Source organism: Fundulus heteroclitus, chromosome 22 (assembly GCF_011125445.2).
Source record: "Fundulus heteroclitus isolate FHET01 chromosome 22, MU-UCD_Fhet_4.1, whole genome shotgun sequence".
In the NCBI taxonomy this organism is placed as follows: domain Eukaryota; kingdom Metazoa; phylum Chordata; class Actinopteri; order Cyprinodontiformes; family Fundulidae; genus Fundulus; species Fundulus heteroclitus.
This window is the reverse complement of record NC_046382.1, coordinates 8447658-8553958: the sequence shown is the minus strand read 5'-3', so window position 1 is coordinate 8553958 and position 106301 is coordinate 8447658. Positions and strand designations below refer to the sequence as shown.

The following is a 106301-nucleotide window of genomic DNA, read 5'->3' as shown; positions in this document are numbered from 1 at the left end:
GGGGGAAAAAAAAGAAATCCAAACCTACCTGGCCACATGTAAAAAGGTAAAATCCACTCTTTTTAAATCATTAATTACCTAAACCGAAATTAAATGAATAAAAAAATCAATCAAATTATATTTTTTGGTTTAATGTCCCTGCCCAAACCAAGGCCTGATTGCTGCCTCACCCGCAGAATCTTTCTATCACCAAAGAAGAACCCGTCTGACAACATGAAGTAGGCTTCAAGGTTTCAAAAACGCCGATCTGAAGAAATCCAAGAAAAGGTGTGAAATAAATTCCCTGACTTCCATCTGGGAAGATTTACACAGTCTTTTCTAAGGCTTTGGCACATCAGGGAACCAAAGTGAGAAACGTTGTTAACAAATAGAACACCTTGCCAGTAGTTGTTGGCCAACCAAAATTACTCCAAGAGCTCAACCAGGAAGTCACAAAAGAACCCAGAACAACATCTAAAGCCCTGCAGACCTCAGCGAAGGTCAGACTCCATGATTCAACAATAAGAAAGAGAGACTGGGTGAAAACAGCATCCATGGTAAAGTTTCGAGGTGAACAATACTGCTGACCAGAATGAACACAAAGGTCCGTGCAGAAAACCCTGAAGAAGAAAGTCCGGCCACCAGGACCTTAATGTGGTCTTATTCAGCAGCACAAAAATCCAAAGTTTAGCTGCACGTCCACCTTAGAGTCCTCCTCAGGACCTAAACCTGGTTAAAATGCTGTAGTGAGACTTTATAGAGACAAATCCAGCCAGACACCAGTCCAAGGTGGCTGGATTATCAACAAGCACTGATGGATTCATTGATGGCGGCTGCTGCCGTTCACAGCCAGTTATTGGGTTTAGGAGGAAATTACTCTTTCGCAGGCTGGTTTGGATAGCTTTTTTTTTTTATTATTTCTTAACAAATGAAATCGTCGTTTGTTAACAGCTTTCTGTGTTTTTACTCAGATAATCTTTAATTTGACAGTTCAGGAAACCAAAACCATCCTAAATCTGTACCAGATAATAAGTTAAGCCTCGGATAGTCGCTGCAAAAACTGAGTTTACTGAGTTTGGGGTGATTTAAACAACACATGTGAGATGATTTAAATACAAAACTGTACATCTCATATCAGTGGATAAAAAGTGCATGCAGAGATGAAACTGTGAAAGCCTTTTGAAATCAAAAAGCAGCTGAATGTAGCACAAGATCGAACAAAAGTTAAACTGCAACAACGTAGACACAGCAAAATGCAGCTGTAGTCAACATGGCCTATATCTTATAAATGTTATTCATCCATTGTCTCTATCAGCTTATCCTTGCAGGTTCACCGGGTTGGGGCAGGGATCATTTAGCAAGAGGTGGGGTACATCCTTGACAGTCCATCATGAGCCTCATACTCACACCTAACACCAATTTAGGGAGACCAGTTACCATTCAAACTCCATGCAGAGAAGCCCCCAGGCCAGGATTCAAACCCAGGACCTTCTTGCTGCATGACATCATTGCTACCACTTGCCCCACCGTGCAGCCCTAGCAATAATGAGCTGGGAAATGCTTTTACTTTTACTTTTATAAACACTGTATGGTGTCCCCCTTATAAACTTACCAGCCCGCTTTTCCAGATTGAGCCACTGGTTGTGATTTGTTTTGTAATGCTTGTTTTTGCCAATATGGCTATGAAAATCAAAGAATAATAAGATGAAATGTTGCAAATAGTAAAATGTATGCATCACTTCTTTTAAATCTGCACCCTAAATGCATCTCTTCTGGGAAAATTTAAAAAGAAAAACACGCCAGAAGAAGCGATGTCCTGGGGCTTTGAATTTAGGCTTTTATTTTTACTTTTAAGGCTCCTCTCACCAGAGAAAAATAGATAAAAATACTCAAAATCTTGTTTAAGCTTATAAAAATGTATCCAGTTTGGTTTTCAACCTTGCAAAAGCCATTATATAGGCCTGTTAGCCTGTTTAATATAATTTAACATTTTGATCTTGTGCAGAATATAATGAAGTTTCAGATAATTTCCCCTGTAAAATGTATATATTCTTTATTTAACCAGGAAAATAACAAGAGTGACCTGGTCAAGACATGCCAAAGAGACAAATAAAATAAATTATATAATTTGCTTTTATCTATCTATCTATCTATCTATCTATCTATCTATCTATCTATCTATCTATCTATCTATCTATCTATCTATCTATCTATCTATCTATCTATCTATCTATCTATCTATCTATCTATCTATCTATCTATGGCTTGCTTGATGCATAAATAATTCTCACACCTGTATTTTTTTAATCCTTGGTGGAGTTGTGATAGAAATGAGCAGGAATAAACTACACTGCTATGAAAAGCAAGCGAGGTCCAAATTTAAGCAACTTTTCGCATGTTCATACATGTAAAGTACATGTTGTTTGAGCATTAAGCGTGTTGCAGCAGCTGGTCAGCTCTAGGCCTCACCGGCCAATCAGGAGCAAGGTGAGTCAGCTGTTGACCAATGGGCCAAATACACGGGAATTTTAAGCATCAAGATCGCCTTATTAATGAGTTGAAAATTCAATTCAATTCAATTCAATTTTATTTATATAGCGCCAAATCATGAAACATGTCATCTCAAGGCACTTTACAAAGTCAAGTTCAATCATATTATACAGATTGGGTCAGATTCACAAAATGTGCATAAAAACATGCAAACAACACACTTTAAGAGTCAAAGATGCTTTTCGCTCTTCAAGCGTTCACTACACTCATAATATTTTTATCTGGATGCTCCTAGCATTAAAAGCAAAAAAAGATCACCCAAAGGGATTCTTCTAACATTATTCCTAAAGAAATGTAAAAAAATGAATTTGCTGTCTGACTTTTTTATTATTATTTATTTTTATTTTATTTTAGTTTTTATAGCAGAGTTGGGAATTACACGTCCTACACAAAATTCGGATTGCTTTATTGTGTTTAGCTTTAAATACCTTTGTGTATTTTAGTGTATGATGGGAAATGCAATCTGGATTTTATTGAATCCAGTGAAAGATAAGTAAGAAAATGTGGAAAACATCAAAGGGTCTGAAAAGTTTCTGTATTTTTTTCTGTTCTCTGTGGTCTATTGAAATGTTTTCAGTGGAGATTATTTTTTTCATTCAACAAAATTGGTCCTTGGTTCACAATTATGCACCATGTTTTTAGCTTGCATGCTCGCCTGCAGCTTAAGGTGAAACACCTGTACGATGTCGAGACACTGCTATAATACAACAATGCTGATTCATAACTGATGGCTTGCAGTTGATACACTGAAAATGCTTTCTTTTATTATAAGTCTTCTTTTTCTTTCAATTAATAAAGCTTTGTATGAACAGATAATTATCTATTAAGATAAATCCAGAATAGAAGTCGCAAATATGGAGAAATAAGTTGGCATCATCAAATCCTGATCAAGATGATGCTGGGAGAGTTTATTTCCCTTGTCAGCACAATCATAGCGGTAACAGACTTCGATTTCATAAAATCAAGTCACACCGACGGTCTAAAAGGTCAGATTGATGTAAAGTTGCACACTGTAAAATAGTTTTGTCCATCTCAGAATAAAGTTCTATTTATGCAAAGGAGTGCCGTGTTTTCTTCACAGAACCGAACCGAGGCTGCAGGAATCTCTCCACCAGCGGAGGCCTCCACGCACCAGCCTGCTAGAATCCACTGCTATTATCAGTTTTATATTCGACATTTTTGTTTGTTTTTTAATTGGTGACTCTTATAGTCATCTTGTGATGCGTCAGTGATAAATGCACTGCAAAAACCGAACTAGAAATAAGTAACAATTTCTTAAATCAAGTGTATTTGTCCTTGATTTGAGCAGTTAAATAAGATGATCTGCCAATGGAATAAGATTTTTTTTTACTTAAAATAGGAACAGTTCATCTCCATCTTGATATTTCAAGTGTAGGATGTCTAATTATTTTTATTTTAGGGGTCAAAATACTCATTCCATTGGCAGATGATCTTATTTAACTGCTCAAATCTAGGACAAAAACACAAATTTTTAAGAACATTTTACTTTTTTTTTATATCTGATTTTGCAGTGTGGACCTGCACTTCATGCAATTTAGCAACTAACATTTGGGATTAAAGGATTATTTAAAAAAATGTGGTTACTTTCTTGAATTTATAGATTATGCTAATGGTACCAGTTACTTTCTGGAACTTTCCGGTTATGTTAAAGGGGACATGTCATGCTTTTAAGGTCTTCCTGTTCACATATAAATCATTGAGTTGGGCTCTATATAAAATAAAACTGCTATGTTTTGATCTAAATTCCTCATTAATTTACCCTCACGTCCCCATTTTTCCACTTGTTCTGAGGTGCATCTGAGAGCAACTCATTTCCATGCCCTCTTTATAAATCTAAAGGAGGCATATTCACACCCTGCGTCCCTCCAGGCTGCAGAGCGTTCCTCTCCACCCTTATTTTTGGTGGTATGCTGGGGGACGGTGTAATGAACAACCGCACATTGTGACTCATTTTAACTTACTGACTCTTGTAGCTTCGGTATCTTTGAGCTTGGACTACAAAATCACGCCAAGAAATAAAAATGGCAGATTTGCAAAATTGGGTAGCCATGGTCTTGTTTAGCTGCTCTGCAGCAAATACTGTGATGTAATTGTTCAAAAAAACACGATAGAGAACAGAGAAAACTGAATGGACTGAAAAGCATTACCGAAAAAGAATAGAAAGACATCTACGCAGCTCCTGGAAAGACTACATTCAAATTTTCTGCTTTCCTAGAGACTCTAGGTATTAAAATGTATTTAATGGCTAAAAAAGTGGATTATGCATGATATGTCCCCTTTAATAAACTAATAGCTTACTTTGTGGAACTTACAGGCTATGTTCCTGGAACCTATATGTTACCTTTTTAGGACTTAAAGATTATGTTCATGGAGCCTAAACGTTACTTTGTTACAGGTTGCATTCCTGAAACCTAACTGTTACTTTCTGGAACTTAAAGATTATTTTTCATGAAATTTAAGGTTCATTTCTGTAATTTATAGGTAATTTTCCTGGAACCCAATTGTTACGTTCTGGAACCTAAATCTCACTTTTTTTTAAACCTGTCACTTTCTGCAACTTAAAAAGCTTTGTAAAAATAAGTAACATCAGTACGATATAACAAATTCTGGAAGAAGAAACAAAAATATCCTAATAAAATGTTTTTTCATATTGTAAAGTTTCAGAGCACTTTTCATTTAGCCAGTTTTGAAGCCAATACCTACTGTAGGTAATGTACATATTTTATAACATGGCAAAGTACACCCAGAGACAATATACGTTATTTAATTATCTCCAAATGGCTCAGCAGGCGCATAGAAAATAGCATTAGGACAATGAAGCTTGTAAACATAGAAGAAGTCTCACTGTAACATGAACCATATAGGCGTGTGTTTGTGTCTCGTGGTTAAAACGTGCTTGCTGTATAAAGTGAAGTGACCCGGGGTAATTAGAGTTTCCAGGAATTTTACCCAATTACAAGTAGTGTTACTTCAAATGAAAGAGTGTAGTGCGGTAAAACTAACCCTAGAAGTGTAATTGTTTTAACAAATTACTCAAGTAAATATAATAAAAGTTATTAGTTACTACCCGCCTCTTACTGCTTTAATAGTGAGTCATTTATCCAACCATCTCCATCTTCAGTGAATGTTCCTGTTGTTGATGTCCTTGTTTCTGCAGTAAGGCTGTGAAGAAAAATAAAACATAAAAGTAACTTATTGGTTTACTTAAAGTGGGAGGAAGTTACAAGTTGTTTTACTATGAAAAAGCTTACATAGCTTATGTTATATGACAACCGGATTTTGTTAGTAATTAACTTATTTATTTGTTTAAACATTTACTTATCACATCCATCACTACTACCTGTCCTGGAATCAGAGCCCGATCAGCTCAAACTGATTCCAACGAAAAATGAGGAAAACCCAGAAGCCAATTAAGCATCGCTAATGAGTCCAATTAGAGGGGACTGGAGTTCAAACAGGCATAAAATTACATTCACCTTACATGACCTAATTAGACTCAAAGCCCCATCTGACCAGCTGCCAGGCCTACTTGTCGACTGGGTTCTGTGGGCGTTTCTTCTGAGAATCAGATTCCTCCTCGGTGTTCGGGGAGAAATGTTGCTCTTTTATTGATCAATAACGCAAGCAACTTGTTTTATATTCAACATTGTATCATTGGGTTTTATATTTCCGAATGTAATCGCAGTATTTTTTTATTTTTTTCATGGTAATTGTTATATAACCAAAACATTAGCAGTCCAGCGCATTAGAAAGGAGAAGATTGAAGTTCAAACATTTAAAGTAAACTCATACTGCTGATATTTAATCAAACCAGCCGTACTCAGTGAATCCTCTCTAACACTTTCTCTTCCTCTGAAACATACGCCTTGTCTCTTAATCTCCATTTCTCCATACGGAGACCTGGAGGAGATACGAGATGTGTTTTTTCTTTTCTGTCGGGGCAGACTGGTCACTCCTAGGCTGTGACATATGGCTTTTGGCAGAGGGCATCACTCAGCCATCGATGCTCAGACAAGCCAATCACGTAAGAGAGCAACAACAAAAAAAAAAAAGGAAGAGGCATTTAAAGGCCTGACAGGACAAGCAGCAGCTGGCAAACTCTATCAATCTGTAATAAATGAACCGACTGGTAGATGGGATTATATGCCTAAATGCACAGCAAACCAGTCAATCCCAAAACGGCCAGAGAGCATCAGCTTGTGTGCATGACCCAATACCAGCGACATGCATTAATCTGGGACTCTGACGGTGATTAATCATTCATTACCCGGCCTCTGCAGGCCAGGCTGTGCGCACACGGACAAGAGCTGCAGCATAATCCGACGAAAACAAGAACCCAGAAGAAAAAAAACACAGCAGACCTTTTTATTTTATTTTATTTTGATTGAAATTAAGACATAAGGAAATACCTCACTGAAGATTACACTCATAAAAAGTGAGAAAAACAATGTGAAGTATCACAAACAAACTAATTCTTCTATTTCATAAACATTTTCCATTTCATAATTCAACAGTTTTCCAGTATTCTGGACAGATTATGTTTTATTAAATAATTGTTTTATTTGTTTTTATTTAATTATCACCTTCACAAACCTAGGTCAGTCTCCTTCAATCATAGTTTGTTATGTGTGGGAACTTTATTTTGTTAGAAGATTTTTTTTGTTGGTCATTAAATGCATCGAAGCTAAGAATTCCCACTTTATTCGCTTTATAACCACATCAATCACCTTGGTTCACATTTGGAGTTTAATAGAAATCAGAGAAAAGGTCAGCGACATGTTCTGTAAATGAGAATAATAATTTAAATATTCCTTAATTTTCTGTTGCATTCAAAACTGCTAATCTTTTCAAAGAACCTGCATCACATTATTTTTCTCTTTAATATGTTTTAGTTTTTAATCAGTCGATGTTAGAATAAATTAAGATTAACTGCTTTATTTGTTTGGTGTCTAAACCAGAATGAGTTTAAGAACCAAAAGTCCACCTGGAATCCAGATCTAAGAGGAGTTTGAATGTTAAAAAAAACAGCTTAATGACCCTTTATTTTAAATCAATGTGTATTAATCTGTGTAAGGTTTTTGCAGTATAACCCAAAAAACCAAAAAACATAAATTAGTTGAATTAGTTGTGATGTGAAAAATCACAGATAATCGACATATTTTAAATACAAATAAATGTAGTAACTTTAACTGTTTTTAGAATTTTATTAACTTGAATGTAGCGTGGAAACTAAAACAGTTTTCAGAGATAAATGCTCCGTTTTCCTTACTTGGAAGATGATAAAAATCATTTCATACTTCCGTGTTTGAGCTTTGATTTTAGATCATTTTCGGTTTTTGCATTTTCACTGATGTGGTCTTTTAAAAAGAGTGATAAGGAAGTGCAGCAACGTTAAAACCTTAAAGGCAAATGTTGTTACGGAGTGAAAAACAGTTGACCTAAAACCACTGAATGCGATCAGATTGATAAAGTCGAGCACCAGCTGATGGCACCGGCAGACAGACTTCTTACTTCTTGCACCGCCTCACACTTAAATTATTCATTTGGCATCATGTGTGCGCCGACAACGCGCCAGACGTTAATGCATCAGCAATAAACTTCCACGGTGGAGAGACGTGAACCCCTGGGTAGATGTTTCTGGTCCAGGAGCTTCCGCAGCGGTCTTCACACCATCTTGGTCCATATTGTTTAAACGCCATAATCCTCCCCTCTAATGTGTCGGTTAAAATCCCTCAGGTTACAGGCCTCACTTACACTTCACAAAGTGCCTCAAGCTAATCTCAGATTATTGCCCCTCGTCACACAGAGGAGGGGTGGACGTCATGAAAAACCTGACAAAGGTGCTTTTTCACCCGCTGGTTAACAGTTCTTGCAGATTAGATGCAGTTTATTTCTTTTTTTGTTTTCTTTTTTGAGGAAAAAACGTTTTCAAATGGTGTCTTGATGATTAAAAAGGACAGAACAGAGTTTGTGTCTTGAAATGGGTCAGCTGTTTGTCGTTACAGTTTACAAGTTAAATGCAATACAATCGAAATTTAATTAATAACGGATCACGTGGCTAATTCCTCATCTGTCCTTTTGTTTTTTTTTAGCTGTTTTTTTCCTGTTCTTGTTGATGTTTTTAGTGACTGTGTTCAGGTCTGTGCCTTCAAATGTTCGGAATCATCAGACGTGGCGAGCCGAGCCGCCAGATGGTCGACTTTTGGTGTTTGTGACACATGGCTCTGAGCGAAGCCACGGCCGGATCGCCCGGACCGTGATAATTAAAATTTCATTAGGGTTTGTTTGTGTGTGGGTGTGTGCTGAGAGTGGGCGTGGGTGTTTGTGGGTCTGCAGGGGTGTGTTCCTCTGTGGGGAGAGTGGGGACTCCACCTGCTGCCACCTGTTCATCTGCTCCGTCCTATAAAAGCAGCATCTTCTCTGTCTCCAGATCATCTCGGAGTCTTCAGACTATCCGGAGTTACACGAGTCGGACTCTCAGCTTGGAACAAATCAAGACCTTAAAAACCCGAGGAATGAGCTTTGAATCCGGCCCCGGGAGCCTCTTCGTCTTGAATCTGTCCGACCCCGGTTTGTCCGCAGCCATGAAGTCCCGCCGGCCCAGCTGCACCGACTCCGGGTCCGAGTCCTCGGAGCCGGACTCCAAGAGCCCGGAGAAATTCGAGACCGCCACGAGGCGACGGATGGCGGCCAACGCCAGAGAGAGGAAGAGGATGCAGGGTCTGAACACGGCCTTCGACCGCCTGCGCAAAGTGGTGCCGCAGTGGGGGCAGGACAAAAAGCTGTCCAAGTACGAAACCCTGCAGATGGCCCTCAGCTACATCGTGGCCCTCAACAGGATCCTGACGGACCCCAGGAGGCACGCGGCTCCTCGCCGGCAGTGGCTGGACCTGCAGCTGGACGTTGTGCCGCCTGAAAGCTACCCGTGCCTGATGAGGTACGACTGTGCTGCAGGACAGGAGTACGTCCACTCGTCCTTTCCTTACGAGTTTGACAGCCATCACGTCCACGCGTGAACCGCCGGCCGGAGGACAACCGGACATGTTGCTGGACAATGTGGACGTCTTCCCTCTAGTCTGGGAGACAGTAAATACATTTGTATTGCTTTATCTTCGTCGCTGTATTTATTTTTTGCAGTTTGTTGAGCCTCAGAGAGGCTTTTGATTTTATTTTGAAATCTTTGTCGTGTTTTTTGATATAAAAACCAAGTCCTGCTGAGCAAATTCTTGTTCAAATTATAACCGTAAAAGAGCTTGTAGGAGGATTACGACTGAATGATTAAATGTAACATGAGGTATTTTTGATACGACCGGGGGGGAAAAAAGAGCAATATGGTGCAATCTTTGATGAATTGTGAGACAATCATTGTGGTCCTACAGTTAAGATGCCGTGTTTGTAGAGTTTAAATATAGATTTTATTTTTTTTCACAAACTTCTATTTTGTTTAAAAGATTTTCATGAATAATAAAGTTATTTTTTAAGAAAAACCCTTTTCTGACTCTTCCACTGTTACTATGAACTAAAAGCAGTATCATAAAATCTAACAAAATATAAAGAATGAGGCACATTTATTAATAGATTATTTAATGCACGAGCAAACAAGTTAATAAATATTGCTACACATGTTTAAAATCAGTGTGCTACAGCATATTTATCCTGCTGTCCATGTTTCTAAGGGTTGTTGAGTCAAATGCCCGATGTGCTGTTTCTGTAGACAAAGCTTTCAGACCAAATTATTTATTATTTATTAAATATTTCTATTTGCTAAATGCCAAATAATCCATCAAATAATCAAGAGTCTTTTGTCAATGTGACAGCATAATGATATTTAGATGAGACACAGGCTCACAGTTCACATGTAGCACACAGACACAATTAAAAAGCACATATAGAAAAATTAAAAATGGGCCTCCTTAGAGAAGAATCTCAAAAATACAAAACACAAAGTATTGCATATTAAAGACCATACTTATTTATTTATTTATTTATTTACTATTTGAAGAAAAATTAGGAACACTTGTAAAATAAAATCCTTAAAAGAGGACATATGTACATGGAAATATTCAATTTAATTCAACTCAATATTATTTATATAGCGCCAACTCATGATACATGTCATCTCAAGGCACTTTCCAAAGTCAAATTCAATCATATTATATAGATTGGTCAAATAATTTCCTATCTAAGGAAATATAGCATGTAATATTTATATAAAGTGCAGTTTGTGCAGAAACAGAAACTGATGCTGGTTTGTTTAATTTTCAGAGGGGAGGGGTTGTTCATCTCCAGCGATCTTTGGGTGACACCTGGACAGGTCACCTGTCAGTCAGAGGGCGACACAAACACACCTGGGGTAATTTAGAGACCGATTAACCTAACAGTCATGTTGTTGGACCATGGGAGGAGGCCGGAGTAACAAGAGAGAACCAACACGTGCAAAAAAGACCCAAGGCCGGGATTCAAACCCAGGACCTTCATGCTGCAAGGCAACAGCGCGGTCCGTCAGAGAATATTTCAGGTTTCATTCACTTTTTAGTATTTAACAGAAAAGTTTTGAATCTCTATTACTCTGGGGAGATCGCCTCAAACCATTTAACTTGCTGTTTATAAGCCAATTAGGAGGTATTCAGAGGGCAGGGGGTCTCCAAAGAAAGGTCTGGGGGCCATTTGGAGCCCTTAGAATAATTTAGCGTGGCCCATTGACCGCATTTCAGTGCGTTAGTGGGAATTTGGGTCTCCAGCAACAGGCATTGATGCTGATGAAGGCTTTATGTATTTTTTTATGATGAGATTTCCACTGAAAATTATTATCTTGCTATATGGAAAATTTCAAATAGAACACAAAGTATTTTTTCTTTTATTAGTCTTGTTTATTGCTTGTATTTTAATGTCATAGTAAGTAGAGCCACACACATCCGACGACTTTTTATCCGAAAAAGGACTCGGGCCCACCCATTTGTTTAGCCCGGCTAAATACAGCAATGGATTTTAAAGAAAATACATATTTTCATCGCTGCCAACCGACTAAAAACATCTTGTAGACCAACAAAATGCAAACTTTCATTCAACAATTTGTTCTTTTCTACTTTGCCTGATTAAAAAAAGCCAAAAAAAAAAACTAATAACAATACAATTGATTTTGTATTTTTAATTGAAAAGAAAACAATTACTTGTGGTCTATGAGTGCATGAAACTCGGGTATTTTGCCCCACGGTACAAAAGGTTTGGACATCACAGACTTCCTGTCTGATTCCTTCAATATTTCCACATAACGTTCTTTCCTCGTGATGAAATCTCTGGTGTGAAGTGCACCAGTCCCTTCGGCTGCAAAACACCCCCACATCATGATGCTGCCACCCCCGTACCTCACAGTTTGTTGGGTTTCCTCAGGCTTGTGAGCTTCTCCCCATTTATCCTCTGAAGTTAAAAAAAAATAACTAATTATGATCAAACTCTGTTAGCTTCATCAGACCACAGGACACCCTGGCTGAATCTGCGCTTGAAGAACAAAAAGGGGGAGATGCACTTTAGTTGAGGATTTAAATCCAATTAAATTGATTATATTGGTAGTTTTCTGTTCAATATGCATTTTTAAGGCATCCCCCAAAGACTTGGTGTGTTTTTATGTGGCTTTTCATAGATTGTCGATAAGAAAATAAAGAATAATACTGCCCTATTGTTTGGACAGTTTAATAAAGCTTTCCATTTTGAATTCATCTGAATAGAGACAAGCTGATTATTTGTCTTTCACCAACTTACCAGCAAACAAAAAATGTTTTTTTTAGATTGTAAACAATATTTTGTAAACAGGTATTCATTATCATTATTAAACCTTTATTTATACAGGCAGGATCATCGAGACACAAGTTCTCATTTACAAGCGAAACCTGCGTAATCCAGTTAGCCTTTTACAGAGGGGTCTTGAGTTTAGCTTTAAAACAGCAAAAACATTAAATTCAATCATTTTCATACAGCATTGAACAGAAAATAGTCGTAGACATGATAAAAGCAGCAAAATGTAAGAGAATTTTAAGGGATCCAAAAATTAATGACCTTCAGTTTGCGCTTCATTAGGACTACCAAGGGAACGGCAGGATCACGGTGAAAACTAAGGCCATCTCCTCTTAAATTCAGCAATATGTGCGCTTTGCACTGGGAAGACAGGTGGTTTGAGAGAGGATCTATTTTAGACATCTTTCTAGCGCCTACTCTGCAGCCCAGACTCGTTGCTTCATGCGGCTGATATCTACAACTTAATTTTGCCTAGTCAAAACTCTTATTTAAGATATCTGCAATCAGATTTTTACTAATCTAAACTCTAATTGCAGATATCCTTAATTTAGTTTTGCCTAGTAAGATTCAAACTATTTTTTTCATTCTTGTGTATGGGGTCTGTCATTATAATAAGCTAATGTATTTACGGATATCTGTAATTCAGGTTCAAAATATCTTTAATTATCATCAATTGATAATCTATATGGTCCTTTCAAGATATCTTGAATTGAGCTTCAGGTACTCAAAATGACATCATAGACATCCTGTAATATGACAAGTCAAAATTACATTGTATATATCTGCCTCATTAGTCAAAATGACGTTGTAGATATCAATAATGGTAATTCGGGATAGTTAAACTTACTTGAATAAATGTTAAATCGCTATTTAGCTCGTCTTACTGCAATTCTATTCCCAAACAGTAGTCTTCCTCACTAGCCGTGCTTCCATAAACGTTTTGCGCACATTCTGAGGATCACATTAGAAAAGGTTGATTGAAATGGCAAAATCATTAAATAATTTTCTCAATTTTGCAAAAAAAAAAAAAAAAGAAGTTTTTCACTCATTTGAGGTGGTTTTAGTCTCTTCTGAAAAAACGTTAATACACAAAATGGGAGATGGAAACACATTAGCCAAATACTCACATGACCGATCGTCTGCTTCTTTTGTCGGCAGAAAAGAATTGCGTTTATTTGTTTATTTGCATTCAACATCGCCAACCCTAGTCGACATGTCAGAACAATTACGGCCTGCCAGATAGAAACGTATTCCTGAAAACCTCTCTCCTTTGTTCTAAATGTGTTGACCGTGATAGTTTGCAACCTGTACTTCCTGTTTATCACTGATGTGCGTAACAAAATTACGCTTTGCGTAGCCTGGTTAATTTGCTCCAAACCGGTGGATGGAAACATGCCTAATTTGCACTTTCTTTTTTTGCAACATTTCAAAAGTTTGCTGTCATTTGGAAAGAAACACTAGCTAGTGGTGAAGAAACATTACTGCGCCACAGCAGGAGCAGCGGCAGAAGAAGAGTCCTACAGTAACTATAGACCTGCTTAACCTGAGCATGGTTTTCCTCTTTCATCTGAACAGATCAGATTTTAGGGAAACATGTAAAACCTTGAATCCAATCAGGGCTGCCCAATCGACGCATGAAAATGAATATGCATCTTACAGTTTTAATGGTGGACGATGTCAAATGTAGAGTCAGGGCTTCTTGCTTTACAAAGGTGGTCCTTGCCCCCCCCGTCCACCCTTTGTTACGCCACTGCATTTTATTATTTAGAGATTTTGTTCCATCTAATTTGTTTTTCCACCTGAGCTCCTATTCTGTGAGATGTTCCCAAATGGACGTTGTGCGATAACACAGAGAGCGAGTGCTGGGTTCACTCCCTCAGGAATAAATCACCCTTTTATCCAGAACCGCTGTGCTCTCAGATAGCAGTTTTCTTACGTCAGCGCTGGGATAAAAAGATTAATCAGTTCAAAACAAACAGCAATCTTTTTTTAAAAAGTGTTTTAATTTTAAAGATACAAATAACATAATTTGGACCTTTAAGCTCATTTAGTTCCGTTGCATTATAACAGGCATTGCCTGGTCCATTTTGCTGAGGCCTCAGTAGGACTGAAAAACAATTAAACACCTAAAATCCACGTCAAGATATTTAATGAAATCTGCAATTGTTTGGATGTGAAAAAGGTAAATCATAAGGAAAGACTAAAGAATGATGCTCAGCACTGTGTGCACATGGCTGGGTTGTGAGGCCTGTTAGAGACCAGAACATTTCAGGGATGTTTCATAAATGCCCAAACTTACACACCATAAATTAGCCAAATTTTTGGGTTCAACTCTCCACAGTTATTTGATTTTCTGACAAGATCGTGTTGAATGGATGAAGACTGGAAGCCTGTGGTTTGAATCATGAATTCACAAGAAAGCAGGACAGTTTTAAAAGATATATATATATATATATATATATATATATATATATATATATATATATATATATATATATATATATATATATATATATATATATATATATATATATATATAAATATATATATATATATAATAATAATAATTTAAGTCCAGAGTTATTCATACCCCAATCATATTTAGGTTTAAGAAGTTTATTTTTGAAAGGAAATGAGGCAGGCATACCTCAAAATATAACAAATCAATGTAAAACAAGTAAAAAAAAAATACTTTATCAGTTTTATTATTAAAATGGCTTATTGAAAATTATTTATGCCAGCTTTTTGCACTTTTCCACTGGTATCTGGACAATTCATTCTTGTTGATGAGCTCCAAGTATTGGTTAGCGAGTCTCCTCACCATCACCCAAAGCTATTCCTCTGTAGTCAGCATAAAAAGCCTGGAATGAGGAACAAAATCTAGCAAACTATTAAGAGAAGCCTGTGGAAGTTGTACCCAGAATGACTGGCCCAGGTCACACAGTTTAATAGCAATGCAACCAAATATTCAGTATATTCAATCCAATTCAAAAATAATGTATTAATCCCAAAGGGAAATTAAAAACTATATCTATAAAATCTCGGTCTGGACTTTACTCATATTCAGATGTTGTGCTCCGGTGCCACTGGGTGTCTACATTAACGCCCTGCTGACTATCACAGCCACACAAAATCCAAATTTGAGTCACAAAAACAGGCCAAACAGAGACATGACCGCAGCAGCTCGGAGCTCGTCTGGACGGTGGCACAAGCCACAGCAGCAGACGAGGGACGCATGTGTGCCAGGTCCAAGCTGGGCTTCAGCAGGAGGCGGGGGGGGGAAGAGAAATTAAACTCTGTTGCGTGATAATGGCCGTGTGTAATCGCTCTGTTCAGAGCCGCTGAAGCATGACGGCCCAAACACAGGCCCTCCCTACGCTGTAACGTCCAAACACTTCCTATCCAGCAGCAGCTGAACTAACTGGCAACTGAGTTAGTTTGATATATTTTTGTTCTATTATTAGTATGTTCATCAGCACCAGATAAGTGTGTGGGGGGGGATGATAACTGATGCCAAACAGCACATATTCATAATACCCATGAGATCATAGCACTTAAAGACGTGACATGAGTGTTTTCATGCCTAATAAGGACTAAAGGAGAGCAGACAGCAACGTCAAAGGTGTCTAATGGTAATGGGGCAGACACTTCAATTACTCTCCTCATTAAGTCAGCCACAAGAGAGCAGCTGGTGATGGAGAACATAATCGACGTGCAATTAATTGATTTCCTCCTGGGCTGTTAGCGGCTGAGCGGTTAATCGATGGTGACAACAGCCTGCTCGGCGTGGAAGTGACCGAGAGGGTCAACCTCGCTGAAACGTCTCCCAGCGGCTTCATTAATAAGCTGTAAACACACAACATGGATGTTCAACAACTCAGGCCATTTAGCTGAAAACAATACAAGCAGAGATCGTGATCAGGGCCCTGTTTCAGAAAGCTGGATCCAGAGTCAATTCTTGGGAAAATTCCTGCTTACCCTGGCTTTTCTGTTTCAGAAAGCTCAGAAGTCTCTACCCTGAGTCAAATTATGACAACATATTTACTCTGTGAAACGACCCTGCTACCCAGCAGAGTTGTTTGGGCAAACTCTGAGTTTTTCCTACTTTTTAACTGAGATCTGCACAAGAAGGTGTTGGAAAAGGTGTGACAGAGATTTCTCTGGTGCGCAAATACTCCAGAGAAATCTCTGTAGGGCGAGGGTGATCAGACCACGATTAAATGTCTGATCATTTCTGGATTCATATATTTATAAGCGTTGCCGTTTTTCACCGCTTTCATTGATTTATCTCAATATTCTCAGCGCGCACATCACTCCTATAATGAGGGGATGCTCTCAGTTCTCTTTGAGCTGCTCTTTTTTTTTTTTGCCAACAGCAGCTTTTTAATAACGTCGGTTATTATGGGTGAAACCAAATTCTGGCAAAAAGATGAATGAGCATATCAGTTATTTCAATAACTCACACCATCCCATCATTAATTGCAAATGTTGATTATAGCCAATTAATGCTTTTGTTGATTAAACATAAGAATAACTTGTAATAAAGTGTATTTTTATACTTCATCTTGATTTGCTGCCACGCCCTTTTAATGTCTGCCAGGCTGCACCTATGGACACGTAATTAATAACTCCTCTGATCTACAAAGCATCAAAAATATACAGATTCAAATAGTTTCATACAACCTAATGAATGTTTGATTAAATGTTTCTTAGCGAGTCAGACATCAAATTAACGAACCCGTAATGAATCACGTTGGACATTTGATTAGATTTGCTGGAATCATTGAAATTTGTTCTCCAATGTTCAGTGTGACTGAGGTTGGTGGTGAGTCCAGAAGCTTGATATTACCCTGTTTTCGTACTCTAAATCCACTTTGGATCTTTGTTCAAAATCATTTCCCCATCCAAGTGTCCAACATGACTGTGTTTCAAACACCTAGCTGTTAATTTATGTAAAGTTAAATCTTCACTCTAGTACCAGTGGCAGCAAAATGTCCCCACATCATGATGCTGCCACCACCATGCTTGGCAATTGGTACATCGTTCTTTGGTCTGAAAGCCTAATCCTCCTATAGAGGACCAATAATTAAGAATAAATTAAGCTTATGGAAGTCATCAAATCTAACGTCCAAACTGGAATCTTTTAAGCTCAGCTGAGATTTGTGACTGCCTCTATGGAGAAGCTAAATGACTTCTGGAGAAAATATTTTTTTTACGGTCAGAAGAGACAAAGATTAAGGATATTTGGCCGCTACGATGAGAATAATGTTTGGAAGAAGCTAAGTAAAGCTTCAAACCCAAGAACTCTGCAATAATTGTCAAGCATGGTGGTGGCAGCATCATGCCGAGGGTCGTTTTGGCGCATGCTCCCCTACTGGCGGTAGGAGAGCATTGCAGAAAATGTACATAATAATAAGGAAGTAGGATGATATCCGAATTCTCCGCTTTGACCTTAAATCAACGTCCAGCTGGTTCTGAACCGGACACAGCTGGGTTTTTAAACAGGACAACAATCAGAATTGTTTTTTGGACTGGATGAAGCTGACCCACGTTAAGCTTCTAGAATGACCCCTACTTCAAACACAATAAAAATGTAATGTTTAAGAGGGTCGCATGCAGACGTTTGACCCGTGGAGATTTTGCGCTCGGTTATTGGTTTTAACTTTTTTAACGTTAATCTGCTTGTGTTACTATTCTGGAGATGTTATAATAAAACATTAAAATGAGGAATAAATCCCCCGATAATCACCTGAATGATGAGTATCTGCAAACTTCTGACCAGTAATAGTTTTATTTAGCTCCCCGACAGGTGATTGGTCTCCTGGAGGTGTTTGGCAACCATCCCATGATATTATTTCACAGCTTTTTCTCGGCTTCCCAACAAAAGCTGCAGCTCCTCCTTCGACACAGCCGAGGTCCTCCCTCCCTCGCCCTCCTCTCTCCAGCAGGTGCTGAAAAGCTGCAACCTGCAGTCCTCCGAAAACACACGTAGCAGCAGCAGTCCGGGCAAAGAAGCACGTCTGTCCAGCAGCATGAAGTGTTTGAACAACCGGGCCGAGAGCCACCTGACGGGCCGAGCCGAGTCCGAGCTGGACGTCATGGCCAACGGGGCCTGGGTGAACCACGGCTATAGTGGATCCCCTCAAGCCCTGCCCAGTGTGGTCAGCACCGTCTACGGCCCGCAGACCCCCTTCCCGGGCTCCATGGACAGCATATACAAACTAGATCCCCCCGGCAGGATCTACGGACAAGCGGGCACCTCTGACCCGACCGTGACGAAGAAGAAGAAAAGAAGAGGCTGCTGCTCTTTCGTCAAAGGTGGGAAGAAACCCTGCCTCGTTCTCCAGCAATGTAACAGCCTTTATGAGCACGACTGTAAGCACAGGAATCAGGAAGTGACATGTTGTGTGTGTTTTCTGCAGGGTTCTGGGGCACGGCGTGGACTGAAAACACCTCCAACAACAGGGAGAAGTATATCCGCACCACTCTGAGAGAGCTGGTGGTCTACCTGGTGTTCCTGGTGGACGTTTGCCTCTGTGAGTGCTCCGCATGCTTTGGCATTTAAAACTGATACTGGTCCAGGGATGGGTTTACATCTAACGCCCAGGTTGAAACCTAAAGGGGGAAACTGTTTTAAAATGCTTTATGCACGAGTTCTGCTGCGGTTCCAGCGGGATGCTGAGTGTCTTGAATGGACGAAAAGGTGCCATTTCCTCGCTATTTTCATTAAAAACGTGTCATTTTTCCTTTTAGCCGTAGGTTAAATGGGTCCCATAAAAAGGCCGCACTTCAGTTTTCCACTCGCTTAAAGAGAGTTCTTTACTTCATGTTGCATAAAAAGAAGTAGTTTTAAAATCTTTTGTGATTTTATGTGAAAAACATTGGTCTGGAACAAAGATGCTGGCAGTTTTATTGGCCTTTAAATAATCTGCTTTGGTTGCAGCAGAACAATCTCAAGCTAAAAAAAAAAAAGATACTCATTCAATCTGAGCTTTTGTTTTTGGATTGTTATCCTGTTGAAAGACAAAATGACTTAAAAAGCCTATTTTCAGTTTAGTTGCTGCTTTATCCAAATCTTGATGTTAAATGTCCTGGTAATTGATGGATTTTATCCTTCTAACAAAGCTCACGGAGCAATTTCAAGGAGGCCCACAGCATCACCGTTCCTCCGCTGCCCTGAACAGTGAGCCTTCATGCAGATTCATCCATTGTTTCATGCCAGGCCCAGATGAAGGTTTTTAATCACAGAAAAGGTGATACCTGGTCTCATCTGAGCACAGCGAACAGTCCCTGTAAAACCTAACATGTACACTGCAAAAAGGGAACTAATAGTAGGTAAGATTTTCTTGAAATTAGTGTATTTTTCCTTGATTTCAGCATGTAAATAAGACTATTTTCCAATGGAATAAGATGCTTGCATTAAAAATAAGAACAATTAATCTCCATCTTATTTCAAGTGCAGAATAGCTAATGATCTTATTTTAGGGGAAAAAATAGTCATTCCATTGGCAAATAGTCTAATTTAGCTGCTCAAATCAAGGAAAATATTCTAATTTAAAGAAAATTTTACTTACTTTTAGTTCCCTTTTTGCAGTGTAGACAGTGTTGCTAGTGTTGCCAGTGAGCTTGGGAGATACTATCTTATCTGACCACCAATGGCATCATCCTTCTTGTTTTGCATTTGGATATTGAGTCTTGTTTGAATCTAGAGAGCACTAGCTTCTTGACATTTGATTATATTCTAATAAAATGAATATAATCTTTTACATTTTTTTAATTATAATTATTTTTTTGTGTGTGTCCTGTCTGGCAATGTGACATTAAGAATTGTTGTCTTAATGCCAAAAAGAGCTCAACAGGTTTTACTTTCACAAGTGGAGCATTACTGCTTTCACCATAGTGCTCCACTTGATTTATGTATGCAAGAAGCTTTATTATAAGCTTTATTATAAGAGAGAAATGGAGAGGGGATACACTGCAAAAACGGATCTAAAAATAAGCAAAATGTTCTTAAGCATAGTGTTTTTGTCCTTGATCTGAGCAGGTAAATATGTTTATCTGCCAATGGAATGAGTATTTTGACCCCTAAATTAAGATAATTAAACATCCTGCACTTGAAATAAGATGATGGAGATGAGTTGTTCCTACTTTAAGTGCACAAATCTTATTCTATTGGCAGATCATCTTATTTCCCTGCTCAAATCAAGGATAGATTCACTAATTTTAAGAATTTTTTTTGCTTATTTTTAGTTCCGTTTTTGCAGTGTAACTGCTTGTCGGAGAGGACTACTTAATTTGCGTTGGTATTTCTGTTTATCTGAACAAATGGGAGACTAATTGCAGGGATTTAAGGGCGCTCAGGCCTGCTGATGGAAACTTTCCTCTCAAATGGCGCGCTGGTTTCGACCCAACAGCCATTGTCCAGCTGAGCATTAAGAGTGAAAGGGACACAAGTGCTGCTCTCTTGGCTTTTAGCGATAAGAGCATTTGGCCGGGTCCTTTGTTGCTTTGTGTGGGCTAGATTTACAATGTTTGATGAGGCTGTTTGCGTCAGGCCTGCACGCTTTATCCAAACAAACGACAGGCCCCTGATCTGGATCCCATTTAACTGCAGCGGAGACCCAAACAAAGCCGAGGTCTTTAATGGGGCCTCGCGTGTCTGCCTCGGGGCTCGTCTTATCTCCGAGCCTGGGGAGAGCCAGATAGCAACCAAAGCTCAGGTGTTAACAATGTGTTTACGTCGATGTTCTTTCAGTGACTTATGGCATGACCAGCTCCAGCACCTATTATTTCACCAAAGCCATGACGGACCTGTTTGTGAGCTCAGCCAGTCAGAGCGGCGTCACGTTTCAGTCCATCGGCAGCATGGCCGACTTCTGGGACGTGAGTTTTTTTCCTTCTGTTCCTCTGGTTTGTGTCTTCTGACCTGTGAGAAAATGAAGAAGAGTAAAAGCCATTCTCTCTATAACCTCAGTACGCCCAAGGTCCGCTCCTGGACGGCCTGTACTGGACCAAATGGTACAACAACCAGTCCCTCGACAGCGGAGACCAGTCGTTCATCTACTATGAGAACATGCTGCTCGGCGTTCCCCGGATGAGGCAGATTAAGATCAAGAACAACTCCTGCAAGGTCCACGAAGACTTCAGGGATGAGATCACGGGATGCTTTGACGTCTACAACGAGAAGAAGGAGGACGACTTCAGCTTCGGGCTCATCAACGGCTCGGCGTGAGCTGCAGCTTCCCATGTTCTCACACGGCAAACCTGCTACCGTCAACGCATTTAGAGAAACATGTTTCCCTTCTTCTGCAGGTGGAGCTACCACACGGAGAAAGACATCAAAGGTTCCTCTTACTGGGGCCTGCTGACCACCTACAGCGGAGCGGGATACTACCAGGACCTGAGCCGGACCAAGGAGGAGAGCGCCAGCATCCTGGCAGAGCTGATGGAGAACCTGTGGCTGGACCGAGGAACCAGAGCGGTTTTCATCGACTTCTCCGCCTACAACGCAAACATCAACATGTTCTGTGTTGTCAGGTGAGGAAGCGTCACAGAGGTCTCATCCCTTCACAGACCTCAGACCTTTACGTCTTTTAATGGGATTTTGAGTCATAGACCAACACGAGGTGGTGCATGTTTGGAAAGGTTTCAACGTTTTTCTTAAATAGAAACCTGCAGCGTATTGTTTGTTCAGCTGTAATCAGCCGGTTCGGAGAAATGCCTTTCAGCTGGAAGTCTGCTAGAGGTTTGTCTCAATGTGCTTTACACATCGAGAAAGTGGACGTTTTCCAGCAGAGGCCCAGTCAGTTTGCAGGGAGAGCATCTGTGACCATCAATCTTCAAGCCCTACCATAGATTCTTCATTGAACTTCGGTCTGGACTTTGACTAGGCCATTCTAACACGTATTTATGCTTTGATCTAAAACCATTAATTTGCAGTTCATTGTGTTGGTGAAGATCCTCATTCATCCAGGTCATGATCAATCCAGAAAAAAAAGGCTAAACAATAAAACAACTGGACTTCTATTCTGAATAGAGGTCCAGTTGTTTTACTTTTTAACCTTTTTTTTTGGTTTGCAGCTGTAAGTTCAGGGTCAGGGTCCAGTTGGAAGGTGAACCTCAGTCACAAGTCGCCTGCAGCCTCCAACAGGTCGTCTTCCATTACCCTCCTGTATTTAGCTTCACCTGTTTTCCAATCAACACTGACTGGCTTCCCTCTCTCTGCCAAAGAGACGCAGCCCCACAGCATGATGCTGCCATAACCATGTTTCAATATGGGTGACGTACATCGTTAGTTTGTTGCCACACATGGTTATTTGAATGTAGGTTTTGTTTCGGTCCCATTTGCGCAGAGCCCCCCTTCTTTCACATTAGCTGTCTTCCCTACTTGGCTTGTTGCAAACAGCAATCAGGCTTTCCTTCAACAATAGGTCTGCTCCTCCATGATGGTCAGATTGTGTCAGGTTTTGTTTGCTGGTCTGTGGACCAGAGTGCAGAACAGAGTCGAGACACAGCATGATGTGAGTGACGATGACAGAATGACTTACAGGAATCAGGAACACGACAAAGGCGGAGACCAGAACAGAGTAGTTAGACGGAGAACCTGACAATTAGATAAGATAAGATGGTCTTTATTGATCTCACAATGGAGAAATTCACTCGTCACATCGGCTCATACAAGAAGGTGCAGACTAGGGAAGGTGCATTCAGTTATATACAGTGAATCTTCATATATACAATGGATCAAAAAGAATACCAAAAAATACAAAAAGAAATAGGAATGGGCATATGATTTCTTATTTACATTTAGTAAATAAGTAGTAGTAATTTACTACAATTAGTGAGGGGAAACAGGTGGCTTTAGATAGAGGCACAACAAAGGAGCACAGGTGAAGTCGATTAGACCAATCAGTGACAGGTGCAAGGAAAGAGACGGGCAGAACGCAGAGATCTAAGGGGAACTGGAATACAAGGAGCTAATGAATCAGGAGGTGGAGCACAGGGGGAAACCACCTGGTGACAGAAACAAGAATCTACAGATAACAAACCTTATTAAGGAGGTGCAAACCCACACAGAGCTGTAGAATCTGTGTAAACCTAAAAGAAGTAATCACACCCGTGGGGGTACCGGACAGTTTGTGCTGTTTATAGATTTTCTGTGAATCTCTGCAGCTCCTCCAGAGTTCCCATAATATTTTCTATTGTCATTGCTACGTACATTCCAATGAAATTTGTTCTCTGAGTAGCGGGCTGCCATTGTGAGGCGCCCAGGGAGCAATCTGGGGTTAAGGGTCTTGCTCAGGGACCCAGAGTGGCAGTGTGTGGGAGTTGAACCCAATGCTCTAACCAGTAGGCCTCCACTCCCCATGGTTGTTGGTTGGTAGGCTCACAGTTATTCTGTTTTCAGGTGACAGGCTGAACTAACTTAACTCTGCTTTGGATTTATTTGGCTTCACCGATGCACTTTATCAAGGCTCCTGTGGGAAGGTAGCAGCTGGACCCACCTGGTAGTCTTTAACCGGCTCATTGTCTTCCTGCAGGTTGGTGGCAGAGTTTCCAGCCACTGGTGGAGCCATCCCTTCGTATCCAGATCAGAACGGTTAAGCTGATCCGCTACATCACCCACTGGGATTACTTCGTCCTCGGCTGCGAGTTGGTCTTCTGCGTGTTCATCTTCTACTACGTGGTGGAGGAGATCCTGGAGCTCCGGATACACAAGCTCGCCTATTTCAAAAGCGTCTGGAACATCCTGGATGTTGTCGTCATATTGGTAAGAAGAGGAAAGTGCTCTCAGATTCAGGTTTCTGTCGTCCTGAAGGAAGTAACAGCGGTCTTCTTTCCAGCTCGCCATCGTAGCGATTATCTTCAACGTTTTCCGAACCGTCAAAGTGGACAACCTGCTTGGTGCGCTGCTGGAAAATCCTGATATTTACGCTGATTTTGAATTCCTGGCTTTCTGGCAAACCCAGTACAACAACATGAACGCAGTCAACTTGTTCTTCGCCTGGATTAAGGTGAATGACTCACATCTTTTACATTTTCAGGACCCACGCTGTCCCCTTTATAGTGTTTTACCAAAACAATCTTTATACTGCTGAGAAAAAGTATTTCCGCCTCATGGATGTCTACGGTTTTGGCTCATTTGTCGAACTGAAATGTTTCAGATCTTCAAGCTATTGTTAACAGGAAACAAATGTAAGCAGGTTGAAAATGCCCGTTTTAAATAATTTTTTTCTGTTAATAAGGGAATAAAAAGCTATATAAACCAACTCTGGCCCTGTGTGAAAAAGTAATCGCCCCCTAAAACCTTGGTGGTAACAGCTGCCGTGAAGCATTTGTCACTGTTTAGGCCTCTTTGCAGAATTATTTTAATTGAACCCTGATGTTTTTTTATATACATATAAAGTGCCAATTTAAGTCTAGACTTTAACTAAGCTGATGCAAAACCTTAATTAAGTTAATTTTGAGCCATTTAGATTTAGACCTGCACTTGCTAACATTGTCCTTTAGCATAACCCCAGTGTGCTTGATCATAAAGTCACAACCTGATGGTCAGAAGTTCTTCTTCAGTGTTTTCTGCTGAAGAGCAGAATTTAAGGCCCCGTCAATTAAAGCAAGCCGTCAAGGTCTTGCAGCAGCAAAGCAGCCCCAGACCATCACACCACCACCTCCGTGCTTGAAAATCAGTACCAGGTTCTTTGTCTGAAATGCCTTGCTAGATTTTTGCCACTCGTAACAGGAAGAATACCTCATTGAGCTGTTTGTGGTCAGCAGTGGTTTTGGGCTTTAAACTCTCCCACGGTGCCGTTTTCACTACGTCTCTGTCCCGTTTTTGAATAATGACCTTAAATGAGGTGAAAGAGGAATGCAGGGCGTAACTAGCCTGGCCAGACAGACTGACTAACGGCGTATCGGTCTGGTTAGGAGCTGGTATCAGCAGGACTAACAGGGTCAGCATCGACAGGTTAGAACCAATCATAACTATGAAAGTGCTGTAAAAAAAATCTAAGCGACGGGCTCCGTTTTTGTAACTTGTGGTCCGTAAAACTTGTCACGCCATCGAGCAAACTCTCTCGATTTTTGCCACTTTTTAGGACACGTGATGTTCTCACTTATGCTTTATTAATTCTCCAAGGCACTGAGCAACAAAAAATCTCCGTATGCATCTTGACTGTTATGGTTACAGAAAAGCGCTGCTGCATTGTGGGTAATTCTGGCTCTGGGAGCGATGCATAGTAAAGTCCCGCCTCCTGCGCTGTGATTGGTCCGGTTTGTTTCAGACCGGACAGTATGGAGCCTTACCAGACTGACACGGAGAGCACCGCCCCGTGTAAGTCAGTCTTTCTGGCCAGGATACAGCGTTACATGTTGTTCTTATCCTCCTGGATGAGTCCTTGATGTCCTTTTGGATTAATTTGGCTCAGCCATCACTCCCAGAAAAGTTCACCACTGGTCCATGTTTTCTCCATTTGTGGGATGGTTCTCCACAGTCCAAAAACCCTAGATGTTTAGTTGAGGGCATTATGTGTGGCTTTTTTTGAGTATTTTTGCCTACTTTATGCTGTAAGGCAGGTTTTATTTAAGTAAAATCTTCCACATGCCAGGCAGTCATCCGTCCTCATGCAACTGAATCAAAGAGCATGGTTAATCATAGTTAACTTGTGACTTTTTTTTTAGCTAAGATCGGACTGGTTAGAACAGCTAGCCGCGTTATCTTCATGAGATAACGTTCAAAGCTTAAGATTCAGCTTTGAGCAGAAACATTTTGTTGTGACAAAACCAAAAAAAACAAAAAACAAAAGCAGAAACAAACCTGGAAGGGGGGGGGGGATACTTTATCGCAGCAGCTTAAACATCTTTCTTTCTTTGTAGATTTTCAAATACATCAGTTTCAATAAGACGATGACGCAGCTGTCCACCACGCTGGGCCGATGTGCCAAAGACATCTTGGGATTCGCCATCATGTTCTTCATCGTCTTCTTCGCCTACGCTCAGCTCGGATACTTGCTGTTTGGAATGGAGGTCGAGTCCTTCAGCACGTTCGTGAAGTGCATGTAAGTGGTGATAAATGTCGTTCTTGGAAAGGTCCCCCCCCACCCCCGGCAGCGTTCCAGTTAAACCCTCAGTTTTCCCCTCTTGCAGTTTCACGCAGTTCCGGATCATCCTCGGAGACTTTGACTACGACGCCATCGACCGCGCAAACAGAGTCCTCGGGCCCATTTACTTTGTCACCTACGTGTTCTTTGTGTTCTTTGTGCTACTGGTAAGAAGCTATGCAAGAAATGCTCGATTTAAGGGATGAATCTGAGCCGTCATTCAGGCGACCTCTCCATGCGTTTCCCTTTCCAGAACATGTTTCTGGCCATCATCAACGACACGTATTCAGAGGTCAAGGAGGAGCTGTCATCTCAGAAAGATGAGCTGCAGATTACCGACCTCATCAAACAGGTACGGATCAACAAAAACAATCTGAAAACAGCTCTGAATACGACGATAGTTCAACGAGGTTTACTAACGACACAGATTTCTTACCACCCAGAGCTACATGAAGACTTTTGACAGACTGAAGCGTAAAAAAGAGAAAATATCGGATGTTCAGAAAGCTCTGCAGTCTGGATCTGGAGAAATCGAGTTCAAGGACTTCAGAGAGACGCTGAAGGAGTAAGGGGCAGCGCAAACAAAACTATTTGCCCGAATCATACTGTGAGACATAAATCATCATCGCAGTCTTGAATTTGCAGGATGGGTCACGCAGATAAGGAAATATCCGCAGCCTTCTCACAGTTTGACCGAGACGGCAACCAGGTTCTTGATGTGGATGAGCAGACGAGGATGAAGATGGAGCTGGCGGAGAAAAGGGTTTGTTTCACACCAAAGAGACGATTACAATAAACTGTGACAGATAATCTGTGTTTATTTAGCTTTGAAAGGGATCTACAGCTTCTTGGAAAATTATTCGTACTGAATTAACTTTCCCACATTTTGTCCTGTGACAACCATTGAGGTTTTATACGATAGACCGACAAGTAGTGCAGAATTGTTAAGTGGAAGGCAAAGGATACATAGTTTTAAATATTACATTAAAATAAATACCTGAATAGTGTGGCATGCCTTTTTTTTTTTTAGCCCCCTTTACCCCCAAACAAAAAACATCCATCCGTTTATACCTGCTTACCCATGCATGGTCCTGGGGGGAGGCCTGTCCATCTCAGGGCAAGGAGCAGGGGTACCTGGAGAGAACCCACATATGCACTGGGAGAACATGCAAAGATGGATTTCAATCACTGCAAAAACAGAACTAAAATAAGTTAAAATTTTCTTGAAATTAGTGTATTAGTACTTTATTTGAGCAGGTAAATAAGATTATTTGCCAATGGAATAAGATTTTTGCTCTTAAAATAGGAAAAACCCGTCTCCATCAACTTATTTCCAGTGCATTATATCTAATTATCTTATTTTAGGGTTAAAATTACTCTTTCCATTGGCAGATAATCTTATTTACCTGCTGAAATCAAGGACAAATACACTAGTTTCAAGTAAAATATTACTTATTTTTAGTTCTGTTTTTGCAGTGCAGGATGGGAACCTTCTTGCTGCAAAGCAAAAGTGCTAACTGTTCCCCCACCGTGGCTCCAGAAGTCACTTAATCTGTCACTAGTTAAATATGTGAAAACCTGAGGTTAGTTGTAAAACATTAGAGAACAAACATCATCATGAAAACCAAGGACCCCAGCAGACAGAAAGTTCTGGTTCAGTTTAAAGCAGGTTTAGGTTCTGAAACCACATCCCAAGCTCTGAACATCTCCCAGAGCTCTGTCCAATCAGCAGACCTACCAAGACACCTGGACTGGCAGCAAGGAGAGCATTAATCAGAGAAGCAGCCAAGAGGTCTGGTGTAACTATGGAGGAGCTGTAGAGATCCACCGCTCAGGTGGGAAAATCTGATGAAATGACAACTATTTGTCCTGCACCACATAAATTCAGCCTTTATGGAAGAACGGCTAGAAGAAGGCTAGAAAATCATATAATTTGATGTTTGCAACATGAAGGCAGATGGGAGCCACGAGGAAGAATGGGAACTGATTAAATGAAACCAGAAAGTAACTTTTGGCCTCCATGCTGAACATTGCACTGCAAAAACAGAACTAGAAACAAGTAAAACGAGTGTATTTGTCTTTGATTTGAGCAGGTAAATTAGATGATTTGCCAATGGAATAAGATTTTTGCACTTAAAATAGGAACAATTCATCTCCATCATCTTATTTCAAGTGCAGGACATCTAATTATCTTATTTTAGGGGTCAAAATACTGATTTCATTGGCAGATAATCTTATTTACCTGCCCAAATCAAGGATAAATACACTAAATTTAAGAACATTGTAATTATATTTAGATATGCTTTTGCAGTGAGGTAAATGGTGGAGCCAGTATCATGCTGTGGGGACTCTTGTGAGAACCTGAAGCCTCAAAGGACTGGAGTACAGGTTCTACTTGGCCCTAACCAGCATGTTCATGTGTCAGAATGGCCTAGTCAAAGTCCAGCTTGAGCTGGAGCTCAATCTAGCCTGAACTGGAGCTATTTTGCATGGAAAGGCACAAATGCATACATTTTTAGTCATCAAGAAATAAACATTTAAACCTTGCATTACCGTCCTTACGTTACTTTCTGTTGCTCTATCACAACAAATCACAATAAATCAGTGGAAGTTTGTGGCTCTAACATTTCATCAGGATGCTCTCAATGCTGAGCTGAACAACCTCGGAAAGAATTACGGAAAAGAGTTTCTGGAGAAGCATCCTGCCTCGTCAGATGACCAAATGAGTCCCTCAGGTCGGGCCTTAGCGGAGCAGGAACCGTTCCTCAGGTAAAATAACAGGTTTTGAGTCCGATTCGTGACATATGGTGATCTATAAAAGCAGATTTTTTCCACCAACGTCTCCCCTTATCACGACAGGCTGACCAGACGGGTTCTCCAGATTGAAACATCTGTAGCAGATCTCACATCCAGGATGGACCTGATCATGGACAAGCTGGGACTGAAGGACACTGGGGACAAACTGACAGCGGCGGGCCGTCTCCAGTAACGATGTGAGTATTCGTTTAGATTTTCAATTTTAAATCAGTTCAAATAAAGAATTTTATTACTTAGATAAGACCAACGGGGGTAATAATGGTGGCGTTGAGTAATGAGATTCTTAATGTAATAATTCCTGTCATTGCCTTCGTTTCATTCAGTAACCCCCACCCAGAACGAGACGTCTTCCTCAGACGGTCGAGCAACAAAAGCTGGGAGGTCATCCAGAAAACCAGCAACCTGCACCAACTCTCACATGTGATTGACCTCCAGGAAGCAGCCGTGGATAATAGTTATTGGAATAATGAATCTCCGTCTGTTCAAAGGAAAATGTTCAATTTAGCCGCAACCAGATGCCGTGGAATCATGTAAATACTGTTAAAATGTTTTTTGAATGTATCGCTTGCCACGTATCTGGCTGTAGTAGAGAGAATACACAAATCAGATCAATGTTTAGTGGGTTTTAAAAGGTATAGTCCCAAAGAACAGCCGTGCTTCTATGTAGAAACTAAGTACACCCTGTGGTTCAACACTGCTAAATGCTCCTGGTGGATTCGGCGACTGTAAGCAGCAGAGGTAAAACAAGCCCAGATCATGACCCATCCTCTACCAGTAAATTGTTAGTTTTGATCATAATGGCTTACAGCTAATTAAAACCAGTCATGCAGGCATTTGGTTACACGTGACAAACTCAAGGCCTGCGGGCCGTATCAGGCCCATCAAGGCAATTTATCTGGCCCTCAAGAGCCAAAAAAGGCATATTATGTCATAAAGTGGAGACATATAAACTTTTAAATTGTATAAAGGGGCTTAAACTGTGCCTCTTGTAGCGAATGTTGATTTTTTTTTTACTGTGTAGTAACAGCATCCTGCCACTAGATGTCAGTTTTCCCACAACACATTTAAACAACCCAGAAATGTCCGAAAAGAGAAGAAGTGATGCAGAATGATGAGTTTAAAGTGTAACTCGCCCCAATATCAACTTTTATTTGCAGATAAACTGTATAAACTGGGCCTAGGGGTGCTACTTTGATGTTACTGTGCATTTTTTTTATTTTTATGTGAACTGGAATGAAATTATGACATCAAAAGTATTATCTATACACGAGCAACCGGCCCTTTTAATGACTTCATGATGCCAAAGTGGCCCGATATAGAAATTAGTTAAACACCCCTGGGTTACAACATAACATGAGACCAATAAAGAAACTAATCTTTCCAGCCCCTATTTTGAAGGATCGTTTAAGAAACTGTTTTTGATAAAATCAACAGAACCAGTTTCCACCCCCAGCACTCCATATAAAACTTAACGCAGGTTGATTAAAATCTTCTTAAATAGACTAAATTTATATGCTGGAGCTACATTCACCGAAACGCGCTCACAAATGAGCACATCACTGCAAAAACAGAGCTAAAAATAAGTAAAATGTTCTTAAAATGAGTGTATTTGTCCTTGAGTTGAGCAGGAAAATAAGATGATTTGCCAATGGAATAAGATTTTTGCACTTAAAATAGGAACAAATCATCTCCATCAACTTATTTCAAGTGCAGTATATCTAATTATCTTATTTTTGGGGTCAAAATACTCATTCCATTGGCAGACAATCTTATTTACCTGCTCAAATTAAGGACAAATACACTAACTTTAAGAATATTTTACTTATTTTTAGATCAGTTTTTGCAGTGCACATACACAAATCAGTAGGCAACTCTGGGTTTAATGCCCAGGAGCACACCAGCATGTGATAGAGAGAAGCTGGAACGAAACCCACAACCTTCTGATTTCAAGTCCACTCATTCAAAGTCACCCCAGATGTGTTATTTTACCCTGAAGGGAATGGACCAGTGGGACAATTTCTCTTAGGCACTCTTCAAAATGGGAAAGACAAGAGACAGCACAATTTAGGAGACAGATTTTTGGGAAAGTTGGGAAATTGGAACAAGAAAATAGCTGTTTGCCTGAACTTCCCTATAAATACATTCAAAGCAATTATTAAAAAAAAGTTTAAAACAACTTGAGCTGAGACGAGGCTCTTAAATTTAAAGTTTTTTTTTTTTTTTTACATCTTTACCAGGTGTGGCAATAAAAATGGAGGATGGTGGGTGCTTTCAAGCACATTTTTAAAGTTTCACCTTCAATCCTTTCAATAACAACCTGGCGTGTTAAAACCTTTTCTAGATATCCTGTCACAAACTCTTAACATTTAACGAAGTGACAGAGGAGTCGGAGCATGTGGTGTTTCCGCCTCACCGCTGGGTGACTATTTAGGGAGGTCCACCTCCCTGGTAGCAGTCTTAAACCTTTTCCAATTCTGCTGCTGAATAACACTTTTGATATCCTGGAAATGGCCTTTTAACCCTTCAGAGACTGAATAGCTGCTCCTCTGAAGTCTGCCCCTAAATCCATATGATCGAGGACAGGAAATTAAAAGCTCCTGCTCTGACAAAGGTGTGAACACTTAAGTCAGCCAGTGAAGTGCTTTAATTTAAATGAAACCAGCAAGGGTGTACTTAGTATCTATCATTGTATAGTTAGAAACTCTTCACTATCACTGTAAATCTGTGTACCATTTACGTTACAAAATAAATACCTAAACTGTGGTGTTAGTGAACAAAAGGTAGAATAATGTAATATATTGCATTTGTCACTTAATACTCTGAGGAAATTGCTTTAATTTTGCGTTCTTACTCAATACTAGTACAACAGATCAGAGGTTATCTATGTGATAGTAGTTTACTTTGACTAGACCCACAGGGCTGTTAGAAGTGAGCTTAAAAATATTTATCTATAGATCAAAGTTCACATCAGTTATGTGTGCTTCTATATCATGGCAAAAAATCATAAGTTTGAACAGACTAAAATGTACTCCTAACAGTGATAAAAATAAATAAAATCTTTCACTTCACACAAAATAAAATGTTTGGCATTTCCTTGTTGTGGGAGGAAAAGGATCCTGATGACCCGACATCCAGAGGCCTGGATTCGTACGTTGCTTAAAACATCAGAGATCAAATGACACATCCAAGATGATTTCATCCGGCTAATCATGATCCGGCTAATTGGGTTCTTCCAACACACCTGTTGTTTACGATTAGTATCACTGGATTGAGTTATCTGAGACAACTGCACGTTCATGCGTTTGTTTAAAAGGGGAAATGTATCGATAGTAGAAACAATGATCAGCAACGCTGCTATTGGCTGTTCAGCATGGCCAAAGAACGCCCACAGTTTTTCTCCCAAGCAGAACACGAGCTTTTAATGGAAGGTTATGCCGAATTTGAGTCATTAATTAAAACACCTCAAAGTCTGTTAAAGCCAGGAGAGAGGGCTGGCAAAAAGCAGCAGACAAATTAATGCGTAAATACTCTCCATGGTAGATGTTTCTATCACTTTCTACAGTATGAATGTTTGCATTTTAATAATTTCATATTTACTTTGTTCTTTTATATCAGAGCCTCCACGGGACCCACTAGAACATGGGGACAAGTAAAAGTGAAATACAAGAATATTCTACAAAATGGTAGCCTTTAATTATTATACTTTATTTTAAAAAGGCACTTATGTCAAGAGATCCAAATTTCAGTGTCATTCCTTAGACATGGGAAGTAAAGAACACGTGCAAATTGGGAATTTAAGCAAACAAATTCTTTATCCATAAAAAATTAAAATTCTTCCTTTTCCAAGTCATACACAGTTTACACGGTAAAACTGTATTGCTCCGTGTCTAGATAATCCATCCATAGTTTTTTCTAATACAATATACGGCTCGACAGGAAGCAAGCCTTTCAAAGTAAAACTAAACTTCACAATAAAATGGCCTGAACAAATCTTCTTACTGAATAGGATAAAAATAAAAAGCAAACCATCATACGAATAACTTAAATATTTTCTATTTATGGCTCTAACACAACTTTTTCCTCTTTAAAAGCCACTGTTAAATGATGTGTTTGTCTGTTTATAACAGCCACCAAGAAAAATCTCTCGCGCTGCGCCAAAGGATCCTGTCTATTGCGCAATACGCGATTAATTCGAAAAGCTCTGAAATTATTCTTGCACCTTCTGCAACAGGTTGCTAGGTTGTCGTAAAAATGGAAGTACGGACCCCAAGAGTATTTAACATTCAAAAGGAGCATGATTTGTTAGCAGAGTGTAAATAACGATTAAATATGTTGAAGAAAATGAAGCTTTACAGTGGGTGTGCATTTGCTACCCTATTAAGATCATCTGCATAGAAAGTATTCCTTCATGCCTAATGAAGACTCTGAACAATGAGGTACAAATGTTTCTTTATTTGAAGTGACCCGAGTTTGCTTTTCCTTTAAGTGGAAAAATTGACATTTTTATTAAAAATCACTTCGACGGCTCCAATTATGGACAAAAAGCAGGTTGTCATTACATTCCAGCGCTTGAAGCAATGATTGTGCAGTTCAATCCGCTTCCTGCTGCACAGAGGAAATGGCACAGAAACAGAAAACATGGGGAAACAGCTGGAATAAATTTAAATTCAAAGTTGAGCTTTTTCCCAAATCGCTCAGCTGCTTGACTTTATTAACAAATCAGTTAAGGCGTGTTCATAAATTATATTGCTAAACGTCAAACAGAATATTCTTCTAGATGTTACCAGCATTTATGTACATTAAAGTTTTTATAAAGGTTCATGATCAAGGTTTATATATTTACACACCCGACAAACGTGACCCCCTATTAGACCCATAAACACTTCAAAAACCAAAACGTCTTGTTCAGCACACAGGAAAAAAGCATTTAAAGGGCACATATCGTATATTCGGGGCCTAAAGCTTAAAAGTATGGCAAATGTGAAACAAAATAATCTTTATTAGCCTCCCCTCTTGTTTTACTTTTTTTTTTTTAAAAAAGCAAAAAGAAAAAAGCCTTTCTAGCCACACCTTCAGAATAATTTGTAAAACAGGAAGTGAATACCATATATGGAAGATAACGTGTAATTTCGAGGAGACTGTTTTCTTGGTTTAAAAAAAAGGAGGAGGTATGTTTAATCGCTATGTAGCTTCTTAGTCAAGAGAGAATGGATGTAGAAACCTACTTTTACTACAAGTCTCATTTGTAATAGAGGGACCTTTATATATATATAAAAAAAAAACAGGGTGGTTTTCTGGAGGCCTCAATAATCACCTTTCCTCTCACCTTAAAAGTGACAGAAAAGGTGAATTTAAATGGTCACAAATGCCTCTAAAAAAAGAGTCAGCAGCACCTTTTAGAGGAGCTTGTAGCAACTATGTAGACGTCGTATAGTGTAGTCGCCGGTTTGTATTTTTACGGCGTTTAATTCCACTTTTAATTCCCGCCACAGCCATCTGCTCTCAGACTTTGGTCAACACAGATCGTAGAGGGAGGAGTTAATGCTTAGCGCAGGGGTGTTCTGCAGGTTTTATATGTTCTTGTGCCAACACAACTGATTCAAACAACCAAATTACTAACTTAGCTTGTCCCCTAGCTCTGTAAGCGGTCTGCTATTTGACCAACAATTTGATTCAGATGTGTTGAATCAGGGCAATTTATGAAACATGCAGGACACTGGCCCTTGAGGAGTCTTTGGGCACCACTGGTCTAGGGTAATAGCTCTATTTATGGCTCCACAATGGAACAAAAAGTAAGGAAACCAAACTATCAGGTTAAATCAAAGTTGAGGGGAAAAGGTTTTCGGTCCAATTGCACCCAGAGGCTCTCTATGAATGAGAGAACCAATTTCTCCTCATCCCTCTTAAAAAGTCTCTCCACTGCATCAGGATTATGAAACAAAAGGAATAAAATGACTAAAACTATGTAAACCTAAAGGAGGAGGACAGAATTTATAACACGGCAAGTTGAGATCGCTTGAGCAGGGAGTTAACAGCCAGACCAAGGCGGTCCGTGGCTGTTTGTGGACATTAAGTTTATCAAAAAAGACAAAAAAAAAAACCCATCAGGTTCTTTTTGTTTTCTGCCAGTGTGAAATGTCTGTTGATATTTGCAGGTCAAATTGAATCTTCAAGCATTTTTTTTTGATGTGGGGGAAAAGTGAGACCTGCACAGTGACACAGCTGTTAGCAGAAATGTTGTTAGAAATATCCTTGGCGGTCAGAACCTGGGCAGAAATGATGTCCATCTGAACGCTGCCAGAATGTGTCTTTTTTGAATTTGCTTGTTTGTTTTTTTTTCTCACAAGAGGGGAGAGCTTTTAAAGCCCAGGGTAGGGTGCCTGTTGGTTAGGTCTCCAGCAAACATGCCATCAATCTTGAGCAACTTTCTTTGCTGCATTCTGGCTGCAATGGCCTTGCTTTTCCCCCCCCTTTATTTTTTTTTGTTAAACATTTGTTAATATTTTGACAAGGAAATTAATTAACCTGTCGGGAACTACAGAGCCTGAAGACAGGTGAAAAGAAAGTTATAAAAATGAGGATATATGCCCTTTAAAATCCGAGACACCAAACAGAAATTGTCTTTGTAATTTGTAAAATTGCCCTTTTCTAGAATAAATTACCCAGGTTGGAGAGAATGGACTAAAAAGAAAGAAAATGTTTGACGTCTGAAAAGAACATTAAACGGGAACAGACTGCCAGTGGTACATTAAGATGGATGAAATGGAAGTTAAAAAAAAGATCCTGATCCCAATCGGAAATAAACACCTTTAAAAAGAGCCGAGAAAAGAAAACAGAATCATTTTAATTAAGATCCAGAACTCCTCTGACCACCCTGCTTCAAAATTATCAAAAAGTCTGTCACCTTAACCAAGTTTTAATGTTATTTACACAGGGAAGAAAAAGATGCAGGTTCAACACCAGAATTTCAAACTTGGCTGCAGCATCAAGCCAAGTACAAACCTTTCTAAAATCTGTAAACGACAGACGTTTCACAGCAAAAAATAATTAACATAAAACCTCTTAAAAGTGGCCTTTCAAGAATTTCCTTTGTACACAAACTTTATTCAGGAAATAAAAAAATCCAACTTAAACTGTGACATATTTCAAAGACTATAGTCATCTTTGAGATTTTTTCACGTGGCGCAACAACGATCTGCAAAAAAAAAAAAGAAACGGCTCCATTTATGCAAACCTGTGCGTCAGAAACGGACTGTTGACACGAAAAAGGAAAACTACATGTGGAAGTGTGTCCTGTGTTGGAGAAAATAACTGAGCCTAACGACTAAATCAACACTAAAACACTTAAAAAAAAAAAACATTTTCAAACTGGGAGGACGATAATTTAATGTTCATGCCAGTAACTTCAAGGTTTTCAGGATTTTCCTTTAAATCCTCATCACATTCCTGTGACTTGCAAAGTAACAGGAAGGCTCTCTTTGATAAGTGTTGTCATGGGATAAAATGTCAAGTTTGGGATAAAAAACAAAAACAAACCAAAAAAAACATTACAATTAGTTTTGAAGAACTACAAAATGTTAATTTTGTCTGTTTGGAAAATTAAGACGCAAGCAGATTTCCTCCAGTGAGGTAATAGGTAAGGGACCGAATGTTTTAAATTTTGGTATATCTGTCGGTTTTTTAGGCCAGGTTAGTTTCTTTGGCTGCCCTTTAATAATCAAAAAGTACTTTTCCATTACGTTATTGTTAATTATTGCAATATAAACAAAGTTCTGGGTCAGGCGGACAGTGATTTATAAAACTGGTTGTTGGGGACCAACTCTCAGCTACAAAGGCTGTATAAATACTCCTGTTGTCTCGTTACTGTCCAGATGAAGAGTGTTGCATCTTCCCTTGGTGTCATTGCTCAGGCCGGTCCCATCTCACTGCATCTGATAGCCCGCCATGTTGAAATTTCCCACATTGGACATGGCAGCATCCGGAGGCGTCGGTGCAGAGGCATATCCGCCCATCCAGGCTGTTGACTGTGACTGCCTGCAAAGGTGGCACAGATTCCCAGTTAGTCAATCACAAGCGGTGCCGTAAACAGAACTCCTACGTGTTATTTCCAGTAAAAAAATTATTTTTCTAATTTCCTTGGAGGATATTTGATTAATCTTTACTAATAAAATGCAAGTTTTATAGCAGTTTTTTTCCAGACTAATGTGGTCTTTTTACAGGGTTTCTAAAACATTCAGTAAGATGCACTTTTGAAGACATTTCTAAGATTAACTAGTCAGGTTATTATTTAGACTTTTAGACAGCTTTATTTGTCATTTTGTAAGCACAAAGTGTGTACAGAACGAAAATTTGTTTGCATACAGCCTGAAAAATCACAGTAAATTGCACTAAATTTCAGGATAAAGATGCAGCAGCGATTTATGTAAACAATTGAAATGTAAACAATGTAAACAATGCAGGGGAAATGGACAGTGTGCTATTTACGGTCTTATGAAAGTTAAAGTAAATTATAATTCTATTGAATTGTGTTTTTCAGAACTGTCTTGCAAATCTGGAGCACTCTAGATAACCAAAATTCAACGCATGATTGGAATAGTTCCTGTTATGCTTTTATCGCAAGGCTGGACGATATAGAAAAACACCAAATCGATTAGATTGAAATCATATTGATAGATAATTATTAACAAATTCAAAACAGATATTTTAAATGCAGCCTGGTCATTTCATGCTGTCACTTAATGACCTATTCATAAATAAAGAACACTAAATTCAAACTCAACCGTTTATGCAACATTATTTTTTTAACCAAACTGTAAGTTTTTAAAAAGAAAGAATAAAAGAACACGTGCTCTTTGAAGCTTGGTGAAGGTGTGATTAGTAGAAGATGTAATGACGTAGTTTTAACCTACATGATAGGCTAGAATGCAAACTATTTATTGATCCTTTTTTCCCCTCTATTGAACCACACATCTATCGATCGATCTATATTGTTATTGAATTATCGCCCAGCCCTATTTCATCTTTTTTTTTTTTTTTTTTTTTTTTTTTTTTAAGTTGCTCACGTGTGTGTGTACATCCTAAACATAGAGATGGACTGAGAAGCTTAAAGCAACAGTAAATTAACAACAGACGCGTTTCAAAGAGGTTTTAGTGGTAAATATACGTGTTGGTGGTGATAAAAGTGACAAAACTGCTTTAGTTACCATGTTCAGGCATCACGAGCCTTGGAGTTGTGCAGCAACACAACACGAAATGGGTAAATATGACTTTCTCTCAGTAAAACAGCCTTAGACGATTTGTTTAAATCTTGTGAAACTGTGGTATTTTCTAACAAGCATATAACAGATGTGTAATCTGGATACACTAGGCACTGGGATTTTTTTTACATCGTTTTATTTTTTTCATCTTTCAAGGGTCAAATGCACCAGAATCAATGACAGGACATAAGTTGGTAGAAACTCAAAAACCGTTAAAGATAAGGCTTGATCCGGTACATTAACCAGAAACTGACAAAGTAAACTGCTGGTTAGGATGAAGGGATGGCGATTAGCGATTACAGCTACGTCGACTCGAAGGAGCAACAGATCCACCGGCCGGAAACAGACCAGGAAGTGTAGAGGAAGGTAAAACTCACTCCACTCCATATCCCTGCTGGTTCCATGTCTGTCCGTACATGTTGTAGGAAGGAACCTGCCACCCGTTGGCCATGTACTGCCCGTACTGCTGCTGCTGCTGCTGCTGCTGCTGCTGTGGCTCTCCGTAGACCTGGCTCCACTGGTTCCACTGGCTGTAATCCACCTGACCCAAAGAAAAACAGGAGATTCATGTCAGTCCTCCGCAGTTAAGGCTTTATTTCCACCTTCAATGCGAAGCGAAACCGAAATAACACATGAAGAGAAGTCAAAAATTACATGGATGTTACGTTTTGAGAACTTAGATTGTCTTGATTTATTAGATAGATGGACCTGTCCAGAGTTTTAGTGACCGTGTGTCTTATTATTGGCAACACAAAAGAATGAGTTCTCAAAAAAAAAAAAAAACAATCGTTGGCACAGTTACATCTAGACGAATGCCAATTTGGCTTCAAGCATCTTGCTAACTTTTTTAGGACGCTCTCAGAACAAATGTGTGGAAATAAACATGGTATCCGTTTTTAATTATTGTTGTATTCATCACCAGGATGGATTAAATTCAGCAGCAAAAAAAAACATTTACATCCCTTGAACTTGTCAGCTCACAAATCCCAAACTTTAATGCAATTTATTGGGATTTTATGCGACAAAGCAACACACAAAGTCAGCTTCACAGATGTAGGTCTGAACTTTGACTAGGCCATTTTAACACATGGCTATGCTTTGATGTAAACCATTTGATTGCAGCCCTGGCAGTATTGCTTTCTTTCAGGACTGACCGGGGGTTTAGCTCCGTCGAGCTGCCCGTTAACTCCAGCCAGCCCCTCTGATGATGCTGCCACCGCCGTGTTTCACGCCAACGGTGCATTCAGGGTCATGGGATGTTGGAGTTTTCCGTAACACAAAGCATGTTTTCCTCCCCCCCAAAGCTTCAAGCTTAGCCTCATTCGGCAATTATTTTCTTCCCAATAGCAGTTTTCCTGTCGAGGGATTCTCCCACCCGAGCTGTGGCTCTCGGCAGCTCCTCCAGAGTCGCCTCTAAGCTGCTTCTTCTCCTCGTTTCAGTTTGCGAGCCCTGATTTTCTCCCATTTCCAAAAACAAGCAGTGGACCGACGCGGAGCGCTCTGTCACATACCTGCTGTGGGCTTTTCGTCATGTCAGAGGACTCTTTGCCCCAGTAGCACTTCACCATTTGCCCCTCAATGGCCGTCCCGTTCACAGAGACGATGGCGTGCGCTGCGCTGTCGTGGGAGGAGAACCTTCAGGACGAGACGCATCAGAAAAGGGGAAAGCGTTCGACGTCAGTGATGCTCTGCTGACACGCTGCCGTTGACATCTAGAGGCTAAATGGTGCAATAGACCCTGGATGGTACCTGATGAAGGAATAGCCTTTCTCCGGGAACACCCTGACCTCCATGATTTGACCGAACGGCGAAAACGTCTGCCGTATCAGATGCTCTGAGGGAACGACGGGAGAAAAAAAATAATGTTATTCTGGTTGCTTCTCGGCTCAGCTTCAGGAAACAGCCTGAAGCTGGTCAGACGTCTATAATTATACAGTGATGACAGGGTGGAACAATGGCCTCTTGAGATCATGACACCTGCCTGTGAGTCCCGACTGGATCCCGCCACAGTACACCGTGCAGTTCTGTGGACTCGACTGATTCACCACATCATCAAACCTCAGCTGCTTTGAACCATCTGAGACAAAAAAAACAAAAAATAAAAACATTGGTCACCAAACACAGAACGTGTCAGGCACTATAAACAGATCCGCGCATGATATCCATGATCCTGCTATAATACTAAAGGCGCCTCTTTCTGCCAGGAGCCAGACCAAAACCGGATCACTGGTTTAGACAACTTACTTTTCAGCGTTTCGTTTCAGTCATTTCCCAGTTTTTAAGTCTTTCTATTAACGTTCAATTAAACGAGTTTCTTGTTGTTGTTTTTTTTTTTATCTGCTGGCCAATGTTCAAATAGATTCATAAAATGAGATGCTGTTAGTGGAGCTATTAATGAAATGAAGCGAGGACTTTCCCCTTTCAGTGCCTGTGGAGGTGGAGAGAATAAACACTTAACTGCATTTTTGTGAGCTTTAAGCCACTAATAGTAAGTTTTCACCGTCTTTGTGTTCTGTGATAAAAATTAAAACACCTGGGATACACTTCGCGGGCTTTAACTACCGTATTTTTCAGACGATAAGGCACACAGGATTATAAGGCTCCCTAAATATTCTTCCCAAGTGTCTCACATCACTCCAGGGTTCCCACACCTTGGTGAACATCAAATTCAGGGACCTTTCAAGGACTTTCCAGGACCAATTTCCTAAAATTCAAGGACCACACGTGGCGGCATTTACCTACTGTGACCGCTGAATAGGTTATCATATTTTAATACAATGCAAATTCAATAAAAGACTAAACGGCATAGAAGTTGTTGGGTCAGAAGCAATGCAAGAAAGTGGACTTAATTTATAGCCTACATTGATATTGATCATATTCATAGCCTACATTTATATCCACAGTACATGGCTATGCCATACTACATTACATATAAGATGTACATTAGTTTACTGTTCATGGAATTTTATGGAAAAAAGTGCAGCATTGAGATGTTCAGAATTATATCAATTTGTTTCACTTACTTTCATCTTTGATTAAGCTAGTTTTTGACTTTGACTCTGAAAAGTCGCTAAACATAGCGACAAAGTCGCTGAGTTGGCAACACTGCGTGAATGTAACCTATTGGACGCACGTAGGCCTAAACCGTAGCCTACCAACTAACGAAGAAGAGCGAACGTACTTTTGCAAATTAAAAGTCTGTGGAATCAACATAATTTTAAAAGATCGTGTGTGTGGTAGTAAAATAATGACACGAGTCGTCATCCGTGTGAACTTTCAACCCCACAAAAAAAAAAAAATCAAGGACATGGTGGTTTTTTTTGGCTGTTTTCAAGAACTTTCAAGGGTCTTGAATTTATTTTTTCAGATTCACAAACTTTCAAGGATTTCAAGGACCCGTGGGAACCCTGTCACTCAGTTCTGCAAAAAGTTCAGTAAAATGTTCTTGAAATGAAATGTATTTTTCCTTGATTTGAGCAGGTAAATAAGACTATTTTCCAATAGCATTTTTGCACTTAAAATAAGAACAATTCATCTCCATCATCTTATTTCAAGAGCAGGATATCCAATTATCTTATTTTAGGGGTAAAACTCATTCCATTGGTAAATACTCTTGTTTAGCTGCTCAAAAAACAGGATCAAAATTTGACTTACTCTTAGTTCACCTTTTGCAGTGCGCTCCTTCACATCCACAGCTCTCTATCCGTCTGTCAGGAGGATAGAGTAGCTGGACTACACCGCCCTGTTTCTAACATAAGGCCAAAATAAACGTAACTTTTATCCTGAATTAACTTACTAGGTTTATTGTTGCTAGCGAGTACTTTACATGACTACACTTCTAATTTAGACATTACAGTCAGGCAGTCTTGTAGATAGCTCAGGGGTCCTATCAGGTAGTGACACAGTGCATAGACATCATATACGTAGACGCCTCGTTGGATGCGGGTTTCGTACGTCAACGTCACCGCCATATTGTATGTGGCAGAAAGAAGTGTGTGTGTGTGTGTGTTAAGAATATAAAAGTCAATTGGTTAAATCTAAACATTGTGGTCTTCGTCATTTCATAAAACCGTGTCAAGTTCTGGTATAGTCACAGATTTAGAACAGACTTTTTGTGGGAGTATAAAGAGAAAGTTACTAATATGAGAAAAAAAGTCATAGGACAATAAAGTAAAAAAAAAAAAGACAAAAGGGGTAATATTATGACAAAAATGTCATATTATGACAAATTAAGGGGGGACATTTCCAGAATAGTTCCAGTTTGCAGAACTATTTCATTCCTGGAGTAATAGGGCCAGGTTAGATTATTTTAATTACTTTTATTCTTTACGAGTATAACTTCAGGAGAATGAAGCCAAAGGGATACGAAAATAAACTCGTTATATTACAAAAATAAAAAATATTTGGAATATAAAGTATATTCTGAGATTAAAGTCGCTCTGATACTGTTTAAGTGTCTGAGTCTAACTGCAGATTTGCCACATTCAACATGGCGGACGCTCTGACGCATCTGCAGCAGCCCGACGAGGCGTCTACGTATATGATGTCTAAGACACAGTGTACCGTATTGCTCCTAATATCCATTGAGTAGAGCGGCTTCGTTGCTTACCAATGTAGTACTTGCACATTTTAACATATTTTGAGCACATTGTACCACATAAAATCAGTCAGTAAGCACAACTTTAATCATATACAAGGCGCACCATCATTTTCAGAAAATTTTAAGATTTTAAGTGCGCCTTATAGTCCGAAAAATACAGTATTGGAACCTGTCCCACAATTTAAAAGGGATCTTAATCCTGCTTCAGAGTAACTGGCATGAAATAACCAGAAGTTATAGCTGCAGGAGTTATGATCCAATTGGCGCTCTCCTCTGAGCTATGACAAAAATACTCAAACGGTTCTTGAACAAAAATGGGAATTGACTAAAACCTTTATCGGCTTCAGCCACAAACATAAATAAAAACGACAAAAATCTGATCCCAGTATCACGAGCCCCCAGTCTGCACAGGTTAAAACAAACCTTAACCTCCTAGGAACCAGCATGCACATATATGTGGACATCACTTTTCTCAGAAACTACATCGTGTAAAAAGGTAATTCTTCATTTTTACACTCATCAGGATCCAATCAGCCCAAATAGCAAAGACAAATTAAAAATGCATGTCATACAAGAGTTCGGGTCTCAGGAAGTTATCATGAAGCGCAAACACTCACTGTCCTGAGCGCCTTTGGGGGCGGGGGGTTTACGCGTGGCCCAGTTGGTCCTGATCTGCCGTCCTCCCAGCCACTGCCCCGCCATGTGGGAGATGGCGTTCTCCGCATCCTGAAAGCGGACACAAAGAACAGCGCCGCTCTTCAGGAAAACACACGTTAACGTTTTATTAATGCTGCAACACTGAAAACTGGCCGTGGCAATGAAGGACACTGGCTGACTAGAATTTCAACTATTCCTACCAGCGTAAAACGCATTTAAAAAGAATAATAAAGAAAAAACACAACCTTCAGTCTGTGTTCCTGCCCTGAAGCCTTACCAGTTTGTTGTAGAAGGACACAAATCCATACCCTTTTGATTTGCCAGTTGTAATGTCCTTCACCACTCGAGCATCTCTGAGGGAAAAATAGAAAACGCGAGGAAGAAGAAAGAGGATCAGCGCGTTTCAGAAATAAAAGCCTTGCAGTAAAAAGGAACCACGCAACAAAACACAGTGAAGTTTAACTCCTCTACGCTGGCCTACTGTGAAGCACATCAGCTATCATCGCTTACTGCTGACTTCTTGAAAACAAAAACAAATACATGCAGCCTACTTTAAAAATCATCTCAGGTGTCTTAATAAGTCTAGAGCGCCACATTTGGGCTCAATCCTCACAGCAATGATTAAAAGTCACAAAAGGTAAACGGAAACAGATGACCATGCATTCCTAAAATGTGCTGTAACTGCTATTCCTACAGACAGAAATGCATATTAAAAAATATCAGAAGAAAAAAAGGAATTAAATGGCATACGTGGCCTGTTAACAGATTTCTGTATTTTTCCTGGTCAATGCTTTACCACCATTATGCCGTTTGGACTTTGGGCAGCTGCAAATTTTGAGAAATTGACATTTTCAGAATTTTTTTTGGAAGAAGAGGATCATTGCTCTACAAACAACACTAAACAAATCAAAGTGAGACCATTTAAGCAAAAGCTGACTAGGCAAACACTGTTTATATAAATATATATACGCTAGATCATTAATACATCTGCAAATAAAGACATGTGGGAATAAAAATTGAATAAATAGAGGAAGAAAAACTACATCTGAGTCTCCAGAGTGCACAGTTCCTTGCTGTTAGCCTTCAAGCTGCTGTCCAATCCTATGAGCATTTCTGTAAAATAACCAAAGTGCTATTACTTCATTGTGAAGTGCTTTTAAAAGGCGGTTCAGGTTCAAACACAATGCTAGCAGTTTGCTCTGAAACGTACCGCTCACTTACCGCTCTCTACATTTAAATAAAATAAAAGAGCAGTTTAAAAGCAGGCGGTTCTTTCGACGCACAAACAATAGCTTCAAAAGACCTTCTTCCAATCCGGTAAAACTCAAGATACACTGCTTTGCAAAAGTCTTCCTTTCCCTTGAAAATCTTATTTTTCTCATTTGATAAGGTTGGTTGTACTCCATTCTTTGAGGGGTATTAAGAGTAAATGGCCCTGAAAACAAAAACATTTCTGAAGGATTTTAAATAAAATATTATTCAATTTCACTTCCAGGTTCTGCACAAATTTATGCTGCTTCATTACAAAAAAAAATTCCTAGTAAAATACATTGAGATCTGTGGTTATAACATCAAAAAAAAAAAAAAGTCAAGTGGCATGAAAACCTTTGCAAGGCACTGTGGGTAACAAGTTTGTACACGTTGGGGAATGTAAAAAGCACAGCTAAGATTTTAATATTTAAATCACGCATTGCTACCATTGACCATGTCTGCATGCATGAATGCAGGTTAGAAATAAAGAAAAATTACAAAAGACAATCTCAATAGGTACTGGTTATGATCTTTTCCTAATATTAGATGAGAAAAAACATGCTGATATAGGAAAGGATTCCTGCCTGAAATGAAACTGCTTGAGGAACGGCTGCATCGGGTTAATTTGCTAAACTAAACTGTTGATATCCATCATAGAAAGCCTGACCGTTTTTATTTCTTCATTCGATGGTAACTATGAGACATTCATTAGAATGTGTCCTTCTTTGTGTTTTTTTTGTTTTTATTTAATTTGCATGGGGCGGTTGGGATATTTTTATCAGATCATTATAAGAAGAGGGTGCGGCATACATTATATGTGGAACATATACGGCTGAGTGGAGGAACTGTGAGATCACGGCCTCCTCCAAACGTTTTGCCCCAGCAGTTGATTGCAAACCCCCGTTACATGCGTTCAAACATGGTCACAGGTGACATGTTGGAGAATCAGCGTACGCAACACGTTCAGAAAGCTAATTTATTCCCTTACCTAATGAGAAATCACATGCAGGCACTGAAGAGCTACGCTTAAAACAAGTCACATTTAAATTTTCTTTTGCTAAAACTGAATTACTAAAAAACCAAAATGAACTCACGAGATTTTCCCAAAAGGTGAAAACGCAGCCCTGACGTCTTCGGTACTAATCTCCGGATTCAAATCACCCACAAAAACATGATAGTGATCTGGGAAAAAGCAAAACCAAAACGTATAATTTAAGATCATCCTCCATATTCTGTTGATTTAATTAAAAATATTAATATTAGTAATGAAAAAAAAGGGGTAAAGTTACTGGATGTGTCTTTCTTCTGGCTACTAGGGGTGGTTGCCCAGTTGACTTTAACTTCCTAGAAACAAATAAAATAATTTAGTAAACATCATTAAAGCCACAACAGACAAGATGAGAACATTTTTTATTGACTATATTAGACAGGATCTGGGTAGCAAGTGAGCCGCCTGTTTTTTTTTTTTTTCATGTTTTGTTCCATTTACAGCATATCCCTATAATGCTCTTCTCACCTTTCCTAGGATCTTCCTGCCATTCATGGCTGCCAGGGCCGCAGCGGCATCTCTGCGTTCGTAGAACTCCACAAAACAATACGGGTCATTGCTCGTGTGCTGGAGAGAAGAACAAGATGAGCCCAAGAAGTTAGAACTGCTGACTCCTCAGCTTTACAAGTCCGAGCTGAAATTATGCCGGTGCAGCTCAATAAATTTTAATATCAACAAAGAGTCGATTTATCCCCATTACTTAACTAAAAAAAAAGTGAAAACTCAATTATTTATAATTTAGAAAATTCTTTGAAAACTTAAATACAAATAATAGTATTGACAAGGGTTCTGAATGCAGAACTTTTAGGATTTCCCTACAGTCACAAGGGTCAGCCGCAAAACACCGCTAAAACGCTGGCATGTTAGGGGGCTATTTCCACCCATTTCATTGGAAAGTTTACTGGAAGGAAAACGTGTGATTGAAAAGATGCACAACCAAAAGGGTTAACCATATCCTGGGAAGGACTGTGATGCGTCATTCGAGTATTTTGAGGAAGATTCACAAGGCGTGTGCTGCAGCTGGAGTTAGACCTTCAAGAGACATACGGACACATCCAGGCAGGCCATGGGTTACAACACCCCCTGGCGTTAAGCCCCTCCTGGGCCAAAGATAACACCAGATCTTACCTGAACTAAGGAGATATGGACTGTATATATATGCTCTTTACTTCTTATTTTACTGTATTCTTATTTTTTGTCTGCACCATCAACACCAAGTCAAATTCCTTGTAAGTGCAAACCAACTTGGCGATTAAACTTGATTCTGATTCTGAAGAAGGAAAAAGTCCTGTTTTAAGTTGCAAATTAATTTTACGTCATTTCGAAAATCAAGGTCTTAGAATCTCAAAGAAGAATGGGGATGCACAGCATAGGAGTTGCTTGAGTGAAGTTCACAGGCAGTGTTGATTTTCGGAGCCATCGCCGTCATCTGCCGGTTTTATCAAGTCCAAAGTCGGAAAACCAGCACGACATGTTTAGCACGGTACTCTACTGAACCGTTTTATGAAGATGCAAATTTTATTTTCCAGCACAATTTTGCACCTGATCACACTGTCACAACCTGCCCTAATTACCATGGAAACGGGACTGGCCCACAAGGTCATCTAAACTAAACCCCACAGGGAACCTAAAAAGTATTGGCAATGGATCAATGAGACTCCAGGTGAGCTGGAGGTCGGTATTAAAAGCACCCCAGTCTGATCGCCTCCATGCAATGCAATTTATGCAGAAAGGAGCTCCACCAAAGTAAAAATCATCATCACCAGTCAAATGTAAGCATTATTTTCCATGAAACTGAATTTGAGTTTTTCATTAGTGGTGGAAAAAAAACATCCATCTACAGTAGTTTTACGTTTTCTTTTTATAAATTAGACTTTCTGTGATATTGTTAGTTTATTGAGAAGCACCTGTAAAATAAGCTGTTGAAAGACAGTCAGCCTCTTTACCTCTGTGATCATTTTGCAGCTTTTGCAGGGTCCTATCTGGGTGAATAGTTGTAAAATCAGAATCTCTGTAACATCCCTGGAGAGGTTTCCCACGTACCTGTGGGGCAAAAAGGGGCATTTAAAATGTTAAAAACAGAACATCCCAACAACAGCCGGACAGCGTGACTCGGATTAACAGCATAGCGTCTTGTTTCTTTCGATTTAAACTTCTCCGGGTTGGGTTTTGGAGCGTAACTGTGATGTTATTGACATACATTTCAAGGCCTAACGCTAAAAAAAATGGCTAAAAACCCGAGTTTATCGCTAATACGTTAATCAAGTTATTTGGTTTATTGTTATTACTCTCAATCAGTCTACGCGAATGAAGCAATGAAAGCTGATTTTCGTGCTGTCACCGATAACGATAACGTTGAGTAGCTAAGTTAGCCACCGGTTTGACGTTAGCAAGCGCTGCGAAATTAACCGCGAATGTCGATCACTGGAAATTACTCACAGGGTTCTTGGATAGCTTTCATCGTCCATGACCGATACCGACTATGACCTAGCCAGAAATCCTGACCGCTAGGTAGTTAAAAAAAAAAACTAAAAATACACCCTGATGACAACAGCAACTCGTTAACTAGCTCAGAAGCTAGCTAACCGTGCTCACGTGTTACGTCACGCCATGACTTCCGGGATTACCGTTCTACTTAAACCTCCCGTTTGTTTAAAATTAAGTTGTAAAAATTTATTTTGCTGGAGCAGAATGTGTTTCTATGTGCATTTATTGTTATAATTGTAACTAAAACAGCAAACTGAGCCGGAGTAGATAAATCAATTTAGTTTTTTTTTTTAACCAAGCTGCAACGCAAGGGAGCGCTTGTTTTTCACACCAGCGTTGAGCGGATATAGTCGGTGACTCGAACTTGAAGGACAATTCTGGAATGGTATAGTTCCTCCCATCGAGTTGTACAATCCTACAATTAAATAATTTGTGAAATAAAGGTTTGTTTGCACTTAATATACTTTAGATGAATTGATTGATTGATTGCTTCATTCAACAGACTCGTGGTCCACACAGAGATAAAAAAAAAAACAAATATATATATATATATATATATATATATATATATATATATATTATATTTATATATTATACTTCGAACAAACGTTCTTAAATTTTGCGAATATTAAATTAATTACCTATTAATTCTTAAATGAATTACTCAGACATATTAAAGGGAAGTGTGAATAAATTGATGACAGATTTAAATAATTTAATTCCTCTTCTTTTTCTATTATTATTATTATCATTATTATTAATACTTATAATAATACTTATTATTAATATAATTATATTAAATTAATAGTATTAATAATTAATTAATATTAATTAATACGATTAATTAATAAGATATTAATTATAATAACAAAATTAAAATGATATATGAAATTAAATATTATTATTGTTATTATAAATTGTTATTTTTTTATTTTTTTATAATATTGTTATTATAGCTCTAGTTCCTACGTCGTTATGTGTGTGTTCATCAGAGAGACAGCTTGGGAGAAGAAACTGCATCAGTGTTTTTTGGGTTTTTTTCAATTAAGGGTAAAAGTCTACCTGGAGTGTGTGCAGATGTGTGGGGTCAGAGATGTTAGCTGCCCTCCTTCTAGGGCAGGGGTCTTTACATAATCCAAAATGCCAGTTTTGCCCTCATTTTCGCTAAATAGAACTTGTTTACATAATTTTTGATAAACATATACCATTATTCATTTTATTTCATTATTAAAAAAAACGTATTTTCGTTTATGTTTTAAATAAAATAAAAATAATATTATTGCAAAAGGAGGATGAGTACATTTATTCTATACAATGGTATTTGTAGAACATTATGTTTCATTCTCTCAACAACAACAAAAAAGCAGCTAAAAGTGCATTTGTCATCATATCTATGTTTAAAAAGATGATTTTAAAAAAATGTTATTTTAGCAAAAGTTGTTGAGAGTCACAAAAGGTCCCAGGTTGCAGCCCCTGGCTGCAGACACCCAGGTGAGGAAACCTGGACCTGTTTCTTTTGGTGTGACTGTCACCTGCTGCAATGTGAATTTACATGAACACCCTGTTTGTTTTTTCTCTCACTGTTCAGCCGCATGATGAAGAATCTGGGTTATTAGCATTCCCCCTGTCAGAATAAAGAGGCAGGGCTGTCATTAGAGGTGTCACCGTGCCCACACTCTTTCACACCAGCAGTTACATAATTGTGAAGCAAAATAAAAAATCCAAGCAAATCCTTGCACTGGATTTACCTTGTGGGAGTCTGACTCCTTCTATTTGGAGATTTTTTTTTTTTTTTAGCTGAGAAAATTTATTAAGGAATTCCCTTTTGTTGATATGCAGAAAAAGAGAGAAAGAGAGAGAAAGGGGGGAGCTCCTCCTGTTTGTGTTATCTGTGACTGCAAACAGCCTCGTGCTTATAACGTGTTTATAATGTGATAAATTAATAAAATCAGACGAATTGATGTTATTCTGCACACAGACGTCTGTGTTTGGGGTCTGAGGAGCCAGCGCAGCTATTTCCAGAAACTTCCAGCCCACTTCCCCCCCCCTCCCCTCCCCCCGCCCCCCTACCGCCTACGTCACCAGTGGGAATCTTTAAAGCGACCGTCGCGCGTATAAAATGTCCCAGTACTCAACGGCCGGCAGCAACATGAGCGCCGTGAAGACGCAGCCACCGACACCCACGATGGCGAGCAACGACAGCGAGCCCCTGCCGCTGGGCTGGGAGGTGAAGATCGACCCCCACACCGGCTGGCCCTTCTTCGTGGACCACAACAACCGGACCACCACCTGGAATGACCCGAGACACGACGGCAGAAAGGTACGGAGCCCGCCCCCCCCCCGGGACAAAGTTGGTCGCTCCGAGTTGAAGGGGGGAGAAAAAAAAAGCGGTTATTCTCGCACGGAGCTGCGCCAGTTTAGTTTGTTTTCCCCCTTTTTTTTCTTTTCTTACGTTAGTTACGTAGAAAAAAAAGAAGCGCCGCGCTACGTTGTTGTTAATGTTGTTGCCTGTAGGCCTCGTTAGGCTGCGCCGCCTCCCCCTCACTGACAGCTCAGAAGCCTAATATAACAGATGACCATTCCCGTTATATTCCCATGCCATGATCCGGCACTATTATTACCCACTGAGTCACTGGGCTGCGTGGAAAGGCTCCCCGTGTCTGAAAAACGGCGTTCAGGTCTTAATAAACTTTTCCCTTACAAGGATTTAGCCTCAACTCTGGCCTCAGGGGGGTATGGTCGGTGCATTGTTTAGTAATAAATATAATATTAATAAAGTTGTGGCTATGTTTTCTTTTATTATTTTGATTTCTTTTTTTTATTTTGTTGTCGGGTTGCTTTATATTTCTGGTTTATTTTGTAGTTAGGGTAGGGTACCCTACTTATTATTGTTATTTAATTTCCTTTAAAGGGACTGCCATAGGACCAGCATGCACTGGGGGTGGGCTTATGGTTTGTTTTTGTTACTTTCCAGAGCAAAACAGCGAGAAGACAATGAAAAAAACCCCGGATAAATAAACCGTAGAGTAAAACGTTCTAGTTTTGGACATTAGACTTTGACCTTTGTGTCTCTTACCTGCTTATTTTTACCATAGAACTGCATATCATGCGATATACTTTGTGTGTTTTTTTTAAACTCTGTTGTTTATGCTTCATGTTCTGCACCACAACACTCGTCAAATTCTTTATATGTAAAAATAGTGGGTCAAAGGATTTTGATTCCTTTGCCTGTATGTGAAATACACCCACAGTGCAGCAGTGGCTCGTTGATCTTGGATATTTGGTTTTTACAAACAATGGAATCGCCGCTACCAATAATAATAATAATAATAATAATGATGATAATAATAAACCAGAAAGCCACCCGGGTCTGTGGGGAGAACCTGTGGGCCGAGGCTGCGCCGTCTGCCAGGCTGCTAATCTTTCCTCTCAGTTACAGACTCTTGTTTTCCAAAGTTAGTGTGCTGAGGAATCTGCTGGAAAGACACAGCTGTTGGGGGATAAAATTGGTGCATCGGCCCGCAGTGTCCTGTACCAGGCAGAGGGCAAAGGGTCGTTCACAGCTATTTCACAACTGTGATGTTGCAGTAGAAAGGTCGCTGGTGTTTTTTCTCTCTTTCTTTCCTGCTTAGAGCTTTGTTTTGAATTAGAAATAGGTGGGAACCTGTTGCTTATGGCCAACCTGGCATGAGGCCCTTAGCCAGGTTTCATTTGTGGGCCGACCTCCAGTCGAAGGAAAAGTGTGTCTCTGGGCAAATATTATAAATAATGATAGGAACGAAGGGCTTAATCTGAAAGAGGAATAAATCCTAACTTTCTAATGAAACCAGCATCATGTGATCACAGTGTTCACCCTTAATGGTTTGTTAAGTTCGAATCATCTACTCAGTTTAAAATCCATTAACTCGTGTTCTTGGTTCTCAGCCCAAACTTTCTGAGCTAAGTTTGAAGCGCCAACATAGTCCTCATTTATTTATTGTATTTTGTCTTATATACGCCCAGTTAGCATATTGATTGTCTTTGTGCACCATGGGCGACCTAGCCTTTGCCACCATAACGTATGTTTGTTTAATTATTTTCTGTTTTCTTTGCTCACATATTAAATTTACTATTTTGTCAAGACGTCTGCTTTTATTTACGCATTCGGATGTTTTCATTGTCAGGAATCAAAATTAGCCTGAAATAGTCAGCGAAAAGCCGTTCATTAGGACTGAAACTTTTAAAGCTTCATGAAGTCGGTGTTCCTCTTTGTTAAAACCTTTATTTAGTTTCAGCTTAGCGTCTGATAAATCTACACTAACGTAAATTAAAATGTCTGCTGTTATTTTGCGTATACTTACCCTTATGATGGAGTTGAAGCTTCATTCCTGTTCCCCTCTCTGCTGCCCAGTGACAACACAGTCGAGGTACAAAAACACCTCAGTTTAGTGTTTTAAATTTGACAGCCTTCAGTTTATTATAGTAAAATTTACACCAAGGGAAAAGACACGCATGATAAATATCCGGTCTCTGCAAAAACAGCCTGTGTGTTCACAACAGCTGAACGTGTCCACGCACACACAGCAGTCACAAAGTCCTTACCTTGGAGGGAAAATGTTACTGCCTCTTTTTCCGCACAAAAAAAAACAGGTTTTCTCCTGTAAAACAGTAGTTTCCAGCAATTTAATAGTTAATTAAATTTGCAACCAGCTGAATTTGTCTTTCTTTTAAGGGAAGAGATTAGGCGCTCTCTTTCTGCCGGACGACCGGCACTGTGCAGCAACAGGTGGAGGAGGGGCAGCGCTGCATTGCTTCAGGCTTCGTAGCCGAAAAAATCAGAACACACCTGGACTTTCTCTTACATTGACAGGGCGTTAAGCCGTAGAAACATTATGATGGGATATTTTAGCTGTTTGGAAACCGTAACATTTGTGAACCACTGCGTTGTTTAAACTTTGGTTTAAATCCACGGCTGCATTTAACAGCATTGATCGTCTAACTTTCTTAAAATCCGCAGGTCAGAGACTGACTAAGTTGGATTGTTTTCCATGTTCAATACATTTATCAAAGCTATAGACAACATAATGCAACGAACATCATGCGGTACATAAGTAATATATTTATAAAATATATCTTTTTATCTATTTAAAATGTTTACATTGAGAGTAAAATGGAGCCAAAGTCAAGATCCATCTTAATGTGCGCCAACATGGTGAATAGTGCTGATTATGATAAATTTAGTAAATGCTTAACCTTCAGTTGTATTAAAACCACATTTACCTGCCTTTGTGAATAGAGGCACAAAAATAAGGCTTTTTTTCATGGCTACCGATTTATGGCTTTGTTTCAGGTCTAATTTGCTGCTTTCAAATTGAAATGTATTTGTTTAGATTTTGTTTCATTTCAACAATAAAAGTATTAAATGTTGACGATCACTGATGCACTAATCTAATATCCTCCTTAGATTAAATGCTGAAAAATGTAATACCTTTCCAACTGCATTAAATGCATAAAAACTAAAACCATGTGGATAATCCCATTGTTTCCAGAGAGATTTGAAACTACGGACTCTATAAAGGATTCTGCAGCAGATTTTTATCGATTAATATCAATGGAGATGCACCGATCCACCTTTTATTGGTTAAGTTATTACCGATTTTTCCTAATCTTCTGATTCTGATTATGGCTGATTCTGAATTTCTGACCAACAACAATACATTTCAACTCTCTAATTAAATGTACTAAATACTGTCCAGGAGTGATGCACCAATTAGTCTCTCAGATTCTTAGAGATTAGTACATTAAAATAAAAATTGCTTTTCATGTTGGATAAAAACAGGAAATTCCCACGTATTTTGGTATGTAAACACACCAAACATCATTGCCTTTAATGGAGTTTCTTAAAAATCAAAAACCAGCGAAGAACATATGTGTAGTCTTATAAATGAGTTTAATACCCTCACGTTCTGTTAGATTCAAAACTATTAAGGAACCTGCAGCAAATCTTTCTTTGACTGTTAATGCAGACTTTTACTGTCAAATAACTGATTTCCAGTTTTATTCGGGGTCTGAGCTTTAAATTCCCTCTATAAGGGATTCTGATCACTTGTAAAATGTACAAGCTAGCTAGCGTGAGCTTTGTTTTAATTCACCAACCTGTTGTAAAAAACGTTGAGCATAATACAATTAAACAGTGCTACTGTTACATTTCACGATTTTCCCCCTATTTTACTTCACAATTTATCATGATAGATGTACTTTGTAGAGAAGTAAGTAGTTTATTTGTTTTTTAAGGCCTAGAGTAGAACAAATGTGGTCTCTAGGGTACATTATAAATTAATAAAATACAGTTTACTTAATAGAATAGTAGAAACGCAGGTTAGAAAATGTTTAATTTCACTTTTTTATTGGATGGTTGAATAAAATACTACCTAAAAAAAGCACTCTTCTAAGGCCTAAATACAAACGATAAGATAAAACCCAGCTTACCATGTTAGCTCTGGCTAACTGTCAGACGTCGTTTTCTTTTTCCAAAGCCCACAAGTGAGACTTTTAGCACCACTCTGTGGAAATGTTGAGCCTCACCCCATAACCTTTCTTTTTCTAATCTGGGACTGAGCATGGTATTGAATTGTTTTTCTTTTTTCAATGCACCAAGGCTTGGGAACCGTCACGAACCTGTGACATAACTCCGTGCATTATATGCATGTAATAAATCTTGAATAATAAATCCAGCTCTGCATAAAGACCTGCTGTGTTCTCTGTTGAAGCTGTACCGTTTTGTTATGTATACTATGAACAGTTGTTTATGCTCCGTCCTATGCTGGGTATTTATCACAGACAGCAGTAAATAATAGTTGTTTATATATATTCAATTCAATTCAATTTTATTTATATAGCGCCAAATCATGAAACATGTCATCTCAAGGCACTTTACAAAATCAAGTTCAATCATATTATACAGATTGGGTCAGATTATACAGATTGGTCAAAAATGTCCTATATAAGGAAACCAGTTGATTGCATCAAAGTCCCGACAAGCAGCATTCACTCCTGGGGAACCATAGAGCCACAGGGAGAGTCGTCTGCATTGTACATGGCTTTGCTGCAATCCCTCATACTGAGCAAGCATGAAGCGACAGTGGAAAGAAAAACTCCCCATTAACGGGAAGGAAAACCTCCGGCAGAACCGGGCTCAGTATGAACGGTCATCTGCCTCGACCCACTGGGGTTACAGAAGACAGAACAGAGACACAACAAGAGAGACAAAAAAGCACAGATATTCAGTCATATTTACTGTAGTTATGTGGTTTCAGATTCGAGAAGTATCAGCAAATGGACCCAGCCTATCAGCAGAATTAAGCCCTCTGGAGCCTTCAAAGACCTTTGTGAGAGAGATGAAGCACCCGATTCTTCGTCCCGGTTATATTCCCATCCCCGTCTACCACGACGGCGCAGATGTGAGGCAGCAGCAGCAGCAGCAGCATCCGTGCTACTCCTACATCCAGCCAGTCGCCGCGCAGAATGCCAGGACAGAGGCGCCGTCCCAGACGTCAGGGCTCCACCACGGCAGACCTAAATCCCCCCTGCTGGGACCGTCTGACGTGGAGTGTGGGAAAGCCGGGTCAACAGTTTCACAAACACCAGAGGTACTTTTAGTAGGTCGTAGCTAAGAACTGATCAAATAATCTTCAGTCTTCACAGGAAAGCCACTGTAAAAAAAAAAATAGCCAATGGCTTTGTTACAGTACAGGTTTTCAGGAAGTTGTTTCCAAAGCGACCAGGGGTCAGCAACCTTTACAACCCGCAGAGCCATTTTTGCCCTCGGTCCAGCTACACAAATTTTGTTTAGAGCCACAAAAGTTACACAACTCTTTGAATCAAGAGCTTGTTTTTATAGTATACCATAGGAAATTTGTTTAATTTTTTTTATTAAAGATCAACCGTTTTTATTATTTAACCAACATAAAAATGTTTAGGTTTAATGCATTTTCTTCAATTGGATAGCAAATGGCATCAAAACGATAAAAAAGCAAGTCGTTACATTGATATATATTGACAAAAAGATACTTCATTCAGCTATAGTAAAATATTCTATACACCATTAGTTTCTTTCTTTCTGGAAATGTTATGCATGTGTTCCAGAACTAAATATATCCTAAAGCTAGCAATTTTAAATTACCTTTACATTTAGAAACATTGACCAATTTTTTTTCTCCCTACATTTTTGGTCTAAGTTATTAAGAGCCAAAACTGAAGGTGTAAAGAGCCACATGCGGCTCTGGGGCCACAGGTTGCAGACCCCTGGCATAGAGGCTATGGTGCCTTGCACAATTATTAATAACTAAGAACTGAGCAATTAAACTAATTAACTGATCATATGAGTTTTAGTCTTTGTAGGAGAGAGGCAGAAAGCACTAGAGCTTTCAATTTTGATTTAAAGAAACTGATATTTCCGGTTTTCAGGCAGTTGCCTCTAGAGCTGAGGAGCAAAGAAACTGCAGTACCATACAAAATTATTAATAACTGATCAAATATGATATTAAACGGATAAAATTATTTTTGGTTCATTATTGGAAACAATATAGTTTTCATTCCAGAAAAAAAAATCCAATATTTCAGGTTTTAAGGACTTCCAGACCCACATAACTGAGGAGCTTTAAAAGTATTCTTGCTTCTTGAATGATTTCACATTTTGTTACATCACAACCACACAGTGCGGTTAGAGGGATTTTATGCGACTGATCAGCACAAAGTAGTGAATAATTGGGAAGTGAAAGAAACAGTTGTAGAAGGTTTGGAAATGTTTTTACAATAAAAAAAACCCCCTGAGAAGTCTGGTGGACATTTATGTTTAGTCCTCTTTACTCTGATACCTCTAAATAAATCTGTCACTAAATAATTGGGATCGTTCACACAAACTGAACATTTTTTTTTGTGTGTGTTAAAGGTCAACACCGCCCCCCATCACCAGCCGGCGCGGCCCAGCAGCACCGGCCTCCAGCCCGGGTACATCTCCATCCCAGTGATCCACGAGGGAGGAGGGGGCCAGACGACGCCTCACATGAACCCGTCGTCGGTCTACGCGCCGCGCGTTCCCTACGCTGAACACCAGCAGCCCTTCCATCGCCTTCAGACCGAGGACTGGCCCAGCTACCCTGCTGCAGTGCAGCCTCCCAGAGAAAGAGCTTCCCCGACCACCTTCCCCCAGCACCGCGACGGGACGGCGGCTCACCTCCCACATCACGTGAGGAGTCATTCGCCTGTTAAGATCCAGGTGATGGGGGAGAGGCCACAGGTAATTTCACTTTGATCTGTTTTCCCCTTAACGTATTATAGGGATTAAAACATTTTGATTGGTGAATCTGAGTCTGCATGCCATCCGGCTCAGAAACCACCTGTGGAGGTCTGTCCACCAGGGGGAGCTCAGAGCAGAGCTGCTCCTCCTGCATGTGGGAAGGAGTCAGCTGAGCTGGTTCCTGCATTTCGTCAGGTTTTCTGAGGTTTTCTGGCCATTTACAACTAGGACCAAACCCCGGCCACCCTAATCTGCATGGGGTTCACTGGTTTTTGTGGTTTAGTGCCTCCTTCTGGAACTTCAGCTACAAGGGGTCGTGACTCTCGACTAGAAAAAGGTGGATTACTCCTTCCAGTCGCGGGTCAGTCTGGTGGAGGAGTTCAAATATCTTGATGATGGTAGGATTTAGTTGAAGATGGATAAAAGGACGGGGGTCTGAGCTAATGCGGTAGCATCTTTGCTCTTTTACGGCGAGGAAAGAGCTGAGCCAAAATAGGTATGAGAAAAGAGTCGTGACCAGAAGAACAAGGTTCCTGATTCAAAAGGTCTGATATTAACTTCCTGTGTAAAGACTCATGCTTAGGAGATAAGTTGTGCAGGAGCTTGAGGTAGAGCCGCCGCTCTTCATGTTTTAGAAATGTTCTGCTCCAGCACACCTGATTTAAATTGTATTACCTCCTCAGCGTGCCACCCAGTGCTGCAGACGCCTGATTATAAGCGATTCTTTTCAGTCAGGCAACAGGAGAACGGCTAAAAACATGCAGGAAAGTGGCTCCAGAGCACCAGGATTGAGTGTCAGAGGAGACATGTTTCTCTTCTTTCTTATGCACTTCTTGTTACTGTGCACTATTTTATTTTTATATTTGTATCATGTTCAAATAAAATAAAATAAACAAATAAACAATACATGGAAGTAGGCAGGGTCCGAAATTAACACTCGCCAGTCGCCAAATGCGAGTAAATTTCCCGTTTGGCGAGTGAATTTCAGAGGGCTAGCTGCCACATGGCGAGTAAATGTTTGTACCAAATAAAATAAAAGTAACATAAAAATAACAAACCCCATACGATCCGTTCACAGCTCTGTCCATCCAGAGCTCAGTCTAGACCCGCCTTCTGCGGTGCTGGTTCAGCTTCTTTCACATTCAGAACCAGTCATGGCTGCACGCTGGATCAGAAAACAGATCTGCTAACCAGATACAGTCTAAAACGCCAATTAGTCTGTTTATAAGTTTCGTTCTTATTTATTCTGATTTTTTTTTAACTACCTGCGCTGCGGCTCTGTACTTCATCGCTCTTACTGCGCCTCCCCCTCCCCCCCCCTCTCGGAGCAAGGTGCTTTTATCAGCGGCCAGCCTTCAAAACGTGAATCGCTACGTTTAATGTCCTTCCACTCGTACCAAAATGTCCCAATTAAAGTCAGTAGGAGAGTCGGTAACTGTTTTTCATGCTCTTTTGTTTTTAACGACACAGAACCAGCGGTGCTTCAGTAGGCGTGGTGCGTTGCGCTTGAATTCAGGTGCGCAAAATTACGTTACATGTAACCTGTAACATCTGGGGCGCAGCGCACGAGGGTAAAATCCAGCAGCGAGATCAGCGTAAAGACGCAGCGTGAACCCTGAGTGCTTTAAGTGTTGCAGCTGAGGGGAAAATTTTGAACCATACACAGGGGCGGTTCTGAACAGGGGCCAACAGGGGCCTATGCCCATGTAGAACTGTTCCTGGCCCCTGTTATGGCCCCTGTACTAAAAACATGATGTTAAATTTCTTAGGATGATAAATGCTGACAAAGCCAGACATTTGGATCAGTTGCATTTTTTTCGTTTATGGTTTTACCCAATAATAAAATAACAAAATAATTAAAAAATAAATATAAAAAAAATAACAATAATTAAAATCAAGCTGTTTCACGTTAAGCTCCCGCTGTATTGAGAAAAGATCAGGGGTCTGCAACCTGGAGTTCCAGAGCGACAATTGTCTCTTTGGCTTACTTAATATTTTAAACGATGAAATGTTGACCTGTTAAGTCCCCCCCCCCCCTCCCAAATCTTTTGTTCTGTGCCCCTGTGAAAAAACACTGGCCCCACCCTGACCCCCCCTGCTACATTTGGTCTAGAACCCCCACTGACCGTACTGGCTTGTTGAAACTCTGCCTCATTCACAAATAAGGCCAACATGGATAGAATAATGATAATCTGTAGTGTTTTTTATCGGCTGGATGTGAATCTGATAATTCATATTGTGTCTTTTATAATCAACTACAATATATATATTTTTTTTAATTCAGGAAACAAAGATTTCTCTTCCAGGTTCCAGTCAGCCACGCCCCCAACCACGCCCCCCATAATTAACATAATTTCACTCTTAATTTTTATAAAAGTTGAGGTCTGGTCAAAATTAATATTTTGGCCGGTAAAAAATATGCCTGGCCGGTTGATTTTTACATCTACCGGCCAACTTGGCCGGTGAATAACAAAGTTAATTTCGGACACTGGAAGTAGGGCTGGGAAATATATTGAAGATTTTTTAAAATATCGAGATTTTCAAAAAAGAGATATAGGATGAAACTATATCGTTTCTATCGGGATAGTCTATGTTGTGATAGAATTAAACTTTAATGTCTTCCAGTAGGTAATTTTTCAGCTGTTTCTCCTATTTATCTACAGCGGTTTGTTAAAAAAATGTGCCAGTGAGACTAATTAGAATAAAGCTTTGACTCAGAGATGCTGTTTTTATAACTACTTTTCGAAAAGAAAAGAAAAAATATCGAGACAAATATCATATATCAGCATTCAGACTAAAAATATTCGCCCTACATGGAAGTAGACCAGGAAAACTGGCTCATGGAGGGTGTTTTGGTCCCTCTGATCCAGCTGTGGTTCTTACAGTTCTGTGTTTCATCAAGTTCCTTGAATCATTTTTACCGGTCATGACTAAAAGAATGAGTTTTCTCACTGAAACATGTGGGATGGGCTTCCTCTGGACTCATTGTTGGAGACAGGATCGGGACCCTGGAGCAGAGCTTCTGCTGCCGTGTAATGACAGAATCAGTTGTGGTGGTTTGAGCATCTAATAGGAAGGCTTATTGGGCTCTTCAGGAGGTTTTCATCTTGAAGGAGAGCCCAGTGCACACCGAGAACAACAAAAACAAAAGTTTTGACTGCCATAAATGACTAATTTTTCCTTTTCCTTCATGCATTTAAGGCTCCACAGCGTGTGCTGTCAAGAGAACTGCCCCAAAAGACGGAGCTAGAGCATCAAAGCGTGCAGCAGAAGCCCAGCAGCACGCCGGCTCCTCAGTCGCCGCACGCAGAAACGGACGCCCCGAAGTTCCAGCAGCCGCAGCAGCTCCCGGATCCTCCACAGCTCCAGCAACCTCAGCAGTTTCAGCAAGCGCCGCCTCATACGCAGCACGAACTGTCGCCGCAGGCTCAGAAGCAGGAGCCGCCTCAGCACCACATGGCCGACATCACAGTTCAGATACCTCCAAAACCAGAAGCCCACGAGGGACCGGCCGCCCCCGCCGAAGTCCCACCCGCGCCGGCTGAGGGCGAGCCGGCGGCCCAGTGCCCGGTCCACCCGGGGCTGGCTAAGGTGCAGCAGATCCTTCAGAGAGTGGCTAAACTGGAGCAGGACGTGAGGAGCTTCAGCGGAAAGAAAAACGATAAGAAGTATTTGCTACTGGAGGAGCTGTTGACCAAAGAGCTGCTGGCGCTGGACTCCGTTGACCCCGAGGGCCGCACAGACGTGCGGCAGGCGAGGCGGGACGGCGTCCGCCGCGTGCAGACCATCCTGGAGGAACTGGAGCAGCTGGAGGATCAGTCCGCCACGGACGGAGACAGTCTGAGACAGAAAGGAGAGCCCAGCATGATCAGTGAGAACGTGGAGATGGCAAAGGAGATCTCGTAATGACTCAACCTGCTGATAAAAGGGGAGAAAACGGGCCTCCTCAGGCTCTCGCTCCTGTTCCTCAACCTACAGCATTTGTGGAAGTTGCATGCATTGATTCAAAGTGTTGCTATGTCCATTCAGCACATAATTGATGGTAGCTCAGTGGAACCGTGTCGTCCAAGCCATTGATGTTGCCTCTCTGTCGTTCTGCTATCCTTTTTAAACGAAGACTGCACTCACCAGTGAGCCGCTGACAACATTGTTAAGCGTATTTTCGTTCAAGTACGAGGCCTTTATGAACACACGGAAGAGACGCGCAAGTATTTTCCTAAGAAATTATATTTGTAGTTGCCTTTTTGTCTGATTGAATACTCTGTGGAGCTTTCCTTAATCTAGTCGGAAACGCGAGTTAGGCTGTAAAGCAGAATGCCAGAGTCAACGGAAGCAAATTCTTCCCAGTGAACGCCATCTGGCCTGGTTGGAGCTGCTTTGTCACAAAACACAGTGCGTTTGTTTACTTCATGCTGCTCTATGGCATATTGCTGATTTTTTGCTGTCTTTGCACTTTGCTGTAACTGAAAATCAGGGTTCCCTGCACGGTTTTCTCTGTCTAAATCCCACATTTCGTCACACACTCAGCCAATGTCCAGAGTTCTGTGTTTATGTTTGGTTAATTTTCACAATAAATAGAATCAGTTCAGCAGAGTTTTGCTACAGAGTTTCAACAGCGGTCAGGCTTTAAACTAGGGCTGGACGATATAGAAAAAAAAAAACATAGCGATAAGATAAAAATCATATTGATCGATATCAGTAATTATCAATAAATATTTTTTAGATAAACACACAAACACTGAATCCAAACTCAACCCTTTATTCAACCAACTTTTGACCCAAAGTGCAAGTTTTTAAAAAAAAAAAGAAAAAGAACACCTGCTCTCTGAACTCTCTGAAGGGGGCGGAGCTTGGCTCCTGGGTCTGCGTTGTGATTGGTTGGGAGGATGTTAACGACTGTAATATTAACCTACATGGCTAGAATACACAAGGAAGGAAAACTGTTATTCTGTTGAACTTTTTATTGACCCTTTTTTCTATCATCGATATACGTCTATAGATTGTTATATATTGTTATTGAATTATCGTCCAGCCCTATTTTAAACATGGAATATGCCCTAACCAGGACGACGGAGCCAACATTTAGCAAAAAGGAGAGGCAATAAAGTCTGGAAACGCTGTTTTCCTCCGTTTTCTGTTTTCTTTTCGGTTCTTATAGCGATCTGGAACCTTTTTAATCGAAATTCCCAAACCTTTTCCAGCCTGCGTAGGAACCCTGGGAGATGCCTCATGCTGAAAATCATCCGTTCGCAGCGTTTCACCGCGGGCATGTCTCTCAGTTCTGTGTCGAAGTGTAAATGTAAACTGGTTCACTTGCTGCTGCAGACCCTGACACCAGTATTTCTATGAGATTTCTATAAGTATTTTTGGTACATGAATGTGTAATGTCTCCCCCGGGGTGGGATGCGTATCTTACTTAAGATGTGAGACAATCAGCAAACGTTAACGACTGTCAGAATGTCCTCATACACCTACCAAAGCCGCAATCTCTGATAACTCTGACCCACAACGGGGGCCCCCCGACGCCTTAAATATGCCACCTCTGTGGAGAAAAAAAAGCCCAGTTCAGTGTCCCAGCTCCTGGATCTGTTTTATAACAACCCTGACTTTCTCTGAAATAATTTTGCCACTCTGAGATTGTAAGCCGTCACAGCCTGACATGCGTTCACAAATTATGGATCGTGGCTTAGTGCTCATCAGCAGCTGGCTGGTTCATTAATTATAGGAAGTCACATTTGTATAATTGAAAATAAAATGTTTTGACTGACACCTCAGGAGTTGTCTGTGGTTTTATGAGGGCTCGTTGCTCGTTTCCTGCTCTGTGAATATTAGAATATTATAGCCTAACGATCAGAGCTCTTATACTGCCTTAATAAACCGTTTCAGTTTGGATTCCTCTTTGACTAAGAACGTGCCACCGACCGGGCGATTTATTTGCCTGAAGCTGAGCTTATTTATCACATGAAGAGGCAAGACTTCTGTCCCTGTTAGATCTCCATCTGTCGTCAGCTGCGATTCTGTCAGGACCCCTTGAGTCACCCTGACCCATTTTTTGGGGGTAGCACGAACAAGAAGCAACTCTTTTAACCATTTTCACTCAGAAAAAAAAATACTTAAGTATGTGTCGTTTGGAAGGGATAAAGTAGAAGGCCGACTTTGGTTTGCAGAGTTGCATGAAAATGAACCAGAAAGCATCCGGATTAACACCTCGATATCAGATGAGAGGAACAGGACAAACACCAGCACATCAGCTCAAACACCTCATACCAGCTGTCAGACACGGTGATGGAGGGGTGGTGACTCCAGCTACCTTTTTTTTTTTAAGAGACCTTGGCACCTTGGTGTTTTTCAGACCGCCAGGAACTCCCCTGCACAGCGAAGGGCTCCACATTGACATGTGAAGTCATGTTATGTGTGTGCTGTGGTGGCAAACACCTCGGTTCTGGAGGTGTTGCACAGCTTCCTTAGGAGAGCTGAGCAGAAAGTATCTGCAAACCTCTTGAACCCACAGCAGTCAAGAAGAAAATCAACGCCCACAGCGATGGGAGAGTCTGCTAAGGTCAGACAGTAGACGCTACCTCAGGTTATCACATCCCACAGTGACTCTGCAAACTGGGGTGCACCTAGTTTTCTGTGCACAGATTTTCTGTTTCAGCTGCATGTCTGTTTAATAAGTAATGCTCAAACGCTCTTATAAGAACGATGTAATCTTGTGTTTTTGTACGTTTGAGGTTAGCTTTGGAAAAAGGAAAGTTCAAGGAGGGTGGGGGAGGTTATGGTTATCGGCGGACGGGCTTTAGAAATTGGAGAAAAACGACAAATGCACAAATAATGCACAAATAAATAAATAATGCTCAAATAAATAATGTTGCTGCTCATTGGAAACTGTCCTGTCCTTTCTTAGTTACATAAAGGTGGTTGGTAGTCCTGACACACGGTGGGAAAAAGCTGACGGCAGATTCATTTCTAGAACAAGGACAACGGCTTTTATAAGCTCAGTGGGAAAGTAAGTATGTGTGTTGATGTTCAGAGAGCACATGACTTAAGAGCCGATGACAGAAAAACCCTAAACAGAAAACAATTAATTTTAAATATTGTAAGAAATAGGAAAAACAGCTAAAGGTAGCATTTTTAAAAACGGCTTCTATGTTGGAAAACATTGCTTTGCTAACTGCGCGGTATTTCTGTGGAGTCTGCGTGTTCTCCCTGTGCATGCGTGGGTTCTCTCTGGGTACTCTGACTTCCTCCCACAGTTCAAACCCATGCCTGTCAGGTTGATAGGTCTCTCCAGGTCACCCTTAGGTGTCTGTCTGCATGTTTGTTTGTCCTGTGTGTTTCCATGTTGCCCTGTGACGGTGACCTGTCCAGGGTTGACCCTGCCTCTGGTCCAATGACTGCTGGAGTTAGACACCAGCCCCCCCACCACGACACTGCATGGACAACCAGATACAGATAATGGATGGATGCTTTCTTTTTTATCTTCTTTGTCCAAAATCTTTGTCCAAAATCAGCAGAGGGTGTAAAAAAACATTTTTGGCTTCAGAGCCACAAGCTGCAACCCTCTTTAACTCAAGATTAAAGGGATAATCTTTTCAAGCTGTATGCAAACGAAATTTCATTCTGTACGCACTTTGTGCATACTAAATGACAGAAAAGATACCTACCTATCTATCTATCTATCTATCTATCTATCTATCTATCTATCTATCTATCTATCTATCTATCTATCTATCTATCTATCTATCTATCTATCTATCTATCTATCTATCTATCTATCTATATCTAAACAAACCAATGAGTGATCTTCAGACCTCTCAAGAACTGTAAATCTTTAGAAAATTGGATATCCTAAAATTTTATTTACTAAAGGATTTTTTACTGACTAAATATGTTGAATTTAGTTTTTCTTCCACATAATTGAAATGAGAATATATTTGTTTACTGAATGTTTTCACCTACATTGGAATTTCTCTCATTTTAAATTGGATGACTTTGTTTTGATCTTTTTTCTCCCTGTATATAATAGTTACTGATATTTACTAAAATCAGTTTTCATAATTCAAAAAATTAAAAGAATATTAAAGGTTCTAATAGTTTTGAAAAAAATATAGGATTTTAAAAGACCTGCTGGTTTAAAAGAAAGGTATTAGAATGTTCTTTGCAACATACAAAGATAATCACATAACAAGAGATTATGTGGAAATTCTGAACAATCGCAAGGGATTTTATTCAAAACAAAACAGCTGCATATATCAATACGCATAAAGATTACAAAAGTATTTGGAATTTGGAGCATAGGGACACAGTTAGAACATCTTTTTGTTATTGGAGGAGGACAGAGAAGAAAAGGAAAACTTTGAGGGTTTGGTCTTCGCACTTGCGAAAATAAGATAACATAAAACAATGGTCAGACAGTTCTAATAAAACATTATTGTTAATATAAAGTTCAAGCTGTTATAAATATCGTCCAAGACCTGTTGCTTTCCTCTCCCCCCCCCCTCAACTTTTATTGAGATTAAGTGTAACAGAACATGGCATACTTCAAGCTGAAACAATATAAATAAATAAATAAAAGGATAACATCATAATACAATTTGACTATATATACTTAAAAATTCCAGGGGCTTCTAACAAAATTCAAATAAAATCAGGTTTATTGGATTAAATGAAACTTTTAGATGACATGTTTTTAACGCTTTCCCACTTGTACTGTCTTCTAGTGAAGAGACCTAACGTTTTATAATAATAATATTTTATAATAATAATAATAATAATAATAATAATAATAATTATTATTATTATTATTATTATTATTATTATTATTATTATTATTATTATTATTATTATTATCCCCGCGACCCCATGAGGGATTAAGCGAGTCAGAAAATGGATGGATGGATGGATAATTATTATTATTATTATTATTATTATTATTATTATTATTATTATTATTATCATCATCATCATCATCATCATCATCATCATCATCATTATTATTATTATTATTATTATTATTATTATTATTATTAATAATAATAATAATAATAATAATAATAATAATAATAATAATTATTATTATTATTATTATTATTATTATTATTATTATTATTATAAAAACATCATAACTCAAAAATGCTGGGGGCTTATAACAACATTCAAATAAAATACATCTGTTTTATAGGAATAAGTTAAACTTTTTAAAAGAGATAATTAAAATAAAAAGACCTTCCGCCTGTACCTGTGCAGCGGACGATGACGGCGGGTCACGTGACGCGTTGCCGTTGGAAGCAGGAAACGTCAGTTACGTCCTGAACGGCGACGCAGTTCCTCCTCCCTCCCTCCCTCTCCAGACTCACTGATGGAAGTGACAGCCTTCACGCCGCCCGGTATGACTGTAGGAAGGGCGCCGCTCCTCCTGTCCCCAGGAACTTTGAATACCAGCATGTAGAGGTGGAACAAGCCCAGCGACACGGACCCAGCCGCTGTTAGCCGCGGACGCAGCTAGCCGCCGTAACGTAAGCTAACCGCGGCTAGGCTAGCTCCGGTGTTTACCGCCCGAGACGTAGGAGAGGAACCCCGACGTGTCCCGGAGATTGGGCTCAGCTACCGAGGAGAAGGGGAGTAAAATAGGGTGGGGGAAAAATGGAGCTGTTTCAGGCTAAAGACGAGTACATCCTTCAGAGCGGGGACCGCGCGCTGTGGTGCAGCAGGAAGGACGGGAGCATGGCTGTCAGACCCGGTAGGTGCCAATAACAGCCGCTTTCGGAGAACTAAAATGTCTCCTTCATCTCTCCTCCGCCCTGAAACCCGATCGCTGCCACCGAATCTGCTCAAACCCGCCGATCTGAAATAAAACACAGTTTGTTTCCACTGTTAGTCGTCACTCCGGCTTTGTTATTCCTCCAAAGTTTGTCAGCCCGCTGCTCAGGTTTCACACCGAGGGTTTGAATGAGACGGCTTCGTTTAAGCTCGACACCGCGGAATAATGCAAAGCCAGGGGTGTCCAAACTTCCCGAAACGATATGATTATGTTATTTAAATAGATCAATATAATTGCGTTTGGGGGCCACACTTTGAAAAATCATGATTTCCATTATAACAAATGATGCTGTGAGTTCCTATTATGCCTGAACAGAAACCTTTACGCTACATGTGACTTTTTTTCTTCTTTTTATATTACCAATATTTACATTTGTAGTCTGGTTTCATTCAAACATTTTTTATTTATCCTCTAGATTACAAGGTTTAGGTCTTCTTTAGTGCAAGATTCTAAAACAGGGGTGTCCAAACTTTTCATCATATGGGTTAGAATTAAAATGACCTAAATGACTAGATAATTATATTTTTATATTCGTTTTTTTGCACCACTAAACAGGAGCATGCAATATTTTAATGTTACAAAGTATTCAGGTTTTCTGTAGGAAAGGGATTTAAATCGTTGTAGGTATAACAGTTTTGCACATTTGCCTTGATAAAATCAGTTTATAAATTCTTTTGGGCTTGATTAAAATTAAGTTTTTGTCTATTCTCACCAGTAAGAACCGGATGTGGGGGCAGCCTTTGTTTAAAAAAGCTTGTGCTATCTTTAGCCGATGTTGGTAAATGAATTAAAAGCAGATTGTGGCGCGTCAAATTCAATTGCATTTGGGTAAAGATCCTTAGATAGATGTGTGGTCCCGTTTACTATAAACATTAGCGGAGAATGCAAAATGTGTGGTTATGACGGCGACATCAGGGGTTCGTAACGCTTCAGACAACCAAATTCACAGCACAGACAAGACGTGATGGAAATAAATGAGAATGTCCAGCCGTCATTCTCGTCAGGAAGCAGACGCTCTGGATCCCAGAGGTTAACGTGTGTCAGTGCAAAATGTGCAAATCAACCCCCAGAACAAAAGCAGAAGGGCTCTGTGAAGCTCTATGCTGAAGCTAATAATAATAATAATAAGTAATAATAATTCATTTTATTTCAGGGCGCCTGTCAAGAAACAAAAAGAGAGAAGTAAAAACAATTAAGACAGAAAAAACAAGCAACCAAACTACACAGTGAACTAAAAATTACTCTAATGAGAGACAAACATTATCTACAGTTAAACGAGTCATCTATCATCATGGGCTGAAAGGACACTCAGAGAGGAAGAGGCCATCTACATTTGAAGCTAGATTACAGTTTGCATATATTCAGTCAGGGATGAAGATACGGTTACAACCTGTCCTGTGGTCTGACGACACTAAAATGCTCACGTCTGGCCATAGTTCTTCATCTTCATTGTATTGAGGTCTAACCTGTTGTGAATCATTCCTTAATTAAGATAAAATCTTCCCGTCAGCACAGAGAGGACAAGGCAACGGATCACAAGGCCTGTTTTGACTTCATCCATTAGCTTCCTAATTAGTCAAATTCCTCTTTGGCTGCTGGTCATTTCACACCGTCGTCGTGTCATGCCTCTGCAGTTTTGGTCGCTTCGTAGAGATGATAAATAGATTTGATGGCGACCGTACAGGCCTGTGGGACGTTTTGTACTTTCTTTGACAGCTGACGATTTCTCACAGCCTGCTGTGAGGAAACAAGGTTACTCCAGTAGATAATCTACAAGCAGAAAGTCCCTGAGGTTTATGTCGGGGGTCCTGATCTGTTACATTTCATAACAGTCAGCTTAGTCACCCTAAATGGGGCGAGGAGTTGGCGTTGGGGGCAAGGCAAGGCAAGGCAAGGCAAATTTATTTATATAGCACAATTCAGTACAAGACAATACAAAGTGCTTTACATGATTAAGATATACCAAAATAATAAAATGTAGATAGAAAATAGAATAAAAGCAAGTAGGGATAGAATGAAGTAACAGAAAAGATCATTAAAAACAGTAAAACTGTTTAACTAGAACAGTCAAAGGCAATTTTAAACAGATGTGTTTTTAATCTTGATTTAAAAGAACTCAGGCTTTCCGCACTTTTACAGTTTTCTGGAAGTTTGTTCCAGATAAACGGAGCATAGGAATTAAATGCTGCTTCTCCATGTTTAGCAGTTACCTAGGTCGTCCTACATAACAGGTGTTTGTTTACCTGTACTCTGTTCAGCTGCAGGGTGATGCTTTGGCAACAATAAACACATGGAAGTGTTTTTTTTTTTTTTCCCCGAAAGGACTGAGGCAGACTGGATTTTACTATCTAAAAGCTCTTCTGCTAACATTACGAGTCCAGGTTGCCATAAACGCCGTACGGTCAATGTTCAGTCAGTCATCACCTGCTGCTGCCGTCAGATCATTGCCAGACAGAGAGACGTATGATGAGTTCAGTCCATGCAGACACCTGTAGTAAAGCCTGTAGCATCACAGCTGTCTCAGTCAACCCCAGCAGACAGAAACAGAAACCTTTCCAGAGCTACAGCAGCCCGAGTTGTTTTTCTGGCCTGCAGACGTGAGGATTTGCCTGTTTTTACGAGGGACAAATATTCCAACTCTGACTCAGCCAGGTTAAAGGTGCACTGCCACGTTATTTGACCTTTTATTTATATGTCAGTAGCTCACTCTGGTTGCTTACAAAGTTTTTGTGAAAGAGTATCACGTCCTGCTGGCGTCTTCGTTGTTATTTTGCCGTTTTACACTTTATTTTTGCTCAATTTGTTAGTAAATAAAGGCATTTTGTGTTTATTTCTAATAACAGAGGAAGTATGTACTGAGTGTGTGCAGCTGAGGTTAAAACAAGGAAGCGGCTAATGGCTATTAGCGTCTCTAGTGAAACAATGCAGAATGGTCCCAAGATTCAGTCGAAAATTAAAACACAAAAATAAAAATGATTCCAAGAGGGAAAAGACAGGAATGTCTCTGGGAACGTTGGTGGTCACTGAAGCAGACGCTAAACTTGCCGATTTCTCAGATATGACCACAGAGTTGACTGACGTGAGTAAATGTTCTGACAAAAGGCTCTTAAAGTTGCTGCAGATCGGTTTATTTAATTAATAACGGTTGTTTTTGATCAAGCCGAGCTGCTGCTTTACTGCGAGGCATTGCAGAGGGTCAGGCTCGGTCTGACATTATTTAATTTGGATTTATTAATTAAGCAAACCGGCATTATGATAGTTCTGTGATACTGACAGTAGATGGCGCCACACCTGTTTATATCTGCTAATCGTGCCCGGTGCTAGGGCTATTTTTATCCTCAAAAAGGACTATCAAAAAACTATCAGGATGGAGGCTTGGTGTATATAACTTTATTTTATCATGATCAAATAGTTTTTTTATCCTTTTTTTACAAGCGTATAATGTGGCTATATACCTTTAACCCGAGTTGCTCACAGCTCAGATCAAACTCAAAGGCATCAGAAATTACGATGAAATCTGTCGTTGCTCGTCCAATACGGTTTTTACTATGCTAGCTTGATTCTTGTGCCTTTTGTGATGTCATCAACGTCACAAAACGCAGAGTCAGCTTATGTATTTTTTTAAATTGAAGCTCTTTATTACCCACTCGTATTTTAATATTAGTAAACATTTGTAGAAAATGTGGATGTCTTTAGACACATTATTTAAATATGTTGTTTAAAAATGTTTGTTTAAACATATTTGGTGTTTTTGAGCTAATATGTAGTTATTTCATGGTTAATTTATTAATTAGATGTTTGCATGCTGCAGCACCTGTAAGCATCACCTGTCAGGAGGGCGGGGCTAGCACCATCCTTGTTAATATGATTGGCTGGAAAATGATGTGCTTTTTAACCAGTTAAATGATGCCTTTTATTAGATAACTGGATCTATAAATAACTGGAGCTATTTAAATAAACTCTACTGACTGATTTATTTTTCAGGCCAATGCAGCACAGGAAATATGAAATAATTAAGCAATAAAATAATAATGCGGTTTTAACATATAATAACTTAAAAAAAAATACAAGTAGAAATTTGCTCATGTGTTTAATAAATGGCAGATTTATACATTTTGCAATAAATTTACTTATTTACTCATGTATTAGCCTCCAATTTTATTTTAGTAATAAAGTAAAATTGCAGACTGACTTATAGATTGATTACTTTGTAGATCTTTAGGTTCTCAGTGTCTTGAATTACTTAGCCGCTGGTGGAGCAGCATCTCGTCATTTATAGGTCTGCTCGATGAGCTGCAGCTCAGGACCATTAATATTTAATTATATACTGACGTATTTATATTCAGTTTAAACAAATAAAAGCTTAAAACTCTGATGAATTACAAATTTAATTAAGTATTTATGCCTGTACTTATTTACACCTTTAAATATTTATGGATGTGTTTACCTTTTTTGTTGATCAGATCTATTTATTTCCAATAAGATCAAATAAAATCTTATTAAATGCCTTACTTAGGTATGATTTTTGTGGCGCTTTCGGCTTTATGGGAGTTATATATTCAGCAGCAGACTGGCTGAACTGAAAGAAAAAGTTTCACTGAAGTGAGCAGAAGGCGCGGCACATTATCCTGAGCGTGAGCTGTGCAGCCGGCCCAAACGAGGCTTTGGTTGCACCGCTGTTTCATTATTTAATTGGAAAAAGGGTTTCCACTGCGCGCTGAGTTTCCACTCCGCTTCTCTCTGCACACGCGGACGAAGAGTTTCCAACATATTAGACTCTCTGCCAGGACCTTTTGTGCTTTCCTTTTCACTCGTTCCCGCAGGTCTTCCCCTCTCATCAGACGTGGGCCGGCTCCTCTGCTCATGTAGGTCTCCGGTATTTGGAGCAGGAAGAGTCACGGTCTGAGGCCGGTTAAAGCTGACGTTCTTCACCCACACCCACACCCTCCGTTTCTTTCCAGTTTCCCGTCCTCTAATCCAGGCTGTATGACTAATGTGGAGCGTTCCAGTTTGTTCTCCTGCTAAAACGTCACACAACTCACTCTTTACTTGTTAAAAAACAAAAGATGCTACATGGAGACTTTTGTTTAGACCTTTAGTTTTAAAGCTTTTCCTCCATATATCCTCATAAATATGTGGACCAACTCTTCTTGTTTCCGTTTATTTGAGGCAAAGTAGGGTTGTCAAAAGTATAAAATGTTGTATCCGGATACAATACTCATTTTCAAAAGAATCGATGCCGCGGGGTGGGGTGTTTTTTCCAAGTCCCCCAGAAGCTGGGGACTTGGGGGAAAAAAATCTGCAAACAGCAAAACAAATTCAGGTCAGTTCTACCACCAGTGGCACCAAAACAGTCATTCATCTAGAGTGCAGAATAGAGGAAAATGCACTTTCTGAACACTGTGTGATTGAATAATTCTGTGCACTTTTCAGTTTCAGACTTTTTTTGTAACAGGTGCAGCTGCTGAGAATACAGCATTTGTTTTTGTTTGTTAACTGGTTTGGCTAGTGTCAATGTGTTGTAAAGCATAGCCAAGGAAGGAACACTTCTTTTTAATCAGGCCTGCTTAATATTGTGCACAGCATACAACCTCAAAATATTGTTATTATTGTTTACTGTATTTATTTATTTATTTGTATTTTATTTATTAATAAAAATATTTCTGTTAAATTTTGGGGTCTTTGTTTTTATCTTTGTGGTATCGAAAATGGTATCGAGTATCGAATATTTTCCTGAGTATCGGTATCGAGTTGAAAATTTTAGTATCGTGACAACCCTAAGGCAAAGCCTCCAAAACGTGTCTGATTTAATATTTTATTTCTGGTTAATCTGTGGCGTAACTCCTCAGCTGCTGCTGGCGTGAGCGGTTCTGGCGCTGCAGCGTCTCCAGGGTCATCTTCACTTCTCACTGACTGTTTATGTGCTGCTCCTCGGTGTTTGGATCAGCTTCTAACCCACGCTGGTGTGTGTTTGCAGCGACAGACCTGTTGCTGGCGTGGAACCCGGTGTGCATGGGCCTGGTGGAAGGCGTCATTGGAAAGATACAGCTTCACACTGGTAGGTGGGGGGGGGATGGAACCCATTTCAGCTGTTTGTTTTTGTTGTTGTTGTGTGCCTTTTTACACAGATCAGACGGGTTCTTAACCGTGTTTTTCCACGTGTGTTTGTGCGAGACACTCGTGTCGCCAGTGTTTTTGGTATGTTTGTTTGAAGGAAAGGTGTGAGAACGACGTGTCAGTGCACTTAGATGAGTTAGCTGAGCTCCGTTAATGATGTAGGCCCCAGGACTGGATGTGTGATAGATAAATAATTATTATTATTACATGCATGTACATACATAACATACATCTGGGAGTGTTTTCTGCTGCATTGAAAGCACAAATGCAAAGTGTGATTCCTGTATTTGTTTCCGTCTCAGCACTTTTTTGCAATGTTGATATTACAAACAGTGATATTGTGATGACAATAAATGTTTGATTAAAATGTGCAGGCCTGCTTTGTAAATATGGGAGAGTTTCAGTGAGTAAGCTGTTTTATTGTTGCTATTTTCCCATTTATGAAATTCACACATCTGCGTTGCTCAAATGGAGGGCTGGTGGTTTTTGCCAAAAATCATAATTGTGATTTATTTTCAGACTTTTCTCTGTATTAATCACAAGCAACAAAAAAAATCCTGTAGATTAAAGATGTTTGTAAACAGAAAATATAACTGTTTTTATTAATCAGAATATTCTTATTCCAAAGAACAGCTTTTAATTGAGTTAATCCTTGTTAAACACAAAGTGCAACTGGTACGTAATGTTTCCTGGAAGTTTCTGGTAAAAATAGTATTGATTATATAAACTCTAAAACAAATAATAAAATTAGATTATCTCACTGCTGTGGCTCTCTTCTCTTCCATGTGGAGGTAAACCCACTTTAAACATATAACCAACACCTAAAGGATGCGTCTGATCCATTAATTGTTACGTAGCCAAAAATTACAGACCTCTGTTATTTGGAAATTGTGTTTTCTTTAAAAATTGTGATTATATTGCAGGTGCGATTAATTGTCCAGCCCTACTCAAATTTCTTGTTTCATTCTTTCCTGGGTTGGAGAGAGGCTTATGGAAAAGAGCTTCTGTGTCACGCTGTGTTTAAACTGCAAGAAAGCAAGAAGTCATAGATTAAAGAGCTTTTCCATCCATCCACTGGCCATGCTGCCGGTCAGTGGAGGCTGGTACCGAGCTCCTGCTGGTGGGACGCCCCCCCCAGGCCGGTGTCGAACAGCCATGCGTGCATACACTCACCAAAGGACAAATTAACCTAGCAGTCATGTTTTTGGACTGTGGGAGGAAGCCGGAGTACCCGGAAAGAAGCAAAACATGCACTGGGAGACTGCATGAAAGACCCCAGGCTGGGAATCGTGCCACCTTGCGACTCTCTGACCTGCTTTAAAAAACAAAATAAGTTAAATACAAGTCCCAAAGATGCTCAAGTTACATTAACTACTGGAATTATTTAGTTAAAAGCAATAATTTATTAACGGGGGATTTTTCTTTTCTTCACAGTCAACTTTAAAGGTCGGGTGATTTTCACAGTGTTCAAGTGTGATGATTTTATTTTAAGACTTTCAGCGCATCCTCAGCATGTGTTAAAAAATGCTGCATGTACTGTAGATAAATCAGAACGATATAAATACGTCTTCACCAGATTTCTGCTATTAATAGAACTGACGTTCCGTGTGCCGCCGCCGTCTTCACACCTTTCAGTGTTTCTGCACCGCTGACGCAGTTTTCCCCCCGTCTTCTCTTTCCCTCCTCCTCCTGGCAGACCTTCCTCTCGGTCTGGTGTTGATACGGCAGAAAGCGCTGGTGGGCCATTTACCAGGCAACCACAAAGTCTACAAGATCACCAAGATCGCCGTCATTCCCTTGTCTGACGAGGAGCCTCAGGAGCTCGAGCTGGAGGTACGCACGAGCTCAGAACCCCATGGACTCCTGGTTTCATCCTCACATTTATTGCTTTGTTGTTGTTGTTTTATATCCCCTCATTTTGACTATTCTTGTGGAAATCCTACAATTGTTTTTAGTGTTCCTCAGAATAAACAACATGAGTCAGTGCATGATTCATCTCTGAGGTTGAAAACGAGTTCTGGGTTGTTTTTAAAAATCAAATCCACTCGTGAAATGACATTAAAGAATGGCAAAAAACAAGCTGATTGGTGCTAAGGTTTCGGTTTTTTCAGGGAGGCTTCTGGGATGACGAGACTGAATATTTTCAAGTGAGTGAGAGCGGAAGAGGAGGATCAGTAGAGCATAAGCTTTTAGACCCTGCCCTGTACTTTGTCCTTGTACTGCAGACCCTGTGTCTGTCTTGTTTTGCTCGTAGAAATCCTGCAGACTAATGTAGATGTTAGGTTGGAAGTAGAAACTGTAGCGTATTGCCACCTTTTCACATTTTGTGACGTTAAAACCACAAACTTCAGTGCACTTTATCTGGATTTATATGTGATGGACCAACACAGGGTAGCGCTCCATCATGACGTATAACAAAAAGTGATGGTTCTCATAATTTAGCTGTTCTGTTTCTGGCCTCAGAGGTTCCTTAGAGAGCATTGGAGTAGGGCTGAACGATTTTGGAAAATAATCTAATTGCGATTTTTTTCTTTCTTAATATTGCGATTTAATGTGATTCCCCCCCCCCCCCCCCAGTTTAATTTATCATGTCTTTTTAAACATATACAAACAACAAATCATTTTGTTTCCTCGCTGTGCAGATTAGGTGCTAAAAGACCCACAGCATCTAAACTCAGAGCAGAAATGATTGCGTTCTGCCTACAATATATTTCAACCAAAATTGCAATTTTGACTTTTCTCCGCATTAACCACAAGCAACAAAAATGGCGTCTAAATAAAGACGTTTGTAAACAAGGACTATTTAAAACAAGAACTTTTAATGTTTCTATTAATCAGAATATTATTCAAGAGAACAGCTTTTAGTTGATTTGGACATCAATCCTTGTTGAACATAAAGTGCAACCAACAAGCAAGTCTATGTATTAAACTGATTGACCTGTACTTAATGCTATGTATGATTATATAAACTCTAAAACAAGTAATACAATTAGATTATCTCACTGCTGCAACTGTCTTCCCTTCCATGTGGAGGCAAACCCACTTTAAGCATATTACCAACACCTAAAGGACGAATCTAATTCCCTAATTGTTACATAGCCAAAAATTGCAGACTCTGTGATTTGGAAATTGCGTTTTTTTGAATCGCGATTATATTGAAAATGCGATTAATTCTCAGGCTTCAGACATGGCAGAGCATTGGAAAGGGAAAGCATTTGCAGTCCTACCATCACACTTAAACTGACTGGAGAGCATCAATAGATGCCTCTGGGACAGTAATGCGTTGTTTACAGACCTGAAAGCGAGTCATGTTGGGAAACATCAGACTTGTTGAAGAAGGAGAGCTGGTCAGATGAGACCAACATGTAACTATTTGGCCTATGTAGGTGTTACACGTGGTGGAAAATGACTTCTGCACATCACCAGTACAATCACGTAACATGGTGGTGGCAGCATCTGGCCCTGGAGAGGCTTTAATTGAGTTAGGGGCAGGAAAGCTGACTGGAAGCTTGATGGAGCTTAAATGCAGGACAATCCTGGAAGAAAACCTGTTGGAGGCTGCAGAAGACTTTTAGACTGGGCCGGAGGTTCTCCTTCCAGCAGAACGACCCTAAACGACCCTAAACCTGCAGCCAGAGATGCGAGGAGATGGTTTAGGTCACAGTAGATTCATGCTTTCACAGATGCACAGATGGCAAAGAGGAATGGGCAGAAATGCCCTCCAACATACTAGCTGGTGTAATTTGCCAAATTGTTTCTGCTTTGTTAAAACAAGGGACCTGAACACAAATGCAGGCAAAACCTTTTTGTGCTGTTAAAATTTTAACCACCTAAAGGTTCTGCTCTGTGTTGGTCTTTGGCACGAAATCCTAAAGACATGCGTTGGAAGTTTGTGGTTATAAAGCAGTGGTCTGAAAGTCCAATCTAACTTTTAGGCTACGTTCCCCGCTGCAGGAAAATGCAAACCAAATCCGCCTTTTTCTCGGTACTGTGATTCTGATCTTTTCACCAAAAAACCCCCCAAAAAATAAAATCTGATATGTGCCACTTCCGTTTGTGGTACTGGTTTGGATACGTATCAGATTTTATTAAAAAACGTCCACAGTCTGAACGGTCATGTAGCATTTTGTCTGTTTTTCAGTTCTCTTTCCTGTCTCTAACTACACATCCACACACAGAAGCAGCAGCTAGCGCTCCATAAAAGACCTTTAATAGCTGTGCTGCTTTAGTCTTACCTTATTTAGTCTTGCAAAGATGTAATAATAATTAATTGGTGTAATAATATGTAATTAATTGATCCAATAATAAGTAATTTTGTCGGCTCCCATTGCTCAACAGCTTTCTAATAATAACAAGGAGATATGCCGGCCGGTATCTGCGTTTTTTTTTTATTTTATTTTTTTACGTTTTTGAGTTTGTTTAATTTTTTTAACAAAACTTTATTGAACACTTCTAGAAACACATTCATCATTGCTTCCACAAACTCTGTGACGTCTCCTTCTGGTATCTTCATATGCGTGTTGCTCTGTGGTCTAGAACTGTTCAGACAGATGTCTGATGGCGGTCGCATTTAATAGTATGAAAGGCCACCTAAAAAAATATGTGATTTCAGCAAATAATGGGAATTGAGCATCAAGAGCTGCGGTGTGATGCGTCTTTGCTTTTAACACACGCCGGATTCAAAGCTCATGAGCAGAGCTCTGGAGAGCTGGACTGCCTGCTACTGAGGCAGTTTAACCATTTTATTCAGGCTTTTGGGGCGAGGAACTCATCTAAAGGTTGCAGGACATGGAGGATTTGAGCGTGGGACCACTGCTGTAATGTGACGCAATGTGAAAAAGGTTCAGACTTTAGTGAGTAATGGTAACTCTGTCCCCTCTAGCTCTGGTTTTGCAGAGAGATGGTAGCACTTTTATCTGAGCTGGTGATTTTTTTTTTCCCCCTTTGTGCTTCAGAAATGAAAATGCGTGTTTGATTAATTCCTCACAGCCCTGCAAGAAGCATCATTTTGGAATCGACAAGACCGAGAAACAGGCCCAGTCTCCAGATGAGTCAAAGTTCTTGATGAAAACTCTGAGTCAGATCAAGTCCAACGTGTCCGTCCCCATCAAGAAAAAGGTATTTATATCCAAACCGATTTCCTGCCTTTCCTACATTCTGCCTTTTAGATCCATCCTGAGGCCTTTTGTTGCTTTCCGGCTCCGTTGCTTCTCAAACCTTCTGCTCTTTTCTCTCTCTCCGCCCGTCCAATCCAGTATTCCCCTGCATTCCAGGTTAAAGAAAACAAAGAGAAGGAGCGTCTGGAGAGGCGGCTGCTAGACGAGCTCTACAAGGTCTTCATGGACTCTGACTCCTTCTACTACAGCATGACCTACGACCTGACGAACAGCGTGCAGCGGCAGGGAGACGCCGGCAAGTCCAGCTTACCTCTGTGGAAGCAGGTGGGAGAGAAAACGTTGCGTTATGGTTCATCTCAATCCTTTCTCACGTTGACTGACTGCCGTTTGTCTTTTTATAAGGTGGACGACCGTTTCTTCTGGAACAAACACATGATCCAAGATCTTATAGATCTTCAGGTGGGAAAATAACTCAAGTATTGACTAGGTGTTTATTTGGAATGACGTCACACACTGCAAAAACAGAGCTAAAAATAAGTAAAATGTTCTTAAAGCTAGTATATTTGTCCTTGATTTGAGCAGGAAAATAAGATGATTTGCCAATGGAATTAGATTTTTGCACTTAAAATAGGAACAAATCATCTCCATCTTATTTCAAGTGCAGTATATCTAATTATCTTATTTTAGGGGTCAAAATACTCATTCCATTGGCAGACAATCTTATTTACCTGCTCAAATCAAGGACAAATACACTAACCTTAAGAACATTTTACTTATTTTTAGATCGGTTTTTGCAGTGCAAAGGTGTGAATGATTGGCTCCTCATTGGCTGCCTTATAGCTCTGATTCTACTACATGGATGTTTTTTGATTATTAACCTGAAATAAAAAATACCCTCCACACTAACTTGTGTGTCCTGTTTCAAAATGATCCAGGTCCCGGAGGTTGACTTCTGGGTCGTACCGATCATCCAAGGCTTCGTCCAGGTGGAGGAACTGGTGGTGAACTACAACGAGACGTCGGACGAGGAGCGGAGCAGCCCGGAGACGCCGCCCAAGGAGATCGTCTGTGTGGACGACATTTACCCTCGCTTCACCGTGGCGCTGATCTCCAGACGGAGCCGCCACCGTGCAGGTAGGGGTGCCCAATAGGTTCTACCTGAACTCTGGAGCACCGGGAATCAATGCGCGGTGCAGTCAAAGGTTTCTTAGCAGCAGCGTAAATCTCATATTCCAAAAGGATAGGAAAATCTAACCTTTGTTTTATTAATAACATTTATTCAGTGTGGGGGAAACAATCCTGCAAAAAAAAACAAAAACTAAACATTTTCTTTGTTCATATTTCACCTTTTTAATTGGATAGAAGGGTTTAATTAAAAACCTGTGGTATAAATGATATCGGACGTTTCTCTTAGCCACTTTTCAAAATGGGAAAGTCAAGAAAACATGCCGTTCAAGTCAGATTAATTTCTTTTTAACCATACTACGGCAGGAAATGGCCTCTAGAAGTTAGTTGCTTGGATGAAGTTGCCTGTTACTGCAGCCGGAGCAATAAGACCCCTTAACATGATGCTAATGCTAAAACTGCAGCAAAGAGTAGCGTTTGCGGCCCTCCAAAGTGATTTTTAAAAGCGTCCCTTGATCGTAACACAAAAGTGGCACAAATTTGTTTTTTCAGCTCAGGTTGGAGGTTGATGCGGTTAAAACAAAAATCTTGCAGTGACATTTTTTATGATGCGGAGCCTTTTTGAAGGAGATGCAGACAAATTAAAGTTGTATAAAAATGGAAGGTAACACACAAAGCCCTTTTTTTTTTTAGCTTTTAATTCAATTTTATAGTGTACAGGACCAGAAACCTCCAGTGACTTTCACTAGAGAACAGAAAAAAGGGCTAATTTCCTGTTCTAAGAATAATCACAACACACCCAGACAAAGATAGCTGAGGAAAAACAATTTATATTAAAACATATTTTAAAGGGTTTTTTCTACTCCTCCGATCAACATTTTTTTCTCTTCCGATCCCAGAATTTGAGTATCTGCCGATACTATTCTCATACAGAGCTCTGTTTACTTTGATGTTATAATCAACCATATGTTAATTTCTTTTAATAGGCTGTAATGAACTCCTTTCTACTGGCAAGTATGATATGTATGAATGTATCCCAAAATACTGCTTGGGATAAGTTTAAGCTCTCAAAAGAAGTCAGAAAAACAGTTTTTACAGGAAAAATCACACCCTGAAAACAAATGTGCAACTGTGCAGGTTTTAAATTGACTGTATTTACGAAGTCGAAGAGAGAGACCCATAATGGGTAAACTTCCCAGCTTAATTTTAACCTAACTTTATTTTTATCACTTCAGATTTGTTTTATCATTTTACTTTATTTTTGTCTTTTTTAGACTCTTAATTGTAGCAATTTCCCATACATAAACCACATGTAAAGTGGATTATTATTATTATTATTATTATTATTATTATTATTATTATTATTATTATTATTATTATTATTATTATTATTCTCTACCCCTTATTTTTAATGATGAAGCTTGTTCCAATGAAACTAAAGAAGTCTAGTCAAGGATTTAAGAGATAAGATAAGATAGTCTTTATTGATCTCACAATGGAGAAATTCACTCGTCACATCGGCTCATACAAGAAGGTGCAGAGTAGGGAAGGTGCATTCAGTTATATACAGTGAATCTTCATATATACAATGGATCAAAAATAATACCAAAAAATACTATTATTATACTATACTATTATTATTACTATATTATTTACATTCATAGTGGTCTATATATATATATATATATATATATATATATATATATATATATATATATATATATATATATATATATATATATACATACATACTTAGGATAAGTTCTATACTCAGGATTATTGCACGGGTTGTAGTACAGTGTATTAAATATATTATTGCACATTAGTTATTGCACATTACTTATTACAGTTATGGTCACAGTTATAGTGCAGCATTGTATAGTCTGATAGCAGCAGGAATGAATGACCTGCGGTAGCGCTCCTTTTTACAGACAGGATGTCTATGTCTGGCACTAAAGGAGCTGCTCAGCTCCTCTACAGTCTGATGCAGGGGGTGGAAGGTGTTGTCCTTGATGGATGTGAACTTGGACAACACCCTCCTCTCAGCCACTTCCTTCACTGAGTCACTTAGCTTAATGTAATGTTTTTTCTTTTGGTAATATATGAATAGAAATAATTAAGCTTTAAAATGTCAGTGATGAAGAAAAGTAATGTTCATGTAATTGTTCATGTCCATCACTTTGAATAGTCATGTTACTGAGAAGTGCTACATGCTTTGACTCTCCAAATACAATTCAATGGGTTGATTCATGTGATCAGTACTTAAGGATTCTGTGAGAAAACTCAACGTCGGCTCTTTCAGCAGGACAACGATCTAGATCATGTTACCAGATCAACACACAAAGAGTTTGTCAGACACAAAAGACCAAGATTCTCCCATTTCCTCCTCAGTCCACACATCTAAGTCCTACTGAGAACATACTGAGCTCAAGAGATAATGAGGGATGACACAGGTTTCTGGGCAGTATAGAAAGATTGTGCAAAGAGGAAACGGTCAAAGATCTCAATCTTCCGTTGCTCCACCCTTGTGAAATTTGATAGAGCAAGACTTTATACTTATCGGTCATTTCACAACGTCGTTATCGGTGTGAGCGAAGGTTTCTGCACTACAGGATGAACTCTTTTGATCGTTTTTGCACAAATCAGGAACTGATTCTAGAGGGCGCTGTTCCTGAAATGTGATAAAGTGTGATCTAGATCAGAGGAGTGGTACTGACAGGTTCCTCTTCTTTTTACAGGGATGCGGTACAAACGCAGAGGAGTGGACACTGACGGCCACGTGGCGAACTACGTGGAGACGGAGCAGCTGATCCACGTGCACAGTCACACGCTGTCCTTCGTGCAGACCCGGGGCTCTGTGCCGGTCTTCTGGAGCCAGGCGGGGTATCGCTACAACCCCCGGCCACGCATAGAGAAAGGTCAGCAGAACCGCACTGTCCGAACCAGGGAGATGTCGTCATTTAGGGTTTCTCTCTGTTTTCAAGACCTCGTTAGTTATACCTGGAGATCTTTGTCTAGATCTGCTTTATTTACCTAGTCTTCCTTTGAATGAAGACTGAAAACCCACCTGTTTAGAGATGCTTTGGCTCATAATAACAGGAACACTGACCAACATATATGATGTGTAATAATGTTTTTCACTTGATGCAATTAATGATTGTTACAGGTTTTACAATCATTGACTGTTTCCACGTGATTATGATGCTTTTATGTTAGGCACTTTTGAACCTGAAATGTGTTAGACAAATAAACTTGACTTATTTTCATATTTTTCCTGATTTTTCTGGCAGAAATCAATGCTTCAGGAAAATGTAATGCTTTGCAGGAACTTTGCAGATGTCTTGTTGCCCATGTTTCCCTGTTTCATAAATGTTTCTGCTCATGTCGCAGGTGAGCAGGAGACGAAGCCTTACTTTGCGGCTCACTTCGAGAAGCAGCTTGAGCTTTACACAAAGCAGGTTAGTTTGATTCGTCAGAACGCAGACATGTTGTGCCGCCTTTAGTCTTACGCCTTATTTTGTTTCTCTGTGGCTGTTAATGTGAATTTAACACCGTTTTGATGAATGCAACACCTGTCGCTGCATCTGCTGTTTAAAAGATGCCGAATATAAGCTTCGACCCTCTTACAGAACCTGACTGAATACAAAAGCAGTTTTCGAAACGGCACTTTGTTATTTAAAGAATAAAAGGTATCTAAACCAACCTGGCCCTATGTGACAATGAAACTGTCTCCTAAACCTGAGAACTAGTCAAGCCACTCTTGGCAGCAACAGTCAGTGACAAGCAGTGAGAATTTACGTCGATACGGAGGAGCTCTGGCCGAGATCAGCCACATTGGAGGGTTTTCAAGCACCAACAGTCTGTTTGTATTAAAGTTTGGGATTTGACTAGGCCACAGCAAAAGATGCAGAGGTGGGTCTGCTGGTGCTGCATAACACCAATATGTTCTGGAGATTAAAGGGTAACTCAACACTAAATCAACGTTTTTGCTAATAAACGGTTAACATCAAGACTCTTTTGTCACCGCGTGTTACCGTGGTGAAATTTTTTCTGGGACATACAGGTACAGGTGATAACACGGCAAGCAATGTGTACAAGGTTGTTTGTTATTTTTTTAAGAGATTAAAGCAAACATGTCTTTAGAGTTCCAAAAGTCAATTCTTTTACTTACTTTACTTACACTTTAAGGCCTGAAATTGTTGCCCAGATATTCTTCTAGAGATCAGAATTCGTGGTTCCATCAATTATAGCAAGTCGTTCAGGTCCTGAAGCAGCAAAGCAGAACCAGACCATTGCCAGCATGTTCAACTGTGGGTATGAGGTGGTTGTCTCTGAAATGTGTTGTTGATTTTAAACCAGACGTAAACTGAATCGACTTTTGTCTTGAAGATAATCACAATGTTCTCTGAAAATGTGAAATGGACCTTGAAGCTCTCCTGTTGATTCTACACCGACCAAACTAAAGCAAAAAAAATCAGGATAAGGTTTATTTATGTAACCTCCTGGATGAGCAGTCGTTGCTGCTTTCTTGGATTAATTTTGGTGGACTGACCACTCCTGGAAATGTTCCCCACTACTTCATTTGTGGATAATGGCTCAATATGATTCAATAAAGTCCCAAAGCCTGAGGAATGGCTTTGTAACCATTTCCACACTGATAGATGTAAATACGTTTTATTGCCTCTGTTCTTCAGTTCATCCTATCAGGGCATAATGTGTTGCATTTTTTAGATATTTGAGCCTACTTCATGTAGTCAGACAGGTTCTATTTAAGTGTTTTCTTGATCCTGTTGTCTGGCCTGGGTTTTGATCGTAAAATTTAACTCAGCTTTCTAAAATCTTAGTTAATTGATTCACTATTAATATAACAAGGGAAGCTACTTTTTGCACTTTGGTGCCTTGGTGACTAGGGTAATGTATTTCCCTCAATAAAAGAAATCACAACTTACCAACTGCTATTTGTGTTTATCCAGGTTATGTTTGTTTGATATTAGAATTTGTTTATCAGACATGTGAAAATGTCATTTAAAAAGACAACAAATCTGCAGCAGAGCAAATACATTTTCACGTCCTGTTTTGTTATTGCAGGTCATCATTAACTTGGTGGATCAGAACGGACGAGAGAAGATCATCGGCGACACGTATCTGAAGCAGGTGCTGCTGTACAACAACCCGAACCTCACATACGTTTCCTTCGACTTCCACGAGCACTGGTAGGAGAAGCGCCACACCATGAATGGACTTTGTTTTTTACGCCAACGTTGTCTTCACTTCCTCATTGTTCTTCCTACTTCCTGTTTCATAGTCGTGGAATGAGGTTTGAAAACGTGCAAATACTGACAGATGCGATTTCTGACCTCATCACTGACATGAAGTGGGCCTGGTAAGTAGTGGCTGTTACTGCCGGAAACAAAAGCTGTTAACAGGAACACAAATGCATGCAATGGAGTTTTATTATTATTAACTACATTCATATTTGTTGCCTCCCCTGAAAAGGAATAGAGAACAATGGAATCGAGAGAAGCTCAGGACTTTCCCTAGAAAACTAAATCTGTTAAACTCTACATCACAGCCACAAATACTTCATTTTTGGTACTTTTGGAGTAAAATTTGTCTACTTTCAGATGATGCGTGTAATTGTTGTAGAAGTTTCTGTTAAATCCCTCCAAAGCATAAAGAGGACACAAAATTTTCCTCCTATTGTAATTATATTCGACTCAGAGGCTGGATTTGAAAAATATATTTACATTATCATGTCTGATAGAACAAATCAAACTAGGTACTTGGAAAAACTACATTAACCAGCACCAGACCTTGCTCTGGCTCTCGGTTGAAAAAGGTTTCCAATAACTTCCAATACCTTCTTTCTTTTGTAGAAAGTGTGGTGAGGGTTGCCAGATCTGACAGTTTCCAGTCAAACACAACGTACAACCCAACTAAAAAACAAAAAAAACCCAGTCCAAATCTAAACCTCTCTTGAACTTGTGTTAAATATTTTTTTAGTAATTTTCCACTTCAGATTATAGTCAGGCTGAAATTATGTTTTTATGAATAATTTAAAATCTTTGATTTCTCTCCGTCTGCCAGGGTGGACCAGGCAGGAGTCATCTGCAAGCAGGAGGGGATCTTCAGAGTCAACTGCATGGACTGTCTCGACAGGACCAACGTGGTTCAAGCAGCAATTGCCCGAGTGGTGATGGAGCAGCAGGTCAGAGTTTTTCTACGAATTTTAAGCACTTCTAATATTTTCTCATGGCGGCGACCTTTCAGTAAAAACATCATCGTGGATTGCTAAAACTTACCTGCAGCTAAATAAATGAAACTACGTTTGCATTACAGTATAAAGTAACTTTTCAAGGAGTTCAAGGGTTTTTATACTTGAGCTGGCCCAGAAAGACGGTTGGTTTGTACATTTTGAACTAAATTTAATATTGAGCTTCTTATTTTGACCATTTGTTTTGGACAGACCAAATAATTTAAAATGTCAACTTGGTTTAAAATGTTCTTGTGTTCCAAAAAGTTCACAGTGCCATGCACAGGAGGGTTCTCTGGTAGAGAAACAAGCCCACAGTGCTTATATTGCTGTCATATTTAAACAACACAGCAGTAAAAGAAACTTGCTAACAAGTAAAGTCCCCGTGAATAATGTCTGTCTGGTTGGGCCTGTCTGCTCATGTTCATTCCTTCTCTTCTTGTCAGGCTGGTTTGAACTGGTCGGCTACCAGTCTGTTAGATCCCCAAGCTATTGTACATTTTTCCTCGTTTCCTCCTCCTCACTGCACAAAGTGCCACATATGGTTGTTTTTTTAATCTTATGAGGTCACGTTTCAGGTTTGAATCATGTCTTCCATTCTCAATGTCTTCCCTCTTCCCTTTGTTCTTCCTGCAGCTGAAGAAGCTGGGTGTGATGCCTCCAGAGCAGCCTCTGCCTCCCAAATGCTACCGGATCTATCAGGTCATGTGGGCCAACAACGGAGACACCATCAGCAAGCAGTACGCAGGAACAGCAGCCCTCAAGGTAGCACCGTTTCCAGCTTGATCAGTTTTCATTTTCAGTGGTTTCTTCAAGTTATTTCATCTCTCCACTGATTCTGTTGTTTTCACAAGCTGTGCTGTTAAAAGTGTACAAATTAGATGAGGTTAAACTTTTAATTTACTGATCTAGGGAGACTTCACCAGGACAGGGGAGAGGAAGCTGGCGGGCGTGATGAAGGATGGCGTGAACTCTGCCAACCGTTACTATCTCAACCGCTTTAGAGACGCCTACAGACAAGCAGTCATCGGTACGGGAAGCCAAACAAGATGTAATGAGAACCTTTGTACTGGAGTTCTGTCTGTTTGGGTAATCTTTACCTCCCTGCAGATCTGATGATGGGTCTTCCCGTGACGGAGGACCTCTACTCCATCTTCAGTAAGGAGAAGGAGCACGAGGAGAAAGAAAAGGAGAGCCAAAGAGGAGCCCAGGAGCAGGTCGGCCTTCTGTTGCAGACCTACATGCAGCTTCTGCTGCCGGACGACGAGACGTTTCATGGAGGCTGGGCTCTCATCAACTGTGACATGAGGTAAGTCCTCAGTTCTCCTGCAGAACTGCTGATTAACCAACATGTTACGTCCATGGAGCAATGGGTGTAGCAGCAAGGAGCTAAATTAAACTGTAGTAATGTATACAAAGTCAATAATCTGTCCACACTGCAAAAACGGAAGTAAAAATAAGTCATATTTTCTTAAAATTAGGGTATTTGTCCTTGATTTGAGCAGGTAAATAAGATCATCTGCCAATGGAATAAGACTTTTGCTCTTAAAACAGGAACAACTCATCTCAATCGTCTTATTTCAAGTGCAGGATGTCTAATTATCTTATTTTAGGGGTCAAAAAACTCATTCCATTGGCAGATAATCTTATTTATCTGCTCAAATCAAGGACAAAAACACAAATTTTAAGAACATTTTACTTATTTTTAGATCTGTTTTTGCAGTGCAAAACTGATGTAGCTGAGGAAAAGCGTCTACCTAAACCTCCAGCAGAACCAGGCTCAGTTTGAACGGCCATCTGCCACGGCCGACTGGGTTTAGAGAGGACAGAGCAGAGACACAGAAGCACTGATCGACTAGACTAGCTCCATCGGTGGCTAGACACACAGTCAAGCAGATAGGCTTAAAAAAGACATTTAATAAAAACCTCAGTGAAAATAGATGAATGCTTGTGAAAGGTCAGATCTGATGTGTTTGCGTGTACTATATGAAATATTTTTATTCTTCTCCTCCAGCCTGATTGATGCAACCAACAAAGATGTGGATGTGCTGCTGCTCCTGTCAGATAAAGCCTACTACATTGCATAGTAAGCCGGATCTAAACTCATCATTTCGTTGTGCGTGTGCTGCCTAGAGTGACTTATACTTCCCTTTATTTTGTTCCAGCTATGATGACGAGGCAGATAAAGTCGACCAATACCAGCGTCTCAACTTGGAGGGTTTGGAAAAGATTGAAATCGGTGAGTCGAGCTCAAAGGAGAAGTCCTTGCACTCTCACTGAGTCATCAAACACTTCCCAGAAGTGTGCTTTCAGCTTCTCAATAACATTTTAGTAATATCTACACTGAACATGATTCATGCAATGACAGCAGATCTGTAAAAACTGGATGCTATTGCATTTGTGTGTTGCCGTGCAGGTCCAGAGCCCACTCTGTTCGGGAAGCCGAAGTTCTGCTGTATGCGTTTGCACTACAGGAACCAGGAAACTAGCGGCTACTTCCACACACTGAGAGCTGCAACGCGGAATCCAGAGGACGATGGAAAGGGTAACAAACACAAGAAAACAAAACGGATCTTCTTAAGCAATAAACATGCCTGATGCCTGATGACTGATGGTGTGACATTTTTTCAGATACGCTGCAGTGCATTGCTGAGATGCTCCGCATAACCAAACAGGCCTCCGGGTTGGACCTGCTAGTGGTTGAGAAGAAGCTTGAGAGGCAAGTGTTAAATTTCGGAATAATAATACATTACAAATATATTCATACCAGCAGTGGTGGGCACAGCTATCCATAAAGTTAGCTTTACAAACTTATTCCGCAAACAAAAATATTAGCTTCACTACCGCCAAACTGATGATGAATCAAGAAATTTGAGGAAGCTAATGCTAACCGCTAACCAACACTCACTCTGTGTAACATCTTCAGACAAAAGGTGCTGCACGCACTTACAGGGTGCATGACGAACATGCGCTGTGCTTCATGTTTAAGGGGATAGTGGTTTTAGTTCAAGATAAAATACTTACTAAATACATTTAGTAAGTAATACATTTTAACTTTTACACAGCCGTCGAGAAGAATATTTTATCTCTCTGTGCCCAGGCGGCTGAATTTTAGAAAAAAACTGTGCGAGTGTGGGTTGGAGGCCTGTGTTGCCAGTTTTTGCAAGAGAAACAAGCAACCAGCTCTATGAAAACAAAGAAGCGTAAAGTCGCCTATAAAAAGCAGAGGTGGCAACACTGCTGGAAGCCTGGAACACTTTTCTGGAGTTCCCTTTTTCATCAGACAATTTATTTTAACAAACATTCAGTAAATCATAACTTTATGGGTTACTTATTGTTGTAACATCAATAATATCAATATGTTTTATATTTAATGTGCACTTTTTTTTAATTGAAAAGCATAAATACAAAACAGTTTCATCACTGCTGTGTAGAAAAATGTTTTTCCTGTTTTATACGTCCTGGTTAAATGCTTCTCGAGGTTTGCCATAGATTAGGCAGTAAGTCGGACAGTGTTGGAAAAATAAGAGTCCCACAGAGCAACGAGTCTAGTCTCCTACCCATGCAGTGCCGGGAACTCAGAAAGCTCAGTTACACTAATTAAATAAGACCGCCATCAGACTTTTGTCAAAACCCCAAAGGGACCTGCATGCACATATAACAGAAAACGTCATACAGCAGCGGATACCGGCATCTCTGTTATTATGAAGTTGTTGAGCAATGGGAGACGACAATATTAATACTGCCTCATAAGCAGAAGATGAAAGCTAAGAAGAAAACAGCACAGCAATCAACATTGTTTACAGTGATGTCAACGGTGGATTGTGAACATTGTTATCATACTTGCTGCTACTGAAACCTAATGAAGTGGAAGCTGATTGGTCCGCTGAACAAAAAGTTAACACTGGAATTTTCTGTTTTTGGTTTTGTGCGACTGTTCCCACCGCTGCATGCCAGTTGTGTAACATTTTTCCCTGTTAAACAAAGTGTAGTTAATTTTATTGGGATTTTATTTCAGCACAAAGTAGCTCATGGTAATAAAGTAGAAGGACAAGAAAACATGTTTTCAACTTTTTTACAAGACTTTACACATCCAGGCAGACTATTTTTCTGTTGAGGAGGAAAATCATAAAGTGGATATCTGATGGGCAACCAGAGAAGATGTTTTAAGGATGGAAGGACGTTTTCTGTGCAGGAGGGTCTAGACGGTTAATGTTTCAAAGATGGAAATACACAGAACAGATGCTAATGACATTAGCTTCAAAAGATAAAGCCAAACTCTTAACTCGAGGGGAGAAACTAAGGAATCCTCGACTGTAATTGTAAAATTGTTTCATTTAGTTAAAGTGGACTTTGTGCCAACAAGGAGGAGTTCAGTTTGAGGAAGTTTTGATTTCATTGACATTGGCAGTGACGGTGGTGGAAGTGTTTTGTTGGGCTCAGTGTAGATGTAGAGCTGGGTGTCATCTGCATAGCAATGAAAGTGATACAAAATCCTCTGAAAATGGGAGCAGAAGTCACGTCTTTGTGGGTTTACAGCGGTTTTCAAATGAAGGGTTGATCAGTTTGAGCCTCACAGAGCTTGTGAAAGTATTTTTTAGCCTCACCCTGCTTTAAACTTCTCCACAACATAATCACTGACCTGTCTGCTGGGTTCCTTGGTCTTCATGATGGCTTTATTTAGAGGTGTGCCCATAGCATGATGCTACAAAGCTGAGTTGGTACAAATTCATGCCACACTCCTACTTGTTTTTATTCCTATATTTTAATCATGTAAAGCACTTTGCATTGTCTCTGTACTGAATTGTGCTATATAAACAAATTTGCCTTGCCTTGCCTTAAAAACTGAAAACCTTCTTTTTTCCCTTCTGCTTCATAATTATTTGCTTGGTCTTGGTCTGTTAGACACATTTTATGAAATTTTATTTTATTAGAAATGTTTCCAGCAGAAATGATGCCAGGAGCTGATCACCGGTGTGTTCTTGTATTTGTTCCAGGCGGCAGAGTAAACCTCACGAGGACATCATGGGGATCCAGAACAAAGCTGCCGGCCAGGTTCCTGGGAGCTCGGGCCTGGCCCAGGGCAAAAGTTTCCTCCTCAACAAGTTCTCCTCCCTGAACCAGAAGGTGAAGCAGACCAAGACAAACGTGAACATCGGCCCCTTTAAGCCCCTCGGCAAGCTTGGGAACTTCTCCAAACCCGATGTGACCGTGAACTTCCTGAAACCGACCATGCACGTCAACCTGTGGAAGTCGGACAGCAGCCTGGAGACGTCGGATAACAACCCCGGAACGGGAGCCCTCAAAGACATAGGTGACGAGCGCTACGATATCGACTCGGATTCAGACTCGTACAATTCGGACCCCGAGCATCCGTGCTCTGGGTCCTTTGAGAAGGTGGACTATGTTCTGCCCAGCTGTGGCATCGTAGCATCAAACCCGCGGCTGGGCAGCCGCTCCCAGTCCATCGGCAGCGGGGAGCTCAACATCCCCTCCATGATCCACGTCACCGGCTGCGGGGAAAAACAAGAAGGCTGTTCCGAAATTAACGAAAAGTCACCCGGTGCCGCCTCGTTGGCTGAAGAAGCCTTGCTCATTGACTTTGGCACGCCCATCGACGCCTACTGCCACCAGTTTGTCCAGGACGCACAGACCAAACCCGTCGAGGTGTTTGGAGAGCTGCCGCCAGCCGGCGTCCCTCCAGCCAACCCCGCCGCGCACGGGCAAAAGAAAACCCCGGCAGACCCGGCGCAGCAGCCGGGCTCCGAGCTGCAGAACCAGAACCAGGAGACCCAGCTGCCCAGACCGTCCCAGCTAGACGTCCCAACCTCTACCTCCAGCTCCAACCTCCTCTCCGTCCAGAAGCCCAGCTCTGCTGCCTCCGGAGGCTCTCAGAAGAGTCTGAGTTCTCTGATGGAGGGCAGCCTGGGACCCTCGCCCGCCGACAGCAACGGCAGCCGCGTGGTGTCCCCTTTTGCCAAGATCAGGAGCTCCATGGTCCAGGTGGCCAGCTTCACGCAGGCGGGACTCACCCAGGGCATCAACTACGCCGTGGCGAAGGTGCAGAAGAGCCCGGAGCCGGACTCTGTGAACGAGGCCCAGGAGAACGAGCTGAAGGCAATGTTTACACAGTGCCAGACCAGGATCATCCAGATCTAGAGCTTTTCCCTGTAGCAGGATGTTTGTAGTCGTGCGTCATCCTGAAGGCTCCCATGTGGTGGCGTCAGCAGAAGCTTGCACAGAGTGTCATTACTAGGCCAATATTCGTGCTCCTGGATTCTCCCTTACACTTCAACCGAGACTCGCTTAGAGCAGGAAAAACACACCCGCCACTCCTCCACCATGCCACCATGTTTACATGCACCCCCCCTCCCCCACTTGTTTCTTCTTTGAGCACTGATTTGTTTGTCTTTTCTTTTGCCACGCAGTCTTGCACACTGAATAATATTAATATATGTCCTCTCTTCTGTGGTTAAATGGTCAATTGTGCCTCGCAGTGGAAATTGCAATAATAGTGGTGCAATGTATTATTTCCCCCCCCCTGAATATAATGTCTTAGAGTACTAGTTGGCTTTAGAAATACAATAAGGTTACATTTTTGTGTGTGTGTTGGGATCCTCAATAATTTCAGAGAAAATTAGACTAGTATTAGCAGATATTCCCCTAAAACACCCCTTCATAGGCATGGGTTGATATGAGACTCTCGTGGTGTGACAACATTGAGGAAAAATACCACAGTTTCATGGTATTAAGGGAAAAATGTGTACAAAACGATTGGATTTCTTTATTTCAGCCTAAAGCCTGTTATGCACATTGCTGCTAAACGCTAATTATAGCTACGTAATTTTTATTCAACATTAAACTGTTAGATTAAACTGAGGCTTAAACATATAAATTTAAACAAAAAAAAATCTATATTTAGTTGTAGTTTTCAAGTGTTTAATGTGCAGATTATCACCCCTCTGAGCTTCTGAGACTCACAGAGAAACTAAATCAGGCTCTTCTTAGTTGGTTAACTAGTCAGGCTGTCTGCTCAGGTAGCTGCAGGAAGCCTAGAAACGTGCCGCTTGTAGCTTCATAACTGTAGTTTTAAAACATTGCCATCATCAGAGTGAGTTCTAGTGATCAGAAATATTTCCATATTTCCATTTTTTTTCAGCCAGCCGACCAACAGTGTGCAGCAGCAGGTGTGGATAAAAGCCAGACGCTTTAGGCCCCAGCTACCCGACTCTGGGGGAAGTTTTTGTTACTGCGTCTCTGCATGCAGGCAGGGTTGTTAGGCTGCAGTATTTCATGAACCATGCGTTCAAACCCTGCTTGAAAATTACATGTTTTCATGCACACACCTGATAAAGAGCTTAGTGACCAGAACGCTTTAAGAAAATGAGAGTTAATGGCAGTCGATATCATTACCTTAATATTCAACCATAAGGTAATGTGTTTTTCTAAAATCTTGCAGCCCCAACTTTAAAACTGATTCATTTTTATTAGGTTTCTGGAAAAAAAAAAGTGACTGTAATACCTATAACATTGACATTGTCAATGTCAGAATTCATAAGACGACCCTGAGAATGGGTTGGTGCACTATATTAAATATTCTCTCTTTTTTTTCTTTAAGGCTGATTCTTTTCATAAAATTTTCCATCTGCTGTTTGGGGCTTAATGGAAACGCAGTCGGGAGAAGGCGAGGCCGATGTGGAATAGCTAAAAAAAAACAATCTAAAAGTCAAAGTGGGCCTAAGCATCATCCCTCCTAAGACTCTCCTGATATCCAGTCCAGATGTTACAGCGTTATTGATGTTCTCTCCTCTCTCACACAGAAGTTTTGCTCACTCCTGCTCACTCCTGCTTTCACAGCTGGAACCATTTTTTATAGTTCTTTCACATCTTTCTCATTTGCACTGGTTGTGTTTCCTTTAAACTTTCCTATGTAAGTTGCAAAAAAAATCAGGAGCAACCATTGCTTTGGGCGAGTCTGTAGCCTAGCGTAGCTTTAACGCTGCTCAGGAACTTAACGGTGATGCTGTGGCAAAAAATTTCCAGCTAAAAATATCTGGATTTGTGTTGCTGGTGCTTTAAATGTAGAAAAGAAATCTATTATTTTCCTTTAGCATGTAGGCAGGTGGTGCAGATGGTAAATAAGATGTTAAATTTGTGTTTCCTTTCTCAGTTTCAAGCATAGCGTACCTAGCTTCATTCTCTTTTTTTAAGTTGGATTCCAGTTTCAAATCGTTATTTCTCAAAAAAATTAAAACTTTTCAAACCATAACAGTGTAGGTATCCAAAGTGATGGTTAACTAATTTCCTAATAGACTGTAGGTTATCTTTCCAGAGGAAAAACGGCATCACACACAACCGGTCTCATGGTTCTTAGCTACACTGTTTATAAGCAGCTGGAGGAAGTTTGGCACTAGTCCAGTTTCTGGTATTTAAATTACAAAATGTAGTTACCAATTGCTGCTTTTCTTGAGTAACCTTCTATCAAAAAGATTCTTTATTTTGAAGCCAAAACTAGAACAAATTTTAAGCTAAAACCATTAAGGAAATATATTTTTAATTGATGTAATATGGTTAAATTGAGTCACTCCAAACTTAAAATTGTATTTTTCTGAGGAAATAACATGTTTAAACAATATTTAAGGGCATTAGATAAGAAATATAAATCATGGAATGGTCTCCATTTTGCTGAGTACTGGAGTTGGTGTGGACCAGAGCTTTAACCTGTTGGAACCGTTTAGAGCCTCTTGGTACCTTGGTACCAGACCCATGCCTACTCCATAGATGCTACGTCTGCTGAAATAATCCACCCCCAGACTGGATCTACCTGCAGCTCCCCTCTAATGAAGACCCTCAGTAAATATTCAGTTTATTTTTTAACAAAACTGCTCTATGGTGGCGAAGCTGGGGCCTAAAAACCTCTTATTTAAATGTTTGAAGGAAGAGAAATGTGTTTGTCAGAATATCTGTTACCGTGGAACGGACTTTAAACTGTAGGAAGTGGAAACGTTACCGTTTTTATTACCTGAAACCTTTTAAAGCTTCAGTAAACAACCCATGCCTGCTCAATAAAACACTTCAGCTTTCCAAGAACCTGCTCTCATACGTTTACAGGAACACCTCCGTTTTGATCTCCTTAAAGAGTTTTTATTCAAGTCAATGACTTCTTAACTCTGCTTAAACGAGCTTCGGTTCATCCCATTTATGCAGCTCCACTCTAACATGAGCGGTTTGACCCGGTTCTGTATAAATGTAACGAGCTGGCCAGGCGACTCGCTGTGCGTAGTCATCTTTGGTGATATAAGTGTTGTCCAGCGTCTCTTAGGCAGTAGAAACTGGTGACGGTATCCTGGCTGTTTATGTGTACGAGGAGTCGTGTCTCCACCCGAGTCCGGCTTGTCTTTCTTTGCATTCGCGCATCAGAGGGTTTGGTCCGCTTCTGATGGTTTGACTTTGACCCTCGGCCAGCGCCGCCTCTGCATGTGCAGCCGAGACCGGAGTGTAGCATATTAAAATACAGCAAATATGCAGATGTCCAGTAAACACTGACGCTTTATGCACCACCCCAACCAAACTGTAGGTGTAAACTTGCCTTAACAGGGAAGGAGAGAAGCAAGATTACGAGTTTTTGGTACTCAGAGCAGAATCTTCCTCCTTTATGTTTTTTTTTCTTGTTACATTAAGTTGAATGTTGGAAATATTTTTCAGGGCTTCTGTTTTGTTTCTGTTTATGGAGATGAGCGAGATTCGGACACTAACTGCGCAGGTTGCCTCGACGTGCTGCCGTACATCCCAGGATATATTTAGATGCAGTGAGGCTGTAAACATCCTGTTTTGCATGTATTTATTTTTTTATTTCATGTATTTAACGTCAGAAAGGAGGTTTTCCTTCATTAATTCATTTTTTATTAATCGCCGTTGCTGTTGGTTATCCCCCACAGGAGCTTCAGAGGCAGCAGTAACCAACAGCAGCCCCCCATGTACCACTCTGAATAATATTTGCGCTAAAACGTCAAAGGTCATATTCACTCCTTTTCCTCACCAGCAGCTAGAATTGGGTACACTTGTATATTTATCTGGTTTAAACTATGCTAAAATGTAGACTTGCCTGCTTTGAATCGCCACAATTCAACAAATGAGTCATTAAATAAATATTTATACATGTGATTATTTAGATGAAATCATGAAATTAATCATGATCCTTTAAAGAAAAATATGAAATGCAGTAAATAAACTTTTAATTATTTAAATGTTTACCTCATTTATAAGTCGCTGGCTGTTCGCACAAGTCTAAAAAGTTTAGTGGAAGGAAAAAATTTGAACAAATTATGAATTTTAAAGCGTAGATAAGTATCTTATTCAATTATTTCATTATAAATTTAAGTTTGAGTCATTCAATTCAATAAACTAGTGATGCATTTATATATGTATCGTTTATATATTTATAACATAAAATAATGTAATAGTTATGATTTTAGGATATATTAAAATTTTAACGCTACGTTTAAATAGTCCCATTTAAATAGACATTGATGTATTTTTTATTTACCTTATGTACCCATTATTAGAGCTTTGTTTTTATAGCCATCATGTGTGAATATTTATTGGACGAATTGTTGGATTGTGGCGCTGTTGGCCCTCCATAGCTCTGTGGACTCTGCTGATTGACGTGTTGCTGCCAAAGCTTCAGGGTGATTTGCTGCGGTGCAAAGCTTTCATGCTGAGGGCTAAAGGTGCGCTTGAACTTTGTTATAAAACACTGGAGCGGTTCTCCAAGCTGGGCACGCCTCCGCTGTGTTAAGCTGAGGAGGAACAGGAAAAAGCTGAACATTCCTGATTAACATGAGTTGTGTGCTTTTTATTATGTTAATATGCAAAAGCTGTCTTTGTTTAGATATTTGCTGGGTGAGAGATTTGTCTTTCGTTTTCACACCAAGTGCATTTGCATCCACCTCCTGGTTTAGCTGGACCCAAAAACCATGACATCAATGTGCAACTGAGTATCTGGAAGTGTTTTATTTGCACTGGTAAAGCACATTCTCCTGGCACCTGCATTCCTCCGAGTGTCTGTACTCATATCGTTCTTCTGTACCAACTGACTGTTGTCCTCGTTTTCCAGTGTACTGAAATTGTATATTAAAGTATCCTATTTATTCTTATATGTGGGTGTGTTGCTTATTATAAAAATAGAGTTAAATGAGAGTCATTAGATTAATTGCAGCTCCCAGGTGGATCCTAACGAATTAGATTCAGCTGATTTATTTCAGCGATTCAATGTGATAAATGTCTTCCTACTACACATTTATAGATTTCAAGAGTTTATTTAATCTTGATAATAATGGGTTAGATCTAATTAAAAACCTAAAATTGAAGTTATAAAAACATGAAAAATTATGTAAACTTGTTCAAAGATAAACGTTATAGAAATATTATGGCTCACAGTCATCAGGATAAGGCCAATGAAGATGTTTACACAAATCTGGAAAGTTTAGTGGAAGAAAAGGTTTGGAAGCAGCTTGAGCTTCAAGAGCCGCCACCTCACAGATCAGAGACAGGACATGTTTTCTACCAAAATACTTACTTTTTTTTTTTTTTTGTATATCCCTTTTATTTGTCTTATGAAAATGATTTGGTGTCTCCATTTGCTGGAGGCCAAAACATCAAAGTGAAAGAAAAGCTTGAACCGTTTCCCACAAAGTGCAATGACTCCATATGACTTTAATTACATTAGACAAACTTTTTTAATTTCACTGCACATTCGCCATCAGGGTTAAAAGCTGACCGGTTGCGGTTCTGACGACCCATCTCACCACAACCAGCATCCTGTGGAGGTCGTCCTTCCTCATGTCAACAAAGTCATCTTCAACTGCCTGAGGAGCCCAAAAATGATGAACGAGCCGTTCAAACACACTCTGACCTAAACTACCAAAGAGCTGACGTGATGCAGCAGCTAACCTTTGTCAGGAAGACTCTGAACTTGTTCAGCTGTGATGAGGAACGAGTTTCCACATTAAACTGGATAGAGAAAAATAACGAGTTGCATCCTGGCCACAAGCTGTAGCCATTTAAAAAGCTTCTGGTATAATCCTGGCTGTATGTGTGTCCACTCTTAGCAGAAGCTGTAGAGTTCATGTAACCAGGCTGGTTTCCTGGGACAGATCTAACCTTTAAGCATATGCTCCTCCAGACCCATTAGGAGGCCTAGTGGTCGCCCTACTTTGGCCCGCAGCCGGTTCTCTCCAAGACTCAACATAATGGTTTGAGGTGGGAGGTAGTCCTCCTTCATTGGTCCAAACCACCAGTAATGTCTGCTGCAAAGCTGTCTCACCACATGATGCCACCACCACCAAGCTTGACAGGTTTGAAAGCATCTCTCGTCGTGGCCAAATAGCACCAACCTTGTCTCATCTGGCCATGAAACCTTCTCCCTGGTGTTCTGGCGTGTCCAGGTGAGCAGCTGCATGTTTCAGTCAAGCTTGAAGGGATGCTGATGTCCAATCTTCTTCTAGGTGGCTGACAAAGTTGGGTATTCCATAAAACGCTGATTCCAAAAACTCATCAAAGCTAGTTTTAGTATAGAGAAGCTTGAACTGAAGGCTACTCGAGCGCCGGTGTCCCTTTTAAGGCAACATGGGTTTTACATCGGATCGTAAGCCGACGGCCTTAAGGATGACCTGCAGTGGCCCACCTGTTCAGACCAAACGTCTTCTAGAGAAAGGTTCTGGACATAGTGAAAAAAAATTGGTTTTAAGGGAAATAACTGTACCAATCGTTAAGCACTGTGTTGGCATTCACAGAATACTGATGCAAGGTCCAAATTCTGTTGAATTTTTTGTGCCACTTTCTCCAATTCACTTTTAAACTTAGACTGCCTGTCAGAAATCTGTTTTTCTAGGTATCTTTGAAGATCTTTGATATTCAAATCCATTTCCATTTGCATTTTAGTGGCCATATTTTCTATAGTAGTCTGCCTCTAATCCATTTTGGCACCAAGTGCAAACAGTTCGCTCATCAAAGAGGCCTGATACAACTCAGCGTTGACGCATATTATCAGCCATACTTTTACTTGAAACAAGTGAAACAAGTACAAACTTACTTGAACTGCAGCTGAAGTTTAAAACACTATGCTTGCATAAAGCTTAAGACACTCAGCTATATTTATCCAAAAATCCTAATAATTCAAATCAGTTACCTCAACTTGATGACATAAAAACCTGGGTGACTTTAAATTTCCTACTTTTAAATTCTGTCAAGACAGAAGTTGTAATCTTTGGACCAGAGTCCTCAAAAAATTATCTTCTTAATCACTTAATCTGGATGGCATTAAATTGGTAATAAAGTAAAATAAAAACCTTGGTCTTATTTTTGACCAAGACATGTCAGTTAAATCCCATATTAAACAGATTTCCAGAGTTTCCTTTTTTCACCTCAGGAATATCGCCAAAATTAGAAACATTCTGTCCAGGGGTGATGCTGAAAAACTAGTCCATGCATTTGTTACTTCAAGGCTGGACTATTGTAATTCTTTACTATCAGGAAGTCCACAAAATGCAGTTCAAAGCCTTCAGCTGATCCAAAATGCTGCAGCAAGAGTTCTGATGAAAATCAACCAGAGGGATCATATTTCTCCAATTTTAACATCTCTTCATTGGCTTCCTGTTAAATCAAGAACAGAATTTAAAATTCTTCTTCTAACGTATAAAGCCCTTAATAATCAAGCTCCATCATATATTAGAGCTCTGATTACCCCGTATGTTCCTAACAGAGCAATTCGCCCTCAGACTGCAGGTCTGCTGGTGTTTCCTAGAGTCTCTAAAAGTAGAATGGGAGGCAGATCCTTTAGCTATCAGGCTCCTCTCCTGTGGAACCAACTCCCAGTTTTAGTCCATGAGGCAGACACCCTGTCTACTTTTAAAACTAATCTTAAAACTTTCCTTTTTGACAAAGCTTCATGTTAGAGTGGCTTATGTTACCATGAGCTATCACTGTAGTTATGCTGCTATAGGCTTAGGCTGCTGGAGGACATCAGGGCCTATTTTTCTCACGCTGCTGAGTTCTCCTATTGTTGTCCAATTTGTATTGTTTGTTGTTATTTAAATTTTTTGTTCTCTGTCATTTTTCTCTACACCTGGATCAATGTGAGCTTCTGTGCTTTGTGTGTCTCTGCTCTGTCTTCTCTAAGCCCCAGTGGGTCGAGACAGATGAGCGTTCACAGTGAGCCTGGTTCTGGTTCTGCTGGAGGTTCTCCTCCCTGTTAAAGGGGAGTTTTCCTCTCCACTGTCGCTTCATGCATGCTCAGTATGAGGGATTGCTGCAAAGCCATCAACAATGCAGACGACTGTCCACTGTGGCTCTACGCTCTTTCAGGAGGAGTGAATGCTGCTTGGAGAGACTTGATGCAACCTGCTGGGTTTCCTAGGAGAGAGGAAACTTTCTGACCAATCTGTCTGTATGATTTGATTGAATTTGACTTTGTAAAGTGCCTTGAGATGACGTGTTGTGAATTGGCGCTATATAAATAAAATTGAACTGAACTGAATAGTACACAGTGTATTCCTCGAGCTGAAGGAGCTCACTGTGGCTGACAACAACCTCCTGCTTTCACAGGCCATCCCAGGCCGTGCTTCTGGCCCTCTGACACGAAGAACACGTTAATATTGCAGGGGAACTCCATCTGGTGGAAGTTAAAGTCATAATCAACCTTCTGCCAAGAGATCAGGTTCCCCAGGGCCGTAACGTTACGCACACCTACAGCACAGAGAGAGAGGGGAGGGAGGGTGGCGGGGCACAGTCAGGAGTGTTCAGGCAGGACACACAGAGCAGTCAGTACTCTCAGCGTCGCCCTCTAGTGGCAGGCAAGGCAAGGCAAGGCAAATTTATTTATATAGCACAATTCAGTACAAATACAATGCAAAGTGCTTTACATGATTAAAATATACCAAAATAAAACAGAATAAAAGTAAGTAGGAATAAAATGTAGATAGAAAAAATAACAAAAAGTTGGGGATTCAGTTAACTAGAACAGTTGAAGGCAATCCTAAACAAATGTATTTTTAATCTTGATTTAAAGGAACTCAGGCTTTCCACACCTTTACAATTTTCTGGAAGTTTGTTCCAGATAAGTGGAGCATAGGAACTAAATGCTGCTTCTCCTTGTTTAGTTCTGGTTCTAGGTATGCAGAGTAAGCTGGAGCCAGAAGACCTAAGTGGTCTTCTGGCTCCAGCCTTTTTTTTAAATTGCCATTTTGTTGTTGGTGCTATTGCAACCTATCAACACAAGCGGGAGCAGGAGTGTCAATGTCGCCACAGACATTTACTCCTGGCTCTAAGGTACTCAGGTGTGATGTGATGGGATACAGGCAAACACTTTTTTTACTGTGTATTATGTCCCAAAGTAAATGAACATGTATTATAGAGTAAAAGTTGTGTTGGAACATTTTGGCTTCATCTACATTTAATGAATCATAGAAACTTGTAATGAAGGTACTGCATTGACTTTGGTCAAACAAGAAGGATAAATAACACTGTTGTATTACAAGGAGAACAGCTGTCAACTCATCACCCATGGTGAATGAGCTTCCAGTGGCAAAGTTTGGCCCCACAGATTAGGTTTGTCTTATTGTTGCAACACTGGACCCTCACTCCACATTAATATATTGTTCTGCATGACTGATCCATAGGCAGTATTTTGCTTAGGGGCCATATATACATTGGGCATGCAGATTCTTATGTTTAAACTACAGGGTCTGCATTAATGGTTACATAGAGGGCTTAATAATATGTTTAAAAGATTCACACACAGTTATTCAAACGTCATTGAAAAACCTTTTGGAGGCCATGGATCAGTGTGTTGGCTGTCCCAGGATCTGACAGATCTAGGAACAGAAATGGACTTATCAGAGACAGTCAGACTTACCTTCATGGCAGTGATGCTGATAGTCAGTCTGGCGAACATAGCTACATCGCAGGAGCAAGCACTAAAGATGAAAGGATTGAGAGTTGGTGGGTCCTACTGCACAAAGAAGGAATGGTCTACTGGATACTAACTTCTGAGCGGAATGAAAGATGAGGGCCTATTTGATGGTGACCACCTAGACAAATCACTTGTGCAGCTATGCTCCTGGAGCATTATACAATTGAGATTGGCTCATGTTCCTCCATATGATGAGAAAATATAGACTATGATGTATACAGACTACTACGTTTTGTTTGAAACACTACTTTAATTTTACCCTTAGTAGACATAAAAATATTTACAAGCACCATTCTGGACTTTATCCTGTGATTTAATGTAATGCCCTTGGTAATTAGTTTGTCAAAAGATGACAGCCACATGACTGTGAAAATATAGTCTATGTCCAATTGATAAAGATTTGTAGTTTTATCCCTCCTTTACCACACTTCTTTATATTATAATACAGTTAGCTGGTACTAGTTTGTACCAGCTCCAAGATATTCACATCTGGCTAACATGAGGCAACAACAATTTCAAAATGAAACTTTAATTGAGGTACACACATAGAGCAAGAAATTAATGGGTGCCATTGTGCAAAACACAACAATAATATTACAGCTTCAAGCTAATTGTTTCAAGATTCAGCTGGTGAATATTGAATCGTTGATAAGCGTTTCAGCACCACTTAGAGTGGACAGCACCCAAAACCATGTCTGTGTGAAATGACAGAGGGCAACGCCAGTAGGACTACTTTTCTCCCTATTTATCATTAAGTAATCACTTAATCGTACACTACAGTTTTTTTTAAGTAGAGAAAAATCATTATCGGCAGTAGTACATTTCATAACTTCATGACTCTTTTGATTATAAAATTAAATCTTTAGTATTGTTAATTTAGGCCTAAATGTAAAAATATGGTGTAGTATGGAGCATTACAATGTAACTAAACAAAAGTGTGCGTGTATATTCTGCTGTTCTGTGACATCTTCTGGTTAGCCTTTGTCATTGTTACGGCCAGTGGCCTTTAGCTGTCTTGGTTTTCCATTTTCAGTATATGTTTGCAGGTGTAGTTCCAGTTTCCTGCCAGCTGGTGCCACTGTGGGAGTTTTGAGACCTCCTGAAGTCCTTCCTGTTTTGCCTTCAGTCTCTTCCTGCTGCGATCATCCTCATTCTGGATTGGACACTCACCTGATTTCAGGGTTTCTTTTGTTATCAGATTACGTCCTGTCTTTTGAAAGTGTACTTATTGTTTCCATTACACCTGTTCTAAAGCCAACTAAGCAATAAATCCTTACGTTTTTACATAAACATTTTTGTGTTGGCTCTAAATGTTACTTCCCCCTTCCCCCTAGACGAGTTGGGTCGTAACAGTCATGGAAAAACGATTATTAAAGGAGTAAAACACTGTTTATTTAAACAGTCAGAGAAAACCTGGTTTTGTCTGTCATTTATTTGTCAAAAAGCAGAACAGCGTTTCGAGGCACACGTCCCAAGCAGCAATGCTCAGAATGTGCCCCGAGTAACAAAACAGTCTGTCATTTATAGAAAAGAAATGTAGGCGCACAGCTTAACCATAAACCCATGCTTGACACATACAATGAAGTTGGATTAACTTGACAACAACTAAAACATGGGCTGGACTATAAATGCCATTGTTTTGGACAAAGCTTGAATTTAAAATTTTCCATTATAGTCCTCCCTTTGATTACAGAATAATCACACAAATTAAAGAAAATTTCCAAGGTAAGATAGTATGAGTGTGAAGGAACCTTAAACACAGTTAAATAAAGTAGTCAGTCATGTGCATTGGAAACAAAAAACCTGTCAGGCACCATCTAAACAACCATTAAGTAGATATAGATAAGGCTTATCTATAATCTTATCTTATAGAAAATATATTTCTATAAGATATAGATAAGGCTAATTATAACAGGTAAAGCCTGCTCCTGATTTGGGGATTCAGGGATCTCACTGTGTGTATGTCAGTCATTTGTTTTAGAATCATTCCAAGGAGACATTAAAGCTAGTGGGCAGTGGAGAGCACACACGAAAAATGAAAAACCACCCAGAATAAAATGGATCAACCTTAACAGACAGAAATGGAGTGTGGTGTCTTAAATAGTCTGATGTAAATATTATGAAACTTGTCTATAAAGACCTCTATACACTAAATACACATCTGCCCCTGAGACAACAGCCAAATTTTTAAGTGGGATAGAAGTACCATCTTTATCAGATACACAGAAAGCAGAGCTAAGCAAGCCTATTAAGGAAGAAGTATTACAGGTCATACGTGTTCTTAAGACGGGGAAAGCTCCGGGGCTGGAGGGTTTATGTCCAGAATTTTACAAAAAAAAGGTAAGCCTCTAGATGTTTGTGGATCCTATAGACTGATAAGTCTAATTTCTGTTGACAGTAAACGTCTGTCCAATACTTTGGACAGACGACTGAAAAAATGACTCCCCACACTTATAAAATCAAATCAAACAGGTTTTGATTATGGACGCTATTCAACCAACAATGTCAGAAGACTTCGGAATAATATACAGTTTACCTCCCAGTACAGGCAGAAGGCTCTGGCTATCTCTCTAGATGGAGAAAAGACCCTTGACAGGGTTGAGTGGGGCTATTTGTTTGTGTTTCTGGGAAAATTTTATTTAGGGGGAGATTTTCTTAAATGAATCAAAACTTTATACCATAAAGGTATCTCCAAACCTGAGGGATATACAAAAATTAAACTTTGCTCCAATCTGCACGTCTGTCAAAAGAGATCTGGAGTGTTGGTGGGACCTACCTTTGTCTCTACTTGGCCAAATCAATCTTATTAAGATTATTGATGCTTCCTTTTCCTATTCTCTTTAATGTCAGTCTCCCTGTCCCAGCCTTTGTATCTTTTAAAACGGTCCGTATTCTATGTTTCGATTTTGTTTTTGACATTGATTTCTTTTTATCTATTTTTTGGATTCTGGATAATCCCCCTGATCATCCTGCTTGACGTTGCCATCATGGTTCTGACCCTTTACCTGCCTTTTGATCATGGAGCTCTAAGAATTGTCAGCGTCCTTTCCCATCAACCGGAGCCTGCACTCGCCTTCTCCGCCTGTTCCTGGATTGTGAGAAGGTTAGTGACCATAAAATCAGTGACTGTTTCATCCCGTAAAACCTATCTGGTCACTAACCTGTTGTCTTGGCTTCCAGTGGTTCCCAGTGCTGATGATTCACCCGTGACCTGAACCAGTTTAACCTTAAATAAACTGTCTTTAAACATCACCTGTTTGTCCTGGTTGAATTCTGGGTCCTCGGGTCCTGGTCATTACAAAAGGGGTACCTATTTCCATTAGTTCTGCGAATGTAAATTCATTTCTAGGTTCTGGACACTTGTAACAAAGGAAATCAGTGACATTTTGGTCTAATTCAGCATGTCAAACAGCCAACATATTTAGAACTGATCATCACTATAGGTTTAAACATTCCCAAGGCCACGTAACTGATGTTACCCTATCTGATCACTTTTCCTTTATAATGGTAATAATAATAATTGAACATCATTGATCTCACAATGGACAAATTCACTTCTGCATTTTAACCCATCCCCTTGGGGAGCAGTGGGCTGCAACTGTGCAGTGCCTGGGGAGCAATCCGGGGTTAAGGTTCTTAGTCAGGGAGCCAGAGTGAGGGGTATGGGGATCAAACCAGGTATTTTTAACCTTCTAAGATTGCAAGCGTGCTGCTCTAACCACTAGGCCACCAACCATCATGTTATCTTTGAAAGCATAATTTCCAATGACTTAATTAGCCCAAGATACTTCATTAGAAAATGCATCTAACCCCCAGTCGGTCGAGGCAGATGACCATTCACACTGAGCCTGGTTCTGCTGGAGGTTTTCCTTTCCGTTAATCGGGAGTTTTTCTTCCCGCTGTCGCTTCATGTATGCTCAGTATGAGGGATTGCAGCAAAGCCATGTACAATGCAGACAACTGTCCCTGTGGCTCTACGCTTCTCCAGGAGTGAATGCTGCTTGTCGGGACTTTGATGCAATCAACTGGTTCCCTTATATAGGAGATTTTTGACCAATCTGTATAAT

General features: G+C 40.0%; 5 protein-coding genes across 6 annotated transcripts; 4 read left to right on the top strand and 1 right to left on the bottom strand.

Moving 5' to 3' along the window:
• Positions 1-8964: 8964 nt before the first annotated feature.
• On the top strand, positions 8965-10006 carry atoh7 (atonal bHLH transcription factor 7). Its single transcript, XM_012855614.3, has one exon. It carries the CDS (start codon positions 9066-9068, stop codon positions 9564-9566), a length of 501 nt encoding a protein of 166 aa, XP_012711068.2. The 5' UTR covers positions 8965-9065; the 3' UTR covers positions 9567-10006.
• Positions 10007-18263: 8257 nt separating this feature from the next.
• pkd2l1 (polycystic kidney disease 2-like 1) lies at positions 18264-30320 on the top strand. The gene is given in 16 exon segments (XM_012855622.3): positions 18264-18660; positions 18765-18878; positions 21098-21225; positions 21317-21570; positions 21655-21879; positions 23883-23928; positions 23930-24112; positions 24186-24356; positions 26215-26396; positions 26485-26605; positions 26692-26790; positions 26882-27003; positions 27084-27201; positions 29074-29207; positions 29298-29431; positions 29579-30320. Coding segments are annotated over 15 exon segments (2313 nt in total). The 5' UTR covers positions 18264-18374; the 3' UTR covers positions 29428-29431; positions 29579-30320.
• A 5111-nt stretch (positions 30321-35431) lies between these two features.
• tial1 (TIA1 cytotoxic granule-associated RNA binding protein-like 1) lies at positions 35432-48685 on the bottom strand. Its single transcript, XM_012855623.3, has 12 exons — positions 48508-48685; positions 48015-48111; positions 46537-46635; positions 46310-46364; positions 46115-46202; positions 44047-44122; positions 43730-43838; positions 40494-40589; positions 40262-40346; positions 40024-40147; positions 38890-39053; positions 35432-37289 (listed from the first exon to the last, which is right to left on the bottom strand). The coding sequence occupies exons 1-12, from the start codon at positions 48534-48536 to the stop codon at positions 37178-37180; spliced, it is 1134 nt and encodes a 377-aa protein (XP_012711077.2). The 5' UTR covers positions 48537-48685; the 3' UTR covers positions 35432-37177.
• A 1959-nt stretch (positions 48686-50644) lies between these two features.
• Positions 50645-62407, top strand: bag3 (BCL2 associated athanogene 3). The gene is made up of 4 exons (XM_012855620.3): positions 50645-50875; positions 55851-56183; positions 57485-57832; positions 61034-62407. Exons 1-4 carry the CDS (start codon positions 50675-50677, stop codon positions 61736-61738), a joined length of 1587 nt encoding a protein of 528 aa, XP_012711074.2. The 5' UTR covers positions 50645-50674; the 3' UTR covers positions 61739-62407.
• Positions 62408-67121: 4714 nt separating this feature from the next.
• inpp5f (inositol polyphosphate-5-phosphatase F) lies at positions 67122-92863 on the top strand. 2 transcript variants are annotated; one of them, XM_036126243.1, is made up of 20 exons: positions 67122-67571; positions 73630-73710; positions 75466-75602; positions 78759-78887; positions 79043-79210; positions 79289-79345; positions 79822-80020; positions 82750-82929; positions 83402-83469; positions 85100-85224; positions 85317-85394; positions 86099-86219; positions 86901-87029; positions 87177-87294; positions 87375-87573; positions 88279-88350; positions 88430-88503; positions 88681-88809; positions 88896-88983; positions 91262-92863. In XM_036126243.1, exons 1-20 carry the CDS (start codon positions 67475-67477, stop codon positions 92421-92423), a joined length of 3411 nt encoding a protein of 1136 aa, XP_035982136.1. In that variant the 5' UTR covers positions 67122-67474; the 3' UTR covers positions 92424-92863. The 2 variants fall into 2 exon arrangements, with proteins under 2 accessions (XP_035982136.1, XP_035982135.1); XM_036126242.1 differs by having other exon boundaries at positions 79025-79210.
• Positions 92864-106301: the final 13438 nt, after the last annotated feature.

What these genes read in the sequence shown, in the direction of transcription:
- bag3 (XM_012855620.3), top strand. Translation starts at nt 50,675, where the DNA reads ATGTCCCAGTACTCAACGGCCGGCAGCAACATGAGCGCCGTGAAGACG. An exon ending in CGAGACACGACGGCAGAAAG is followed by an intron (nt 50,876 to 55,850) that starts GTACGGAGCCCG and finishes ATGTGGTTTCAG; the next exon opens with ATTCGAGAAGTATCAGCAAA. An exon ending in TGATGGGGGAGAGGCCACAG is followed by an intron (nt 57,833 to 61,033) that starts GTAATTTCACTT and finishes CATGCATTTAAG; the next exon opens with GCTCCACAGCGTGTGCTGTC.
- tial1 (XM_012855623.3), bottom strand. Translation starts at nt 48,536, where the DNA reads ATGGACGATGAAAGCTATCCAAGAACCCT. An exon ending in GATCCAGTCGGGACTCACAG is followed by an intron (nt 40,347 to 40,493) that starts GCAGGTGTCATG and finishes TCGTTCCCTCAG; the next exon opens with AGCATCTGATACGGCAGACG. An exon ending in TGACGAAAAGCCCACAGCAG is followed by an intron (nt 39,054 to 40,023) that starts GTATGTGACAGA and finishes TCTTTGGGTCAG; the next exon opens with GTGGATTACAGCCAGTGGAA.
- inpp5f (XM_036126242.1), top strand. Translation starts at nt 67,475, where the DNA reads ATGGAGCTGTTTCAGGCTAAAGACGAGTACATCCTTCAGAGCGGGGAC. An exon ending in GCTTACCTCTGTGGAAGCAG is followed by an intron (nt 79,211 to 79,288) that starts GTGGGAGAGAAA and finishes TCTTTTTATAAG; the next exon opens with GTGGACGACCGTTTCTTCTG. An exon ending in CAGGAACAGCAGCCCTCAAG is followed by an intron (nt 87,030 to 87,176) that starts GTAGCACCGTTT and finishes TTACTGATCTAG; the next exon opens with GGAGACTTCACCAGGACAGG.
- atoh7 (XM_012855614.3), top strand. Translation starts at nt 9,066, where the DNA reads ATGAGCTTTGAATCCGGCCCCGGGAGCCTCTTCGTCTTGAATCTGTCC.